The sequence below is a fragment of the Artemia sp. Qi Xiang Cuo genome, chromosome 10 (genome assembly GCF_049724085.1).
Source record: "Artemia sp. Qi Xiang Cuo chromosome 10, ASM4972408v1, whole genome shotgun sequence".
Classification (NCBI taxonomy): domain Eukaryota; kingdom Metazoa; phylum Arthropoda; class Branchiopoda; order Anostraca; family Artemiidae; genus Artemia; species Artemia sp. Qi Xiang Cuo.
Window position 1 is genome coordinate 4,370,681 of NC_142803.1, and position 144,179 is coordinate 4,514,859.

Sequence of the window (144,179 nt, forward strand, 5' to 3'; positions counted from 1 at the left end):
TATATATATATATATATATATATATATATATATATATATATATATATATATATATATATATATATATATATATATATATATATATATATATATATATATATATATATATATATATATCTGTATATAAAGATACAAAGTCATTGCTTGATGACAGTGACATCAGTGACTTGGCTTACACCGACGACGATGAATCTGATCCTGCCTGGAGTGTCCCGTTCACTACTACAGAGGCTGAGGAGCTAACAAATACTGAAGAAGAGCCAGTTCTTTAAACTTCGAGCATTAGGAACTTTGATCTTGTTTTTGATGACGAAGAGGGAGATCCTGGAGCTTTCAGCATGCAAGGCAAACCAGGTTTTCCGATTAATGGTGCAGAGGTGACTAGGTTTGGCAAAGTACGCCATCTAGGTTTGGCAAAGTACACTTAGAAAATGGAAAAAATCATCCTCACTTAACGACCTTTTTGAGTATCTGCCAACGACTACTGGTGATACTTCTCCAAGAATTAAATGGAAACCGTGCCAAAATTTCCTTGAGTACTTTCCGGATTGTTTATTTGAGAAAATGACATTTGCCATAAACTACTTGTTTCCAGTACGAAAATCTGGGAAAATTCCTTTCGGTAGGGGCTTCTGATTTAAAGGTTTCTTTGTTCTGTGAATTATATATCAGTAACCTGATGTTCTCGAGAATACGTATTTTGTGGAGCCAGAAGTTCAAAGTACCAGTTATGTGCCAAAACATATTTCGAGACAGATATTTTCAAGTAATTCAGAGTTTTAAGTTCCTCATTAAGACGATGCCAAACCGGAGACAAAGACGACAGATAGCTTTTTGTAAGTCAGGCCTCTACTAGAAGCAGTTTTCCAACACTGTTTGAAACTGGAGCGAGAAAATTTTGTAAATATTGATGAGCAGATGATCCCGTTTGTGGGAAGGTGCAATTTGAAACAGTATGTTAATAGTCTGAGGTGTGGTTTTCTTTTAAATGGTCGGGTATATTAATAAATGTGAAGTCTTTAGCAGGTAACTTTTTTGACATTGACCAACCATATTAATTATTAGCATCTAAATACGCTAAATAATTTGAAGGTTATGGTTTATTAAAGTTTCTCATATGTTTATTATTTACTTTAGTATATCTTTTCTTACATTGAAATACACCTCCTCTTATTCCTTTTTCAATAAATGTATACATATCTTCGTCAGAAAATAATGGAATTTCAGCTTTAGAGTGTTCAAGAAAAGCTTCCCACGTGAGTCCTCGTGCGTGAGAAGTGCAGTGGATCTTGTTTATAATAATTTAAACATCCATTTCTTAAATTTTCAACGACATTTGAAAATTTTATGTCGACTTTACTTCTAGTTAATTTACTAGCAGTAAAGACATCTTGACTTTACGACATCCTGACTTTAGGCTAGTTAACCATACCACGTAACCAGCCTGAAAGTATCGACTTAACGCTCTAAGCTATTCCTAACATACAGCACATACACCATTTTGACAACCTGCATGTACATAACGTGTTCGGATATAGCATCTATTAAGCATGTCTTGAAAGTCTCAACTAAATAGCCTAGGCCGTCCAGCGATATTTCTGATCTCTTTTGACCAAATATATGCACACAGTTTGGTTTTAATTAGTTCAACATTCCTCGAAATTTTCATCTTTAGTATCCTTAATGTTCGTAGAGACCCAGAGTCAATCATGCTCCTATTTCCAAAGAACAAATCCTAAGTGTAAAAAGAGTGGAATATTCATAACTTATCACCCTTTTTCCAAGGGCTATGTGGGCCGTGCCAATTTTAGAGGGATAGCTAAGGGCTCTTTCAACTATGATATACAAAGTCAACACCTCAAAATTTTAATGTAATGTCTTTGAGGGGAGACACCCAAAAGTGGGGTGGAACAGGGGCCTATTAGTCTCTAATGACTTTTGAATCTTGAAAAATGAACTAGAACCCCCAATTACTCTCTAAGGATTTTAAATAACTCCTTCCGTAAGAAATGGGTTAGTAAACAGAAAAAAAACAATAATACATAAACCCAACTATGCTTTTTACTTAAGCAGAGTAAGTGCACCACCTACAAAAATTACAATCAGTATCCATTGTAAAGCGATATTTTAAAAGGAATATAAAGAAGAATTGGGATCCGTTTTTCTTAGTTGAACTAAAATACTTAGTCAGCATGTCTAATTATATTCCTTTAAAAATTAAAACTACTCTTACTTTATTTTTCTTTGACTTTCTTGATTCTTACCTTTATTGTTTATAGATCGGTTTTAATCTCTTTATTCTAATTTTATTATTCTTCCTCTAAATACATTATTTTACTTCCAATTTTTATTCCATTTATTTGTATTCGTATTCCTTCAATGAAAGAGCAGTCACTTTACATAAAAAGAAAAATTTGGTCAAGAGCCACAATGGTGAATTATCTCAAAAAGATTTTTTTTTTATCTTAGTTTTCTTAGTTTATCTAAGATGCTTAATCAGTGTTTAATTATATTCCTTTTAGGAAAAACCCTACTCTTTCTTTATTTATTCTTTGACTTTCTTTTTTCTTACTCTTATGCTTAGTCTATTCCTTCCAATTTCTTTTTTTAATTCTATGCTCCAATTTCATTATTTTTATTACAATTTTTATTTGGTTTTATTTTCATCGTATTCTTTCAATTCTAGGGCAGTCACCTTGGACGAGGAAGAAAACGTTGGACAAGAGCCACAACGGCGAACATTCTTCAGAAGATTTAACATTTGGAAGAGTATCCTGTCTACTGCCACTGTCATTAAAGCGAATACTGTTTCAACAGTAAAAATAACTGTTTTTGCCACATGCACACCTCAGTATGGTCCAATCCATCAGTGCTAGAAACATATAAATTTATTTATTTCTGGTTGATTTCTTACTCTATAAATCTGTTGGGAAGATTTGAGTGAATACAAATTTAGTTCTAAAGTAGTTGATTTACTGCAAAAACTTGTTACCCTTACCAGGGACAGTTTTGTCATGATAATAAGGGAGCAGCAAAATAGAAAGAAAAACCCTGTCTAGTGTTCATTAAACGATACAAAAATTTTAATGCTAGTTTTCTTTATTGAGAATGTACACTAATTGAATATAATTAGGGACAAGTATCAAACAACACGTGGGAACAAACAGTGACCAGGGGGCAGTCCCCATTAATACTAATCATAACTATAAGAATAAACAGTTTCGCTAATAATAGGGGCATAAAAACCATTGGTCTTACATAATTATTTCTGTTCTGTAGTGCTCATTAACTTTAAAGCTGCCAATAAAAATTCGCAAGCCTGAGAAACTTTATCTAATTAAATGAGGAATAAAATACCCCCAAAGGAAAAGTTATTATTATAAAAATTAAACCGTTGAAACTAGCATATCAAGGAGACCTGCCCGAGTTCAAGTTCCTTTCAAGCCACAACAAAGTAATGTGGAAGGGTGTATGAAAGCACAGGATGGCTGGCCCCCAGCCCTGTCAGTACAATTTCTGGCTGAAGGGTCATGAAACTGAGATCAGCTCCGCCGTTCTGGACCTTAGGGGTCTAGTGCCTCATCCTTACTTTTTTTTACAATAAAGTGTTGTTTTCTGCTATTTTGTGTTGCTCCACAACAATTTTGACACCAAAAAGCCAAAATATTATAAGAAAATCAGTCCTCATAAAATTTTGATTGCTTTGTGTAACTGAAAATCCCCCATTACATAAAAATGTAATTACATCTCTCGATGAGGGAGGGAGGGCTTCTTGAAGTGGCAAAAATATACTTACATGCCAAAGATTTTAAAATATAGACAAGTCTTCATATAGGTATAGGAGGGGCGATGACAAGCAGAAGTTTAAGAGGTAGGAATAAAGCTGACATGTGGATTTTGTTCCCTTTTTACCCCTTCATTAAAAGATTTCCTTATTAAGCCTGTTCCCCTTTTCCCTCTTATTAGAGGAGTAATTTAAGTTCTTTTTTGTGCTAAGCTGCTTTGAAGGAGGAGCAGCAAGGAACAAGTTAAACAGAGACGCCTGTGAAGTTCCTTAAGAAAAATAAGCCTAAATCCCCCCCACCTCCCAAAAATGTGATTTTCATGAAAATTACAAATAAAACACACCAAGCATACTAAAATATTTGTGGACTTTATATCGTATAGTGCAGAAACACCCCCTAATTAAAGAGCGATTCGAGCAAAGTATATTAATTTTTTTCACCAAGGCATTTTTTATAGAAGAAATATTCGTAGTCTCTTTGGCAGGAATTTATCAGACTAAAAATCAGATAAAAATTTATCTGACTAAACGTCCGTCCTAAAAACAGTCACGCTATCTGGTGGCGACTTTGACAGCGACCACTCGCTTGTCATGTCTAGGTTCAAAACAAGACTTAAAACAGCATCAAAGTTATTTCAGAAAACCCCCAAGTTTCGAGTAGATCTACTGAAAGACGAAAACACACGTATGAGCTATATCACCATTCTATCCGAAAACATTTCGGAGCTCACGTCGAGATCTCCACCTATCCTATTTAAGGAAGATATTGACAACCTCGTGACTAGCAGCACAAATATCATATGTGATATCACTCATTCCACACTGGGTGCCCAAAAAAACATTCAGAAACCTTGGATAACAGACAAGATCATCTCCCTCTGCGACAAAAAGCGCCAACTCACGAACAAGCAAGAAAAAGAAAGTAGGGACCGATACAAGCAACTCAACCGAGCTGTTGAGAAATCCATTAGACGTGCTCATCGTGCTTTTATTAAAGTAACGTGTGATCAATGTGAATCGGTCTTCAAGAAAGGAGACCCCCACTACATGTCTAGAAGAATGCGGGAATTGGCCAAAAAGAAGGACATCAAAGCGTTCTCCCTTCTCGACGAAAATGGAAACCAAATACAATCCACAGACGGAATCCGCTCTCGGTGGAAAAACCATTTTAAAAATAAACTAAATCTGGACATCCACCCAGACCCAACAATTTTCGACACTTTCCCTATAACCTCTACAGATCCAAGTCCTCCCCCTCTTCACTCTGAAATAGAACCAGCTATCAGAGACTTGAGAACAAACAAAGCTGCTGGCCCCGATGGAATCCAGCCCGAACTACTGAAAGTAAACTGCAAACCACTCCTTGACCTTTACCACAAAATTGCCACAGCTGCTTGGGAAAAAGGTCACTTCCCCTCACCCTGGTGTGAAGCAACGATAATCCCCCTACATAAGAAAGGCTCTAAAGCTGTCTGCGACAAATGCCTCCCAATAAGTCTTACCAGCCACGCTGCAAAAATCCTCACAAGAGTCCTGCTCTGGCGTAGATGACCGATTTCTTCAATGGTCATTCCGGAATACCAAGCCGCCTTCCGACCTAATAGATCAACAATTGATCATATATTCACTGTTCGGCAGATCATGGAAAAGTATAGCAAACTTGGCCGCTTCATCTACCACCTTTTCAAAGACTTTAAACAAGCTTTTGATCGGACGTGGAGAGAAGGTCTATGGCACATCCTTCTTCACTTTGGCATCCCATCCAACCTGATCTCGCTGATCAAAGACATGTATATGAAGTTCAGCAGCCGCGTCATGACTGGAGAAGGGCTTACCGAGAGCTTCAAAACCTCTACCGGAGTACTTCAAGGTTTCCTAATATCACCGGAGCTGTTAAATCTCTTCCTAACTGCAGCCCTTTCACTCACAGATAACCCACCCGGCACCCTTGTCGGAGGAGTGGTGATAGACAAACTGGCATATTCTGATGTCATAGTCCTAATAGCCGAGTCCCTTCAAGATCTACAATCTCAGGCTAACAGCGATCACTCGTCCACCAACCTCTTCGGGATGGCAATCAACACCTCAAAATCGAAAGCCATGCGCTGTTCACGTAAGTTGGATTCACAGATAAATCTCAGCCTTCAGCTTGGTGAAGGTCCCATTGAGTGGGTGGAAGGCTTCGCCTACCTTGGGAGCTTACTTACTTATGATAACAACCAACTCAAAGACATCAAGAGACGCTTGACACTTGCGAACTCCAGTTTTAAAGCTCTGATCCCCATCTGGAGGAATAAGAACTTAACAACAACTCTCAAAACGAGACTCTTCTACACCCTCATTATTCCGATCATCATCAATGCCTGTGAATCCTGGACACTTAAAACAGACGATCAACGCTGCCTAGCTGCCTTTGAAACCAAATCCCTACGACGCATCACTGGTATTACCTTCCACGGCAGAATCTCCAACTCCAAGCTTCTCCATAATCTGAAAGTCAAATTTACAATACTGGACAAAATAAAACTACAACAACTCAAATGGCTTAGACATACCTAAAGCATGGCTAGCAGTCGTCTCCCGAAGATAACCTTCGATGGACGAGTACACGGTTCTCGACCCAGAGGTCGCCCTCCAAAGAGATGGAAAGAAAACTTCTCATCTTACAACCTGCCACAACTCTGCCGCCTGGCCGACAACAGAACCACCTACAGGAGGCACATCAATGAACTGGTTAAAGAAGAGGCCCCAAAATGACCTTCAAGGACGGATGGGACATAAGTCAAGTCTAAGAGTCAAGTGATTGGAGGGCAACTAGCCCCCCATACACTTTTTTCTATAAAAACATCCCATCCAACTTTTGAGATAGCGATTTTGTTCAAAATAGTTGAAAAGTCAAGTAACTGTGGTTCCGTGGCTTCCCCCCCCCCCTCATAGTCCCCCAGGCACGGGTTGTAAGCTCAACAAGTTTACCATTGTTGAAATACAAGTTTTGAAGGAAAGTGGCTGTATGAACTTTAGAGGAGACTCATTCGATTAAAAATCGAAAGTTCCATTACAATTTTTTGGAGTAAAAAGTAATCAAACAACTCCCTCAACCTGCTCATAAGGTTTCACCTTAATAGTTGGAGTCTTTCTGGAGATTGGCGCGCTAAGTTGGGAATCCTTTATCCGAAGGGCACAGGTTCGATTCCTGGTGCGGCTGGTTATTTGGTTTGAAACAAAGATGAGTGTTGTGACTCTTTAAGCTCAGTATGAGCCGACCCAGCTCTAAATGGGCACCTGGAGAAATCTTGGGAAGATAAGCAAGAAGTGTATGCAAAAGCAGAGGATGTCTGGCCACCAACCCTCCACTCCCCCCTACTTCTCTTCCTGCCTGAAGGGCCACAAAACGAAGATCAGCAACGTCGGGTTGGACGTCAGGTGTTTAGAGCCATGATACTTATTTACTTACTTTATGGAGATCCAGGATCAAACATGCCCCTTTTCCAATAATTAATTAAAAACTTTTTCCACAAAATAAGTTTCTCAAAAACAGTAAAGAGCTCCATTAAACCAAAAATGAACAAAAATAGAATCAAATAATCTACCAATAGTACAACTACCACAAATCAGTATAGATAAATAAATGAAACCCAAAACAAACAGAAATTAAAATAAATAACAGAGTCAAACTGAAACGAGCAAAAATGGATATGAGTAGGGTTCTAAACCCCATGCTTTCTAAAAACCAGAATATAAATTATACTTTACTGAAAAAATTAAAATGAATTTGCTTAAAAAATGTGCATTGTCAGTTTAATAGACATAAACTGATATTTATTCCTATAAAATCTTAATTAATTTTTGATTTCTTAAAGTTATAAAATAGAAAACATTTAAAAGAATTTTTTCAGTAAAGTAGAAATTATATTCTGGCTTTTAGAATGGGGTTTAGAACCCTACTCATATTAATTTCTGCTCGTTTTGAGTTTGACTCTGTTATTTATTTTAATTTCTGTTTGTTTTGGGTTTCATTTATTTATTGATACTGATTTGTGGTAGTTGTATTCTTGAAGATTTGTTATCTTTGATTCTATTTTTGTTCATTTTTGGTTTAATGGAGTTCTTTACTTTTTTTTGAAAAACTCATTTTGTAGAAAAAGTTTTTTAATTAATTTCTGTTCGTTTTATGCTGACATAGTCTTTTTCAGGGAGAAAGACTGAGCCTCTTCTAAAGTTAAAAACCATCCCTTCCATAAAAACCTTAAATACCCCCTGCATAACTTACAACCCTTATCCCTAATCTCTGGGGTTTGTTTCAACCCCAAAAGCCTTGTTGTATGATAATTAGACTATTTTGAATAAATTTCTATTAGATAAATTTCGGGAGAATACAGTATGTGTTTGGGAGGGCAGCTGCCCTTCGATCACTTTGACTCTTGAAAAGAGCACTAGAGCGTCGGATTACCAATCTAATGAGCCCCCTCCGAAGTTTAATTGACCACGCTCTTTATTAAAAACCTCATGTGTTCCCAGGGCATAACTTACAACCCTTGCCCCGAGGGCTGGGGGGATTTTTTCCTCAAAAATATAATTTCCAGACCTTTCTGATACGCTGAACAAAATGACTATCTCAAAATTTTTATTGTAAGTGTTTGTGGAAATGATGAGCATGGGGGGGATAAAAAGTGAACGAGAACTTTCAATTTCCAATCAAATGAGCCCTATCAGAAGTTTATACGAGCATCTCTTTCATAAGAACCATATACACCAACAGGACAACACTTACAACGCCTACCCCCGGATCCTGGGGGGTTGTGTTGACATCGGAGGTTTTGTTATCTAATTTTTGAACAATTTAAAAAAAAAACTGGCTATGTCAAAATTTGTAGCGGATGGGTTTGGGGAAAAGGGTGTGGGTGGGGCTAGTTGATCACAAATCACTTGACTCTTAAAAAGTAAACTAGAACTATCAATTTCCAATCAAATGAGCCCTCTCAGAAGTTTATACGAGCATCTCTTTCATAAGAACCATATACGCCAACAGGACAACACTTACAACGCCTACCCCCCGGGTCCTGGGGGGGTGGTTGACATCAGAGGTTTTGTTATCTAATTTTTGAAAAATTTATAAAAAACTGGCTATGTCAAAATTTGTAGCGGATGGATTTGGGGAAAAGGGTGTGGGTGGGACTAGTTGATCACAAATCACTTGACTCTTAAAATGTGAACTAGAACTATCAATTTCCAATCAAAAGAGCCCTCTATGAAGTTTATACAAGCATCCCTTTCATAAGAACCATACATGCCTTTAGGGCATAACTTAGAACGCCTTCTCCCGGGTCATGGGGGGTTGTATCGACAGCGGAGTTTTTCTTATCCGACCTTTGAACTATTTTTAACAAAATGTATATCTCAAAATTTTCATCAGATGGGTTTGGGAAAAGAAGGCGTGCGGGGGGGGGGGGCTAGTTACCCCCGAATCTCTTTAGACTATTAAAAAGTGAAATTGAACTTTCAATTTCCAATAAAATGAGCCCTTTCTGAGGTTTATACGAGTATCCCTTTCAAAAGAATCATATATACCCCAGGGCGTAACTTACAACATTTGGGAGGTAGTGTCGACACCTGAGTTTTTATTATCTGACTTTTGAACATTTTTTAACTTAATGGCTATCTCAAAATTTTATCGGATGCATTTAGGGAAAAGGGGCGTGGATGGGAGCTAGTTGCCCTCTAATCTCTTGGAAGCATTTGCACATTTTTATTGGATGCATTTGGGGAAAAAAGGCCGTGGGGAAGGGGGACTAGTTGACCTCCAATCTCTTTTGACTCTCAAAAACTGAACCTTTCAATTTCCAATCAAACGAGCACAGTCTGAAGTGTTTACGATTATCCCTTCCATAAGAACTATATATTCCCCCATGACATAACTTAAGACGCCTGCCTTCGGGCCCTGGGGGTGCTGTGTCGACCCAGGAGTTTTTGTTATATGATCTTTGAACTATTTATGGCTATCTCAGTTTTTATCAGATGGGTTTGAGGAAAAAAGACCGTCGAGGGGGGGGGGGGGTAGATACCTTCCAATCTCTTTTTACTCTTAAAAGGTGAATTTGAACTTTCAATTTCCAATCAAATGAGACCTCTTTAAAGTTTATACGAGCATCCCTTCAATAAGAACCATATATGCCCCCAGGGTATAACTTACAACACCTGGCCCCGGGCCCTGGGGGGTTGTGTAAACACTGGAGTTTTTGTTATATGATCTTTGAACTATTTTGAACAAAATAGCTATATCAAAGTTTTTATTGGATGCATTTGGGAAAAATCAGCGTGGGGGGGGATGGTTGCCCTCCGATATCTTTTGACTCTTTGAAAGTGAACTAAAACTCTCAATTTCCAATCAAATGAGCCCTCTCTTAAGTTTATACGAGCATTCCTTCCATAAAAACCATATATGCCCCCAGGACATAACTTTTAACCCCTGCCCTGAAGACTGTGGGCGGAGTGTCCTGCTCAAAGATATAATTACCAGAACTTTCAACTACGTTGAACAAAATGGATATCTCAAAATTTTGATTGGATGTGTTTGGGGAAATTGTGAGCGTGGATGGGGTGTTAGTTGCTTTCCAATGACTTTAGACTATTAAAAAGGGCACTAGCCATTTAAATTTCCAATCGAATGGCCCTTTTTAAAGTTTCTATGACAACACGTTCAGTAAATACCTCATATACCCCCAGAGCAAAACTTAAAACCCCTGCCCTAAGGGCTGTGTGGGTTATCATCCTGAAAGACCTAATTTACAGAATTTTTAATACGCTGAACAAAACGGCTATCTCAAAATTTTGACTGTCTGTGTTTGGGGAAAAGGTGGGAGTGAGAGGGGGGATTTTTTGTCATCCAAGCACTTTCGACTATTAAAAAGGGCACTAGCCCTTTCAATTAACAATCGAATGCTCCCTTTTTGAAGTTTCTAAGACAAAGCTTTCTATTAAAACCTTATATGCCCCCAGGGCATAACTTACAACCCTTGCTCTGAGGGAAGTGGGGGGAGTATCCTCCTCAAAAACATAATTTCTATGTGGAAATCAAGTACGTAAAACAAAATGGCTATCTCAAAATTTTGATTGGAAGTTTTTGGAGAAATGGTGGACATGGAAGGGGTGTTAGTTGCCTTCCAATACCTTTTGACCCTTAAAAAGGGCACTAAAAGTCTCGATTTCTAATCCAATGAGCCCCCTTTGAAGTTTATATGACGACCCCCACCATATGAAGTACCTCTGGAAAACAATAATAACTAATAAAATATTGGAGCCGTATGGCCTTTACTATAGGCAGCGCTATAGCGTTGCCTCTTACTCAGTCCTCATGTTCAAACAACATGTCAATTATCTCACTTCTAGTCGCTCTGGCAAAATGGCTATTCTTTACAAAGCTAATAGCTTTCTTTACTATGAGATTGTGTTAAAGATGTAAAATGCTTTTATTCTGGAGTATATTATTCTTGCAGCGTTTTGGGTAGCAAGAGCATATCTAATAAAAAATCATTAGAAATAACACACATTATAGCTACATTCAGGCTTCCACAAATATATCCTACCAACAATCTTTACACATTTGCTGGATAAACTGAACTGGCAAATCTGATTAATCTTGCTAACCAGACTTGCAAAAACACTTGCTCGCCAATCCCCAATTTTCAGCTTCTATCATGCTTTGAAATCCCCTTTCCAAAACCTTAAAAATCTTAAGAGCTTCTCTTTCCTTAAAAAAAAGACTAACAGCCTCCCTTAAGACCTCCTATATTTATTTTCAAATTTATTTGGATTTAATTGATTCAGTCCCAATGACTTATTATTGTGTTATTTCTTTTCGGTTTTAGATTAATGTCTTCGTTTTCATCTTTTCCTTTTATATTTAATTGTTCTGTCTGTTAGATCATTTGTTTTTTCAGTTTTTCTGCTTTGTTTTGTTATTCTGCTCACACCATCTACCCTTTTGAGCAGAAGCCAATTAACTGATTATGTTTTATTAAACTAACAAAAAATCATTGATTGTTCCATTGATCTGATCCCCCTTGGATGCCCTATAAAAATGACTTTGGTTTAAGAAATAGTATATATGAAGATTATCATAGGCAGCGCAATCGCGCTGCCTAAGTAAAGAACGGTGTTGGCACAATTTATTATTTTTTTTTCCATACCAGGGCACTTCATATCGAAGGACTTGTCGTAGAAACTTCGAAAAGGGCTCATTCGATTGGAAATTGGAGTGGCTAGTGCCCTTTTTAACAGTCGAAAGTGATTGAAAGGCAACTAACACCCCTTTTATGCCCACCATATCCCCAAACACATCCAATCAAAATTTTGAGATAGCCATTTTGTTAAGCGTAGTTTATTTCCAGATAGAAAATATGTTTTTGAAGAGGACACTCCCCCACAGCCCTCAGGGTAAGGGCTGAAGTCATACCCTGGGGTCATATAAGGTTTTTATAGAAAGCGTTGTCGTAGAAACTTCAAAAAAGGCTCATTCGATTTGAAATTCAAAGGGTTAGTGGCCTTTTTAATAGTTGAAAGTGATTGGAGGGCAACTAATACCCCTCTTACCCCCACCTTTTCCCCAAACACATCTTCCCTTAAAAAAAGGACTTACAGCATCCCTTAAGACCTCCTATGTTTATTTTCAAATTTATTTGGATTTAATTGATTCAGTCCCAATGAATTATTTATTGTGTTTTTTCTTTTCGGTTTTAGTTTAATGTCTTCGTTTTCACCTTTTCCTTTTATATTTAATGGTTCTGTCTGTTAGATCATTTGTTTTTTCAGTTTTTCTGCTTTGTTTTGTTATTCGGCTCACACCAGCTACGCTTTTGAGCTGAAGCCAATTAACTGGTTATGTTTTATTAAACTAAAAAAAAAGTCGTTGATTGTTCCATTGATCTGATCCCCCTTGGCTGCCCTATAAATATGACTTGGGTTTAAGAAATAGTATATATGAAGATTATCATGAGACAGCGCAATCGCGCTGCCTAAGTAAAGAACGATGTTGGCGTAATGTATTATTTTTTTCCATATCAGGGCACTTCGTATCGAAGGATTTATCGTAGAAACTTCGAAAAGGGCTCATTCGATTGGAAACTGGAGTGGCTAGCGCCCTTTTTAATAGTCGAAAGTGATTGGAAGGCAACTAGCACCCCTTTTATGCCCACCATATCCCCAAACACATCCAATCAAAATTGAGATAGCCATTTTGTTCAGCGTAGTGGATTTCCAGATAGAAAATATATTTTTGAGGAGGACACTCCCCCAAAACCCTCAGGGCAAGGGTTATAAGTTGTCCCCTGGGGGGATATGAGAACGATGTTGGCACAATGTATTATTTATTATTTTTACACTTTAGACCAGGGCACTTCGTATCGAAGAAGTTGTCGTAGAAACTTCGAAAAGGGCTCATTCAATTAGAAATTGGAATGGATTGTGCCCTTTTTAATAGTCGAAAGTGATTGGAAGGCAACTAACACCCTTCCACGCCCCCCATTTCCTGAAACACATCCAATCAAAATTTTGAGATAGCCGTTTTGTTCGGCGTAGTTGATTTCCATATAGAAATTGTGTTTTTGAGGAGGATACTCCTCCAAAGCCCTCACGGCAAGGGTTGTAAGTTATGCCCTCGGGGCATATAAGGTTTTTATAGAAAGCGTTGTCATAAAAAATTAAAAAAAAGGCTCATTCGATTGTAAATTCAAAGGGCTACTGGCCTTTTTAATAGTTGAAAATGATTGGAGGTCAACTAATACTCCTCTCACGCCCACCTTTTCCCCAAACACATCAAATCAAAACTTTAAGATAGTAATTTTGTTCAACGTAGCTGAAAGTTCTGGAAAATAGGTCTTTGAGGATGACAACCCCCCCCCCTCACAGCCCTCAGGGCAATGGTTGTAAGTTATGCCCTGGGAAGGTTTTTATAGACCGCATTGTCGTAGAAACTTAAAAAAGGCTCATTTGATTGTAGATTCAAAGGGCTAGTGGCCGTTTTAATAGTTGAAAGTGATTGGAGGGCAACTAATACCCCTTCCACACCCACCATTTCCCCAAACACATCCAATCAAAATTTTGAGATAGCCATTTTGTTCAGCGTAATTGATTTCCAGATAGAAATTATGTTTTTGAGGAGGACCCTCCCCCATAGCCCTTAGGGCAAGGGTTTTAAGTTATGCCCTTGGGGCATATAAGAACGATGTTGGCAAAATGTATTATTTTTTTATTTTACTTTAGACCAGGGCACTTTGTATCGAAGAATTTGTCGTAAAAACTTCAAAAAGAGCTCATTCCATTGGAAATCGGAGTGGCTTGTGCCCTTTTTAATAGTCGAAAGTGATCGGATGGTAACTTGAGCCCCTTCCACGCCCACCATTTCCCGAAACACATTCAATCAAAATTTTGAGATAGCCATTTTGTTCAGCGTAGTTGAATTCCAGATAGAAATTATGTTTTTGAGGAGGACACTCCCCGACAGCCCTCAGGGCAGGGATTGTAAGTTATGCCCTAGGGCATATAAGGTTTTTTTAGAAAGCGTTGTCGTAGAAACTTCAAAAAGTATATTTCGATTGGAAATTGAAAGGGCTAGTGCCCTTTTTAATAGTCGAAATTGATCGGAGGGCAACTAACCCCCCTCTCACGCCCACCTTTTCCCCAAACACATCCAATAAAAATTTTTATAGAGACAGTTTGTTCAACGTAGTTGAAATTTCTGGAAATTGGGTCTTTCAGGATGACAACCCCCTTCCCCCCAGCCCTCAAGGCAAGGGTTGTAAGTTATGCCCTGGGGGCATAAAAGGTTTTTATAGAAAGCGTTGTTGTAGACACTTCAAAAAGGGCTCATTCGATTGGAAATTGAAATGGTTAGTGCCCTTTTAATAGTCGAAAGTAATTGGAAGGCAAATAATACCCCTTCAACCATTTCTCAAGACACATCCAATCAAAATTTTGAGATGGCCATTTTGTTCAGAGTAGTTGAAAGTTCTGGAAATTATACCTTTGAGCAGGACAATCCCCCACAGTCTTCAGGGCAAGGGTTATAAGTTATGCCCTGGAGGCATATAAGGTTTTCATTGAAATTTTTGTCGTAGAAACCTGAAAAAGGGATCATTCGATTGGAAATTCCAAGGGATAGTGCCCTTTTTAATAGTCGAAAGTGATTTGAGGGCAACTAACCCCCCTCTCACGCCCACCATTTATCCGAACACATCCAATCATAGTTTTGAGATATCTATTTTGTTCAACGTAGTTAAAAGTTCTAGAAATTAGGTCTTTGAGGATGATAACCCCCTCAGAGCCCTCGGGGCAAGGGTTGTAAGTTGTGTCCTGGGGGCATATAAGGTTTTTATGGAAAGTGTTGTTGTAGAAACTTCAAAAAGGGCTATTGAAATGAATATTGGAAATTGAAATGGCTAGTGCCCTTTTAATAGTCGAAAGTAATTGGAAGGCAACTAACACCCCTTCCACGCCCACCATTTCCCAAAACACATCCAATCAAAATTTTGAGATAGTCATTTTGTTCAACGTAGTTGAATGTTCTGGAAATTATACCTTTGAGCAGGACAATCCCCCCACAGTCTTCAGGGCAAGGGTTATAAGTTAAGTCCTGGCGGCATGTAAGTTTTCATTGAAATTTTTGTCGTAGAAACTTGAAAAAGGGATCATTCGATTGGAAATTCAAAGGGCTAGTGCGCTTTTTAATAGTCGAACTGGACTTGAGGGCAATAAACCCCCCTCTCACGCCCACTATTTATCCAAACACATTCAATCAAAATTTTTAGATAGCCATTTTGTTCAACATAGTTAAAAAATTAGAAATTAGGTCTTTGAGGATGATAACCCCCTCAGAACCATCGGGGCAAGGGTTGTAAGTTCTGTCCTGGGGGCATATAAGGTTTTTATAGATAGTGATGTTATAGAAACATCAAAAAGGTCCCATTCGATTGGAAATTTGAAGGGCTTGTGCGCTTTTTAATAGTCGAAAGTGATTGGAGGATAATTCACATCCCTCTCACACACAGCATTACCCCAAACGCATCCAATCAAAATTTTGAGACAGCCATTTTGTTCGACGCAGCTAAAAAGTCCGGAAATTATGTATTTGAGGATGGCTCCCCCCCCCCCTCCACAGCCATCAGGGCAAGGGTTGTAAGTTATGTCCTGGATTCATATAAGGTTTTTTTTATAGAAAGCATTGTCGTAGAAAATTAAAAAAAGAATCATTAGATTGGAAATTGAAACGGCTAGTGCCCTTTTTAATATTCGAAAGTGATTGAAGGGCAAGTAACCCCCCACTCACGCCCACCATTTCCCATAACACATTCAATCAAAATTTTGAGATAACCATTTTGTTCAACGTAGTTGAAAGGTCCAGAAATTATGTCTTTGAGGATGACAACCCCCTCACAGCCCTCTTGGCAAGGGTTCTAAGTTATGTCCTGGGGCATATGAGGTTTTTATAGAAAGCGTTGTCGCAGAAACTTCAAAAAGGGCTCATTCGATTGGAAATAGAAAGGGCTAGTGCTCCTTTTTAATAGTCAGACGTGATTGGAGGGCAACTAACCCCCTCTCATGCCCACCATTTCCCCAAACACATCTAAGACAAATTTTTAGATAATAATTCTTTTCAGTGTAGTTAAAAGCTATGGAAATTAGGCCTTTGAGGACGACAACCCCCCCAGCCCTCAGGGAAAGGGTTTTAAGTTATGCCCTGGGGGCATGTAAGGTTATTATTGCAAGAGTTGTCGAAGAAATTTCAATAGGCTTCTTTTGATTGGAAAGTGAAAGGGATAGTGCCTTTTTTAATAGTTAAAAGTGATTGGAGAGCAACTAACGCCCCTCTCACGCCCACCATTTCCCCAAACCCATCCAATCAAAATTTTGACAACCCCCTCACAGCCCTCAGGGCAAGGGTTGTAATTTATGCCCTGGGGGCATATAAGGTTTTTATAGAAAGCGTTGACGTAGAAACTCAAAAAGGGCTCATTTGAATTGAAATTGAAAGGGCTAGTGCCATTTTTAATAGTCGAAAGTGATTGGAAGGCTTGACATTTTTACAGTAAAGATCGATGCGGGTACTATGTATTATTTTGTTTAGACCACGGCACTTTGTATCGAAGGAGTTGTCGTAGGAACTTCGAAAAGGGCTCATTTGATTGAAAATTTATGTTCAAACTTTCGGGGCTACATCTGCTCTTAAAATTTAACCAAATTAAAATAGCGTAAGTGTATCCAAGCTATCAAAGAAAGTAAACAGATTTTTTTTGCGAATGGTATCAAGTTTTCTATTTCAGGTCAACTAGAGGAGGTATAAAACTAAATTAAACAGTACTATTTGTGTCCAGATTTTTAAAAGGGCGTATGTTGTTAAAAGTTGCTGAAAATTTTTCTCCAGCATACAAAGAGCTGGCCAAACTGTAAAGTCTCAAAAAAACGAAAAGATTTACAGTATGATTTTCTTTTTCCCTGAAAAGACTTTGTTAATATAAAACAAACAGAAATTAATTAAAAAAAAATTTTTCCACAAAATAAGTTTTTCAAAGAAAAGTAAAGAACTCGATTAAACCAAAAATGAGCAAAAATAGAATCACATAATCTACCAAACGTGAAACAACCACAAATCAGGATTGATAAATAAATGAAACCTAAAACGAACAGAAATTACAATAAATAACCAAGTCACACTCAAAACGAGCAGAAATTAACATGAGTTAATTTATTTTTTACAGTACATTTACAGCACTACATGAGGCATGTTGTTTTAAGGAAAAAAAAAGAAACGTGGACGAAAAAACGCACCAATTTGCCCGTGGGTTACAGAAAGTTTACTCAGGTGTATCAATAAAAGGAATAACCTTTGGGCGAAGTATCGTAATCTACCAAGTGCAGATAGCCTGCGGACGTACGAAATTTATAAGAAATGCTTACGGTCAGTTCTCAGAAAAGCTAAAAAGGATTACTTTAATCAAAGGTTAGCCGAAAGTGGGAACGATAGAAGGAAGTTGTGGAAGACGGTTAATTCAGTGTTACGACGGAAAATCCAATGGCCTGAACTACCATCCGGAAATATGGTTGATGGGGAAACCTTTACTGAACCAGTACAAGTTGCAAAAGCTCTCTGTACCTTCTTCGCCAAAATTGGAGGAAAAACGGCTAACAGAGTGCTACCCCCCAGAAAGTCCTTCAAGGACTTTTTGGGCCCAGCGTGTCGATGGCACTCATTGCTGAAAATTCGACAGACCTTTCAATGATTGTCAAAGGTTTGAGGGGAGCATCTACCTCTGGTTTTGACCGCGTCCATACTAAAGTGTTGAAAGCAGTATTGCCGTCCGTACTACAACCTTTAACACATTTGGTAAACTTCTCCTTAGAGACGGGCGTATTTCCATCACTCCTCAAGAAGCCAAGAATGGTTCCCCTCCACAAAGGTGGCCATCAGGACGACCCGTCCAATGTTCGAACCCATGTCTACTCTTTTGGTGTTTTCCAAAGTGTTTTTAAAACCTATGAAGTACCAACTTTACTCTTTTCTGGAAGCTAAGGGATTTCTTAACCAACGGCAATTTGGATTCAGACCCGGACTTTCGACGAAAGATGCTCTGGCATCACTGAGCCTGTTCATTAATAAAGCATTTGACCTGGGACTTGTGCCAGCTGCTATTCTGCTTGACATAAAAAAGCGTTTGACAGTATGGATAATGGGATTCTACTAGGTAAACTAGAGTGCATTTGAGTTAGAGGAGAGGCTATACGATGGTTCTGGTCTTACCTTAGTAGCCGACGTGTTTATATAGGAGAAGATCCGTTGAATGACACCGTTGTCAACTTCGGTGTGCCCCAAGGCTCAATTTTAGGCCCACTGTTAGTCCTGGTTCATGGGAATGACCTAAGTCGCGTTCTGAACCCTAATTCCAGGGCTTCACGGTGCTGCAAATTATGTTGCAACCTAGAAATTTCGAGCAACGATAACGAATCGGATGAACTTGTAGCATTCGCGGATGAGACTACAATGGCCTCCTGTGACACAGACATGTTAGCGCTCCAGAGTAAACTTGAGGTCATCTTAGAAGAAATTTACGTTTGGATGGATGCCAATCGATTTGTAATAAATGTTGACAAAACTTGCGTTCTCTTCTTCTCAAGGATTGGAACTCTTTGCACAGAAGTATCGGGAATAAGAACTTCGCGAAGAATGATCAGACGACCAAAAACTGGGCTATGCCAGGTACCGAGGTGTACTCCTTGACGAAAACCTATCCTTCGTGCATCACATCCACGCTGTGGAGCTGAAGCTCCCCCGTAATCTTGGGATTATCAGGAAAGTGAAACACAAATTCCCTCAAAAAACCCTTCGTCTACTTTATAATGGACTTATCAAGCCTCATCTGCAGTATTGCACGTCAATTTGGCAGTCAACGTTTACATCCCACCTGAAAAGGCTTGATTCAATCCACAAACGAGTCCTGAAAATATTTGGAAATATAGACGATTTCCTTTTCCGTGAAACACTTTATCATTTATCATGCTTAGTTATCGTTTTCAAATTTTTTGTTGGAATTGCTTCCATCAACGTTCCAAAGTCTGTTCCAGTTGGTATCGGAACAATATCCTAAGAACATGAGGTCTGCCTCAAACCTTTTGATGAGAAGAACACCTACAGTACGGTCAGATTTTGCACCGGATGTGGCGTGCACGAAAGTGTGGAACGTGCTTCAACAAGAGCTGAGATGTAGGAGCTCCCTTGGGTCTTTTAAAAATAATTTGAAAAAATATCTTATTGAATTTCAAAAAATAGAGTTAATTAATAATTGAGACTTTTTCTGTTTTTGTTTTAAAAATTATTATCATTATTATATCGGTTTATTTTTTGTTTTTTATTCATTTATCCTTATTTTGTAAGGTTAAGATAGCTATGCGGGGAGGAAGGGGGAATCTCTTAGATAATGAATTGTATGGATGAGGGAAGTGGTTGTGTTGAAGAGTAAAGCGAGAGTCGTAAAGCGTGATTAGGAGGAATCGTTATTTTTTTAAGGGATTCAATGTGCGTTTTTTGCATAGAGAAGTTTATTTATGTTTATTTATTTCTATTTGTTTTAATAAGACCCGATTGAATTGAATTGAAAATGATTGAATTGAGTAGGGCTTAAAACCCCTATGCCTTCCCAAGGCCAGAACATAATTTGCACTTTACTGAAAAAATTAAAAGGAATCTTTATTGTCCGTCTAAAATGCAAATACCGGTGTTTTTTGCTCAATACCTTAATCTACATTGATTTGTTAGAGTTATGAAAGTAAGAACATTTATATTTTTTCTGTAAAGTACTAATCTTGTTATGGCCTTGGGATGGTATAGGGGGTTTTGAGCCCTATCATGTTAATTTCTGCTCGTTTTGAGTTTGACTTGATTATATATCGTAATTTCTGTTCGTTTTGGGTTTCATTTATTTATCGATGGTGATTTGTGGTAGTTTCACGTTTGGCAGATTATTTGATTTTATTTTTGCTCATTTTTGGTATAATTTTTTTTTTTTTTTTGTGTTCTTTACTTTTCTTTGAAAAACTTATTTTGTGGAAATAGTTTTTTTTTTATTAATCCTATCATAGATCGTAATTGTTCTCTCTTGGTGTAAACTAGAAACCAGTTTTACCTTCCTTATCGCACTTCGTCTATATCCTTGTCCCCTTGCCCACCTCGCAATTCCCAAGATAAGCCCACCCCGTAACCTCCTTTTCTAAGGTCCCATTTACTAAAATTAAAATCCTACTTAAAATTACTAAACTTATCAGCTGTCATGTTTCCCCAATCGAAAATGACAGAAGCAGATATTTCATCTGGGACTTCCGCCCAGCCATCTTAAAGTGCTCAAACAAGAAGGAAAACTAAACTTTTGAAGTAACTCCTAACAGAACAGAGGATAGACTGAATCGAACAAACCAAGCCAGAATAAATCAGTCAATTAGATTGGCTAAGAATTATCTGCTTAGTTATTTATTGAGCTTGTCTACAAATTTAATTTTTATTAAAAGTTTGGTCAGATAATCTTCAATTAAACTGAAGAAAAAATGTTATTTGAATCCTTTAATTTCAGGTTATTATAAATTGGGTTTATAGGAATATCTTCAGTATCTCTATTTAAAGCAAGGTCTCTATTTATGTATTTTTTTAATTTATATTACCTTCCTAAAAGAATATGGGAAGCCATTCACTTCAGATATGAAAGTTGCTATATCATAAAGAACTAAATCTGGATTTTCAATGATGTAGAGGGTCAAAGAAGAATCAATTTCCTCATTTTTATTTTATATTTCACATATTAGAGATGATCTTGTTTTACTGGCTTGGAGCCAGTGCTTACCCCCATGCCCAGAAAATACCCCTTGGAGAAATCCCCCTTGCCCCAAGGACCTCCCCCCCCCCTAAAAAAACGCACACACACATTTCCCCCCTGGATAATTCTAAATCTTCATTAGAAGGGAAATTGAAATTTCTACTCTCCTGTTTAAGTAAGAGGCAATCGTATAGCATTGCCCATATTATTTAAAGACCCATAAGGGTTGAAAGCATTAATATTTACTAAAAAAAATATTGTATTCTAAGTTGAAAAGCTTGTGTAGCAGGAGTCTAAGCCAACTTAACTTCAAACTACCTGAACCCCTCTGAAGTTACAGCAAATAATCATGATTCCTTGTTTCCAGGACCTTCCAATATTGTCTTATCAGTTACCACAGTTACCAACAGATGATCTTTCTCCTCCGTCTCTGTCTGAGATCAAGAGAAGAATTGGGAAACTAACCAATTAGTTTGTGATAACGCTAAATGTTAAAAGTTAAAAACCTGAGAAAATTTTTCCTGATTTATAAAAAAGGGGTGATACTTCCACCAAAAGCCCATAAATCTTATTGAGAACTCCACTTTCAGATTCACCTCACAACAGAGTCTTCCTAACAACAGAGAAAAATGAATTGTATTACAAATATTTTCTTTTGTACTTAATATCGAAAATAAACATTAAAATTACAGTAAAATTTTTACCTGATGAGCTTTCAGCAATTAAAATCATTATACATCAAATATTCAGTTTCATTTATTAGTTCTTTCTAAAGTTGTTCAAGATCACTAAAATTATCCCCTTCCTTAACTGCAAAAACCTAAAGACTACTGCGTCATTGGCGCTTCACTGAAAACGATTTATTTCCATTATGTTTTCCAGTTCTTACAGCATTGAAAATGAAAACAAAATTACAGTGAAATAAAATCTTGAACTGATGGATCTTTAAACAATTAGTAGCATTATATATCAAATCTTCAATTTGATTTTGTTTATACTTTCCAAGACTGTTCAAGATACATATAGTTTTCGGTAAAGCGACATGAGACGGTAGGTTTTAGACTTTTACAGTGAGAGAAGGAGGCGACATCCAAACTCTTGTTTGTAGTGATTTTTGTTCGTTTCAAACTTGATTTGCATATTCCATTTAAGCTCGTTTTAAGATTTATTTATTTATTTACATTAGTATCTGTTTGTTTGCACTGATTCTTTATTTAATTTCTGTTCGTTTTGAATTTCATTTATACTTCAATAGCAAAATATTTTTTTTTATTTTAAGCTTGATTTGCATGTTCAATTTTTGCATTACTAACTTCAAGATTTATTTATTCATTTGTATTATTACTTGTTGTATGTTTTTTTGTTATGATTGTTTATCTAATTTCTGTTCCTATCGGGTTTCCTTTGTTCTTTCATAGCAATTTCTGGTCGTTTTGAGTTTGAATTTTAACAGGTATTTGTATCAGCTGATCTTAAGTTTAAAATGGCCTTTACTTTTCTTTGAAAAAATTCTTTTTCGGAAAGTTGTTTTTTTATAATTAATTTTTGTTCGCTTTTGATTGCAAAAAGTTTCAAGTTTTTCAAAATACCATCAAACTTTTTCTTTCAAAATCAAATGTTCATCAAAGTATAAAAACTAGTATCAAAGTAACAATATGAAAGTAAAAAAATGGGTTTGTGTCAACCTCGAGTTTTTATTAACTGATGTTTGAACTATTTTTTACAAAATGGCTATCTCAAAATTTGTATCGGATGGGTTAGAGGAAAAACGAGCGCGGAGGGGGGCTAATATCCCTTTGATCTCTTTTGACTCTTTAATTGTGAGCTTGAACTTTCTATTTTCAATCAAATGAGCCATCTCTGAAGTTTATACGAGTATCCCTTTTATAAGAACCATATATGCACCTAGCGCATAACTTACAACGCCTATCCCCGGGCCCTGGGGGGTTTTGTCGACCCCAGAGATTTAATATCTGATGTTTGAAATTATTTTTAACAAAATGGCCGCCTCAAAATTTGCATCGAATTGGTTTGAGGAAGAAAAAGCCGTGGAGGGGGAGGGGCTAGTTGCCCTCCGATCTCTCTTGACTTTGTGAAAGTGAACTAGAATTTTTAACTTTAAATCAAATGAGCCCTCTCTGAAAATTATGCGACCATCCCTTTCATAAGAACCATATACGGCCCCAGACATAACTTACAACGCCTGCCCCCTGGGGAGTTGTGTCAACACCAGAGTTTTGTTATCTGACCTTTGAACTACTTTAAAAAAAAACGGCCATCACAAACTTTGTATCGGAAGGATTTACAGAAAAAAGGACATTTGGTGGGGCTAGCTACCCTCCAATCTCTTTTGACTCTTAAAAATTGAACTAGAACTGTCAATTTCCATTCAAATGAGCCTTCTCTGAAGTTTATACGAGTATTCCTTCCATGAGAACAAAATATGTCCCCAGGACCTAACTTGCAATGCCTACCCCCGGGCCCTGGGGGATTTTGTCGACACTGAAGTTTTTGTTATATGACCTTTGAACTATTTCTAACAAAATGGCTATATCAAAACTTTAATCGGATGCACTTGGGGGAAAAGAGGCGTGGGGGATAGTGGCCCTCTGATCTCTTTTGACTCTTAAAAACTGAAATAGAACTTTCAATTTCCGATCAAATAAACCCTCTCTGCAGTTTCTAAGGCATCCCTTCCATAACAGCTATATATGCCCGCCGGGCATAACTGACAACGCCGACGAGCCCTGAAGGATTGTGTCGACCCCGGAGTTTTCGTTATATGATCTTTGAACCATTTTTAAAAAATGCCTCTCTCAAAGTTCATATCGGATGGGTTTGGAGAAAATCGGGCGTGGAGAGGGGGGGGGGGCTAGTTACCCAATTTCCAATCAAATGAGCCGCCTCGAAGCTTATACGAGCATCCCTTCGATAAGAACAAAATATGCCCCCAGAGCACTTCTTACAATGCCTTCTCCACGGCCCTGGGGGGTTGCTCCGACACGGAAGCTTTTCTTATCTGACCTTTGAACTATTTTTAACGAAATAGCTATTTCAAAATTTTTATCGGACGGGTTTGGGGAAAAAGGGGGTGGGGGGGGGCTAGTTGCCCTCGGATATCTTTTGACTCTTAAAAATGGAGCTAGAAATTTCAATTTCCAATCAAATGAGCCCTCTCTAAAGTTTATACGAGCATCCCTTTCACGAGAACTATATACGCCCCCAGGACAATACTTACACACCTACTCCCCGGACTTTGGGGGTAGTGTCAACCCTGGAGTTTTTGTTATCTAATTTTTGAACAATTTTTAAAAAATGGATACCTCAAAATTGTAGCGGATAGGTTCGGGGAAAAAAGGGCGTAGGGGGGCTAGTTGCCCTTCAATCTCTTGACTCTTAAAAGTGAACTAGAACTTTCAATTTTCGATCAAATGAAGCCTCTATGAAGTTTATACGGGCCCTGGAGGGTTGTATTGACACCGAGTTTTAGTTATCTGACCTTTGAACTGTTGCTAACAAAATGTCTATCTCAAAATTTTCATCAGATGGGTTTGGAAAAAGAAGACGTGGGGTAGGGCTAGTTGCCCTTGGATCTCTTCTGACTTTTAAAAAGTGAACTTGAACTTTCATTTTCCAATCAGATGAGGATTCTCTAATGTGTATACGAGCACCTCTTTCATAAGAACCATATATGCCCCAGGGTGTAACTTCCAACGCCTGCCCTCGGTCCCTTGGAGGTTTTGTCGACACCTGAGTTTTGTTATCTGACTTTTGAACAATTTTTACAAAATGGCATTCTCAAAATTTTTATCGGATACATTTGAGAAACAGGGGCGTGGCGGAGGGGGGGGAGGCTAGTTGCCATACAATCCTTTTTGACTCTCGAAACCTGAACTAGAGTTATTTATATACTATGAAATTAGCCCTCTCTGAGGTTTCTACGTGTCTGCCTTCCAAAAGAACTATATTTTCCACCAGGGAATAACTTACAAAACCTGCCCTCAGGCCCTGTGTCGACCCCGGAGCTTTTGTTATATCGTCTTTGAACTATTTTTAACAAAATGGCTATCTCAAAATTTTATCAGGTGGGTTGGGGGAAAAAATGTAGTGGAGGAGAAAGGGGGCTAGGTGCCCTCCGATCTCTTTTGACACTTAAAAAGGAACTATAACTTTCAATTTAAAATACAATAAGCCCTATTTGAAGTTTATACGAGCATTCCTTCCATAAGAACCATATATGCCCCCAGCGCAAAGCTTATAACGCCTGCCCCCAGGCCCTGGGGAGTTGTTTCGACACCGAACTTTTTGTTATATGATCTTTGAACTATTTTTAACAAAATGGGTATCTCAAATTTTTTATGGGATGCATTTGGGGGAAAAGGGCGTAGGGGGGGGCAGGTTACCCTCCAATATCTTTTGACTCTTAAAAAAGGAACTAGAACTTTCAATTTCCAATGAAATGAGCCCTCTCTGAAGCTTATACGAGCATTCGTTCCATAAGTCATATATGCCCCCAGGGCATAATTTACAACGCCTGTCCCCGGGCTCTTGGGGGTTGTGTCGACACCGGAACTTTTGTTATGTGATCATTCAACTATTTTTAACAAAATGGTTATCCCAAAATTTTTAGCGGATGCATTTGGGAAAAAAGGGCGAGGGGGGGGGCTGATTACCCTCCGATATCATTTAACTCTCAAAAATTGAACTAGAACTTTCAATTTCCAATCAAATGAGCTCTCTCTGAAGTATATATGTGCATACTTTCCATCAGAACCATATATGGCCCCAGGGCATAACTTATAACGCCTGTCCCTGACCGCTGGAGAGGTTGTGTCAACATCTGAGTTTTGTTATTTGACATTCGAACAATTTTTAAATGGCTATCTCAACATTTTTATTGGATGCATTTGGGGTAAAAGGGCCGTGGGGAAGGGGGACTAGTTGACCTCCAATCTCTTTTGACTCTCAAAAACTGAACTAGAACTTTCAATTTACAATCAAATGAGCCCTTTCTGAAGTTTTTACGAGCATCTCTTCCATAAGAACCATATATTCCCCCAGGGCATAACATACAACGCCTGCCCTTGGGCCCTGCGGGGCTGTATCGACCCCAGAGTTTTCGTTACATGATCTTTGAACTATTTTTTAAAAAGTGGCTATCTCAAAGTTCTGATCAGATGGGTTGGAGGAAAAAAGGGAGTAGAGGGGAAGGAGGGGGGGGGGGTAGGTGCCCTCCGATCTCTTTTGTCACTTAAAAATGATGTAGAACTTTCAATTTCAAATAAAATGAGCCCTATTTGAAGTTTATACGAGCATTCCTTCCATAAGAACCATATGTACCCCCAGCGCAAAACTTACAGCGCCTGCTCCCGAGCCCTGGGGGATTGTGTTAACACCGAAGTTTTAGTTATATGATCATTGAATTATATTTAACAAAATGGCTATCTCAAAATTTTTATCAAATGCATTTGGGGAAAAAATGGTGTAGGAGAGGGGGGGGGGGCAGGTTACCCTCCGATATCTTGCATTGTATACCTACATGTGCTAGTGTTCATACTAGCTGAATTTTAAATTTCTTTTGGAGCAATTGAAGAAGTGTGTTGTAACAACTGCTAACTTCTTGATTTTGGTTTGAAATTTTGTATGCCAAAATAAACTCTATGCCACATTAACAAATTTTGAAAATGCCATTAATTAGCTTAGTGTTGCCTTATCAAACCTTTTTTCTCCCTTGTAAAAATTCAAATATTGAAGTTGAAATAACTAATTGAAAAGGAATCAATTAAAAAAACAATTACTTTATTATTTGTGAAGTGAAATTTTTTTTAAAGTATGTTTTTAAGTTATTTTTTTCCCCTGAACTCGGCCCTAAAAAGTCGTGACATATCTCTACTCCTGTTTTTATCAATAAGGAACAGAAAATACAAGGTTAGGTCATAGGGATCAAAACCGAGGTCCTGGCTAAATTTGGTTTTGTAATCGCTAAATCGCTAAAGATTCGCTAAATAGTCTTTTCTAAGTTCTTCTTCGTGTAATTTCAGCCAATAAAATTCTGAAATAGCCTGGATTTGTGTTTTTTTTTTATAGGGTTTAATCATAGAAGTTTAGATTCTTGCATTAACTGCCACTTTTTGTCAAGGAATTTCATTTTGTCCTTTATATTAATTTAAAATACTTTCGGAAAAAGAAGTTTTTTAAAGAAAAGTAAAGGCCATATTGAGCTTAAGATCAGAAGAAATAGGAACCTACAATATCTCAAACTCAAAACAACCTGAAATTACTATTAAAGAATAAATGAAACCTAAAACCAACAGAAATTAAATAAACAATCATATTGAAAAAAAACATACAAAATGTACTAATATTAGTGAATAAATAAATGTTAAAACGAGTAAAGCTTAAATTGAATATGAAAATCAAGCTTAGGGGGAACAAAAATATGTTGCTATTGAAGCATAAATTAACCCAAAACGAACAGAAATAGAATAAACAATCATGGTAAACAAATACGCTATAGATAGTAACATAAATGATTTAATAAATCTTAAAACAAGTGAAAATTATATTGCATATGCAAATCAACCTTGAAACTAACAAAATTCCTACAAACAAGAGTTTGGGTTTCGCCTTTTTCTCTCGCTCTAAAAGCCTAAAACTTATTATTTCATTGTTACTTTACTGTAAGCTATACGTGTCTTGGACAGTCTCGGAAATTCCAAATAACATCAAACGTAATATGCTACGTATAGTGCGATTTTTTGTTAAAAGATCCACAACTCAAAATTTGATTTTACTGTAACTTTTGTATTCATTTTCAATGCTATAACAACTGGAAAAAATCTATTTGTAATATAACTCGTTTTAAGTGCAGCACCAATGACGCAGTAGGCTTCAAACTTGTACAGTTAGGGAAGGAGGCAGTATTCAAACTCTTGTTTGTAGCGAAACTATATTTGTTTTCAACAGTCTTGGAAAGAACTAATAAAATTGAAATAAATATTTAATATATAATGACATTAATTGCTAAAAGCTCATCAGTTAAAAATGTAATATTGCTGTAATTCTTATGCATATTTTCAATGTTGTAATGAGTGCAAATGAAAATATTTGTATTATAATTCGTTTTCAGTAAAGCACCAATGACGCAGTAGGTTTTAGACTCTAAAACCTACTGCCAATAAAATTTCTGAATTTTATTGGCTGAAATTAAACGAAGAAGAACTTAGAAAAGACTATTTAGCGAATCTTTAGCGATTACAAAACCAAATTTAGCGTTTTTTGATTTTAAATTTAACAATTTTAGAGCGCTAAAATTACAAAAAAAATAATCCAATACTAAACTCGAATAATGCTCCGAAAACATGTTTGTCAAAACTGAGGGTCAGTTCACTTTCTGACTTCAGGTCACTGTTTACTTCCTTAATAATACATGGGTAACTAAGAGAAGGTTCATCAGAAAATTTAAATACGAGACGGCTTCTTCTCATTATCTTCAAATCTTTTTTTTTCACCTATTAGAATTAATATCTGAAACACCATGCAATTTCTAAGTGTCCATAAAAGAGAGTCTTTCTCACAAATTTCATACTCTTAGTGTTTTTATCCAAGTGTGATATTTGATAGAATTTCAACCTACGTGTCTAGGAGAATTTTTCTTACAAATTTTACACTCTTGGTGATTTTCCCAGAGTGTGATCTTTGATAGAATTTCAACCTGCGTATCCAGGAGAATTTTTCTCACAAATTTCATACTCTTGGTGCTTTTCCCCAAGCATGGTCTTCGATAGAATTTCAACCTGCGTATCTAGGAGAATTTTCCTCACAAATTTCATACTCTTAGTGCTTTTCCCAAGTGTGATCTTAGATAGAATTTCAATTTGCGTATCTAGGAGAATTTTCCTCACAAATTTTATACTCTTAGTGTTTTTCCCCAAGTGTGATCTTCGATAGAATTTCAATTTGCGTATCTAGGAGAATTTTTCTGACAAATTTCATACTCCTGGTGCTTTTCCCCAAGTGTGATCTTTGATAGAATTTCAACCTGCGTATCTAGGAGAATTTCTCTCACAAATTTCATACTCTTAGTGCTTTTCCCCAAATGTGATCTTTGATAGAATTTCAACCTGCGTATCTAGGAGAATTTTTCTCACCAATTTCATACTCTTAGTGCTTTTCCCCAAGTGTGATCTTAGATAGAATTTCAATTTGCGTATCTAGGAGAATTTTTCTCACAAATTTCATACTCTTGGTGCTTTTCCCCAAGTATGGTCTTCGATAGAATTTCAACCTGCGTATCTAGAAGAATTTTCCTCACAAATTTCATACTCTTAGTGTTTTTCCCCAAGTGTGATCTTAGATAGAATTTCAATTTGCGTATCTAGGAGAATTTTTCTCACAAATTTCATACTCCTAGTGCTTTTCCCCAAGTGTGATCTTTGATAGAATTTCAACCTGCGTATCTAGGAGAATTTTTCTCACCAATTTCATACTCTTAGTGCTTTTCCCCAAGTGTGATCTTAGATAGAATTTCAATTTGCGTATCTAGGAGAATTTTTCTCAGAAATTTCATACTCTCAGTGCTTTTCCCCAAGTGTGATCTTTAATAGAATTTCAACCTGCGTATCTAGGAGAATTTCTCTCACAAATTTCATACTCTTAGTGCTTTTCCCCAAATGTGATCTTTGATAGAATTTCAACCTGCGTATCTAGGAGAATTTTTCTTACAAATTTCATACTCTTAGTGCTTTTCCCCAAGTGTGATCTTTAATAGAGTTTCAACCTGCGTATCTAGGAGAATTTCTCTCACAAATTTCATACTCTTAGTGCTTTTCCCCAAATGTGATCTTTGATAGAATTTCAACCTGCGTATCTAGGAGAATTTTTCTGACAAATTTCATACTCTTAGTGCTTTTCCCCAAGTGTGATCTTTGATAGAATTTCAACCTGCGTATCTAGGAGAATTTCTCTCACAAATTTCATACTCTTAGTGCTTTTCCCCAAATAAGATCTTTGATAGAATTTCAACTTGCGTATCTAGGAGAATTTTTCTGACAAATTTCAGTACTCTTAGTGCTTTTCCCCGAGTGTGATCTTTGATAGAATTTCAATCTGCGTATCTAGGAGAATTTTTCTTACAAATTTTATGTTCAGGGTTTTTCACAAGAAGGAATTCTTTGATGCACTGTCAAATTACTGGAACGATAGAACCTTTTTTCACAGATTTTATACTCGTAGAGTTTTTTCTCCCGGAGAATTCTTTCATACGATTGTAAATGGCCTATCTGGGAGAATTTTTTCCCACAAATTTTACGCTCATTAGACTTTTCCCCCGAATGAATTCTTTGATGCAATTTCAAAGTTTCCATTATCGAGAATATTTCTTAAGAATTTTACACTAGGACGGTTTTTCCTTCAAGTGAATTCTTTGATGCAATTTCAAGTTGTACATTTGGGAGATCTTTTGCTCACAAATTTTACACTCACAGGGTTTTTCCCCCGAGAGAATTCTTTCATGAGATTTCTAATCAACCGTCCTCGAGAATTTTTTCAAACGAATTTTGCACTTATAGGGTTTTTCACCCGAGTTAATGTGTTGACAAAATTTCAAACTCTTCATATGGGAGAATTTTTTCTCGCAAATTTTACTCACAGGGTTTATCCCCCGAGTGAATGCGTTGATGTAATTTCAAGCTTTGCATACGGGAGAATTTTTGCTCACAAATTTTACACTCATAGGGCTTTTCCCCTAAGTGAATTCTTTCATGAGTTTTCAAATTACTCGTCTGCGAGAAATTTTTCTTACAAATTTTACACTCATACGGTTTTTCCCCCGAGTGAATTCTTTCATGAGTATTCAAATCACCCGTAGTAAAGAATTTTTTCTTACAAATTTTACACTCATAGGGTTTTTCCCCCGAGTGAATGCGTTGATGCAATTTCAAACTGTTTATATAGGAGTATTTTTTCTCGCAAATTTTACACTCATAGGGTTTATCCCCCGAGTGAATGCGTTGATGCAATTTCAAGCCGTGCATACGGGAGAATTTTTGCTCACAAATGTTACACTCATAGGGCTTTTCCCCCGAGTGAATTCTCTCATGAGTTTTCAAATTAGCCGTCTGCGAGAATTTTTTCTCACAAATTCCACACTCATAGGGCTTTTCCCTCGAAGCAGTTTTTTCATGTGATTTCAGTTTGTGCATTTGGGAAATACTTTTCTCACGAATAGAACACTCATAGTGTTTTCCCACATAAAGATTTTGTTGTTTATGCTTGTCTTCTAAATCACTGTTGTTTCCCATAGTGGGTTGATACACTGAACGCTTTTTTAATTGATCATCAATGCTGCATGATGTAAATTCTGGAAATCCATTCTTGTAGTCCAAAATTGAAATCTTGCAATCTAGAATAGAGAGAATTAAACTTCAAAAGTATATAAGCAAGGCAAATTGTTCCAAAAAAAGAAGCAAGGCAAAGTTCCAAAAAAAGAAAGAGGGGGGGGGGGTACCTAGAGTTTGGTGCATGTTTGTACACATGCAGCAAACTCTAAGTGACCCCCCCCCCAACCCTCCAAAAAAAACAACCCTGAAACTACCTATTCTGTAAAATTCATTATACTAACAATACTGAATTAAGTTACTATGAGTAACAATCTCCCACTTTTGTATCCTAAACATTACTCTTATTAGCTTTTACTAGCAGTAAAATTTTAGTAAATCGATTCAAATTTTTAGTAAATCGACTCAACCGATTTACCCCTTGAATCCAAACGTCCAAAAAACTTAACCAAAGCTTTGAACTTTAGCGATAATTTTGGGACTCCCTCCAATGGTTTCTCAAACCATTGGAGTCCCCGAAAACTCATCAGATTCCTGGAGCTGTAACAGACAATCTTCTGAGAACATAGATCTCTAGCAATAAACAATCATTATTTTTATTCAATTCGAACTGAGCATGCTCATGAGCAAGCAACAAAGACTAAAATCAGGTGAACGGAAGATCACTTAAACTCAAAGACTAACCAGCACTATGGAAACTGATTTACAACTAAGCATGATATTAGTAATTTAAATTGATGAATTTACAAACGCGTCAAATATTATAAATTTAAACCGTCTAGGAAACACGTGAAAAAACAGACCATCTAAAACAATTGATTCTTTCTGACCGATCGAAGAGTATGTGTTGATTCCAAATCAGAAGGTTGCCAAACTATCTTTTTCACACATTTTAGTTTTTTTAGGTTAAATTTTTAGTATGAATTTTTTGAAGTGCTGACTGAGTAAATACAAGCAAACGTGATCAAATACATCATCTCTATGCCTTTTTTGCTGATGAAAAAGAAACTAAATATTTGAACCCATGAGAATTGTTTGGGGCTCAAACCTCTGAAGTAGAGTGAAGTTGAGGGAGAGGTAGGGTCCGCAGGCATATGTTAAACTTGGTTCATGGAAAAATAGTTGGAGTCTCGAGTTTATGGTAACCGCCAAGATTGGGTCCAGGTAAAATCCAGTATGCCTGAAACCTTTAATTATGAGAGAGTAAGAATGAGGAAAAGGAGAGGAAGTTAAAAGATACATTTGACAACGCAAAACAAAACATTCTGTTTAAGAGCTTCTCTATGCTAAGAGGACACACTACATTTCCAAATAAGAGATCAACTACATAGGACAGACAAAAATCACAGCAACGCGTGGGCAACTGCTGAATGAAAAACTTGAAGCTCAGATAGCAAGAGAATACGTTTTTCGTCAAGAAACTGCTGAACGGGGTTCGGTACTTCTTTCAGCACCAAGAATTGTGTAATTCAGCACAAAGATAATGAGTAACTTTGGATTTGCAGGACCTCCCAACTTTGCAAAAATCCAGAGTTTGTTTAATTAATTCCCACCTGATCAACTAGAAAATATTGTAGGGGACTTCCGAAAAAGAATCAAACTTTTGATTTATACCGGTTAAGCATCCCCTAAGTACTACCTAAAGCTTTCAACTTAAGACCCTTAGCCATCTTTGAGGAAAAGTAGGGGAAGTTGAAAGATATATTTGGCAACATATAAAAAATATATTCTGTAACAGAGCTTCCCTGAACTGAGACAACACACTAGATTTCCAAATAAGAGATCAACTACATAGGACAGATGAAAATCACAGCAACGTACGGGCAAATACTGAATGAAAAACTTAAAGCTCAGATAGCAAGAGAATACATTTTTTTCGCCAAGAATCTGCTGGGCGGCGTTCGGTACTTCTTTCAGCTCCGAGAATTCCTGATTTAATGATATTTCTCAAAATTCTTCGCCCTAAAAGGAGACATACATATAGAAGAACTGTACATTTAGGAGGCACAACACATACCAAATACATTAGTTACATTCAAAAGAATTGCATTTGAAGCACATAAACATGTTTTGGTTTTTCTTCTTCATTTCATTAACAACACTTCCCTGGCCATGCTGTATAAGATACTCAGGGGTCCACCAGAGCGATACTCCCGAAAATAGTAACCTTACTTATCTCAGAACTCAAAAAAGTGCCAAAAAGTGACTACCGAGAGGCCTTAGAACAGAGATAGATGAAGTAAACAAGTCCCAGTTACTGCCTTATGATCATCATCTCCCTCTAAAAGGTTACGGAAAAGAAGGCTGGAAGTCTTGTTGTTTCATCGATTAATTCATTTGCTCATACAAAGAGAGAACTTTAATGAAAACACAACTTCGATTAAGGTACAAAGAACAAACAACCTTAGTAAAGCAGAAATTTTGAATGTTTACGAACAGGAATAAACCGTAAAATTGCCATCCATGAGCAAGTGTAACAAAAGCTGGAAGAGTTACACCTAAAATGATTAGCGTCATTACTTCTTAGAGTTTTTGAAAGGCGATCGATCGGTTCTGATTTCCTCGTCAAAACAAGTACTTCCACAAATTCAGCATCATTTGCCTTTTCTTCGGAACAAGCTTTTAGTGCTACTTCCGGTATGCTTTGAGCAACGACAATGTTTAAAAAATCCCTGTTGTCTACTGCTTTCTTCAGACTTTCTCCTGCTTCTTTCAGAAGAGTTTCACCAATTTCTTTCTTCAGTTTAGCCATCTCTTTTTTCCGTAAAATGTCTGAATCTAGCTCTGCTATTTTTTACTTTCTCAGGACCAGGTCCTCGACTACCAATTCAACATATTTTTTTCAGCTTCAAACTTTTCTTTTTCAAATTCATGCTGTTTTTGTCCAATAAAGTAGAGTTCATTGCTAGGTCTAGCTGATCTGACCAAACACAGCAGCTTCTTTGTGATCGGCACAAGCTCGGGTTTCTTCTTATAGTTGCACAAAGCATCAGCAACAAAACCCTTAGCGTTTAGGGTCCGCTCCTCTGTATGGGCTTGCATGTTAGCCATCAACTGAGCTAAACGAGAAAATCCTGGTTCCACGTCTGCGCTTCCATGGTAGAGCAAAAGAGCTGCTCTAACTACTCGACCCAAGGCCTAATATTTCATATCATCACCTGGCTTCTTCAGTTGTTGGATCTTTTGCCAATAGCTATCGATTCGTGTACTGTTCTTGGGTGGTGACCCAGGTTCCGACTGTAATAATAACCTTTCTCTATGGACCTTCTCTATGTTCGTCTCAAACAGAAGTTTTCTTGCGACGCAGAGAACACCACTGCAACACATCGACTGGGAATCTGGCTTGGGTAGGCTGAAGCAACTAAGGCCATTTTGCGAAAAAATACTGTACAGCAGCTTTGACGTGCTTCTTAACTCCTAGGAAAACAAGTTTCCTATCTTTCTGAGGCACTTTCGAAGGACCAAGAGTTCCCAAGATCCACTCATTACACATAGGTTGCTCTAGATATACTTCTACAGTCCTGTCTTAGCTTTCAAACCCAATTGTTGAAATCATTGGCACATACAATCTGTTTGAGAAGAACTGTGCATAAGCAACGCAACTCAAAATTCAGCACATGAACAACGGCTCTTGTCGTCAAAACCCTCCAGTGAATACAGTGAAGGTATTTGCAGAACTCACAACAAATGAAAGCCAACATAGTTCTTAGCCAACTAACTTCAGATTAACTTAAGATACTAACTAACTTGATATATTTCAGATTTGAAATAAAGTGCTTGAAGCTCTTTTTCTTTGGCACGAAGTTCAGAAAATATTCAATCAGAGTAAACCATTAGTGGATCAAGAAGTTTGCAGGTTCTCCACCTAGTGGGGACGTGCTTTACGAGCTTATGTCATGGAGCTTTAACTTTTAGCTGACACTGACTAAAATCGTCAAAACGAGCAGACCATCCACTGAATAAATGGTAAACAGCAATTATTACCAGAACATTCCTCCCTGAGTTTCTGTAGTCTTTTTGAAACGCATTATGAACTGCGTGGATGTTGCAGATACCAATATTTAAAAACCTTTTTGAATACAGCTCTTTTTCCAAATCAACTATTGACGAAACTTTCTTATTGACAAATGGACCTGCTCGTAGGACCAGCTTCTTATTGACAGCTGGACCAGAAAGCTAAACTTTCTTATTGACATCTCGCAAGCATCAACAGTCTCTAAAGTGGAAATCCTTCATCTTCTATACACTGGAGAAGCTTCTTGCTCAGATCCTCACTAGAAGCATGTCCCAGATGATATGTCCTAAGATGCCGAGTAATAAATAGTTTTGCCCATTCAACCAGTACCAGAACCTTCTTTGGAGTTCTTTCGCCTCAGCGTTGTTTGTGGTCTCATCATATTCCAGTAAAAGGTCAGAAATCTGGATGTCTTCAGCCAAAATTCCTCTTAAATAAGGATAAATTGCCTGTCAACAAGTATGTATTTTTTTGGCATTTAACGAGAAGCCTTCTGGGACATAGTTCAAAAGACGTCGGCAACACCGTCACACGAAGATGCAGCAAAAGAACTGGCTATGGTCTTCCAAACCCATATTGTGGCTTTGTAGCCACAACTCTCTTGCAGAACATCTCAAGCTTCTTTTCAAGAACAGCATTCCCTGCTGGAGACTTGTTTTCGGTTGAACTGGATCCAGCGAGTCTGAGTTGACGTGGGTTTAGCACAGTAGGCGCATTCATCTTGAGTTCCTTTTCGGCAGCATGTCCAAGAAGAGCTTGAAACCCTTTTTGACAGCTGAGTGTCTTTTGCAGATTTTGCAGTAAAATGAACTGTCGCCATCACTACACTTGGAACACCAGTCTTGCACTATGCGTCCAGTCCCGTCTTTCCTACCAAACCAGTTTTCCGAAAATTTCGTCTTACCCATCACTCAAAGCGACCTGAAAAAAGAACAGGTGTTAGAATGGATTTAGAATGCCTTCTCACCAACTCATATATTTATGCAAACAAGTATAAACTCATAAAGGTACTAAAAGACCCCTATTCCTTCTTACATTTGACGTCGCCTAAACTCATGGGTCTTAATTTGTACCCTCTACAAGCAACAGCCAAACAAAAAAAAGAGAAGTATATACTGGAAAAATAACTTAAGAATCTGGTCCAAAATGCCCATCTTCTAAGCAGCCAATTTGGGCGGATACTCGGTGAACGGAGGCCTATGAGCAGCTATGGTAGGATTACTTATCAAGAGTGAACTTACGTTTTCTGAAAAGTGACAAAAAGTGAAAAGTGATTGCGGCCGATCCATGGATACTAGATATGGACACGTAACTACAAATTTTCCGATTAATTTTCCACCGTATGCTGAAGTATATTTTGAAAGATATATAGGTTTCGCATCGAAAAGCAAAAGCAGAAAAATTATTCACCTTCAATTTTATTTTAGGAGACAGACAACTCAGCATGTAAAGCATCTACTGCCTTCTAGTAAATTGGAGCTTACAAAAAAAAAATTAAAACCTTTGAAACATGTGTGAAATGGACAGTTATTTTAAAAACCCTACCATTAGTATATATAAAAAAGTATTTATCATATAATTGGGTACTTCACGTTTTATAATACTATTCTTTTAAATAGCACTAACAACAGAGGGAAACTTTAATTATAATTAATTATAAGAATACAATGTGGAATTTGGGTACATAAATGTTTACAAGAAATCTTTTCTCTTTCCGACGATTTACCATAAAAAAAACTAAAATTGAACAAAAACAGAATTTTGAAAATAAAAGTGAAAAATAGACCATGAAACCGAAATAAACCAAGAAGCAAAAACCTCTATTAGGAGGGGAAGCCTTACTCCATTCCATAGCTCAATAACCATACGCAATATAATTTGATAATGTATAACACTCGACTTGGCTATAAATTGGAATTTATAGTTTTTAAGAATCAGAGGTGTTAAACATAATTGATAACACTGTCAAAAAACACTTTGTAATATCTTACCATAATAAGCGAACGTTCGCAAAATACACGAAGAGAGTGCCGACAAACAGTTCCTAATTTACTGAAGCATGAAAATAATCAAAGAAGTGCTCTGGATTCCCTCCTCCCCACACCAAAAATCTTTTATTTCTGCTTTGAATCTTTAAATCTTTTATTTGACAGTGCTGATGAATTTTCCGTAAGTAAACCTTTTCATTTGTTTTGCATCAAAAAGCAGTTAGATTTTAAAATAAACTCGGAACCTTCACGCGAGAGCCCCCTTTCCCAGTTTTTTTAAAATATTTCTAACTTTGTATATTAACTTCACTGTTTTTTTTTTCAATTAATGTTAATTTTAACATTGGTGTTCAGATTTGAAAAAAGGTGACGATAAGAAAAACTAATTAATATTTTTGTGAACAAATTTTATTTTTTTTTAATGGAAAATGAACTGAGGTAACAAATTGAGAAAAAAAATAAAGAATCACAAAAGATATAAAAAGGTGAATAGTGTTGCTCTCAAATAATACCTTCATTTCGGCCATCAGATTGACTAGTCTCAGGAAATTCAAGGTCAAGTTTCAATTCTGTAAAAATGTCGGGTGAAAAAAATTCCTCTTTAACTGGCAACTCCAAGTATTTTAAATTATTAAATTCATCATTCGCTGACGTTTCACCTTCTTCTAATTCTGAAACAAAAATCGTAGAAAATATAAAGGATATTGTTATACCATTAGCCGCTCCTGGCATACTACATATACAGCATTTTGATAACTTCTATTCACATAGTACCTTTTGATTTATAAGGGCTGAGCATCCCCTAGGTACTACCTGAAATTTTCCACTTAAGACCCTTAGGCCTATTTGACGTATTGTAGATGCACTATTTAATAACTTGGATGTACATAGTGTCTTGAGATCTAGGTCAACATCTCCCTCATTATTCTCATAGCGTTTAAAATGATTACCCTTAGCTAGACCCCGGCACCGCACCGGCGGATCGACCGAACGCCGCCACCGAGAGGCCCGGGTGAACGCCACCGAAGTGTCGTAACGCCGCAAGCGCGCCGCAGGCACGCCGTCGCCGGCGGCGTTCGGTCGAGATGGCGGCGTTCGGTCGACTTTATATTATTTTTGCGGCAATTCTTTATTGCGTCAACCGCAAAGTCGGAGCTTTTCTTTCTCGTGTGGTTTAGTATTTCGATTTTCCTGATTAGAAATCAAGCAGGGTTTGCACTATCCCCGAATTTTCGGGTATTTCCCCGAAAATCTATGCGTCACCCCGAAAAAAAATTTGGTTCCTCGAATCCCCGAAAATCACGCAATCACGGTGCGACCCCTAGCGATTTATCACCAGTGACTTTCCCTGCCAAATATTACTTTGCATTCCATAATTCTTCACTACTCTCTTTTTAGTTAATTTTCGTCTCTTTTGTCACTTTGCATAAAAACCAGACAGATGCAATATGCTATTGCAAATATAGCAATATACACAGTTCTTCATATGTTGACAAAAAGTATCGTCTTTATGAAATGAGTTTAAATCATTTCGAACGCAGTTTCCAAATCGCTATTTCTTACATCGTTCGTAGTCAAGAATTTTATTTTCAAGTTGAATAAAATTAAAGAATGCATTCACTACTATAAAGCTTCAGCCTTTTGCTGGATTTTGAAATTGACAGCCGACAGATTGTTTCTACAGCTGAATTGTAAGTTTGCAGATTTTTTCTTTTTTATTGCTGTTTTTAGATAAGATTTTCTTAATGTTTAATGCTCAATTATTGAACGCCTGATAGAAAATACAATCTTCTTTCTGGAACATTTTTCCAGAGGGGGGGGGGATGTTAGGGAGGTATTACATTTAAATGATAATAACTCGAAATTTTATTTATTGAAAGCAGGGATCCCAAAAAGTTGATTTTTTTAATTTAAAGCAGAGACGGCATCCTATCAAGGTGGTATCCAGAGGGGGAGGGGGTATTGAGCTATCATATTTAAATGATAATACCTCGATTTTTCTATTTAAAGCAGGGGTGCCAATAAGTTAATTTTTTTTATTTAAAGCAGAGACGGTATCCTATCAAGATGGTATCCAGAAGGGGGGGCGGCATAGGGAGTTATTATATTTAAGTGATAGTACATTGATTTTTTTTTTATTGAAAGCAGGAATGTCAAAAAGTTGAAAAGTTGACAAAATTAACACGATTTTCGTGAGTTATACTTGATACAGCACTTGCATGGTTTTATTGTCCAAAGGGAAAGGGACATATTAAAAAGGTTTTAGTAGTTTATTTGTTTGTTATAAAAGAAGGATTAGAATGGCGTGCCTAATGATATTGTAAGGGGACAGCTTTCTACTCCTCCTAGGTTTGTTTTCGGGTCGAGGGAAGGTTGGGAGGATGGAGCAGTTTATGTAGCTGATTGAGAGCAATGTTTTATGAAATTTAATTGTCTATTATTATGGTATTTTCTCGGCGAAGGGGATGCGCTATGGTAGAATGGCACCCCGCCAAACAGGGGGGGATACTTTTTTGCAGTTTTGAATTTTTTTTGTAGTATGCCCTGTCTTTGTCAATTATATTTGGCTACCCAATTCCAAATTTCAAAAAATAAAGTTTGTTTTTAAATTAGTGAGGGGGCCATTAGAGTTTAAAATTAAGTGAAAAAGATTATTATGTCACCGAGAGGAGAGGAGGTGGGATTTTTATTTAAAAAAATAAAAAATAAATAAAACATAAAATAAAAAAAAAAAGGGAAAAAGACATATGCGTCCAATTCATTTTTTTTCCTTCTTATTGATGAAACGGGCTTACTTTGAAAACATTCACTCATAAGTACCAGGCAGATTCACACTAAAACGAATTGGTGTGACGAAAGCGATATCGACATCCACACCTAACGTTGCGATTGAGTAACAATGGCGCCCTTGGTCCAGTGCCCAAGTTACATTAAAAGGCCAGGTCATAATAAAAGCTTTCAATTTGGGAGGTTCAAGGAGGAGTCTTTGATAGTTTTATGACCTCAGGCTACTAGATGTTGCAACGTTCTTACGTATCTACCGTGGTTTAGAAAATGCGATCACCCCACAAATTATTACCAAAAATATGCACAAATGTAACATTTGTAATATTATAACACTTTTTCAAAGCTTTGAAGAAAAGCAAAAAATTCTAAATCCCCCTAACTACGCTTGAAAGCTATTTTAAAAAGAAACTCTTTGGAGATTTCCATGGAGATAACCATAGCAGAAGCATTGAGCCTGGGTGGGGATCAAAGAGGAGTCTTTGAGTATTTTGACCACAGGTGACTTATTGTTGCGATTTTCTTAAATTTGTTAATTCTTAGGAGCATTTGGAAATCAAAACTTAAACTCAATAACTGATACTAAGTGTCCTAACATTTTGCTTGGATTAAAAGTGACGAACTAGGATGAGAATTTCAACATCTTCCTGGAGTTACTTCAGTCTGCATATTATTTCATTTAATTACACTTAAAACGGATGACCTTTTCATTTTTTACCTAAGAAAATAGCTGGCACTTCATTTTTCTTCATAGCGAATAGACTACTAAGTGTTTTTTGTTTCATTGTAATTGAAGTGTTCTCATTTGAAGTGTTCATCATGTATTTTTCAATTTGATAAATTTACTCCTTTTAGATGCAGTTTATAATTTGATTGATAATAGGTATTTATCATTTTATAATTTGGAATGAATGCCCAAAAGAAAAAACGAATAATATCCGAAAGAGCAGCCAAAAGCAACAAAAAAGCAGTAGTTCAGCCTTAGCCTACATGACATATTCTATAAAGAAGCCAAAAAAACTTTAAAATGCATTGTTTTTAAAATTGTTATTAAAAACAAGTTTTTAATACAAGAAGGCTTTTTACGAATCCAAAAGAGCAAAAAAACACAAAATCCCACCTTCGCACATTTCAATTGTTTCAAGTGTGAAAGAATAGATATTGGCAAAGATTATTATGAAAAAATTAAGCTTCTATGGTCAAGTTGCTTCCTAAGCTTTTAACATGATAACTGACAATTTATGTGATACGGTATTGGAAGTTGTGTATACAGTAATGCTTGATGAAAAATACTACTAATTTTGATAATTATTTATGTTAAGAATAAATAGCTAATAGATACTTCAACTACTCGTATTATGCAAGGGTTCTGAAACGCCACAGCCATTCGTTTCTACCAGATTTCTACTTCTCTTGATGAATAACGAAGAAGACCAGTTTCCAGCCAGCGACTTGTGAATTTTTGAACTCATGAAAAGGCTCGTATCTGTTGCAAATTTAAGCTGTGATTTGAGAAAGAATGATGAAAACATTAATGTTTGCGGTCAATATTGATCGCACCGGCGGCGCGCCGCCGACATCTTACCGGCGGCGCGGCACGCTGTTTTTGGCCCCGCCGCCGCCGGTCTTCCCTCATCGGCGCGGTGCCGGGGTCTACCCTTAGCTGCTCCTGAGAAGTAGCAGATACGCCAATTTGACAACCTGGATACATATGCTTTTTTTAGATCATCATTACTTACAGGGTTTCAACTTAAAACCCACAGCGGCTAAGGGTTTATTTTTTTTACTAGTTCAAAATCCACCTTAAATTCACTGAAAGTTTCAACTTGAAACCCTTAGCCATTCTTGAGGTATAGCTGATACATATTTTGACAGCAAGGATGCACTGAGCATCTTTTACAATTTACTTTATTAAAAGCACTTTTCCCACAAAATAAGTTTTTCAAAGAAATGTAAAGAACTTTTTTCAACCAAAAATGAGCAAAACGTGAATCAAGTAATCTGCTAAGCGTAAAACTACCACAAACCATCGTCAATAAATAAATGAAACCCCGAAGGAAAAGGAATCAAACAGTTCGTGGTAACAAACCGTAAGTAAGGAGCGACACGGCTCAATAGTAACAGTAGTATAGCTACAATGCTTAAGAGCGCACAGTCCCCCACATAGCTACAATGCTTAAGAGCGCACAGTCCCCCATATAGCTATAACACTTAAGAGCGCACAGTCCCACCATACAGCTATAATGATAAGTAGCGGACAGCATACAAGCAGACAGTACAATGACCGGATTCAACCACCATGAAAATTCATGCTGTTGTTTCTGTTAAAAGTCGTGCGTGTTTTAATGCTAGTGATTCGTTTCCTTTGTATGAAGTTGTGAAATTCTTTCTGGAATTTAATTTGTTAGGTGTGGTTGATTTTATGTTTAACCTTGAAAACGGGTATAAACACTTTGTTATTTTCTCAGTTCAAAATTGCCATTTGAAATATAATGATGCATTCAAACAAAAGGAATATTGATGAAAGAGGTCCCCTACCCCAACCCCAAGGACCCCCTTCCTCCCAACTTTTTTCCCCTCCACCTCCAACTTTTTGCCCGTCCCACTCCCAACTCCTGCCCCTAACTCACCCCCCTCCTCCCTCCCCCTCCCAACTTTTTTTAACTTTTTTTTACATCTCTTAGAATGTCATGAAACATTTAAAACACAAAAAATTCACATTTAATATTTTCCAACTTCAAAATGGGAATGATATAGATATGTGTGTCGCAACTTTTACTATTAGAAAAATAATGTTTGTAGTGACCACTTTTTTTCTGACAGTTTTTTTTTTTTCTTTTTTTTAACTTTTTCATCTCTAAATCATATCAAAAAATAGAATTACACTTTTAATTGAAATTTTTAAAACTTATTCTTGTGTATACTATTGATGAGGACTGATGGTTCTCTTTCAAGATTTTTTTCATGAGAAACAAACTATTTTTTTTCTAACAGTTTTTTTCACCTTTTTTCTGACAGCATTGCTAAGGATATCAGATGCATTTTGACAATATGTAACCATGTTTCTCAAAATTAAAAGCTAAGTTCCTCAAAATGTTTTAACATTGCTAAGTATATCAGATGCATTTTGACCCTATCCATCCTTTTCTCTCTCTCAACTAAATGATAAGCTCCTCAAGATGATCTAACCCTGATAAGGATATCAAATGCATTTTGTCCACATCCATCCCCATTTCTAGAAACTAAAAGCTAAGTTCCTCAAAATGATCTAACATTTCTTAGGATATCATATGCATTTTGACCCTATTTATCCTTATTTCTCTTGCCTAAATGATATGTTCCTCAAAATGATCTAACATTACTAAAGATATCAGATGTATTTTGACCATATACATTCTTGTTTCTCACAATTAAAAGCTAAGTTCCTAAAAATAATCTAACATTGCTAAGGATATCAGACGCATTTGACCCTATGCATCCTTTTTTCTCTCAACTAAATGATAAGTTCCTCAAAATAATCTAACATTGCTAAGGATATCAGAAGCATTTTTTCCACATCCATCCTTGTTTCTCTAAATTAAAAGCTAAGTTCCTAAAAATGATCTAACACTGCTAATGATATCAGATGCATTTTGACCCTATGCATCTTTGTTTCACTCAACTAAATGATAAGTTCCCAAAAATAATCTAACATTGACAGGAATATCAGAAGCAATTTCTCAACATCTATCCTTGTTTCTCAAAACTAAAAGCTAAGATCCTCCAAATGGTATAACATTGCTAAGGATATTATATACATTTTGAAAATATATATCCTTGTTTATCAAAACTAAAAGCTAAGTTCCTCAATATGATCTAATATTGCTAACGATATCATATTTATTTTGAACCTATGCATCCTTGCTTCTCCCAACTAAATTATAAATTCCTAAAAATAATCTAACATTGCTAAGGATATCAGATGCATTTGACCCTATGCATCCTTTTTTCTCTCAACTAAATGATAAGTTCCTCAAAATAATCTAACATTGCTAAGGATATCAGAAGCATTTTTTCCACATCCATCCTTGTTTCTCTAAACTAAAAGCTAAGTTCCTAAAAATGATCTAACACTGCTAATGATATCAGATGCATTTTGTCCCTATGCATCTTTGTTTCACTCAACTAAATGATAAGTTCCCAAAAATAATCTAAAATTGACAGGAATATCAGAAGCATTTTCTCAACATCTATCCTTGTTTCTCAAAACTAAAAGCTAAGTTCCTTAAAATAATATAACATTGCTAAGGATATCAGATACATTTTGAAAATATATATCCTTGTTTATCAAAACTAAAAGCTAAGTTCCTCAATATGATCTAATATTGCTAACGATATCATATTTATTTTGAACCTATGCATCCTTGCTTCTCCCAACTAAATTATAAATTCCTAAAAATAATCTAACATTGCTAAGGATATCAGATGCATTTGACCCTATGCATCCTTTTTTCTCTCAACTAAATGATATGTTCCTCAAAATAATCTAACATTGCAAAGGATATCAGAAGCATTTTTGCCACATCCATCCTTGTTTCTCTAAATTAAAAGCTAAGCTCCAAAAAATGATATAACACTGCTAATGATATTAGATGTATTTGGACCTTATGCATCTTTGTTTCACTCAACTAAATGACAAGTTCCCAAAAATAATTTAACATTGGTAGGAATATCAGAAGCAATTTCTCAACATCTATCCTTGTTTCTCAAAACTAAAAGCTAAGTTCCTCAAAATGATATAACATTGCTAAGGATATCAGATACATTTTGAAAATATATATCCTTGTTTATCAAAACTAAAAGCTAAGTTCCTCAATATGATCTAATATTGCTAACGATATCATATTTATTTTGACCCTATGCATCCTTGCTTCTCCCAACTAAATTATAAGTTCCTCAAAATGATCTAACATTGCAAAGGATATCAGAAGCATTTTTTCCACATCCATCCTTGTTTCTCTAAATTAAAAGCTAAGTTCCTAAAAATGATATAACACTGCTAATGATATCAGATGCATTTTGACCCTATGCATCTTTGTTTCACTCAACTAAATGACAAGTTCCCAAAAATAATCAAACATTGATAGGAATATCGAAAGAATTTTGTCAACATCCATCCTTATTTCTCAAAACTAAAAGCTAAGTTCCTCAAAATGATGTAACATTGCTAAGGATATCAGATTATTTTGAAAATATGTATCCTTGTTTTTCAAAACTAAAAGCTCAGTTCCTCATAATGATCTAACATTGCTACGAATATGAAATTCATTTTGACAATATGTATCCTTGTTTTTCAAAAATAAAAGCTAAGTTCCTCAAATGATCTAACATTGCTAAGGCTATCAGATGCATGTTGACCTTATGCATCTTTGTTTTTTTCAGCTAAATGATAATTTCCTCAAAATGATCTAACATTGCTAAGGGTATCCGAAGTATTTTGACCCTATGCATCCTTTTTTCTCTCAACTAAATGATAAAATCCTCAAAATAATCTAGCATTGCTAAGGATATGAGATGCATTTTGAAAATATGTATCCTTGTTTATCAAAACTAAAAGCTATGTTCCTCAATATGATCTAATATTGCTAAGGATATCATACTTATTTTGACCCTATGCATCCTTGTTTCTCCCAACTAAATTATAAGTTCCTCAAAATGATCTAACATTGATAAGGATATCAGAAGCATTTTGTCCACATCCATCCTTGTTTCTCTAAATGAAAAGCTAAGTTCCTAAAAAATGATCTAACACTACTAATGATATCAGAAGCATTTTGACCCTATGCATCTTTGTTTCTCTCAACTAAATGATAAGTTCCCAAAAATTATCTAACATTGATAGGAATATCAGAAGAATTTTGTCAACATCCATCCTTGTTTCTCAAAACTAAAAGCTAAGTTCCTCAAAATGATCTAACATTGCTAAGGATACCAGATGCATTTTGAAAATATACATCCTTGTTTCTCAAAACTAAAAGCTCAGTTCCTTATAATAATCTAACATTGCTACGAATATCAGATGCATTTTAACAATATTTGTCCTTTTTTCACAAAACTAAAAGCTAAGTTCCTCAAAGTAATCTAATATTACTATGTATATCAGATGCATTTTGACCCTATCCGTCCTTGTTTCTCTCAACTAAATGATAAGTTCTTCAAAATGATCTAACACTTCAAAGAATATCAGATGCATTTTGTCCACGTCAATCCTTGTTTCTCAAAACTAAAAGCTAGGTTCCTCAAAATGATCTAACATTGCTAAGGACACTAGAATATCAGATGCATTTTGACCATACGTATCCTTGTTTCTGTCAACAAAATGATAAGTTCCTAAAAATGATTCTAATATTTCTAAGGACATCAGATCCATTTTGACCACAAGGATCCATGTTTCTCAAAAATAAAAGCTAAGTTCCTCTAAAGGATCTAACATTGCTTAGGCTATCAGATGCATTTTGACCCTATGCATCCTTGTTTCTCTCAACTAAATGATAATTACCTCAAAATGATCTAACATTGCTAAGGACATCAGATGCATTTTGAACCTATGCAACCTTTTTTCTCTCAATTAAATGATAAGTTCCTCAAAATGATCTGCCATTGCTAAGGATATCTGAAGCATTTTGACAACATGTATCCTTGTTTCTCAAAACTAAAAGCTAAGATCCTCAAAATGATCTAACATTGCTAAGGATATCATATTTATTTTGACCCTATGCATCCTTGTTTCTCCCAACTAAATGATAAGTTCCTCAAAATGATTTAACATTGCTAAGGATATCAGAAGCATTTTGACCCTACTTATCCTTGTTTCTCTCAATTAAAAGCTCCTAAAAAAGATCTAAAATTGCTAAGGACATCAGATATATTATGACCACAAGCATCCTTGTTTCTCAAAAATAAAAGCTAAGTTCCTCAAAATGATCTAACATTGCCAAGGCTATCAGATGCATTTTGACCCTCTGCATCCTTGTTTCCCTGAACTAAATGATAATTACCTTAAAATGATCCAACATTGCTAAGGACATCAGATGCATTTTGACCCTATGCATCGTTGTTTCTCTCAACTAGATGATAAGTTCCTCAAAATCTTCTAACATTGCTAAAGATATCAGATGCATTTTCACCACATCCATCCTTGTTACTCAAAAATAAAAGCTCAGTTCATCAAAATGATCTAACATTGCTAAGACTAGCAGATGCATTTTGACCCTATGTATCCTTGTTTCTCTAAACTAAATGATAATTGCCTCAAAATGATCCAACTTTGCTAAAGATATCAGATGTTTTTTGACCACATGCTTCCTTGTTTCTCAAAAATAAAAGCTAAGTTCCTCAAAATGATCTAACATTACTAAGGCTATCAGATGCTTTTTGACCCTATGCATCCTTGTTTCTCTCAATGAAATGATAAGTTCCTCAAAATTATCTAACATTGCTAAAGATATCAGATACATTTTGACCACATGCATCCTTGTTTTTCTCAACTAAATGATAAGTTCCTCAAAATGATCTAATATTGCTAGAGTTATCAAATGCATTTTGACCACATGCATCCTTGTTGATCAAAAATAAAAGCTAAGTTGCTCAAAATGAACTAACATTGCTAAGTACATCAAAATATCAGATGCATTTTGATCCTACACATCACTGTTTCTCTCAACTAAATGATAAGTTCCTCAAAATTATCTAATATTGCTAGAGACATCAGATGCATTTTGACCACATATATCCTTGTTTCTCAAAACTAAAAGCTAAGTTCCTCAAAATAATATAACATTGCTAAGGATATCAGATGCATTTTGACTATATGCATCATTGTTTCTCTCAACTAAATGATAAGATCCTCAAAATGATCTAAAATTGCTAAGGATATAAGAAGCATTTTGACAATATGTATCCTTGTTTCTCAAAACGAAAAGCTAAGTTCCTCAAAATCATCTAACATTGATATGGATATTAGATTCATTTTGACAATAATTATCCTTGTTTCTCAAAATTAAAAGACAAGTTCCTCAAAATGATCTAAAATTTCTTAGAATATCAGTTTTATTTTGATCCTATGCACCCATATTTCTCTCTACCAAATGATAAATTCTTCAAAATGATCTAACATTGCTAAGGATATCAGATGCATTTGGATTACATGCATCCTTGTTTCTCAAAACTAAAAGCTCAGTTCCTCAAAATCATCCAACATTGCTGATAACCTACCATGGATTACCACTGAGAAAGCCGCTTCCAATGTAAGAGGAACCATTGAGTACTTTTGCTACAGCCGCAAGCATGCATAGTGAGAGAGAAATACAAAGTCGACCTGGGGGGATTTTCCGGCGAGTATGGTTAGGTTATGTTAGGCTAGATTAAGTTAGGTTAGATTAGGTTAAGTTAGCCTACGTACGCGCGCGTACGAAGGCTAACCTAACCTAACCTAATCTAACCTAACTTAATCTAGCCTAACCTAACCATACTCGCCGGAAAATCCCCCAAGTCGACTTTGTATTTCTCTCTCACTATACATGCTTGCGGCTGTAGCAAAGATTTTCAAAATGCATCTGATATCCTTAGCAATGCTAGATTATTTTGAGGATCTTATCATTTAGTTAAGAGAAAAAAGGATGCATAGGGTCAAAATGCATCGGATGCCCTTAGCAATGTTAGATCATTTTGAGGTAGTTATCATTTAGTTGAGAGAAACAAGGATGCTTTAGGGTCAAAATGCATCTGATAGCCTTAGCAATGTTAGATCATTTGAGGAACTTAGCTTTTATTTTTGAGAAACAAGGATCCTTGTGGTGAAAATGCATCTGATGTCCTTAGCAATTTTAGATCATTTTTTAGGAACTTATCATTTTGTTGACAGAAACAAGGATATGTATGGTCAAAATGCATCTGATATTCTGATGTCCTTAGCAATGTTGGATCATTTTGAGGATCTTAGCTTTTAGTTTTGAGAAACAAGGATGGATGTGGACAAAACGCATCCGATATTCTTTGCAGTGTTATATCATTTAGAGGAACTTATAATTTAGTTTAGAGAAAGAAGGATGGAAAGGGTCAAAATTCATCTGGTATACTTAGCAATATTAGATTATTTTGAGGAAAAAAGCTTTTAGTTTTGAGAAACAAGGATACGTAGGGTCAAAATGCATCCGATATTTTGATGTCCTTAGTAATGTTAGATCATTTTGAGTAACTTAGATTTTAGTTTTGAGAAACAAGGATGCATGTGGACAAAATGTTTCCGATATCCTTTGCAATGTTATATCATTTTGAGAAAATTATATTTCAGTTGAGAGAAACAAGGATGGATAGGGTCAAAATTCATCTGATATACTTAGCAATATTTGATTATTTTGAGGAACTTAGCTTTTAGTTTTGAGAAACAAGGATACATATTGTCAAAATGCATCTGATATACTTAGCAATGTTTGATCATTTTGAGGAACTTAGATTTTAGATTTGAGAAACAACGATCCATATTTTCAAAATACATCTGACATCCTTAGCAATTTTAGAACATTTTGAGGAACTTAGCTTTTATTTTTAAGAAACAGGGATGGATGTTGACAAAATCATTTTGATATTCCTATCAATTTTAGATAATTTTTGGAAATTTATCATTTACTTGAGACAAACAAAGATGCATAGGGTGAAATTGCATCTGATATCATTAGCAGTGTTAGATCATTTTTAGGAACTTAGCTTTTAATTTAGAGAAACAAGGATGGATGTGGAAAAAATGCTTCTGATATCCTTAGCAATGTTAGATCATTTTCAGGGACTTATAATTTAGTTGGGAGAAGCAAAGATGCATAGGGTCAGAATAAATATGATATCCTTAGCAATATTAGATCATATTGAGGAACTTAGCTTTTAGTTTTGATAAACAAGGATACATATTTTCAAAATGCTTCTGATATCCTTAGCAATGCTAGATTATATTGAGGATGTTATTATTTAGTTGAGAGAAAAAAGGATGCATAGGGTCAAAATGCATCTGATGTCCTTAGCAATGTTAGAGCATTTTCAGGTAATTATCATTTAGTTGAGAGAAACAAGGATGCATAGGGTAAAATGCATCTGATAGCCTTAGCAATGTTAGATCATTTGAGGAACTTAGCTTTTATTTTTGAAAAACAAGGATCCTTGAGGTCAAAATGCATCTGATGTCCTTAGATATTTTAGATCTTTTTTAGGAGCTTATCATTTTGTTGACAGAAACAAGGATATGTATGGTCAAAATGCATCTGGTGTCCTTAGCAATGTTAGATCATTTTGAGGAACTTAGCTTTTAGTTTTGAGAAACAAGGATGGATGTTGACAAAATTCTTCTGATATTCCTATCAATTTTAGATAATTTTTGGGAACTTATCATTTAGTTGAGAGAAACAAAGATGCATAGGGTGAAAATGCATCTGATATCATTAGCGATGTTAGATCATTTAGAGGAACTTATAATTTAGTTGGGAGAAGCAAGGATGCATAGGGTCAAAATAAATATGATATCGTTAGCAATATTAGATCACATTGAGGAACTTAGCTTTTAGTTTAGATAAACAAGGATATATATTTTCAAAATGCATCTGATATCCTTAGCAATGTTACATTATTTTGAGGAACTTAGCTTTTAGTTTTGAGAAACAAGGATGGATGTTGACAAAATTCTTCTGATATTCCTATCAATGTTAGATAATTTTTTGGAACTTATCATTTAGTTGAGAGAAACAAAGATGCATAGGGTCAAAATGCATCTGATATCATTAGCAGTGTTAGATAATTTTTAGGAACTTAGCTTTTAATTTAGAGAAACAAGGATGGATGTGGACAAAATGCTTCTGATATCCTTAGCAATGTTAGATCATTTTGAGGAACTTATAATTTAGTTGGGAGAAGCAAGGATGTGTAGGGTCAAAATAAATATGATATCGTTAGCAATATTAGATCATATTGAGGAGCTTAGCTTTCAGTTTTGATAAACAAGGATATATATTTTCAAAATGTATCTGATATCCTTAGCAATGTTATATCATTTTGAGGACCTTAGCTTTTAGTTTTGAGAAACAAGGATAGATGTTGAGAAATTGCTTCTGATATTCCTGTCAATGTTAGATTATTTTTGGGAACTTATCATTTAGTTGAGAGAAACAAAGATGCATAGGGTGAAAATGCATCTGATATCCTTAGCAATGTTAGATCATTTTGAGGAACTTATAATTTAGTTGGGAGAAGCAAGGATCCATAGGGTCAAAATAAATATGATATCGTTAGCAATATTAGATTATATTGAGGAACTTAGCTTTTAGTTTTGAGAAACAAGCATACATATTTTCAAAATGCATCTGATATCCTTAGCAATGTTATATTATTTTGAGGAACTTAGCTTTTAGTTTTGAGAAACAAGGATGGATGTTGACAAAATTCTTCTGATATTCCTATCAATGTTAGATAATTTTTGGGAACTTATCATTTAGTTGAGAAAAACAAAGATGCACAGGGTGAAAATGCATCTGATATCATTAGAAGTGTTAGATCATTTTTAGGAACTTAGCTTTTAATTTAGAGAAACAAGGATGGATGTGGACAAAAAGCTTCTGATATCCTGAGTAATATTAGATCATTTTGAGGAACTTATAATTTAGTTGGGAGAAACAAGGATGCATAGGGTCAGAATAAATATGATATCCTTAGCAATGTTACATTATTTTGAGGAACTTAGCTTTTAGTTTTGAGAAACAAGGATGGATGTTGACAAAATTCTTCTGATATTCCTACCAATGTTAGATCATTTTTGGGAACTTATCATTTAGTTGAGAGAAACAAAGATGCATAGGGTGAAAAAGCATCTGATATCATTAGCGATGTTAGATCATTTTGAGGAACTTATAATTTAGTTGGGAGAAGCAAGGATTCATAGGGTCAAAATAAATATGATATCTTTAGCAATATTAGATCATATTGAGGAACTTAGCTTTTAGTTTAGATAAACAAGGATATATATTTTCAAAATGCATCTGATATCCTTAGCAATGTTACATTATTTTGAGGAACTTAGCTTTTAGTTTTGAGAAACAAGGATGGACGTTGACAAAACTCTTCTGATATTCCTATCAATGTTAGATAATTTTTGGGAACTTATCATTTAGTTGAGAGGAACAAAGATGCATAGGGTGAAAATGCATCTGATATCATTAGCAGTGTTAGATCATTTTTAGGAACTTAGCCTTTAATTTAGAGAAACAAGGATGGATGTGGACAAAATGCTTCTGATATCCTTAACAATGTTAGATCATTTTGAGGAACTTATAATTTAGTTGGGAGAAGCAAGGATGCATAGGATCAAAATAAATATGATATCGTTAGCAATATTAGATCATATTGAGGAACTTAGCTTTTACTTTTGATAAACAAGGATATATATTTTCAAAATGTATCTGATATCCTTAGCAATGTTACATCATTTTGAGGACCTTAGCTTTTAGTTTTGAGAAACAAGGATAGATGTTGACAAATTGCTTCTGATATTCCTATCAATGTTAGATTATTTTTGGGAACTTATCATTTAGTTGAGAGAAACAAAGATACATAGGGTGAAAATGCATCTGAAATCCTTAGCAATGTTAGATCATTTTGAAGAACTTATAATTTAGTTGGGAGAAGCAAGGATCCATAGGGTCAAAATAAATAGGATATCGTTAGCAATATTAGATTATATTGAAGAACTTAGCTTTTAGTTTTGAGAAACAAGCATACATATTTTCAAAATGCATCTGATATCCTTAGCAATGTTATATTATTTTGAGGAACTTAGCTTTTAGTTTTGAGAAACAAGGATGGATGTTGACAAAATTCTTCTGATATTCCTATCAATATTAGATAATTTTTGGGAACTTATCATTTAGTTGAGAAAAACAAAGATGCATAGGGTGAAAATGCATCTGATAACATTAGCAGTGTTAGATCATTTTTAGGAACTTAGCTTTTAATTTAGAGAAACAAGGATGGATGTGGACAAAAAGCTTCTGATATCCTGAGCAATGTTAGATCATTTTGAGGAACTTATAATTTAGTTGGGAGAAACAAGGATGCATAGGGTCAGAATAAATATGATATCCTTAGCAATATTCGATCATATTGAGGAACTTAGCTTTTAGTTTTGATAAACAAGGATACATATTTTCAAAATGCATCTGTTATCCTTATTAATGCTAGACTATTTTGAGGATCTTATCATTTAGTTGAGAGAAAAAAGAATGCATAGCGTCAAAATGCATCTGATGTCCTTAGCAATGTTAGATCATTTTGAGGTAATTATCATTTAGTTGAGAGAAACAAGGATGCATATGGTCAAAATGCATCTGATAGCCTTTGCAGTGTTAGATCATTTGAGGAACTTAGCTTTTATTTTTGAGAAATAAGGATGGATGTGGACAAGATGCATCTGATATTCTTTGCAGTGTTAGATCATTTTGAGGAACTTATCATTTTGTTGAGAGAAACAAGGATATGTATGGTCAAAATGCATCTGATATATTTAGCAATATTAGATTACTTTGAGGAACTTAGCTTTTAATTTTGAGAAACAAGGATACATATTGTCAAAATGAATTTCATATTCGTAGCAATGTTAGATCATTATGAGGAACTGAGCTTTTAGTTTTGAAAAACAAGGATACATATTTTCAAAATACATCTGATATCCTTAGTAATGTTACATCATTTTGAGGAGCTTGGCTTTTAGTTTTAAGAAACAAGGATGAATGTTGACAAAATTCTTCTTATATTCCTATCAATGTTAGATAATTTTTGGGAACTTATCATTTAGTTGAGAGAAACAAAGATGCATAGGGTCAAAATGCATCTGATAACATTAGCAGTGTTAGATCATTTTTAGGAACTTAGCTTTTAATTTAGAGAAACAAGGATGGATGTTGACAAAATGCTTCTGATATCCTTAGCAATGTTAGATCATTTTGAGGAACTTATAATTTAGTTGGGAGAAGCAAGGATGCATAGGGTCAAAATAAATATGATATCCTTAGCAATATTAGATCATATTGAGGAACTTAGCTTTTAGTTTTGATAAACAAGGATATATATTTTCAAAATGTATCTGATATCCTTAGCAATGTTATATCATTTTGAGGAACTTAGCTTTTAGTTTTGAGAAACAAGGATAGATGTTGACAAATTGCTTCTGATATTCCTATCAATATTAGATTATTTTTGAGAACTTATCATTTAGTTGAGTGAAACAAAAATGCATAGGGTCAAAATGCATCTAATATCATTAGCAGTGTTAGATCATTTTTAGGAACTTAGCTTTTAATTTAGAGAAACAAGGATGGATGTGGAAAAAATGCTTCTGATATCCTTAGCAATGTTAGATTATTTTGAGGAACTTATCATTTAGTTGAGAGAAAAAAGGATGCATAGGGTCAAATGCATCTGATATCCTTAGCAATGTTAGATTATTTTTAGGAACTTAGCTTTTAATTGTGAGAAACAAGCATGTGTATGGTCAAAATACATCTGATATCTTTAGTAATGTTAGATCATTTTGAGGAACATATTATTTAGGCAAGAGAAATAAGAATACATAGGGTCAAAATGCATATGATATCCTAAGGAATGTTAGATCATTTTGAGGAACTTAGCTTTTAGTTTTGAGAAACAGGGATGTATATGGACAAAATGCATTTGATATCCTTATCAGGGTTAGATCATCTTGAGGAGCTTATCATTTAGTTGAGAGAGAGAAGGGTGGATAGGGTCAAAATGCATCTGATATACTTAGCAAAGTTAAAATATTTTTAGGAACTTAGCTTTTAATTTTGAGAAACATGATTACATATTGTCAAAATGCATCTGATATCATTAGCAATGCTATGTCAGAAAAAAAAAGGTTAAAACAAACTAATAAAAAAAAAAAGCTTGTTTCTCATGAAAAAAATCCTGAAAGAGAACCATCAGTCCTCATCAGCATTATGCATAAAAATAAGCTTTTAAAGTTTACATTAAAAGTATCATTCTATTTTTCTGATATGATTTAGAGATGTAAAAAAAGGTTGAAAAAAAAGTTTAAAAAAAAACTGCCAGAAAAAAAAGTTTAAAAAAACTGTCAGAAAAAAATTGGTCCTTACAAACTTTATTTTTTTAATATTAAAAGTCGCGAGACACACATGTCTATCCTTTGCACTTTTAAGTTGGAAAGTGTTAAATGTGAATTTTTTGTGTTTTAAGTATGTTTCAAGACATCCTAAGAGATGTAAATAAAAGTTAAAAAAAAGTTAAAAAAAAATGGGGGGGGGGAGGGAGGAGGTGGGGTTTTAGGGAGGGAGATGGGGGGGGGGGTGAGTTAGGGACAGGAGTTGGGGGTTGGAGGGGCAAAAAGTTGGGAGGAAGGGGGTCCTTGGGGTTGGGGTAGGGGACCTCTTTCATCAATATTCCTTTTGCTTGAATGCATCATTATATTTCAAATGCCAATTTTGAACTGATAAAATTACAAAGTTTTTATACCCGTGTTCAAGGTTAAACATAAATCAACCACACCTAACAAATTAAATTACAGAAAGAATTTCACAACTTCATACAAAGGAAATGAATCACTAGCATGAAAATACGCAAGATTTTTAACAGAAACCACAGCATGAATTTTCATGGTGGTTGAATCCGGTCATTGTACTGTCTGCTTGTATGCTGTCCGCTACTTATCATTATAGCTATATGGTGGGACTGTACGCTCTTAACTGTTATAGCTATATGGGGGACTGTGCGCTCTTAAGCATTGTAGCTATATGGGGGACTGTGCGCTCTTAAGCATTGTAGCTATACTACTAGTAACTGATACTCTAAAAAACTCTGAATTTTGATACCAATAGATACATCAAAAGAATCAGATTTTTATGCTAATTTCAAAACTATAAGTTTCATCCAGTTTAGTTATGCCCATCCAGTTATGAGCCTGATAAAATTTGCCTTATTTAAAAAAAAGGGCAAAACACCCGCTAAAACTCATAGAATCTTAATGAAAATCACACCAACAGATTCAGCATATCAGTGATCCCTACTGTAGAGACTCCTATAGCTTCAAGCTTCTATCAGCAAAAATGTGGAATTTTGTATTTTTTTTGCCAGAAGAAAGATCACGGATGCGTGTTATTTGTTGTAGTGTTTTGTTTTTTGTCCAGGGATGATTGTATCGACCCAGTGGTCCTAGAATACCAAGAGAGGGCTCATTCGAACGGAAATTAAAAGTTCTAGTGCCTTTTTTAAATTGCCAAAAAAATTGGAGGGCAACTAAGCCCCCTCCCACGCTAATTTTTCCCCCAAAGTCACTCGGTCAAAATTTTGAGATAGCCGTTTTATTCAGCATAGTCAAAAAATCAAATAAATGTCTTTGAAGATGACTTAATCCTCCACTGTCCCTGGGGGAAGGGCTGCAAGTTATGAACTTTGCACATTGTTCACATGTAGTATTGGCTATTGGGAAATATAGAGACGTTTTCATGGGGATTTTTTGTGGGGGGGGGGGGCACCAGGGAGAGGGGGTTATGTGGGAGGATGTTTCCATGGTGGAAGTTTTATGGGGAAGGATAATTTCTATGAAGGGGGCGCCGGATTTCCCAACATCGTTGAAAAAATATCAGAAATTAAATTTAAAAAAACAGTTTTTTCAACTGAAAGTAAGGAGCAACATTAAAACTTAAAACGAACAGAAATTATTACATATACAAGGGGATTCGCCCCCTCTTCAATACCTCGCTCTTAACGCAATTTTTTTTTTTAGTACTTCCAAAAGAGCTATTTATTCTAAATAAACGGCCTTTGTGATTCAGGGGCCATTCTTAAAGAATTGATGCAAAATCCGATCTTTAGCGTGAAGAGCGAGGTATTGACTAGGGAGCGAGCCCCCTCATATAGTAAAACTTTCTGTTCGTTTTAATTTTCAATGTTGCTCCTTACTTTCAATTGAAAAGACTTGTTTTTTATTTAATTACAATAAATAAAAGAGTCAAACTGAAAACGAACAGAAACTAACATGAGTAGGGCTCAAAGCCCCCTAAGACTTCTCAAGGCCAGAAAATAATTTGCAATTTACTGAAATTTTTTAATGTTTTCGCTTTTATAACTTCAATAAATCAAATTATTAAGACTTTAAGGAATAAATATAAGCATATGTATATTAAAATAACATTGCATATTAATTTGTATTTTCTCTAAACGTTCCCTAAAAGTTTCAACTTAATGCCCTTAGTGTCATAAGTTACAGTAACCATAGAAGTAGTATTAAAAGTATACACATAGTGTCTACTGGCTAGTTCAAAATCCACCACAACTTACCCTGAAAGGTCTAACTTAATAATGTAAGCCGTTATGTGATATTGCTTTGTCACCGTTTTGACATCCTACATGATCATTATTCGTTTTGATTTAGTTCAATATCTGCTTATATATTCCCTGAAATCTTCACCTTTATATCCTTAGTTTGTGTAGTAGCAATAGTGTTAGTAGTATGGACATAGCACCTTTGTTGTTTTTAACATCCCCGTCAACACAAGATCAAAAATTCCAACTTAATACTGTCAATTGTTCCTGAAGCATTATCGATACATCCTCTTGACAACCTATGTGAACATAGTGTTTCGATTTAGTTCAATACAGGTTCAATATTTCCTGAAATGTTTACTTTAATACCCTTAGCTTTAGTAGCACCAGTAGTTATAGTAGTAGCAGTAAGATTAATAGTATGAAATATCTTAAGCCGAACCGGCCAGCCATGACAAAAAATCAAAAAAGAGAAAAATATATAAAAAAAACAAACAAACAAACGAGACTGTGTCCCGTGTATATAAAATAAAAACAAAAGACAAAAAACACTGCTGATATTTCGCCTTTATAAAAACAAGGCGTCTTCAGACCGAAAGACACAAAAAAAAACAACATAAAACAAAAACCCACTAAAACCACCACCAAAAAAAAAAAAAAAAAATTTAAAAACGGCGCAAAAAAAACAACGTTGGGAAAAGATGCTAATATATAGTTAATTCAGTGAGGACACCAGATTAACTGAGGAAAAATAAAAAAACTGTAAATTAATTTAATTATTCAGTTGCGAAATAATCCTTTTGTTAGCTATTACTGAAGCAAATCGTTTTGGTCTAACAGGTAAAATAGTCCCCTGGTGATTATTTAAAATCTTTACTCCCTTATTGATAATTGATTCACTCTTTAGAAGGTTATCATAAATTGGGTCAATATTTAAATTACCCGTGTCCCTCTTTATGGAAAGGTTAGCAAACATGTGTTTTTTAATTTCTATGGCTTCCCTGGCCCAGTGGGTGTACCCCTTATCATTAGAAACAGCCAAGGCTTCATCAAATTTTACAAAATGATCTGGTTGAAGCCAAATATGCTCTGCTAAAGCTGAAACGAAAGTTTCTGGGGGCTTGCTTAATTGTAGGGTTTTTTTCTATTGAATTTCGGTGTTCAATAAACCTTTCAACAAATTGTTGGTGAGTCCTACCAATATAGAACTTCCCACAAGAACACGGAAATTTATACACCCCACTTACTAAATTTCCCCGAGTTAAATCCTTACCAGAACTAAAAAAACTACCCATTGGCCTCAGCGATTGGAAACATGTATCAATACCAAATTTACGTAAAACCCGTGAAAGTTTCTCCCCCAAACCAGGTACATATGGTAATGAAATGAAGCTTTTTGATACAACTAAATCTAAAGACTGAGAAACCTCAATAACCCTACTACTATGTTTGGCCCGTCTATTTTAAATTTTTTTATCAATGAACTTAATTGTATAACTATTACAAAATAAAATATCCCTCAAGTATAACAATTCCGAATCCAGAAATTCCTGGGAACAGATTTTAAAGGCTCTATCCACTAGTGAAATTACAACCCCCTTTTCACCGACATAGGGTGGCAAGAATGAAAATTTAAATACCTATCATTGTGCGTAGGTTTTCTGTAAATCGAGAAAAGTAAATGGAAATCCCTTTTAATTAATAAAATATCCAGAAAAGGTAATTTATTATTATCCTCAAATTCAACTGTAAATTTAATATTATTATCAAAACTATTTAAATGCTTACAAAAAAGGTCTAAGGAGTCCAATCCATGTTTCCGAACGCACACCACATCATCCAAGAACCTACCCCAGAAGCAAAGGGAGATTCTAAAACTGTTTACAGCGGATGTTTCAATGTCATCTATGAATAGATTTGCCAATAAAGGAGAAAGAGAAGCCCCCATAGGTAGCCCAAAAAATTTGTCTATAAAAATCCCCTCAAAAACCAAAATAAAAAGAAAATTCATTTACCAGAATAATTGGTCTCATAATGACATCAATATCCAAACTGGCTAACGTCACATCCTGTATTAAATCAAAGTGTTTTTCTAATTTACTTTTTAAAATATCCTCGCACAAAATATCCTCCACCAGCGTGAAATTGCGCAATTTATTAGTAAGATCAGTCGAATTTTTTAAATATGATTTTTTTGTTTGTATACAGGCGAAATATCCGCGTTGTTTTGTTTCTGTTGTTTTTCTTTTCTCTCCACTGGCCACAGTCTCGTTTGTTTTTTTTTTTTTTTTTAGAGATTTTTCTCTTTGTTGGTTTTTAGATTAATAGTAATAGTCTTAGCTTTTGTAGGAAAGAAATAGTAATATTAACAGTAGTAGCTGTTGTAGGAGTAGAATGTAGCATTATGATGCAAATATTATCTTTTAGTTAGTTCAACAACCCCCACAACAAGCTGTAAGTTTTAATTTCGCAAACAAAACTGTTCCTAAGTTATTGCTGATATTTCTTTTTGACAACCTACATACAAATGGCATTTTGTGAGTCAATTCATCTTCCCCCTAAAAATTCTCTGAAAATTTCACTTCATACCCTTAGGTATAGTTATAACAGTAGTCACAGCAGTAGTATTAGTACTCAGCTCAATAGAAATAGCCGTTATAATTACTTTGTCGATATGTCCTTTTGATAATCTGTGTATTCATGTAATTCTTGAAATTTTCATCTTAATGCTCTTAGCCTTACAAGTAATTGCGATACAATTAGTAGTTGGAGCAATAGTAATAGTAGTAGTAGGACTATTATATGTAGCAGCGGTAGCAGTATTAGTACTATTATGCAAATATTGCCTTTTGGTCAATTGATCTTCCTCTTTAAGCATTCTCTGAAAGTTTCAACTTAAAACAAAAATAAATTCTTAACGCTTTTTTGACAATCTAAGTGCACATAATGTCTTTCGTTAGTTCGATTTTGTTATCCATTTTCTGTCAAATTTTATCTTTATAGACTTAGCCTTAATAGTACTATTATCACAGCAGTTTCGGTGGTAGTAGAAGTGGTTGCAGTGTTAGCGTTATAATAGTAATAGAAGTAGTAACAGCAGTATTAATAGCGGTAGTAGCATGTATATCTTGCCTTTTGTTAAGTTGAACCAAAAGGCCCAGAAGTTTCACTTTGACATGGTAAGCCATTCCAAAGATATTGCTGATGTGCTCTTTTGATGACCTTTTCCTCTTAATACTCAAAGCCTTACAAGTTGTTGCAATTGAAGAGGTAGTTGGAGTAGTTTAGCAGCAGTAGTAGTATTAGTAAAAGCAGCAGTGGTGGTAGTGTTAGTAGTGGCATGCACATATTGGCTATTTGTATATTGATCTTCCCCTTTAAGTATTCTCAAAAAGTTCTGACTGAATCCCCAAATTTATTCTTAAGATACGCCCTTTTGACAATCTGCAACCACAAAGTGTGTTTTGATTTACTTCAAATTTCCCCTCAATATTCAAACAAATAAACTTTCAAATGGGGATAAATACATTTATTTAGACAGTGAAAAAAACAGGTACAAAAGTAAAGATATTTCGGTCACATATACAGCGACCATCTTCAGTAGAAATACTAAAATAATAAACTTGAAACTAGCATATTTATATGCAACAAAATAAATAACTTTTCGGGTCATTCACAAAATAATGAACTAACGGGTTATTCACTAGATTATTTTCAGAGAGAGTTCATTGACAAAGTTCATTCAAAGTTCTTGATGTAAAATTTCTTCTTTAATCTTGCCCAAATGTAAAACAAATTTCCAATGAAAGTGGCAAAGCATTCTGTGTCTTCTAGTTGCAAACCAATGTTGAGTTTATAGATGTTTACTGGGTTGGTCTCATTTCCCCATGTATACGACGTATTTTCGACATAAAACCTTTAAATTAGGTGTTGTTTTCCTAGACCACACTGCCGTTCTAAGATGAACAAATAAACTTTCAATATTCTCTTTCTCTCAATATTCCGTAAAATTTTCACCTTCAAATGCATAACCTTAATTGTACTAGTATCATAATAGTAGTTTTAGTAGTAGGAACAGTAGTAGCAGCAATAGTGTTTAATTATTAGTAGCAGTAACAGTAGCAGCAGTATTAATAGCAGTAGTAGCAGGTATATTTCACCTTTTGGTCAACCGAATATCCAAGCCGTTCCAAAAATACTGGTGATACGCCATTATCAACAATCTGTATGCATATAGTATGTTTTAATTTACTTCAATTTCCCCCTCTACTTTTCCTCCGATATTTATTTTAATAACCTCAGCTTTAATAGTACTTGTTACAGAAGTAGAAGTTTTAGTGATAGTAGTGGTAGTAGTAGTTGTGGTAGCAATAGAAGCAGTTGTAGTTGTAGTAACGTGCAAATATTGCCTTTTCGGTCAATTGATTATCTCCCTTATCATTTCTTGAAAGTTCAAAATAAAAATACTCAGTCATTCCTGAGTCCAACACCCCCCTCAACATTCCCTGAAAGACTCATCTTAATTCCCTTCGTATTGTGGGAAGATATAAGTCAGACATGCATATCTTTTCTCAATAGCATATACTAAATGTGAACAGTGAACAAATTCCCTTGCTTACATCCCTTGCCCTAAGGCCTCGGGAAAGGGGGCTGGGGTGCCATCTCTAAACGCATATTTACTGAACCTTTCAACAATGCAGAAAAAATAGATATGTCAAATTTTTTGTCGATGTTTGTTTTGGGAAATGATAGGCGTGGAAGGAGTGGTTTGTCTCAAATCACTTTTGACTAATAAAATGAGCACTATAACTTCCCATTTCACATGAAATAAGCCCCATCTGAATTTTATATGATCACCCATTTCATAAAAACTTTATATACCCCAAGGGCATACCTTACAGGCCTTGCCCCAGGGCTCTGGGGGGGGGGGGGTCGTGTGTCAACCCTGGAGGCATTGTTGTATGTTCTTTGGACTATTTTGAACATATAGCTATATCATAATTTCAATCAGATGTATTTAGTGAAAAGAGGGGTAGTTGGGGAGGTGGCTAGTTACCCTCCATGACTTTTGACACTTAAAAAGAAAAAAGAACTTAAAAACCTTAAAGAACCACAAAAACCTTAAATGCCCCCGGGGCAAGCTTACAACCCTTCCCCCAGGCTCTGGCGGTTTGTATCAACTCCAAAAGCCTTATTATCTGATCTTTGAAAAATTTTGAATAAAATACCTATCTTAAAATCCCTATTGGACGCATTTCAGGAAAACACGACGTTCAAGGTGGATAGCTGCCCTCTGATCACTATGTCTCTTAAAAAGGGCACTGAAACTTTTGATTATCCAATCTAATGAGCCCCCTTCAAAGTTTATAGGACCATTCTTTCTATTAAGGCCTTATATGCCCAAAGAGTAGAACTTACAACACTTGGCTTGATGGCTGTGGGGGTTGTCATCTTCAAGGACATAATTTTCGGACCATTCAACTACGCTAAACAAAATTGATATCTCAAAATTTGGACTGATTGTGTTTAGCTAAGGGATGGGCGAGGGGAGGGCTTTGTTTGCTCTCAAATCACTTTTGACTTTTAAAAAGGGCACTATAACTTAAAATTGCATATTAAATTAGCCCCATCTGAAGTTTAAACAACCACCCATTCCACGAAAACCTTATATACCCCCAGGACAAAACTTGCAACCTTTGCCACAGGGCTTTGGAGGGTTGTGTCAACCCTTGAGGCCTTGTTATATGGTCTTTGGACTATTTTGAATAAAATAGCTATCTCAAAATTTCAAGCAGATGTGTTTGGTGAAAAGAGAGATAGTCGGTGGGGGCGGGGGGGGGAAGGTAGAGGTCCTCCATCACTTGTGACTCTTAAAAAGGGAACTAGATCGTCTAATTTTCAACCAAATGTGCCTACTCTAAAGTTTATACAGTCTTCCTTTATTAAAAACACCCAAAAAGCCTTGTTAAATGGTCTTTGGACTATTTCAAATAAAACGGCTATTTCAAAATTTCTGTTGGATGCATTTCGGGTAAATACGACAGGTTGCAGTGGTTGTAATCTTTAACGACACAATTATTGGACCTTTTAACTACGCTGAAAAAAATAGCTATCTCAAAAACTGGATTGGATATCTTTGAGGAAATAATTGGCGTGGGGAGGGGGGGACTGGTTACCCTCCAATGACTTTCGACTATGGAAAAGAGCACCAGAACTTGCAATTTCCAATAGAATGAACTCTTTTTGAAGTTTGTAAGACAACTTCTACTATACGAATTATCCTGCTCTAAAAAAAAAAAAACAAAAAAAAAAAAAAAAAGAAATTGAAAAACAAAAAACACATGGCGCCAATTTTTTTCTTTACTTAGACAGCGCTATTGCGCTTAATGTGATTCTACATCCTCTCAACATTCCGAGAATATTTCTATCTTTAACCGTTCCTGACATAGTGCAGATACACTATTTTGATAAGCTGGAATATTTGGTTCAAGATCATCGTCAACATTTCCTGGAAGTTTAAGTTAATATCCTTAGCTGTTCCTGAGAAGCTGCAGATAAGCTATTTCAACAACCTGGCAGCATAGATTGCCGTTTGATTTATCTTGCTACTTAAATAAGCATAAAGTATACGACTCATAGGACCTAATAGAGCAAAAATATCATTACTGTCTGGATCTGTAGCATAAATTTCATCCCCTGCAGGCAATACGGAATTTCAATTACCCTTTCTCTACCCTCCTTCGTATAATAGTAGCTGAAAACGTCAATTCTGTCCCCCAAGTCCTACCCAATGAGCCAAATCTCATAATCAAAATTTAAAATTACCTCACCCCTCAAGTTTCCTCAAAGTTTTAACTTGATCCCCAGTCAAAGTTTCCACTCGATCCCTCAACCCATTCCAGATATATTGTGACTAATCTACAAAACTGAACACACATGGCGTTTATTGATTTACTCGAGAGAACAGAAGAAATTTTCAGGTTGACTCGAGAGTGTAGCACAAATTTTCTACCCTATCCCACGTGTATTTCCCAAAGTAAAAATTTTTAAGTTGGCTCTTCCCCCCCCCCTTCTAACAATCCTTCAAAGTTTCAATTTGATTCCTGAAGCCGTTCCAGAGATACTGTGTTTAATCTAAAAAATTGGTCATATATACCGTCTTTGATTTGCTCGGATTTACTCGAGTAAATCCCCAAGACTACACAATTGGGAAGCACTCACAATCTTAGCACAGCTAATAAACCGCAAAAGCTTCCACGTTACACCACAAATTAGGAACATATTTTTGGTTCATGTCCCCTACCCCCTCGTACCCTCACCCACATCTAACAAAATGTGATACTTTCTCGCAGAAAACAATCCTTAAGATTCTTGTTAGTGGGATATTCAGAATCAGATTCACATCCATTTCCCATTATAAATCCAATTCGTAAATAAAGACACATTGCAAATGTTACATTCCTTGTGCCCGAGGCTGTGGGGGTTCAATTTCTAGTGGGGAAACTACAATTTCCAATTCGAATTTTGGAAGACTGATGATAGGTGTAAAGGTTGGCTAAACGTGTTTGGAAACATTCACTGAAATAGTAAATCAATATGGTATATCCGTACCGTATTACCATCATTCCAACTCTAGGTATTAGAATTTGCATAATTACCAAAAAAATCACTTGTCAATAGTGAATGGCTAGGTTACAAGCGTGATACTTCGGCTGCAGCAGTCATCTTAAGCAGCTGAATCTCCTAGTATTCGATATTTAAACTATTCGTAAAATAAAATTCGTTTTAAGCTAGTAAATTCAGGTAAAATTGGTTAAAAACATGTGCTCCCTATGAAAACATAGGCAGCGCAATAGCGCTGACAAAGTAAAGAGCGAAGAGGGCTCTATATATTAAAGTATTTTTTTTCACATTAAAAAGCTTCCACGCTACACCACAAATTAGGAACATATTTTTGGTTCATGTCCCCAACCCCCTCATACCCTCACTCACATCCAACAAAATGTGATACTTTCTCGCAGAAAACAATCCTTAAGATTCTTGTTGATCGGATATTCATAATCAGATTCACATCCATTCCCCATTATAAATCCAATTCGTAAATAACGACACATTGCAAATCTTACATTCTTTGTCCCCGAGGCTGTGGGGGGTTCAATTTCTAGGGGGGGGGGGGGAACTATAATTTCCATTTTTATTTTTGGAAGACTGATGATAGGTGTAAAGGTTGGCTAAACGTGTTTGGAAACATTCAATGGAATAGTAAAGCAATATGGTATATCCGTACCGTATTACCATCATTCCAACTCTAGGTATTAGAATTTGCATAATTACCAAAAAAATCACTTGTCAATAGTGAATGGCTAGGTTACAAGCGTGATACTTCGGCTGCAGCAGTCATCTTAAGCAGCTGGATCTCCTAGCATTCGATATTTAAAATTTTCGTAAAATAAAACTCGTTTTAAGCTGGTAAATTCAGGTAAAATTGGTTAAAATCATGTGTTCCCTATGAAAATATAGGCAGCACAATAGCGCTGACAAAGTAAAGAGCGAAGAGGGCTCTATATATTAAAGTATTTTTTTTTAACCAAAAGAACTTATGTCCATGGTTCTAAGACCAACGATACTGTGGCTTCTACTGCTTGTCTATTACTTCAACCTCATCAAAACCGTGTGCATGCATCTTGCCAAAAGGGTTAATAAGCAATACCTCACGTTTAACTTAAATATTAAGTTTAAACTTTCAGGAAGTATTGAGGGGGATGTCAAACTAACCCAAAGGCACCATGTGCATGATGCTACTAAATGATACTGATACTTCTACTGCTAGTCTATTACTTCTATTAAGTGTAAGGTTATATAGATTAAGTTTTCGGGAAATATTTACGGGGATGTTGAATCAACATGCTATATGCATACAGGTCGTCGAAAGAATACACAAGCAATATCTCAAGAACAGCTTAGAGCTTCAGTTGACAGTTTGAAGGCATGTTAAGAGGAAACTTGAATTAACCACAAGGTTTAGAGAGTTAAGTTGAAACTATCAGGGCATTTTTAGGGAGATGTTGATCTAATAAAAGAGTTCCGCATTCTGACATTTGCATTCTTGAAGTGAATATGAAAACCACGAAAAAAATAAAGAAATAAATATCGAACTTAAATCCTATCCTGCAGTGCGAAATGCTCAATGTAAAACAAAACAATGTCATTTAAATTAAAATGTAGCCTAAGTCCTCTCCAAAACCCAATAACCATTCGTACTATATCTTGATAATATATAACACTCAACTTGCCTATGAATTCGAATTTATAATTTTTAAGAATCAGGGGTGTTAAACTTATTTGATGAAACATTCAAAAGAAATTCTGTCGTAATAAAAAAACTAGGAAACTCCACACTCATTCTTCATAGAATCAAATAAAACCAACCTCAGCCATTATGAAAAAAAAAGATTGAACTTCGTATAATATTCAATAAGAAGGGGCACAGAGGAGTTATAGAGCGAGAGTTCCTTTTAAACGTTTCCTAATAATATTTCTAACTTGGATACTAACTTAACTTTTTTTTTCAATTAATGTTAAGTCTATCCAAAGTTCTGAAAAAAAAAACTAAAGAAAAGAAAAACTCACTTTTATTTTTGCGATTTTTTTTCTTTTTTTCTTTTAAATGAACAATGAACAGAAGTAAACAAATCAAGAAAAACACAATCATAAAAAAAATATGAAAGGCTAATAGTAATGCTCTGAAATAATACCTTTATTTTGGCAAACAGATAGACTAGTCCCAGGAAATTCAAAGTTAAGCTTCAAATGTGTCAAAATGGCTGGTGAATTAAATTCCTGTTTAACTGGCAACTCAGAGAATTTTAATTGGTTAAGTTTTTCATCATTCGTTGGCGTTTCCCCTTCTTCCAGTTCTAAAGATAAAATGGTAGAAAAAAGAAAGGATATTCTTATACTATTAGCTTTTCTGGAATAGTGCAGATACAGCATTTCGATAACTTCTATTCACATAGTACCTTTTGATATATCATACTTCAGTACACCCCTCTATACTACCTGAAAGTTTCAACTTAATACCCTTAGAGGCCCTTGACATATTGCAGATACACCACTTGGACAAACTGAATGCATGTAGTATCTACTGATGTAGTTCAATATCTCCCTCATTATTCGGTTAATATTTCAAACTGATATCCTTAGCTGTTCCTGAGAGATTTCAGATACACCAATTTGACAACCTAGATACACATACTTTTTTTAATTTAGTTCACCATTCCTTACAAGTTTCAACTTGAATGGGTTTATTTTTTTGGCTTGATCAATATCCCTTTTAAAATTGACTGAAAGTTTCAACATGATGCCATAAGCTGTTCTTGAGGTATAGCAGTAGTACAGCCTTAATACGTCCAAGCGGGCCAAGAGGGCATTACTCTGAGTGGGCCCATGGCCTGTCATTCTGAGCGCAACCCTATTCTATTGGCAATTGGAGTTGCTAGTCCCTCTATGAGACCTAACATTTTCCAGAAATGATATATTCTTCCTGAAACAATGCCATTACTCTGAGCAGGCCCATAGCCTATCATTCATACGACAGTTATGAACTTATCGCAACTTCCAGTTCATAAGGAATATTCTTGGAATTGCCAGATATTCTTTTCTGTAACATTGCAACGAATACAAGCGGGCCCATAGTGTTATCTCTGTAAAATAGAGATCTTTTTGTAATCTAATGATATCGAGCCGATTATTGATATTATATTATGACAACATCCGGCCAGCTATGAATTTTTGTAATGTAATGGTCCTGAGCACATCGGTTTTCCATTGATTTTATAAAATTTATTTCTGATGTATGAATAAAACGTGAGACTCATGATTTCCTATAGTAAAAGAATGACACGTTACTCGACTAAGCCAACAAGTCATTGAAGATATTATGTCCTTAGAAGTACATTCTAGGCAATCAATGTATTATTTTTGAAACGCAAGCCAACTGATTTTAAGCGTAACAATATCGTAACATATTATTTGTGCAATAGATTTATCAATTGGATTTTTGGTAAGTGTTATCAGTGATCTATTTCCGTGCACCTTTTTTGGCATCATCCCGAGAATATGCATACCACGGTGATTTGAGATACTTACGGGACAGATATATATTCTGTTGATGGTTAATAAAACTTTTTTCGATCTCCTAAAATTGTAATACGTCCGACCACATCCATTGAATTTATATTGACACTATGTTATATGTGTTTGTATATCAAACATTATCTTTGGTTTAAAAACACCCCTCCCTACTAGCCATTCTTGAACTATTGAATTCAGTCCATGAAATATTTTTGAACTTTGATCTTCAAGGGATAGTAAAGAACAATATGAAAACTAAAAAGTGCATAAAACTGCCTTTAGGTAGTTTGCGAGCTTAATCCTTGAGGCAAACCTTAATTGTTTTTTATCCTGAAATTTTTTTGGGAATATAATTTTGAACTTCTAATTTTTTTTATGCGGCTGCCCCCATAGTACTCTGTGGACATCAACAGTAGATGGTTTATTATATGTTTTGATCAATATGATTTGTACACTGGGAGGATAGACACTTAAATTATATTAAAAAATCAAGATGAAATATTTGAAGAAAGTAGGTGCACATGATAAAGTTATCGTTGAGTTGAATGCTGACAAGCATAAATCTTTGAACTATGAGACAAGTATTAATGGATATTATATTGGAAACGTTTGCGTGTATTGTCATGACAGTGAGATATTAAATTCCTTTGGAGTATCAAAAAATTCAAGTGTTGATGGTGAATATGCGAGTGACATTTCCAGCAAAGCTAGTGCGCAAGGATAATGCAAGTATGAGACTAATAGTTGATGACAAGGGCCAACTTCTTGCCTATAGTTCTGGTAACACGTTACCCGTTGATAGATCCTATCGTCATCTTCCCGGTATTAACATTCAAATAAAAGCAAAGGAGAAAAGAAATGCATACTGCTCCACTAGTGTAATAATGAATATCATGTCCATGTGCCGAAACTGCAAACTATGCACAAATAATGTGGTAATAGCGAATGAAAACGAAAGCAAAATAAAAATTTCACTGGTAGACAGCATAACAACGGGGCTATAAAGATGAATTAATGAAAAACAAAGCACCTACATGTCAAGAGAAAACACAATGAAGTATTTTAGGGAATAAACTCAAAGTATTCATTTTTTTATGATGATATTCTACATACCATTATTTCAAAAAAAATATTTTATGTATTACTTTGTAACGTCTCCATTAATTTTAAGGTACGCAAGCAAATCGAAGATTTAGAATGTTTATTAAAAAGCCAGAGATGTAAGAAAAGGAACAGGGAGACAGGCAAACAACTGCTCATGTAAAAAGGCAAAGAGAAAGAGAGAGAGAAACACAATCATAGGCAGCGCAACAGCGCTGCCTAAGCAAATAACGATGTTGGCACAATGTATTATTTCTTTTTTTCTTAGTCTTAGACCAGAGCACTTCATATCGAAGGAGTTGTCGTATAAACTTCGAAAAGGACTCATTCGATTGGAAATTGCAGTGGCTTGTGCCCTTTTCAATAGTCGAAAGTGATTGGAAGGCAACTAACAACCCTTCGACGCCCACCATTTCCCCAGATACATCCAATCAAAATTTTTAGATAGACATTTTGTTCAGCGTAGTTTATTTCCACACAGAAATTATGGTTTTGAGGAGAACACTCCCCCACAGCCCCCAGGGCAATGGTTGTAAGTTATGCCCTGGGGCATATAAGGTTCTTTTTTATAGAAAGCGTTGTCGTAGAAACTTCAAAAAAAGGCTCATTCGATTCGAAATTCAAAGGGCTAGTGCCCTTTTTAATAGTCGAAAGTGATTGGAGGGCAACTAACCCCCCTCTCACGCCCAACTTTTCCCCAAACACATCCAATCAAAATTTTGAGATGACCATTTTGTTCAACGTAGTTGAAAGTTCTTTAAATTAGGTATTTGATGATGACAACCACCCACCAGCCCTTAGGGCAAGGGTTGTAATTTGTACCCTAGGGGCATATAAGGCTTTTTATAGAAAGCATTGTTGTAGAAACTTCAAATAGGGCTCATTCGACTGGATATGGAAATGGCTAGTGCTTTTTTTAATAGTTGAAAGTAACAGAAAGGCAACTAACACCCCTTCCACGCCCACCATTTCCCCAAACACATCCAATCAAAATTTTGAGATAGGCATTTTGTTCAACGCAGTTGAAAGTTCTGGAAATTATATCTTTGAGCAGGACACTCCCCCACGGTCTTCAAGGCAAAGGTTATAAGTTATGCCCTGGGGAAATATAAGGTTTTTATTAAAATCTTTTCCATAGAAACTTGAAAAGGGGCTTATTCGATTGGAAATTCAAAGGGCTAGTGCCCTTTTTAATAGTTGAAAGTGATTTGAGGGCCAGTAGCCCCCACCCCACGCCCACCTTTTCCCCAAAACATTTAATCAAAATTTTTAGATAGCCATTTTGTTCAACGTTGTTGAAAGTTTTGTAAATTAGGTCTTTAAAGATGACAACCCCCCCCTCCCCACAGCCCTCAGGGCAAGGGTTGTAAGTTATGCCCTGGGGGCAAATAAGGTTTTTACAGGAAGCGATGTTGTACAAACTTCAAAAAGGGCCCATTCAATTGGAAACTGAAATGGCTAGTGCCCTTTTTAATAGCCAAAAGTGATTGAGGGGCAACTAACCCCCCTCTCATGCCCACCTTTCCCCATACACGTCCAATCAAAATTTTGAGATATCCATTTTGTTCAACGTTGTTGAAAGTTCTAGAAATTAGGTCTTTGAGGATGATAACCCCCTCAGAGCCCTCCAGGCAAGAGTTGTAAGTTATGCCCTGGGGCATACAAGGTTCTTATAGAAAGTGTTTTCATAAAAACTTCAAAAAGGGCTCATTTAATTGGAAATTGAAAGGGCTATTGCCCTTTTTAATAGCAACTAGCTCCCCTCTCACGCCAACCATTTCCCCAAACACAATCAATCAAACTTTAGAGATAGCCGTTTTGTTCAACGTAGTTGAAAGTTCTGGAAATTATGTATTTGAGGATGACAAACCCACAGAGCCCCCAGGGCAAAGGTTGTAAGTTATACCCTGGGGGCATATAAGGTTTTCACAGATAGCGTTGTTGCAGAGACTTCAAAATGGGCTCATTCAATTGGAAATTGAGAGGGCTAGTGCCCTTTTTAATAGTCGAAAGTGATTGCAGGGTAACTAACCCCCCTTTCACGCCTACCATTTCTCCAAACACACCCAATCAAAATTTCCAGATAGCCATTTTGTTCAACATAGTTGAAAGTTCTGGAAATTAGAACTTGAATCGGAGGACGAATACCCCCCCCCCCTCACGCCCATCATTTCCCCGGACACTTCCGATCAACATTTTGATATAGCCATTTTGTTGAAGGTAGTTAAAGGGTCCGAAAATTATGTCTTCGAGTATAACGACCTCCCACAACTCTCAGTGCTAAGGTTGTAAGTCATGCCCTAGGAGCATAAAAGGTTTTTACAAGAAGTGTTGTCGTAAAAACTTCAAAAAGGGCTATTTTTTAATTGAGAGACCTATTGTCCATTTTAATAGTCGAAAGTCAATGGAGGGAGAATCCTCCCCACGCCCATCATATCCCCAAACATTTCCGATCAACATTTTGATATATTCATGTTGTTCAACGTAGTTGAAAGAGTGGAAAATTGAGAATGACACCCCCCCCCATAGTCCTTAGAACAAGGATCTTAAGTAATGCCCTTGGGGCATATAAGGTTTTTATAGAAAGTTTTTTCGTAGACGCTTCAAAAAGGGCTCATTCAATTGAGAGAACTAGCGCATTTTGTATTAGTCGAAGGTGATCAGAATGCCCCCCCCCACACACACCCATCGTTTCCCCAAACACTTCCAATAAAAATTTGAGATAGCTATTTTGTTCAACGTATGAAAAGACCCCATTCGTAAAATGAGCTGAAAAAATAAAAAATTAAATACCACTATTAGTGTCTTAATTTTAAAAAGAGTTTATTTTGTTAAAAATTTCAGAAAATGTTTCTCCAGTATATAAATAGCAGGTTAAACTATAAATTCTTAAAGGAAAACCGGAAAGATTCAAGCTATTATTTATTTTTCTCCAAAAAAGACTAAGTCAATACAAAAGGAACAGAAATTAATTAAAAAAACATTTTTCAACAAAAAGTAAAGAACTCCATCAAACCAAAAATGAACGAAAATAGAATAAAACAATCTACCAAGCATACAACTACCACAAATCAGTTTTAATAAATAAATGAAACCTAAAACAAACAGATATTAAACAAACAAACATAATTTGTGCTTCACTGAAAAAATTCTTTTAAATGTTTTCACTTTTATAACTTTAAGATATCCTTTTTTAAGGAACAAATGTCAACAAATGTATATTAAACTGACAATGCACATTTTTTCAGTAATTTCGTCTAAATTTATTTCAGTAAAGTACAAAAACATATTCTGGCTTTAAGAAATCATAGGGATTTTGAACCCTGCTCATATTGATTTCTGCTCGTTTTGAGTTTAACTCTGTTATATATTTTAATTTCTGTTCGTTTTGGGTTTCATTTGCATATCCCAATACTAAGCAATTCATTTAAAAAGACTTTATTGTATCATTTCCTTCATAGGGTTGTCGTATCATTGCTTAAAATATATATGACTTTATTAATTTTGACTTTTTGCGTATCCCCAATACTAAGCAATACTTTTCAATAGGCTTTGTTCTATCATTTCCCTCATAATTTTGTCGCATCATCGCTTAGAATAAATATTATTTTATTATGTTCGAATTCGGGCATACCTCAATACTACAAAATAATTTTCAGTAGGCTCCATTTTACCGTATCTATCATATCAGCTCTTTTATTATCGCTTAAAATATATATGGATTTACTGAATTTAAGATAATCAATATTCCTAACACCAAGCGATGCATTTCAAAAGCCATTGCTTTATCATTTCCCATACATGAGCTATTGTATCATAGCTTAAAATATATATGACTTTGTTTATTTCGACTTTATGCATACCCAATCAAAATGTATCTCAATATACTTATGTGTCTGATCGGGTGTTTAAATGTGTCCGTGTCTGTCTTTGTGTTTGTGTGTCTGGCTCTATATGTTTGTATGTGATAAATTAAAAAACTTTTTCCACAAAGTAAGTTTTTCAACAAAAAGTAAAGAACTCCATCAAACCAAAAATGAACGAAAATAGAATCAAACAATCTACTAAGCATACAACTACCACAAATCAGTATCAATAAATAAATGAAACCAAAAAAAAAACAGAAATTAAACAAACAAACATAATTTGTGCTTCACTGAAAAAATTCTTTTAAATGTTTTCACTTTTATAACTTTAAGAAATCCTTTTTTAAGGAATAAATATCAACATATATATATTAAACAGACAATGTAAGTTTTTTTCAGTAAATTCGTTTGAATTTATTTCAGTAAAGTACAAAATATATTCTGGCTTTTAGAAATCATAGGGTTCTTGAACCCTGCTCATAATGATATCTGCTCGTTTTGAGTTTAACTCTGTTATCTATTTTAATTTCTGTTCGTTTTGGGTTTCATTTGCATAACCCAATACTAAGCAATTCATTTAAAAAGGCTTTTCTGTACGATTTTCCTTTTAGGACTGATATAAGTCATTGCATAAAATGGATATGCATTTATTAATTTTGACTTTTTGCATGTACATAACATTAAGCTATGCCTTCCAAAAACCTCTATTTATTAATTTCCCTCATAATTTTGTCGGAACTAATAAAGTCATATACATTTTAAGCGATGATACGAATGTCTGCTATTGAAAATTATTGTTTATTATTAGGGTATGCATAAAGTCGACATTTAAGCAATGATACGACAGCCCTATGAGGGAATTTTTAGAATAAAGCCTATTCAAAAGTAATGTTTAATATTGGGGCATACATAAAGTCGAAATTAATAAAGTGAGATATATTTAAGCGATGATAGGACAGCCCTATGAGGGAAATGATACAATAAAGACTATTGAAAAGTATTGCTTAGTATTGGAATATGCAAAAAACGACATTAATTAAGTCATATACGAGGCAACGCAATAGCGTTGCCTATAGTAAAGACCATACGGCTCCAATGCTTTATTATTTATTTATTTTGTTTTCCCAGAGGCACTTGATACGGAAGAGGTCGTCGCTCCCCAATCCCTAGATCTGTCCTTCCTAAAATATCAACCTCCCGCGTTTCGACTATAAGCCACGCCGTCCCACTTAGTAACTGGTTTTCGCCATAAGAAGAAATTGATATGGCAGAATCGGTAGAACTCCAGGAAACTTACTGCCAAAGGACTAAGCTGAAAATCAAGGTAAAAGAATGCTTTTCTGACATTTTTGCTCTACCTAGTTTTTTTGTATAGTAATGCAGAAAGTTTAAATACATATAAGATTATTGAGCTGGAGAATTTAGCTCAAGTAATTGGAGCCTTAATAGTAGCACTAACATTTGCAAAATCCGGATCTCCTCAATTTATCCGGTTATAATAAAATGATAAAGTTACGCCTAGATGACCACTGGCTTGGAAAAAAGAGAGGTCTTGCAATTTATATTAATAAGAACATTCCCGCTTTTCAGATAGAGGTACCTGTGCTTGATGATAATGATAAGATTCTTTGGGTATTTGCAAAGCCAAAACGCCTGCCCTCCCATTACAATGGTAAAGCTGTTTGTGGTCTTTATTATTCGCCTGGACAAGATGTCAATTCTCAAAAAGCTTTCCTTGGCGAGTTTATCACGCCAAGCTGAGGAGGGCAAAATGATCGTCAATCGTTAAAAATCGCTAATATTAACTTTTTCTTTTCTGAGGGACAGTTCATCCCTTGCTTAACAGAATGTTTTAGGCATCATGGATATCAAACTCTTGGGAATATATCTCACACATGACCTGAAGTGGGAAAAACAGACGAGGAGTCCTTGCTGGTCTTGGTGTCCCAACCCCCCACCTATTGCGTATTTTTCTTACATTTATCAGACCGCTAGAAGAATATGCTTGTCCCGTTTGGCATTAGACTTCGGACCAGAAAGACCGCTTGGAAAAGATCCAGTACCGAGCTCTTTGAGTAGTGTTAAAATCTTCCAAAGTCCTTATTGCTCCCTTTTGAAACAATTTTTACATAAACTCTTTCGACAAGCCGAGATAAATTGTATTTTAAATTTGGTGTCGGTATTTTGGAAAATCCACGACTTCGTGAAATCCTCCCCCTATGAATCTCCCTTCGCGCCAAAGGCTCCCGCGAAATGTAGCTCAAGCGGTACCAAAAATTCAGCTGGTACCAGCACGGCATATGCGGTACGCAAGTAGTTTTATTCCCTCGTTCGTCAAGATTTTTAATTCTGCACCCACTCGTCAACAATTGTATATATTTATTTTCTTAAGTTCATTATTCTTTTTATTCGTTTGACTCTGTTTAGTTTGAATCTGTGATATTTCGAATCAATGTACATTTTTGCATGACGATGGCTATTGCTGTGATTTTCATATGTTTAGTGTCTTATTATGACAAAACTGCCGCTGATCGGCATGACCACTTAATGGCGTTTGAAAAAAAATCATTATTTATTTTTTTTAATTTTGCGTTCACGCCGTCGTTCCAACGGGAGCCGGGGTTTACCCCTCCCCCCCTTGGAAAATTTCCCAATCTTCAACGGAAATTCACCCTGGATAATTCTAAATATTCATTAGAAGGGAAATTGAAATTTCTTTCAGCTCTCCTGTTTAAGTAAGAGACAATTGTATAGCATTACCTTTTGTAAAGATGTATAAGGGTTTAAAGTATTCATATTTGATCATCTTTTCCCAGAGGCACTTCATGTGAAAGGGGTGGTCAAATAATCTTTGAGGGGGGGCTCAGACAATTGGGTATCGAAAGTTTTAGTCCCCTTTTCTAAGATTTAGGCAGCCTTTCAAGCAATTGCTACCAAATGAGTTGTTACTGACAACAGTGTCTTTAAGAAATCCTTATTCTAGCTTAACAGCCCTTGTGTTTCAGCAGTTGTTTTAAAAGAATCTTCAGATAAATACAGAATTAGTTCTAAGGGAAAGTGCTAAGGAGATTGGAGGTAAAAAATGATATATTATCCTCAAGGCTGTATACAGGACTTTTGTTCAGGGATGAGTCGGGAAATTTGGAACAGGCAGAGTAACCTGAATCCGAATCTGAGTCTGAAGGAGAAGAGCTAGATCCAGTCAAAGACAGTCTTAATGACTGAATGTTCTGCTATTATTATGAAGTGCTTATTCAATCATAGTCATCAAAGTGTTAAAAACCACATTTTTACTTCTATTTGTTGCTTTTATAAATAAATGAAAATAACAAGCATATGGTATGAGAACTGTAGTGAGTTTGATTTTTTTTTCACAAAATTGATGTCCAATATCCACTGTCCAAGTGCTGAGCCATTACCCTAGGCACAAGATTACCAAAGAAATAAAATAGACTATTAATTAAATTGATGAAACTCTATATGAAGGGACATTACCTTTTTCAAAGGCCAGGAAAATCGGAAATATTAAAAAATTGCACTAAAAGCTGATAGTAATGCTTAAAAAGAAATGCTCAACTTGTCTTGCAGATAAAGAACAACTCTAAAACATCAATTTAAACCTATTTTATCAATTTTACCTTATTTTATCAATTCTACTTGCAAATTTTTATTTTACAGTAATTCTTAAACACTATTTACAACACTACGCTAATTTCAACACAAAAAAAACATACCTTCATTTTTGCCATTGATTATTTTAGTTTCCTTATAATCAGGATCTACCTTCAACTGTGTAGAAATACGGGAGGGATATACCATAGAAACATCTTCAGATTTTGATGACAAAGCCGAAGTTAGGCCAAATGAACTAACATTTTCAGCTGCCATTTTCTTTCAAATTCTAAAATAAATAAAAATAAAAAACAAATAAGTCCTTTTGAGGAATTCTCTAAAATAGCCCAACGCATAATCAGACAACCAAAAATTGACACCATTCAAGCAGATACGGCCTGAAAATGTGCATGTTATGAAAAAAAATACTAAATAATACTAAAATTCTTTGTTATTTTAAGTCCTGCCCCCAAAGGTAATCCTGTCTTTTTGGAAAAATTCACTTCCACTTCCTTTTAATTTAATTTAACTTTTAATTCAACTTCCTTAAAAAACATTTGCGCAGACAAAATTACAGATCACTTTACTTCTCCATTTATGGATATAAAAATGAATTATAGGACTACAGGGACATCCAAAAGCACATAAGCATAATAAAAGAAAATCCTATTCAGATGCATCATAGTGTGGCTTAACCAACAAAACTTGGACTTGGGTCAAGTTAATTAGAAAAGTATAAGAGATGGAAAACAAGTCAAATGTGACAACAGTAATAATAGATTCAAATACAAAAAATTCAAATATTTTGACTTTTTTACTCTAGGGAGTGGCTTAATCACCACAATTACAGCACATCACAATTACAGTAATACTATAATTTTAATATTTATTTTCAATATTAAGTACAAAAAAAAATATTTGTCATAAGATTGGTTTTCAGTAAAGCCCCAATGACGCAGTAGGTTTAAGACTTTTACAGTGAGAGAAGGAAGTCATACCCAAACTCTTGTTTATAGTGTTTTTTTTTTTCGTTTCAAGTCTGATTTAGATATTCAATTTAAGTTTCACTCGTTTTAAGATTTATTCACTAATTTACATTAATATCTATTGTATGTTTGTTTGCATTGATTGTTTATTTCATTTCTGTTCGTTTTAAGTTCCATTTATGTTTCAATAGGAAAATATTTTTTTTTTGTTTTAAGCTTGATTTTCATATTCAATCTAAGCATTACTCACTTTAAGGTCTATTTATTCAATTATATTTTAACTTGTTTTTATGTTTTTGCTATGATTGTTTGTTTAATTTCTGTTCATTTTGGGTTTCATTTACTGTTTAATAGTAATTTCTGGTTGTTTTGAGTTAGAATTTTTAAAGGTATTTGTATCTGCTGAACTTAAGTTCAAAATGGCCTTTACTTTTCTTTGAAAAGCTTATTTTTCGGAAATTTTTTTTAATTAATTTTTGTTCGTTTTTGATTGCAAAAAACTAAGTTTTTAAAAATTCTTTATTTCAAAATCATTCTTTACTTCAAACTTTAAAAAAAAATCAAATATTCATCAAAGTATAAAAAATGGTATCAAAGTAACAACATCAAAATGAAAAAATAGGTTTGTGTCAACCTCGGAGTTTTTATTATCTGATGTTTGAACTATTTTAAACAAAATTGCTATCTTAAAATTTTTATCAGATGGGTTTGGGGAAAAAGGGCGTGGGGGACTAATTAGCTTCGGTCTCTTTTGGCTCTTTAAAAGTGAACTAGAACTTTCTATTTTCAATCAAATGAGCCCTCTCTGAAGTTCATATGAGTATCCCTTATATAAGAACCATATATATCCTCAGAGCATAACTTACAACGCCTGTCTCGGGGCCCTGGGGAGTTCTGTTAACCCTGGAATTTTAATATATGATGGTTAACCTATTTTTAACAAAATGGTCACCTCAGAGTTTTATCGGATGGGTTTATCCATCCAATAAACCCAAAGGCGCGGAAGGGGCTAGTTGCCCTCCGATCTTTTTTCACTCTGAGAAAATGAACTACAACTTTTAGTTTCAATTCAAATGAACCCTCTCTGAAGTTTATACGAGCATCCCTTTCATAAGAACCAAATACGGCCCCAGGAGACAATTTACAATGCCTGGTCCCCAGGCCCTGGGGGGATGTGTCAACACCGGAGTTTTTGTTATCTGACCTTTGAACTATTTTGAAAAAATGGCTCTCTCAAAGTTCTTATCTGATGGGTCTGAGGAACGTAGGGCATGGATAGAGGGGCTAGTTGCCCTCCGATCTCTTTTGACTCCTAAAAAGTGAACGAGAACTTTTCAATTTCCAATCATATGAACCATCCAAAGTTTATACAAGCATACCTTCCATAAGAACCATTTATGCCCCAGAGCAATACTTACTACGCCTGCCCTGGGCCCTGGAGGGGGAAGGGGTTGTGTCAACACATGAGTTTTTCTTATCTGACCTTTGAACTATTTTTAACAAAATGGCCATACATAAAGGAGTTTTTGTTACATGATCTTTGAACTATTTTTAACAAAATGGCTACATCAAATTTTTTATCAGATGTATTTGGATGAAAAGGCCTTGGGAGGGCCAGTTGCCCTCGGATCACTTTTGACTCTTAAAAAGGGGACTAGAACTCTCGATTTCCAATCGAATGAGCTCCCTTTGAGGTTTATGCGACGGCCCCTTCTATATGAAGTGCGTGCGGGGAAAAAATTAAATGGAGTGTGGGGGAGGCTAGCTGCCCTCCAATCACTTTTGACTCTTAAAAAGTAAATTACAACTTTCAATTTCCAATCAACTGAACCCTCTAGGAAGTTTATGTGAGCATCCCTTCCATAACAACCATGTGTGCCCCCAGGGCATAACTTACAACACCTACCTTCGGGCCCTGGGGGGCTGTATCGACACCAGAGTGTTTTGTTATCAGAACTTTGAACTATTTTTAACAAAATTTCTATCTCAAAATTTTTATCTGATGCATTTAGGGCGTGGAGGAGGGAAGGGGGGCTAGTTGCCCTCTGATCTCTTTTGACTCTTAAAAAGTGTACAGGAACTTTCAATTTCCAATCAAATGAGCCCTCTCTGAAGCTTATACAAGCATCCCTACCATAAAAAACTACATATGCCCCTAGAGCATTACTCATAACGCCTGCCGCCGGGCCCTGTCAGGTTCAGTCAACACAGGAATTTTTCTTATCTGACCTTTGAACTATTTTTAATGAAATGGCTATTATAAAAATTTTATCGGATGGGCTTGGGGAAAAAAGGGTGTGTGTGGGGGGGGGGGCTTGTTGCCCTCGGATATCTTTTGACTCTTAAAAAGTGAACTAGAACTTTCAATTTCCAATCAAATGACACCCCTCTGAAGTTTATACGAGCATCCCTGTCATAAGAACCATATACGCACCCAGGACAACCCTTACAACGCCTATCCCCCGGACCCTGGGGGGAGTTTTGTTATCTTATTTTTGACCAATTTCTAAAAAACTGGCTATCTCAAAATTTGTAACTTAAAAGGCCTTCACCTGGACCCTGGGGGGTTGTATTGACACCGGATTTTTCTTATCCGACCTTAGAACTATTTTTAACAAAATGTCTATCTGAAAATTTTCATCAGATGGGTTTGGAAAAAGAAGGCGTGGGGGGGGGGGGGGGTAGTTGCCCTCGGATATCTTTTGAATATTAAAAAGTTAGCTCGAAATTTAAATTTACAATCAAATGAGCCCTCACTGAAGTTTATATGAGCATCCCTTTCATACAAACCATATATGCCCCGGGGCATAACTTAAAACGCCTGGCCCCGGGGCTCTGGGAGGTTGTGACAACACCTGAGTTTTGTTGTCTGACTTTTGAGCAATTTTTAAATTAATGGCTATCTCAAAATTTTTATTGGTTGCATTTGGGGAAAAGGGGCATGGGGGGGCTAGTTGCCCTCCAATCTCTTTTGACTTTAAAAACTGATCTAGAACTTTCCATTTCCAATCAAATGAGCCATCTCTAAAGTTTTACGAGCACCCCTTCAATAAGAACCATCTTTTCCCCCAGGGCAAAACTTACAACACCTGCCCTCGGGCCCTGGGGGTCTGTGTTGACCCAGAGTTTTCATTATATGGTCTTTGAACTATTTAAAAAAAGCTATCTTAAATTTCTTATCGGATGGGTTTGAGGAAAAAGGGTGTGGAGGGGGTGGGGCTAGGTGCCCTTTAATCTCTTTTGACTCTTAGAAAGTGAACTAGAGCTTTCAATTTCCAGTCAAATGAGCCCTCTTTGAAGTTAATACAAGCATCCCTTCCATAAGGCCCATATAGGGTAAAGCCACCGATGATTCGAGAGTGCAATTCTGGAACCACTGTCGAAATTTTCCTTCAAAAGAGGATAGCTCAGGTTAACCGTGACTTAGAGCGCCATTTATTAGAGCCGTTGTTATTGTTAGATAGCGCAAAACATGGCCACAAAATCTGGTACAACCAGATATAAAAAGAAAATTAAAATTAGTCAGTTTCCTGTTTTCAACACGACAGGAGTGAATAACTAATTTTCAGGTATGTAATGTTCAAACTGTCATTACTTCGTTAGTTATTGCAAGAAAAAGTTGGGATAAGCGCCAATGTGTCGAGATACATCTGATCTTCTCTGAAATGTAGGCAAATTAGCTTTTTCTTGATAAAATTAAATGAAAATGGCGACGGGAATTGCAATGTTGAAACTAGGTTCCAAGAGTTGAAAATTCTTGTTTGATGTAGTGGAATACCAGGCGGACTAAAAATGTTCCTTCAGCCGCATTCAAGCGTAATATCGGCTTCTATCAAGGAATTTATTTCTTTGGCGAATATCTCGTAGTAACCTTGTCGAAATTTTAGACAGACAGCAACAGGTCCTGTCAAAATATAGGTGACTTTGTCGAAACTTCACTGAACATATAAAACAGATGAGAAATAATAGGTGTCAAAATTCCAGGATCCACTGACGAAACAATAGGCACCATAGCTGTCGAATTTACGGGTACTTTCTGCGCAACGAGAGATTTTGATGATTATTATTTCTAATAAAAGCCTATTTCAGATAAAAGAAGTTTTAAACAAAAGGTTTTTTTTAAACTTTGAAGTTTTACTTACAGATACTGGATTTTTCCATCATCTGAGGAACTGCCGCTTGGCCTCATACCATGCAGGGGCATAAATTGCTATGGGGCAGGGGGGCAGTTGCCCCCCAGACCTCGTTCCCCTCCCCCAAGACCTGATTCCCCCCCCCCAGATTTTGTAGATTATACCCTTATTTATCCTTCATCCAAATAAAAAATACAAATTTTATCAAATACAAAATCTTATACGAAATGACGCGTAGGCCTATGTTTTGGACGAAACTAAGAAACTGCATATGAAAATAAAATCCACTAAATCAAATAAACTTCTTAAATTTCTTGAAATCCACTCCTATTTTCCTGGACCCCATCCCTTCCGAAATGCTAGTGAATCAATTTTTTTATATCAAATTTGTTATACTGAATACACTTTGTATTTAATAAAGTGTATAAAAAATTTTTGTACCAATTTTGTACTAAATACTATATAATTGAAACAATTTTGTTAGTTTTATTACCTCTATTTTTTGCACAGTCTTTTATGCTTTTATACATTAAATGAAGTTGAAGAAAAACAAAGAAACAAGAATATACGTGTCAAATACACCAGGTTCCACCCACAAGTATTCCCCAAGTATTTAGACAGGTGTCGAATTGGGTTTCGACTTGCATTAAAAACAGCTAACTTCTTTGTTGTGTCAAATTTGTGGGTGAAAATGCTCTAATTTCGGAAAATTGGAGTTGTGTACCCTTTCCAGACAAAATTTCAAACTTCTCATCAAACAGTTAGATTCCTAGATGTTTTTCCTACATCCTGAAACCCCTTTTCAAACCGAAAGTCTTTAAATTAAGACTTCTAGAGTAGAAAAACTGTTTTTTTACAAAACCTGTTAAATCATTGGTTTGACTCCTAATACGGGTGTTGAATTGTGTTCCGATTGGAGTCGAAAACAGGTAACTTTTTTGTTGTGTCGAATTTGTAGGTGAAAATGCTCTAATTTCGGAAAATTGGAGTTTTGTACCCTTTCCAGACCATACTTCAAACTTCTATTCAGACAGTTAGATTCCTAGATGTTTTTCCTACATACTGAAACCCTTTTCAAACCGAAAGTCTTTAAATTAAGACTTCTAGAGTAGAAAAACTTGTTTTTTACAAACAAGGTACAAACAATGTTTTTATAGGGTACCTTTACCCTATGCCCGCAGGGCATAACTTACAACGCCTGCCCCTGGGCCCTGGAGGGTTGTCTCAACACCTGAATTTTCGTTATATGATCTTTGAACTATTTTTAAAAGAATAGCTAATTATATAAAATTTGTACTGTATGCATTTTCGAAAAAAGGGTTAGGGGGGAGCTGGATACCCTCCAATATTTTGATGCTTAAAAAGTGAACTAGAACTTTCAATTTCCAGTCAAAAGAGCCCTCTCTGAAGTTTATACGAGAATTCCTTCCATAAGAACCATATATGCCCCCAGGGCAGAATTTATAAACCTTGCCCCTGAAGACTGTGGGGGGAGTGTCCTGCTCAAACTTATAATTTCCAGAACTTTCAACTAATATCCTCTATGTATTTCTCGGATGTTTCTTATCTTGCTTATGCTAATGATTTGCTCCTAAATTAGTTGGACTAGGATTGGTGTCTCCAAAATGTATCTTCTGTTTCCAATGCTTTATCTGGGATTGGCCTTTTGTTGAACACTATCTTTTGCTTCTACTTCTTAATCTCCTCTTAATTGTGATACTTTCTCTATTCCTTCTGTTGATTCTTTGAGGTGGTTGGGCATAACCCTTACTAATAATCTTTCCAATTTTCATCACCACACTGTTTACAATATTTCCAAAAGAATACAATTTGGATATGGAAAAATTTTTCCCAATTGAGGGAAATATAATTCCCAAAACAGGAGCTGGAAAAACTCTACTCTGCATATTGTAATCAACCAGTCCATTAACCAGAAAGAATCTCTCCTATCCTGAGAAAAATTAATTTAAAAAGAATCCAGAGTACTTATTTCAGATATTGTTAGTTTGTCTTTTCATTCCTTTTTGGACACGTAAATGGGTTCTAATTAATAAAGATAATATACCTGATATAACAATAAAGTTGGAAAAGTTACAGAGGCAGTCACTCTAAGGAACTGCTTTTGATTGACTTTCTCCGCATAATTATACTGTTAAATTGTTCTATAGTTATCTTTTGTTTGTTGCATGTTTTGTGGGTTTTTTTTCTCTTATTCTTTTTCTTTCTTTTTTTTTGTCTCAATTTTATTTCTTGCGTGTATCTAATGTTAATTTTGTTTTCTACAGACCATTTTTTGTATGTGTTTTGTGCTTGTTTGTGTGTGTTTATTTAATATTAAATTTATTTCTATAGTCATTATTTTTTGTTTTTGTATGTTTTGTTTTTTTGCATAGGCCTATCTCTAATTGTTTTTACTCCACATTTTAATGCCTGTAGGCTATAGGGTTTTGTGGAAAATCAATAAATTATTGCTATTATAAAGGTAGAAAACTGCAAGGGAGATACAATTCTAAGATTCCAAACTTTAGCTGCTTGATAAAAAAATTAAATTTTCCACAGTTTTTTTTAGACACGTAACAGAGATAAAAACAAAACCAAACAAGTGAATTTTCACATTTTAGTTGAACTTAAACGGCTGATAAAGCCATGTCAGATCATTAATTTTCTTAGCCAGTGTTGTTAATTACAAAATAATCAACAAAACAGAAAAAAGGCATCTAAACGTAATGAAAAGATAGATATGCTTACAACTTATGGAGTGTATGAAGCAGTAGTAATTCACAAAAAGGTAGGGAGGGGGGGTCAAATATATTTCAAAATCTAGCAGGGGGGAATTTTTTATTTCTTTCCAATCAAAAAAAGTAAAAATGAGGTACTCTTTATTGGAAATAGAACAAGACTAATTTTTTAATTTTATGGGGCTCTATTGCTTCCTACCCCCACAGGCAACCTTAAGCCTAACCAAAAAAACTGACAAGTCCCCTTCATAAAGCCAGAATACCACCAATTTGTCTTCCAAAATAAAGAGCACTGATCTGCAAAACAGCTTCTTTTAGAAGATCATACCCACTTTTTACATATGAAGTGGGAATGATCCTGGTTGCATAATGTTACAGCATGATCAAGAACTATGGGTGGGAAATCTGTTTATCAAGTTGACTTTTCTGGATGAGTTTTTAATGGTTGCGTATGCAGTGGCAATTCTACATCTGATTGGAACTTGTGAGAATTCCCATGCTAATTTAGTTTTGATTGTTAAACTATAGATCTGATAATTGATTTTAACCTGCCTAAAATAATTTGGTTTCAGGTAGCAGTGGGATGGATTTCTCTATTCATAAATCTCCATAATTATTGTCTGTGATCAAAGATTTTTGTCAGAGGTCTGTTAGATTGGGATTGCCACCCAAATCTGAGCAGTCCTGACCAAACACAGAATTTTTGACTTGATTAACATGTCCCATACCAAAAAAATAGTCGAGAAATGAGTTTCTCGTATAGGGTAAAGGCATCAATGATTTGACAGTTCAATTTTGGAACCACTGTTGAAATTTTCCTCCAAAACAGGATAAATCTACTTAGTGGTGACTTGGAATAGCATCTCTTGAAACCTTCGTTATATTTTAACAATGCAAAACGAGGACACTTCACCCAATACAACCAGATATTAAAAGAATATTCAATTCAATCAGTTTCCTGTTTTGACACAAAATGAGCTCCCAACAATATTTTAGCTATGTAATGTTCAGACTATCATTACTTGGTTATTTGTTGGCAAAAAAAAGTTGGGACCAGCATCAAAGCATCTAGATACATATGATCTTCTGTAAATTTTAGCCACATTGGCTTTTTCTTGATAAAATTAAGTTAAAATGGCAGCTCATATTATATTGATGAAACTATGTTTGAATTATTGAAAATTCTCACCTGATGTAGTGGAATACCAGACCAACTAAAAATGTTCCTTTGGCCAAATTCAAATGTAGATATTGGCTTCTATTGTGATATTCATTTCTTTTGAGAATATCTTGTAATAATTTTGTCAAAATTTTTGACAGACAGCAACAAGCCCTGTTGAAATATAGGTGACTGTCAAAAGTTCACTGAACATGAAAACAGATGAGAAAAATTGGTGTCAAAATTCAAGGGTCCTCTGACAAAAACTTAGTTGTCAAATTTATGGGTATATTCTCAACAATGAGAGGTTTTAATGATTATAATTTGTAATAATATTTAACATTAAAAAAAGTTTTTATTTATTGTAGTTTTACTGATTTTTCCATCATCTAGGGAACTGCTGCTTGGCCTCACGCTATGTTCACATGACTTGGTTGATCTGGTTTGACTTGGTTGATCACAACACCCTAATTCATTTATCACTGAATAAATTTGAAGTACACCCTCTCTTAGTAAATTTTATACATCTTTCAAATAGATCCAAAGCTGTGAAATACAAAATATTCTCTCTGAACCCCCCTAATTAGCATGGAATTTCTATCCCACCCAGGATGCTAATGAAACATATTATACTCCTTGGTGTCACAAATTTCTATGAGTAGGACATGCATATTTTAAGAATTCTGGACTTTCCAGACAAAGGATAGTAAAAACTAAATTTTTATAAGTGGATTAAACTGGTAGATTAACTTTGAAATGGCCAAATGTTGACAACACTTTAACTGTCAACAACAAAGAAATGTTTGCTGGACCATTAAAGCTGAGACAAAGGGGATCATTCCAGATAGCATTTATAAAGTGACCTAACTCACACTATTATATCACACAATATCATATAGTTTGTGGTAACAAACTGTAAGTAAGGAGCAACCTGGCTCAATAGTAACCAAGACTCTAAAAAGTGGAACTTTGATACCAGTAGATACATCAAAAGAATTGGATTTTTATGCTGATTTCAAATATATAAGTTTGACCAAGTTTAGTCTTACCCATAAAAAGTTACAAACCTGAAAACATTTGCCTTATTTTAAAAAAAAAGGGGATACTAAAAGTGATAGAATCTTAATGAAAATCAAACCATTAGATTCAGTGTAACACAAAACCCTATTATAGATGTCTCAAGCTGCTGTCTGCAAAAATGTGGAATTTTGTATTTTTTGCCAGAAGAGAGATTATTAAGGCATGTTTATTTGTGGTTCTTTTTTTCAGGGGTGAGTGTATAAATCCAGTAGTCCTAGAATATGGGGAGAATGCTAATTTGAACAGAAATTAAAAGTTCTATTGCCCTTTTTAAGTGACAAAAAATTGGAGGGCAGCTTGGCCCCCTCCCATGCTCATTTTTTTCCAAAGGTCACCCAATCAAAATTTTGAGATAGCCATTTTGTTCAGCATAGTCAAGAATTTAATAAATATGTCTTTGTGGATGACTTAATCCTCCACAGTTCCCAGGGGAACGGCTACAAGTTATGAACTTTGTCCATTGTTTATATGTTGAAAAAGTTCTGGATATATTGTTGGAAAGTTTACATTGCTTATTATATAAATATAAAGTTTCTGTCATTTGCCTTAATCCCCTACACTCCCTGGAGAAAGGGCTGCAACTTATGAACTTTGCCCATTGTTTGCATACAGTATTGGTTATTGGGAAGTATAGACTTTTTCAGGAGGTTTTTTATCTGGTGGGGGGGGAGGAGTCAGAGGAGGAGGTTACGTGGGAGGATCTTTCTATGGAGGATGTTTTCCTTGAGGGAAGGGGCATTTCTGTTAAGGGGGTTCTGTATTTCCTGGCATTATTAAAAAACAATCAGAAATTAAATAAAAAACAGGTTTTTTCAACTGAAAGTATATGAGAGGGTATACCCCCTAATCAATACCTTGCTCTTTATGCTAAAGTTTTTTTAGTACTTTCAAAATAGCTATCTATTTTAATTAAATGGCCTTTGTGATTCAAACAAAATTTGAACTTTGGCACAAAGATTTTCAGTTATCAGTTTCTTTTTCTGTGGCATTAGTTCTAAAATGCAATTCCTGTTATTAGAGTAGAAGTTTAAGCCATATCAAAGTTATTTTTTCCAAAATTTAGGAAATGTATTTGCATATTTTAAAACATTATAAATTGGGATTGAGCAAAGTTGTGAAGCTGAAAACAATTTTGGGTAAAGTTCTATGAAATCATATTATTGAGTTAGGACTAAAGTGAATGCACCATTTGATGCCTTTTTTTATGCTGATTACAAATATAATAAGCATTTCTATCGGAAATGAATTTCAGCCCCCCCCTATATAGGCTATACCTAACCTAGCCTAACTCAACCTAACCTAGCCCTGAATTTGCATATATAGGGGGGGGGGGCTGAAATTCATTTCCAATAGAAATGCTTATTATATTTGTAATCAGCAAAAAAAAAGGCATCGAATGCTGTATTCACTTTAGTCCTAACTCAATAATATGATTTCGTAGAACTTTACCCAATTTTGTGGTATTTCATTTAAGCAGAAGATCTATTTTGCAAGGTTTCACTTTTATAACATTCAGATTTCTAAAGGTCAGGACCCTCTAGAGAGAGAAGGAGTGGAGGTAGGTACTTCAAAATACCTTCCCATGACATACTTTAGCCTGTAGACCCATCCCTGAAAGTTTCATTTTCCTAACCTAACCCCTAGGCTATCCAAGATAGCCAAAAGTAGCTAAAGTAGAATTTTACCCTGTTTTAAAATAGGAAAAACATTCGAGAATTCTGATCATGAATGACGCATTCAGAACACATGAAACTTATCAAGTTTCAAAATGCCTAGTGCTTAGAAAAGTGTTGCCAAAACAAGCTTTGATATTGTTGATCAACAAACCCATGTGTTATTGTGAAATTTAAATTGTGGATTATTGCCTCAGATTGTGAGTCAAAGAAATCTTTCCAAACCTAGTGTGTTATTTTCCTTATTATTAGACCCTAAAGTGTTTTGTTATACTTACTTAACTTGGGGTTTTATGTTATTTTAAATTTCAGCGTTTCTTGATTTCGAATTTTCTTTATCGTTGTGCCGGTGCGAAGTTGCCAGAATAATTTTCTTTTCGGTGAAACCGAAAATTAAGCCAAAAAGTCGTTGAATCTGCATCCTAGTGTCGATTCAATGACTAAGCAAACAGAAGAGGGATGGTCACCTGCCACAAGCGCCGATGTACCCGCCGGGAGTAAAATCCCTTAATCTGCGGGGGTCAAGTGGGCAGGGAGCAACTCTTTCCTTACTGAGTAAGCTTCGAAGATGCTACGATCACCTCCAAAATCAAACAAAAACACCAGCAAGCCCCAAAAGTGAACCAAGGAGAAGGACTCGTAAAAACAAACTCCAGGAAATGTTAAAATTCAAAAAACTAAATCACCAGCAAGAGAAAAAAATTTGAGAGCTTCCACCATCCCCAACTCTCCCAAATTATCATATTGTATCAATAAAAAAGAAAAACGGAACATTTTTTGTAACAGATGATCATGCATTAATCAGAAAAGCAATTTTTAAAGTAGCCAGAGTTAAGCTTGACCTTAGTGTCTAAAAATCAGCAACAGCAGAACTTTATTTCCAAGATGCTGTGAGAGCTGATAATGTAATTCAAAACTCTAGTTTAATTTAGCTTACTAAGTCGAGAATTGAAGCCGCAAAACTCATCAGAGGAAAGAAATTTCAATACGTATTTTATTGAATTCATCTTTCTTTGGAAAACACCAGAAATCAACTCTGAGTTATTAGACTCATCAAAAAGAGCTCTTACTATCACAAACACGACTAGGCTTAACAAAGGAAATGAAGAAAGTCTGACGCCAAGTAAGTCAATCATGGTTGCAATGAAAATTGAGCTCAAGTATGATGTATATCTATATGGGCTAAAACCCCTTCAAAGCCCTACAAGGCCAAGCCTTTAAACTGCATCAACTTTCATGTGAATTGCCGCACTAAAAACAATTGCCATCAAATAGATCCCTACTGCTCCAAATTTGGAAAAGACAACCATAATTTACCATCCTGTCTTGCTCCTGAGCGCTATTGCAAAAACTGTAAGACAACATGGCACAATGCATTTCAAAAATATCTATGTCTCATCCCCCACCAACAAACGGACATTTTGAGAATTTCAACTGAGCAAAATATTCCTTTCTCAATCGTTGCAGCAAACATACCTAAAACTCCAAAGCCAAGTGGTGTCCCAACGTAAACTAAAGAGGTACAGAAATCCCACGGAATCCAAGATTATTATTTTACAGGTACTTCTTATGCAAACTCCCTCGCGGGTATAAAAAATAGCGCAGATGTTCCAGGAAAAACCCAGTTAGTCAAAGGTAAGACCTGGCGAAATAAAAACACAGCTCCAACACTTGAAGCTACTGATCATATGAACAGTTCCGAATTCCAAAAGTTGGGCATATTTTTTACTGTACATCACCTTATCTCGACCTCTTGACAATCAGAGTAAGTCAAAACTGTTCTAACAAGGAAAGCAATTACCACACCTTTAGGCCAAGAAGTTTGGAGACAAGCTAATACCGAATTTGAGAAACTTAATAATGAAGTGGCGTTTCCTCCTGGTTTTCAAAAAGTATTAAAACAAGTCCAGGCAGGACAAAGAACCAAAGCCTTCTCAAGTCATTATTCTTCTGGTCTTAAGGAAGAGACATCCAAAAAAACAAACAAACTGCAGAAGGAAAATGCTCCCTCAGTGACAAGTGATGAAAATTCAGAATTTACAATTACAGAACGTACAATTGTACCAAATTTAGTACACTTTCCTTCGCCCTGTGCATCTTTACAACTGATTCTTTAAGCCGAAAATTCGGTACAAATGCAAAAAAAATCAGCTGTTTTAATCGATTGCCGGAATTGGACTTTCACTGTTCATTGTTATAAAAATGCTGATGTATCGTGACATGTCTCTCTTTTCTTTCTTGACTTTGAAGGGACCCTTTAGGTTCTGTGTGAACGTACGTTATCAATTGTTGGTTAAGAAAAACCTGACATCAAAATTATAACTAAAAAAACGAGGCCCATTTAGTTTCATCTCTGAAGTATTATGTAGTACATTGACGACATCTTTTTCTTTTTAGATGCTCTTCGATATTGAAAGAAATAGATTAATAGTAACAATGATAAAAAGATAAAAGGAGGAAAAAAAAGAAAGGAAAAGGAAGATATTGTTTATTTTGTAGAGAGTACTGTTCGAAGGAAAATGCGCGTTTTGCGCTTCATACGCGCTAAAATTTTTGGTGTCTGGTATATTTTTTCCTGAAAAAGTACATCTTTAGACCTTTTTTAGGTATGAATCAAAATTTTGACTTAGCAACACTGCTTAGAGGCGCTTACTGTCACGTCTAAGTCCAAGGCCTCATCTCCAATTTCATTGAAGATACTCATAAGGTCGCGTATTAAATTTCTGAAGCAGGTTTCAACAACCGTTAGGTCATCAACAAATTTTCATCGGTAAGGAAATTCCTTGGCGAGGCTGTTAATCATGACTGAAAAAAGAAGGGGACATAGGAGAGTACCTTAGGGAATTTCGTTGTGGAATGAGAAAGGATTTGAATAATGATTCTGGTATTGAACAACCTGCAATCTATTTGTTAAGAAGGAGGCAGCCAATTTCATCGGTAAGGGATCAATATCGAATTCGCTGATTAGTTCCTCAACTAAAATATTGTGGTTAACAAGGTCAAATTCTTTCTGAAAGTCAATGAAAATTTGCCTCAAATATATAAGTCAAATATTTCAAAATGTGTATATGCTATACCTTAAGATTGACTGAGGGTATCAAGTTGAAATTTTCATTTTGTTTTAAGGGGGACATTGAACTAGCCAAAAAAAGAAGGAACCCTTAGCCACTAAGGGTTTTAAGTTGAAACTTGTAAGGAATGGTGAACTAAATAAAAAAAAAACATGTGTATCCAGGTTTAAAATATTTGTATCTTCAAATTCTCAGGAACAGCTAAAGGTATTAATATGATATGTTAGGGAATGATGAGGGAGATTTTGAACTAGATAAAAAAAAATACTATGTGCATCCAGGTCTTTAAACTCGTGCATGTGTCAAGGATCGTTTAGGGTATTAATTCGAAACTTTCTTGTAGCGCTAAGGGGGTGCTGAACTATTATTTATAAATTGAAAGGTACTATGTGAGTAGAAGTTTTAAAAATGCTGTATCTGCAATATGCCAGGTTAATGGTATAATAATATTCTTTACGTTTTCTATGATTTGTTTTTCAGAATTGGAAGAAGGTGAAAAGCCAGCGAATGATGAAAAACTTAATCATAAAAAATACTCTGAGTTGTGAGTTAAACAGAAATTTAATTCACCAGCCAATTCGGCACAATTGGAGCTTGAACTTGAGAATCCTGGGACTAGGCTATTTTGTGGCCTAGGTGAAGGTATTATTTGAGAGCAATACTATCGCCTTTTTTATTTCTTTTGTGATTGTGATATCAATCAAAATTTTTTCTTTTGTGATATTATCAAAATTTCTTAAATATCTAATTTTGTTGTGGAGAAGAGTACCACTCCACCTCGTAATCGGGGTGTTTTCTTCTGGGTATATTTTGGTTTCTTGGTCTATTTCTTACTCTTATTTTCAAAATTCTTTTCTTATTCTACCGTAGTGTTTTGTATGTTAATTTCTAGGACAGTAGGGAGTCTTGCGGTTAGATTTCTAACACCATACCAGTGCTGCTGGTGGTGCTACTAGAGTATAGTAACGCAATCTTCCCGTTTTAAGCGTTCTACAATTTCTTCCTGCAATAAGATGTTACAACCAGTGTGGCTTTGAAAAGTGTACTTCCTTTGGAGGCCTTAAGGGCCAAACTATTTGGCGCAAGGTGCCAAAATCTGTGTTACCTCTAATATCTCTAGCTATCTTTTTGCGGAGGTACCAGACCCTCCTGTCTATATTGCAATGACGGTACTAACAAAAACTTTTACCCCGCCGGGGCTCAGGGAAAAATAATATTATGTATTTTTAGAAAATAACTCACTTTAATCTCCAATGTCTACTCCAAAAAAAAAGGTGAACTTCTATGAACGATGTTTATAAACAAACTCTGAAGTCTCAAGACAGTCTAAAAACAAATCAATTTTTCGCACAATGAAAGCTTGTATTGGGTTGGACCCCAGAGTGGCCAATCCTATGAATGAGGACTTCCAGAAAGAAATAACCCTCTATAAGAAACAACTTACCTAAATTTTAACCTTCCCCGCCATCTAAAGTTTAACCCCCCCCCTCCATTTTCTGTCCATATTCATGCTCATGTGTTTCATCCTGGTCTAGTACACACAAAAGAACAGTCTCGATAATTCACTGTGGATTCCAAAATTAGGCCATTTACAAAATTTATTCGATTTACTTTACATTTTCTGATCAACAGTTTCTGAGCACACAAGCGAAATGACGGGTATTTATGGAAGTGACAAACAAAAAACAATTAATCAAAGAAGCCAGTTTAGCTACATAAACACAAATACGGGAAAATCTGACTGAGAGAAGCTTAAAATATTTATTGAAGTTGATTATTTAAAACCCAAAATTCAATAGTGGGACTTTAAATTTTAATTGTTCACATGTTAATGTGAAAACTTTATTTATATTGATATGATATGGTCTTTTTCTAACGAATCTATGCTAGGCCCTTTGGATACAGGGGTGCAGCTAGAGTTTAAGTTTGGAGGAAGAGATTAAAGAATATGTCGACAAAATCGTTCAGTTTTACGACAAATGCTGACACACAAGGTAAATTTCCGAAAGACATTTTCGAAGGTGGTTGACACATGTTGGCGACACCGTGCTATACTCCTGACTGGATATTATGGTTTTTAACCGATTGAATTTTAGATTTTTCACCCTAACAAGTGAACATTCATTAAACAAAAATGTTTAATTTATTGTATTCTTTTTAGTTATTTTGGTAGAAGATGTACGTTCTTGAAGTCACCATACATTTAGAACATAGCTGCACCAGGTATGTGTTGACTAGCATTTACAACAACTATATTTCGACTTCATTTGACTCACCTCTGGTGTTCTCTCCACCATGGTCAGACATAGCTGGTGGCTCCACCCCCAAGGACTGGGCAAGCCAAAATTACCTGAGGAATTTAACTGAAGGAATTTTTGATACTGAAATAAGCACCAAACGTCGTTCAGCAGATTCATGGCGAAAAAGCGTATAATCAGGCTATCAGAGATAACGTAATCCTTGATTCGACCCTAATAACCTTACTAGTGGTACAAATGTGAATTATTGCTTAAACAATGGATTTTGGTAATGTTGATCTTTCCACCTGTTCGTCTTAGAAGGCTGCGTGGGAGTAGGGAAACTAGAAGAAGTTTTTTTTCATATGTTCGCAAGTTGGCTTGGGTTCGTCAAAGCATCATAGTCTCTCACCTCTATACTAGTGAAAGTCAATTCGTCTGACTCTGCTTGATTCTGCTGAATGAGTGTTGCTTTGATTTTTATCCCTCCTATGTAATTGATCTCTGAGTTACTTTATATTGGATTAATTTTATTTGTTATTTGGATACTAGTGTTTTGTCTCTGCTAAGGGAAGCTCTTTAACAGAATATTTTTTTTTTCATTTGGCTAAATGTGCCTTTCAGTTTCTCCTCCCCCTCTTCGTCATTATTATTCACTGTCTCAAAATTAAACGTTTCAGGCATACTGAACTTTACCTGGACCCAGTCTTGGCTGTTACCACAAGCTCGGAACTCCAATTGTTTTGCCATTGACCAAGCTAAATATATATTCTTATGGGCCACACTTCTCCCTCAACCTCACGTTACTTCAGAGATTTAAATCCCAAGCAATTCCCTTGTTCCCAAATATTTAGTTTCATGTTCAGTAGCAAAATAGGCGTAGAGATGACGTATGTGATCACGTTTAATAGAATTCACTGAATCTTCATTATTTGGCCAAAACTTCAAATTGAGCCTATAAATACTCAAATATCAATCAATCAATACCAATATTGCCCAAAAAAAACACACAAGGGTTCAATATGGAGTAGACAAAGAAAAAAAAAACAAAAAGCAAAACAACAAAAAACAAAAGAAAGAAGAACACACTCACAAAAAACTATACTACCAAAAATAGATTCAATATTTCTACTAACACATAGCAGGATGGAGGCTGTTTAGCCTATCAGGCCTAGAAAAATAGCGACCGCAACGCTGCTCAGCCACGGTTAGTGGCTAAGTTAAACCGTACGCTGACACTAGTATTTTGTTTCTAGCTCATAGGGGTATACACAAGAGAAATTTCGCGAAACAAAAATAAACAGATCTAATAGTCTTTTTATCAGTTGCAGTAAACATATTCCTAAATGGAGTCAATGCGAGGACATGAGGCATCGCAAAAGCGTTGTAGACACGGGCGAGAATACGCCTGCTGTAGCAAGCTTTACAGCAAACTAGCACACCAAACGCTTTTCTAAATTTCTCACTTAGATGAGAGATAAGGAGAGCCCTTGTCATTTTTACACTAAAAGTAAGAACATGGCTCTTCAAAGCATTAAAATTGAGACCAATTTGGGCATATTCCTTACTAAGCACAGACAAATTCTCCTCAACAGATGATACAGTTCTACTTAAATTTAGGATGTCGTCAGCGTAATTGAGGATGGAAAGATCAAAACCTTTAAAAACAATACTAATTTTAGCCTTTTTCTGGGGTGCAACCACACTATTATTATACAATGGTGGTAAAGTTACACCGCCCTGGCGTATTCCTTTCCAAACTCAAATTACGGCTTTACACATTACGTAACCATGACGAGTAGGTACTTTTGCATAAACACATAATCTTGCATACAGATTTTTAAATACCCACACAACTGAACAATTTAGATTTTGCTGCTGCGCACTATACAGCAAATGAGAATTCAAACTAGAATCGAAAGCACAAGAGACATCATGAGCCGCAAGGACAAGAAACTCACCACTATTCTTTATATCCATCAGAACGTTGGTCAGTATATAATGCATGTGTTCCTGACTATGGCCTTCATTAAATCCAAATTGGTTGTCCGGAGTTGAACAAGCCTTATTTATGTCCTTAATCACTAGTAACTCCAGCAATTTACACAGAAAAGAAGAAACTATAATAGGCCTATAGGAACAAAATTGCCGGCTTTCATTATCTTTTTTCGGAACAGGAGTCAATGCACCAACACAAATAAAATAGGGGACAATACCAGAATTAAAAATGATTTGGCAAAACAAATGTTGATGCTGCAGCACCTTATCACTTGTATGTAATAAATGAAATTTATTTCATTTAGAAATAACAACAAAACCAATATCTGATTCAGTATCAATTAGACTCTCCACTAGTCATGATTCATAGCGGGTTTATAATACTGGATCAGGTGGAGAAAATTTGCTAGTGAAATAGTTGATCCAGTCACTCTCACTTGGAAGTTCTGAAGCGACACCTTTTGACTTATTTCCCCCAATGAATCTCCGAATTTCATTTGGGTCAGTTGCAAGACGCTTGCTCCTGCAGTCAATAATCTCAGCTTTGTGATCGGAACAGACTTTTTGGATCCGGAATCAGCACATATCTTTGGTCCATTTGGAAATAATCATGTGTTTGAGATTTACTTCTTTTCACAGCTTTCCCATACTGTTTTAATTTATAACATCTGATGTATTCATAAATTCATCAATAAAATTACTAGTATTATTTTTAATGGTGATTCACTGTGTCAATAGTGCTGGTTAGTCTGTGCGTTTGACTGATCATCCGTTTGACATATATATATATATATATATATATATATATATATATATATATATATATATATATATATATATATATATATATATATATATATATATATATATATATATATATATATATATATATATATATTCAAGCTCCTATCTCCAAAAATGTGGAATTTTGTATTTTTCACACAAAGAAACATTACAGATGCATGTTTTTCTTCATTTTTTTCTTTTTTTTCCAGGGGTGATTGTATGAATCCAGTGGTCATAGAATATCATGAAAGGGCTCATTTGAACGGAAATTACAAGTTCTAGTGCCCTTTTTAAGTGAACATAAAATTTGGAGGGCAACTAGGCCCCCTCCCACAATCATTGTTTTTCTCAAGTCACCCAAATAAAAATTTTTAGATAACCATTTTGTTCAAAAAAGTCAAAATCTAATAACTATGTCTTTGAAGATGACTTAATCCCCCACAGCCCCTGGGTGGATTACATGGGAGGATTTTTCCATGGGGCATGTTTTCATGGGGGAAGGGACATTTCAATGAAGGGGGCGCCGGATTTCCAAGAATTATTTAAAAAACAATCAAAAATTAAATAAAAAAACAAGTTTTTTCAACTGAAAGTAAAGAGGAACATCAAAACTTAAAACAAACAGAAATTATTATGTAGCCTATATGAGGGGGTTTGTGCCCTAGTCAATACCTTGCTCTTTACACTAAAGTTTTTTTTAGTACTTTCAAAAGAGCTATCTATTCTAATTAAATGACCTTTGTGATTCAAGGGTCATTTCTAAAGAATTGGAACAAAATTTGAACTTTAGTGTAAAGAGCAAGGTATTGACTAGGGGGCAAACCTCCTAATATACATAATAATTTCTGTTTGTTTTAAGTTTTAATGTTGCTCTTCACTTTCCTTTGAAAAAACTTGTTTATTTTTTATTTAATCTCTGAAAGGGGTTAGGTTAGAAAAATCAAACTTTCAGGGATGGATCTACAGACTAAAGTATGTTCCAAGAAGGTATTTCAAATTATCTATCTTTACTGTTGCTCTCCCTAGAGGGCACATACCTTCACTGACATTTAAAAATTTCAGTGTTATATAAGTGAGACCTTGCAAAATAGATCTTCTGCTTAAAAGAATTACAAAAAAAAGTATTTTCAGCTTCATAAATAATGTTGTTTTTTCAAAAATCCAATAGGCATAGACCTGTAAAGTACCGTAGGCAAACTTCTAATACTAAGAAATTAGAACAAGATTTACATAGTAGATTCACAATACTTTTTTGGATTATGTTCTGGCCTCAGGTTTATTACTGAAAATTAGATTCTTCTAACTGTCAAAATTCTAGTCTAGCTACTTTTTGTTATCTTGGAAAGGGGTTAGATTAAGAAAATGGGTAAAATTTTAGTTTAGCCACTTTTGACAATCTTGGAAAGGAATTTGGAGAGGAAAATAAAACTTTCAAGGATTGATCTACAGACTAAAGTATATGTAAATTCTAGTTTAGGCTAGCTACTTTTTGCTATCTTGGAAAAGGGTATCATGGAAGGAATTTTGCTCTAGATCTGCCTATGTACCAGCTTGACAGGTCTATGCCCATTAAAATTTTGACAAAACAACATTTTACCTTACTTTTTGGTTCTGAAATTGATTTATGGATACCTTGTTCTAATTTCTGAGTCTTAAAAAATTGCCTACTTGACAGGTCTATAGCAATTGTAGTTTTGTTAAAACAACATTATACCTTATATTTTAGTTTCCTTTTCTATTGTTTTACATTTGAAAATTCATTTCCTGTTATTATAGTAGAATTTTAAGCCATATCAATGGTTTAATTTTCTAATTTTAGGATATGTATTTTCAGATCTTTAAAACCTCATAGATTGGGATTGACCAAAGTTGTGAAGCTGAAAACAGTTTTCTTGTGTTTCTTTTCAAGATAAGATAGGCTATTTATTTAAAAAAAAATCACAGTAAATTTCTAGGTGGCCGTGTAATTTAGCTAGGATGAAAGTGATAACATCATTTGATGCCTTTTTTTATGCTCTTTCATAATGCAATAATTGCTTTGGTTGTAAATTCTATCTTGAGCCCTTAAAGGGGCCCCAAATGTATTTTATATGAATTATGAATGAGCATAAAAAAGCATCAAATGATGTTTTGACTTTCATTCTAGCTAGATTATATGGCACACTCCAAATTTATGTGTACCTTGCCCCCCCCACCCCCTAATGTGAAAATATATACTCTGAATTGGAATATATCCTGAATTGTTTACAGCAAATTTTTGAATTGCAAAGTTCAGTGCTACTTTTGTCAACAGCATTTGAAAAACTTGAAACAGTAGGAAAAGGGTTTGAATTGAAAATCAAGTATTTTGTAGGTTAGGTTATGTTAGGTTATAACTTCTTTGTGTTGTTACAAAATGAAATACCTTTGGGGTCCCTTTAAGGGCTCAAGATGCAATTTGCAACAGAATCAATTATTGTATTATGAAAGAGCATAAAAAAAGGCATCAAATGATATTTTTACTTTCATCCTAGCTAAATTACAGGGCCACTTAGAAATTTGCAAAAATAACTAGGCCTATCAAAAGCCCAAAAATGGCCAAATTTGGACTAAAGACAGAAGATCTATTTTTAAGGTTTCACTTTTGTAACAAATGTTTTTAAAGGTCATAAAAGCAAAAGCTCTCCAGAAGGAAAAGGAGTGGAGGTAGGTACTTCAAAATACCTTCCTACTTTAGATTCTTTTGGCTATCTTGGAAAGGAGTAATGTTAGGAAAATGAAACTTCCAGGGATGGGTCTACAGGATAAAGCAGTTCCCAGGAAGGCATTTAGAAGCACCTACCTCCACCCTTCTCCCTCTAGAGGGTCCTGACCTTTAAAAATCTGTGTGTTATAAAAGTGAAACCTTGCAAAATAGGTCTTCTGCTTAAATGAAGTACAACAAAATTGTTTTCACTTTTACAAATTTAATCAATCCCAATTTATAAGGTTTTAAGATATGCAAATACATTTCCTAAATTTGAAAAAAAATGGCTTAAAATTCTACTCAAATACCAGGAATTGCATTTTCAGAACTAAAGCCATAGTAAAAGAAACTGATAACTGAAAATTAAGGTAAATGTTGTTTTGTCAAAATTTCAATAGGTAGTCTATAGACCTGTCATGTGGGCAAATTTCAGGAACCTCTAGAGAGAGAAGGAGTGGTGGTAGGTACTTCAAAATACCTTCCCAGGACATACTTTAGCCTGTAGACTCATCCCTGAAACTTTCATTTTCTTAACCTGACCCCTTTCCAAAATAGCCAAAAGTAGCTAAAGTAGAATTTTACCAAGAAGGGATTAGGTTGCTAAAATTAAACATCTAGTAGCCTAATATATTTAGGCCCAAATAAATACTATGCGAAGGTCTTGCCAAGCTTCTATGTAAGCCCTTTTCTGATTTCTAATTTTCAGAAATCAGCCTATGTGACAGTGGATGTAGGTACTTTAGTAAATTTGCAGGTGGCACAATAATTTAGCTAGGATGAAAGTGAATACATCACTTGATGCCATTTTTTATGCCCTTTCATAATTCAATGATTGCTTCTGTTGCAAATTTCATCTTGAGCCCTTGAAGGAGCCCCAAGGGTATTCATTTTTGTAACCACCCAAAGAAGTTATCAACAGTGGTTAAGTTATTGAAACGTTGTTTAAAACATATCTTTAATTTATAAATAAGTTTTTCAAGAGTAATATATTCAAAAAATACTAATTTATAACAATTCAACCTCATTTATTGGGCAACACAAATATAAACTGTATTCTTAACATTTCAAGTTTTACAAATGCCATTGATGAAAATAGCACTGAATTTTGCAATTCAAAACTTTGCCTTTAACAATTCAGGGTAGATATTTGCACATTAGGGGGGTGGGGTGGGTAAACTTCATGGTAACTTTGCAGACAACCATATAATTTAGCTAGGATAAAAGTGAAAACATCATTTGATGCTTTGTTTATGTTCTTTCATAATTTATACAAAACAGTTTTGGGGCCCTTTTAAGGGCTCAAGATGCAATTTGCAAAAGAAGCAATTATTGAATTATGAATGAGCATAAAAAAATAGGCATCAAATGATGTATTCACTTTCATCCTAGCTAAATTATTTTGCCACCTGCAAATTTACCAGTTCTTCAATATATATCTTCAAGGGACATAGGCCTACTTTAGTCTGTAAAACCATCCCTGCAAGTTTCATTTTCCTAACCTAACTCCTTTGCAAGGAGCAAAAAGTAGCTAAAAGAGAGTTTTACTCTATCTTTGATCTTTCATAGTTCCAAATAATTTAAAAAATAAACTGAAGGAGTCACGGAATTATTCAAGATAAATTCTTTGCTCAAAGATAGGCACATGAATAATTTTTGAAAATGGCAGTATTTAACTCAGTGTTGCCTTATCAAACGTTTTTCTCCCTGGTAAAAATTTAAATATTAAAATTGAAATAATTATTAATTGAAAAGGAATAAATTAAAAAAAACTATTACTTATTATTTGTTAAGGGAGAAAAATGAATTTTATGTAGTTTTTTAATTAATTCTTTCCCCTGAACTCGTTTTAGATGAGTCAAGCGACTCATCATTTAAGGAGACCATGAACTATGGAGACTCTACTTCTATGTTCTATGTTTTAGCAAAAAAGGACAGAAAATACAAAGTTAGTTTATGGGGATATTTAAAAGCTGTGGCCTTCGCCAAAGATCTGGCCTTTTTTAATTTTAAGGCCATGTTGTTAATGGCCATGGGAACTATTACTACAATATTTTGATTGCACTGATTCTTTTTCCATTATGTATTATCATTTATTCCTTTACTAATAATGGGAGACAGAAAATTGAAACAATGAATATGCATTTGTATCGTGATGACATAAAACTAATGGTGGGACAAAGGGTGTATAGCATAATGGAAACAAATGTCCCCTTAGCTAATATTTTCATAATCTAAAGGAATTAGGATTTCTAAAAGTTCTTGTATCCCTTATATCATATGCAGTGCAGGAGCAATGCATATGTAAATAGTGATGATTTACTTATGTAAAATCACAATGTATTTTTTTCACCAAGACCCTTCATAAAAAAATTTGTTTGCCCCCTTAAAAGAGTCAAAAGTGCTTAAAGGGTATCCGGCCCCACAAAATCTCTTTTCCCAAAATATGTTTGATAGAAATTTTGAGGTAGTTATAAATAGTTAGAAATAGTCAAAACATCAAAAGACTAACCTACGTGTTGAAAAATAAAACACAGCCTTACCGGGCAACAGATTTTTACCTTTTCCAGTGTTACATATCAGTGTTATAAATGTTTACATATCAGTTTCATGAAACAAGCAGTCGTATAAGCTTTTGAGGTTTATTCGATTGGAAATTCGAATTTAAGGTCTTTTATTTTTTTGTATTTTAGATTCAAAAGTGATGAAAATACACGTAGACCTCACCCCTTCCTTCTATTTTTCCCAAAATGTATCTGATCAAAATATTCAGATTAGTGTATATTTCAAAATAGTCAAAAAATCGAATGACTATGCCTCCGGTTCGATGTCAATCCTTTCATTGGGCAAGGGTTGTGAGCTATGCAAGTTTATTGTTGTTAACATATAGATATCAAAGAATCGGTCATGGGAATGTATAGAAGGTTTCGGCAATTCCAAGGAGGAGCGGGCCGGAGATCACTTATTTATTTTGAGGCTATATGGTTATTTATTTCTATATTCATAATAGGAAATAAAAAATGACAACATTTAATTTGTATTTCCATCATATCTATAGTGAACAGATCTTGAGATCTGGGGTGAATATAGTATGATGAATATATCATTCCCTTAAGTTAATTTTTAGTTCAAAATAATTCAAAGGAGGGAATAGGTTTCAAAAAATTTGTTCCTTCTATATAAAGTGAAGCACATAAGCGTTACCAAAGTAAAGAGTGATGTGGGCACAGTGCATTATTTTTTGACCAAGGGATTTGACCTGGAGATTGGCGCACTAGAATAGAACAATCTTTGGCAGGGATTTATATGACCGAAAATTAAAGTTCTAGTGCCCTTTTTATGAGTCAAGTAACTGGAAGGTAACAAGCTCCAATGCACTTTTTCTCCGAAAGCATCCCGTCCAACTTTTGAAATAGCCCTTTTTATTTAAAATAGTCCAAAAGTAAAATAACAGTGTTTTCAGGGTTTATACCCCCCCCCCCCACCCCTAGTTAACCTCTGATCCATCTACAAAATCCCTTTCAGCATACCTTTAAAATATTTCCTTAACATTCTCAGCCATTCCTTAGATATTTCTGATACGGTCTTATAACACCTAGCATATATATAGTGTGTTTTGATTTTGTTGACTATACCTTTCAATATTTACTGAAAGTTTCTTCTTGATACCCCATTTTCTAATTATCCATCTCTTAATTGTCTTCACACTAATGCCCAACATCTGGAAACATCCCTCTCAACTTTTCCTGAAAGTTTCACCTTGACATTCAAATCCTTTTTGGAGGGCCAGGAAAGAAAATTTTCCATTTTTCAAATACAAAAATCTGGGCAATTTTCATGACTTGCCCTGGGGCTATTGGAATCTGTCAATCCCAGAGGCATCGAGCTCTACAAGGAAAAATCCTTAGATTGCTCCTAGCTGCAATTTAAGGTATTTAAGACATAGTTATTTGATCTTTGGATTATTTTGAACTAAATCCCCATACTCAAGTTCTTATTGAATTTCTTTGTTTGCAAAATGGAAATAAGAGCAGGCTGGCTCACTTTTCATTACCCTCTGATCACTTTTAACTCTTAAAACAAGCACTGTATCTATTAATTATCCAATCAAATCACCACTCTCTTAATTTTATATGACCACCTCTTCTGGCTCAGGAAAAATCAGCAATACGAATACATTGAGCCCTTATGACTATTATATAAAATACAAGATGGCCATTTCTAATAAAAAACGCAAGAGCAGTGCCTCTAGTGAGGGATGTTTCCTCCAGGGGTGTTTCCTCTTTCAGAGTAAGCATGAAATTATCAATCCTCAAAGTTCCCATTTAAGGACAAAATTAGAAATTATCAATCGAGGAGAAATGTTGCTGACACAATGCGCAGACTCAGGCTGGTAACGGAAAATTCGGCAAAAATAGAAATGAAGTTGAGTTTACTTGTGTGTCTGAGGCTAAGCCGAGTTGATCACCTGAGTTGAACCCATACTATTAGGAAATATCCCCCGAGAGAAGGCTCGCATTATCGTTTCTGCATTTGGAATCAGGCAATGATTTCAAATTCAGAAAAAAAAACTGTGGACCACTTCAGTCAATAATAAAGTCTCAAACTTAAGTAAACTAGTAAAGGCAGATGACTGGATTAAATTCATTGATGAGTTTTTGGAGTTAAGCCATAATACTGCAGTATTTGTTCTAAGAACAAATGTAATGTTGAGACATATAGTGTTTTATACGAGAAATTTGGGATTACAAAGTTAGAAGTCATTAAAAGACTAGAGATTTGAAAAAAACGAATAAAATGATGAAGATAGGGTGAAACTACTATTAAGGTTGGAAAAATTAATGTTTTGCGGCTTAAAGTACGTATTAAAATTACAACTTCATCTAATTTGCCGGTTTCCTATTTATTTAATCTAACACATACTCCATGAAGCAGAGATTCTTGTCCAAGTAGACCAACGAATGATCTGAAAAGTTTTGCTTCTGTTTATAAAGGTACACATCAAGGTGCTGTCACTCTTAAGGCAAACAATTTAGAATGTACTGAACTGTATGGAACTAAATCGAAACACACTATGCCCACACAGGTTGTCAAGAGGACGCGCCAGAAATGCTTCAGCATTAGTTAAGGGTATTAAGTTGAAATATTCCCAAAGAAAAATTATTTCAAAAATGTGTGCTTACATCACCTTACCTAAAATAATACTAGGCGAAATTAGTCATATAGAGCAGTGAACTTTAACAATATATAATTAAATAAAAAAACAAGTTTTTTAAACTGAAAGTAAGGAGCGAAATTAAAACTTAAAACGAACAGAAATTATTCCGTATATGAAAGGGACTGTCCCCTCCTCAACGCCTCGCTCTTTACGCTAAAGTTTTTTATTGTTTTAAAAAATAAAGTTATGACACAGAGGCAAACTTTAGCGTAAAGAGCGAGGCGTTGAAGAGGAGACAGTCCCTTTCATATACGGAATAATTTCTGTTCGTTTTAAGTTTTAATGTCGCTCCTTACTTTCAGTTTAAAAAACTTGTTTTTTTTATTCAATTCTTGAACGTTTTTGAATAAATGCAGGTTTTGATCTTGGCTCACCGTACATGAATAATTAAAACAAAATTTTCATATTAATTTACTTTTATTTAGTTAAATGGCTTTCTCGAAACTTGTTTAATTTTATTTACGAACGTTTTTATTAGTAATAAATATACGTAACTTACGAATTAACTTACGTAACGAACTTCTATATTCATATATTTTTAAAACGTTTACTAGGGGATTCACCCCCTAGTCAATACCTTGCTCTTTAAGCGAAAGTTTGAATTTTGTTCCAATTCTTTAAAAATGACCGCCCAATCACAAAGGCCGTTAATTAGAATAAATAGCTCTTATGAAAGTACTAAAAAATCTTTGGCTTAAAGAGTGAGGTATTGACTAAGGGGTGAACCCAATCATATATGTAATATTTTCTGTTCGTTTAAAGTTTCGATGTTGCTACTATTGCAGTTGAAATACTTGTTTTTTTATATTAAATTTCTGATCTTTTTTAAATAATGCTGGGAAGTCCGGCGTCCCCTTCATAGCAATGTCCCTTCCCCCATGAAAACTTCCTTCATGGAAAGATCCTCCAACATAACAACCGACCCCCCCCCCCTACCAGGAAAAATATCCCCTGAAAACGTCTGTATACTTCCAAATAACCAATACTATATGTTAACATTGAGTAAAGCTCATAACTTTCAGCCCTCCCCCCGGGAATTTCGGGGGATTAAGTTATCCTAAAAGACATGCTTATTATATTTTCGAACATGCTGAACAAAATGGTTATCTCAAAATTTTGATCAGGTGACTTTGGGAAAAAATGAGCGTGGGAGGGGGTCTAGTTGCCCTCAATTTTTTTTATCTGTAAAAAGGGCACTAGAACTTTTAATTTCCATTCCAATGAGCCCCCCCATGATATTCTAGGACAACTGGGTCGACACGATCACCCCTGGAAAAAAAAAACAAAAAAACAAACAAATAAACACGCACCCGTGATCTTTCTTCTGGCAAAAAAATGCAAAATTCCACATTTTTGTAGATGGGAGCTTGAAACCTCTACAGTAGGGTTTTCTGATACACTGAATATGATGGTGTGATTTTCATTAAGGTTCTATAGCTTTTAGGGGGTCTTTCCTCCTTTTTTCGAAAATCAGCCAAATTTTCTCAGGCGCCTAACTTTTGATAGGCAGGATTAAACTTGATGAACCTTATTTATTTGAAATCAGCATTAAAATCTGATTCTTTCGATGTATCTATTTGTATCAAAATACCGTTTTCTAGAGTTTCGGTTACCATTGAGCCGGGTCGCTCCTTACTTACAGTTCGTTACCACGAACTGTTTCATAAGTACTGATTCTGTTGTACAATGTTAACTTTGCAGGTTAAAACACGTTCACAGATGTTTAAACGTAGGTAATTGAGCAGTAATAAATATAAAAAAGAGCTGCAAAAATACTCCCTCGGAGCGAATAGGGCATCAACTTTTTTTTGCGAATATACACGTCCGGAGCAGCTAAAGGGTTAAGAGACCCATTGTTTGATGTAAAGTCAGTTAAACAAGGTACAAAAGCCTATGCTTAAACAATAGCCATAAAGAACATTTGACGAATCTTCCTCGCCTTAACGAAGCGCTCACGTTTTAGAACCATACATTAATCAACTGAAGACAAATATGACTGTTGAGTTTATTTTTTATGAGACTGAAATTACGGAATTAGAATAAATAACGGAGTCAAACTCAAAACGAGCAAAAGTTAACTTGAGTTTGGCTGAAAACCCCCATGCCTGCTCAAGACTACAGAGTTTGCACTTTACTGAAAATAAGGTGCAGCTTAAATTTTTAACACTTTTTACTTTAGTTAATAAAAAAATATAAAAACTTTAAGGAATAAATATCATTAGATTTAGCCTGTATTAAACGATAATTTTATTTCAGCAAAGTAGAATTTATGATCTGCTCTTGAGAAGCCAAGGGGGCCTTCAGCCCTATTCGTGTTAATTTTTGCTCGTTTTTAGTTTGAATAAGTTATTTATTGTAATTTCTGTCTGTTTGGAGTTAATTTGTGGTATTTTTACACAGGAAAGATTATTTGACTTTATTTTTGGCAATATTTGGCCTAATAGAGCTCTTTAATTTCTTTGAAGAGCTTTATTGTGTGGAAAAAAGTTTTTAAATTAATTTCTTCGTTAATTTAATAAATTGATTTAAAGTTGAAAGTTATATTTTCTCTTTTTGATAAAAGTGATGGGAGGGCTACCAGCCCTCCCCAATACCTTTATTTCCAAATGCTTCTGATAAAATTGTAAGAACTTTTTTTGGTTTAAAATCTCAAATAATTATAGTTGATTATATGTTTAATAGCCTATCCTCAGCCTTTGTAGCAAGGGCTATAAGTTATTCTAATTGCCCATTGTTAACAAAAAACAGTATTCTTAAACAGATAATAAGGAGGAACATCAAAACTTAAATCGAATAGAAATTATTACCAATATGAGGGGGTTGCCGCCTCCTAATACCTCTGTCTTTACGCTAAAGATTGATTTTATGTCCCATTGCTTTAATAACGGCTCCTGAAATACAACAGCTGGTTAATTAGAATAATAAACGTTTTTCAAAAACTTTAGCGTAAAGAGAAAGTTAATGGGGAGGAGCCAACTTCTCTCAAATATCTAATAATTTATGCTAGTTTTCAGTTTTGATGTTGCTCCTTACTTTCAGTTGAATTTTTTTTATTTATTCTTACATAGCATTGATACTTATATTTTTTGTCGCCTAAATACACTCCCAAATGATCTGCGTAATAATAAAATTACAGACATAATGACAAAAAGATGTTCCGTATACTAAATAAGATCGAAACTAATATTTTGTTTAATTATAAGGAAAAATAAAGTAAAATATATATAAAGTAAAACACTTCTAACATATATCATATTTAAAAGATTTTCTCCATTACGAGTCCTTTTATTACGTGACAAGTTGGTTTTCTAATTACAACATATCTTACATATATACAATTCGAAAGGTTTTTCCCCAATATGAGTTTTTCTATGACAAGATAATCTGGATTTGTAAGTGAAATATTTGCGTTTATTACAAATAAATGTTTATTACATATGTCACATTTCAGAGGTTTTTCTCAAGCATGAGCGTTTTGGTTACCAGATTTTTTTCCATCATTTACAGCAAATACTTTAATGTGAATTGGCATCTCCTTGAATTGTGGACAATCCAAATTCATTTCTTTTTTTAGAAATATTCTTGCAAGTCCAGGCATTCTGGGTAATCTACATACCTGATTTTTGATATCATTATCAAGGAATGTGGCAGCAGGGATAACTAGAATAATATGAAAGACATAGAAAATAAATCACTATACCTCATATTTTTATCTCTTCTTTTATTTGGTACACAACTTTGGTTTTAGTTACTAACCTTACAGTTAATATAGATTTAACAACTATTTAATTTAAAAGCTGATTTATTAACAACATATTCTATTTTTCTTATGGAATTTTATTTCAAGATTTTCTTCTGTCAATCTGTTTCTGGATATAAAACTTCTTCTTAATTTATTTGTCTAAAAAACATTTCCTTTTAATAAAAAACGTACAAAATTTAGTGAAATCAAAACAAACAAAATTTTTCTAGAAGGAGTGGGTCCAGTCCACCTCCCCTATCCCCAAAACAATTTTTTATGGCAAAACATAGTATATACTTCATTAAGAATACACAGTAATTAGTATCGTAACTGGCTAGAGATTTTAAAATAAATGCGGGGGAGTTTTGGGAAGGGGTGACCTTTGATAGACACAGGTTTGATAAAGAAGAGAAGGAGAAGGATTGACCAAAAGATGCATACAAGTTAAGGTTCTAGACACCGTTTTAAACATTAATTCTTTTTCTTCGAATTTAACATAAACTACACTAGTAGCCAGAATAAAAAGAAAATCACAGCAGTATAGTAAATACAGTAACTGGATCACTCATCATATCAATTAAATTGACCCCCTTTTCAATCGAATTTACACCATTTTAAATTAAAATCTGCAACATTCGAACAATTTCCTGCATAGCTTTTAACATTAAAAACGGTCTTGTGAAATAAGAACTTGATATATATTTTATTTATTCTGAATATTCCATATTATATGCTACTATATTTTATTTACTGCTGGTATAACTTAATACTTAAACAGTTCGCTATACTATATTAATATCAATATCTAAATAATTGTTACAATCTTTCCCTTTTTTTCTATAGTCTTTAAAATCATATTTTTATCTAATTTTTTTAATTTCTTTTCAAAATCAGCTGCTGTAGAATCAAATCATTTTGGCGAAAAGATATCAACCATTTCACCTTTAAAATCAATAATGATAACGAGTTTATTTCCTTATTTAGTTTTTACACATTTTATTGCTTTAATTTCAGATTCAATTCCTAGATCCAAGTCTTGTTTTTTAATAGTTCGATTATAATAATATAATAATAATAATTATTTATTATAAGCCAAAAAACAGGTCATAAAGAACAGTATTCTTAATTACACTCTACAAGAAAAATAACATGAAAATCAAGTTTCACTCATTGATGTCAACGCTTCATTTACATAACTGCCTGATTGTCCTTTTTACAGTCGTGTTCATGATACCCGGGAAATCCAAGTTACCCCCCTCAAAATAATTTTCCCTTAATATATAAAATTTCTGGCACTCGGTGAGAATATGGGCCACATCCTCAATACCTAGGTTACATCTGGGGCAAGAGTAATCGGCATTTGCATCTGGGGCCACCCTATTTCTTTCAAATACTCTTTTTCTATTTTTTTGTGGCAGGCAATTCGCTCGGATCCTAAACCAAGTCCTCAATGTCTCCCCCGGTAATCCTAGTTTAAAATAATATTCAAATCCAAATATCTCTTTTACATGGGATTAAAACATCAATGTTTCAGATGTTTTAACTACCTGGGTCCACATTTGGACTTCCTGGTCTTTTATTATTCTACAATCATAGCCAAAAACGACACACCCTGATCTGAGGGTCCTAGCCCCTCATTCCAAATATATGATAATCCTAATCCATCTAAAACATTTTTTATTTGATACGGCCAGGATCTTTTACGTTTCGACCGTAGTCTCTCCACATAAGCTGCTTTTGCTGACCTATCTTTTGACAGACTTAGAACTCTTAGCCAGTACCGGATCATCTGTGCAAATCTACTCATTCTCAGCGAAAATATACCTAGGTCACCTTTTAGTGTTTGAGTGTGAGTCGTTACTTGAAAACCAATTAATCTTTTAAGGTGTTTTAGCTATATTGATTCCAGTTCTGGAGCCGGATCATGCCCCGATAGTTCAATTCCGTCATGGATAGTAGGCAAAACTTTAGAATTAAAAATATATTTATGCATTTTTAGATCTTTTATACTTGAAAGCCTTGAATTACGTAAAATGGCAGCTGAAACTGCTTTCCCTCTCTTAATCCTCTTTTTTTACATGCTCTTTCCATCCTCCTTTTGCTGAAAGTGTTACTCCCAAATATTTAAAATTTTCGCCCTCTTTTACTTTTTCACCTTTATAATAAAATTCTACTTTTTGATCATCATTATTCACACGAATTCCTTTAAAAACCACAATCTCAGTCTTTTTAATATTCAACACTAGCTTCTTTCTATCTAAATATTCTTCTAATATACTCAATAAGATTTGGAGCTCCTCTGGTGACTTGCCTATCAACACCGCATCATAATTATTTTCTATTTTCATTTCGCTTAAAAGTTTTCTCCAATTATTATTAAACAATTTTATGAAAAGAATTTCCCATAGAAAATTATTTATATATTAATATCCCATTAGTCTAAAACTCTAAACAAGTCTCTGTGGTGAAAGTGGTTGGAGCACTAGACTCGGAGCGCTTTTGTTAGCCTGCAACATTTTTAATGTTTCTATATGTCAAATGAAACATAAAAAGATTGCTTAAACTCTCCTTACGGGCCAGCATGGGCGAGTTGGTAAAGCGGGCAACTGATCATCGATTACGGTCCAACAGTTCAACGCGCACTGTTACCTCGTGTAGTAGTTTAGATGTCAATATGATCTGGCTCCAGATCAAGGATTAAGAAGCAGGCTTCCCTCCAAACAAAAAACCCTGCGGGGTTTCGTCAGAACCCAGGCTGATATGAGATCACAAACACCAAAAAAAAATAAATAAAAAAAATAAAATAAAAGTGGATAATAGCCTTGAGAGGATGCTTTGCAACAATTTTATAAATTGTATTTTTGTTGAATTTTTAATTTATGTATATTCTATAAATTTATCTATGTTAATTAAAGCGCTTGACCCGGAACCTTGTGGTATACTTATATTTTTAGTCGCCTAAATACACTCCCAAATGATCTGTGTAATAATAAAATCACAGACATAATGAAAAAAAGATGTTCCGTATACTAAATAAGATCGAAACTAATATTTTGTTTAATTATAAGGACAAATAAAGTAAAATATATATAAAGTAAAACACTTCTAACATATATCATATTTAAAAGATTTTCTCCAGTACGAGTCCTTTTATTACGTGACAAGTTGGTTTTGTAATTACAACATATCTTACATATATACAATTCGAAAGGTTTTTCCCCAATATGAGTTTTTCTATAACAAGATAATCTGGATTTGTAAGTGAAATATTTCCGTTTATTACAAATAAATGTTTATTACATATGTCACATTTGAGAGGTTTTTCTCAAGCATGAGTGTTTGGGTTACCAGATTTTTTTCCATCATATACAGCAAATTCTTTAATGTGAATTAGCATCTCTTTGAATTGTGAACAATCCAAATTCATTTCTTTTTTTAGAAATATTCTTGCAAGTCCAGACATTCTGGGTAATCTACATACCTGATTTTTGATATCATTATCAGAGAATGTGGCAGCAGGGATAACTAGAATAATATGAAAGACATAGAAAATAAATCACTATACGTCATATTTTTATCTCTTCTTTTATTTGGTACACAACTTTGGTTTTAGTTACTAACCTTACAGTTAGTATATATTTAACGAATATTTAATTTAAAAGCTGATTTATTAACAAAATATTCAATTTTCTTATGGAATTTTATTTCAAGATTTTCTTCTGTCAATCTGTTTCTGGATCTAAAACTTCTTCTTAATTTATTTGTCTAAAAAACATTTCCTTTTAATAAAAAACGTGCAAAATTTAGTGAACTAAAAAAAAACAAACTTTTTCTAGAAGGAGTGGGTCCAGCCCACCTCCCATATCCCCAAAATAATTTTTTATGGCAAAACATAGTATATGCTTCATTAAGAATACACAGTAATTAGTATCGTAACTGGCTTAGATTTTAAAATAAATGCGGGGGAGTTTGGGGAAGGGGTGACTTTTGATAGACACAGGTTTGATAAAGAAGAGAAGGAGAAGGATTGACCAAAAGATGCATACAATTTAAGGTTCTAGACACGGTTTTAAACATTAATTCTTTTTCTTCGAATTTAACATAAACTATACTAGTAGCCAGAATAAAAAGAAAATCACAGTAGTATAGTAAATACAGTAACTGGATCACTCATCATATCAATTAAATTTACCCCCTTTTCTATCGAATTTACACCATTTTAAATTAAAATCTGCAACATTCGAACAATTTCCCTCATAGCTTTTAACATCAAAAACGGTCTTGTGAAATAAGAACTTGATATATATTTTATTTATATTGAATATTCCATATTATATGCTACTATATTTTATTTACTGCTAGTATAACTTAATACTTAAACAGTTCGCTATACTATATTAATATCAATATCTAAATAATTGTTACAATCTTTCCCTTTTTTTCTATAGTCTTTAAAATCATATCTTTATCTAATTTTTTTAATTTCTTTTCAAAATCAGCTGCTGTAGAATCAAATCATTTTGGCAAAAAGATATCAACCATTTCACCTTTAAAATCAATAATGATAACGAGTTTATTTCCTTATTTAGTTTTTACACATTTCATTGCTTTAATTTCATATTCAATTCCTAGATCCAAGTCTTGTTTTTTAATAGTTCGATTATAATAATATAATAATAATAATAATTTATTATAAGCCAAAAAACAGGCCATACAGAGCAGTATTCTTAATTACACTTTACAAGAAAAATAACATAAATATTAAGTTTCACTCATTGATGTCAACGCTTCATTTACATATTTACATAACTGCCTGATTGTCATTTTTACAGTCGTGTTCAGGCTACCCCGGCACACCAATTTAACACCCTCAAAAAACTTTTACTTTAATATATAAAGTTTCTGGAACTCGGTGAGAATATGGGCCACATCCTCAATACCTAGGTTACATCTGGGACAAGAGTAATCCGCATTTGCATCTGGGGCCACCCTATTTCTTTCAAATACTCTTTTTCTATTTTTTAGTGGCAGGCAATTCACTCGGATCCGAAACCAAGTCCTCAATGTCTCCCCCGGTAATCCTAGTTTAAAATAATATTCAACTCCAAACATCTCTTTTACTTGGGAATAAAACTTCAATGTTTCAGATGTTTTAACTGCCTGGGTCCACATTTGGACTTCCTGGTCCAAATATTCTATAAATTTATATATGTTAATTAAAGCGCTTGACCCGGAGCCTTGTGGTTCCGGGTTCAATTAGCCGGCAAATTTTTTTGTGATACTATTTGTCTAATAAAACACAAAAAGATTGTAGCTTTCTTGCCAAAAATCTCACTCGATGAAAGAAATCTGGAAAAAAAAATCCAAACACGCGTCAGAAGCCTATACTGAATCGTATCTGACTTGATTAATAGAGTGGTAAATTCCAGAAGCTGGTTTCACAAATACTCATTTGAAATAATTCTCAACTGTTGAAATCAAACTGATAGGTAATGACGCGTTATTTGGTTAGATGGCATATGAGTGGCATGTTGCATGCATAGATTTAAAAAAGTGGGTTTGTATATTGAAAGTTTTGGAGAATATAGTGTGGAAAATAAGAAGGGGTTTATTTATGTGTTAAACTTTACAGACTTGACGCAATATTTATAACCATTTAATTTTACCTGTTTCACGAGGAAAATATTATAATAATTTCTGTAAATAATTTTCTCTTTTAATTATTTCTTCATTAATCAATTTGCCAGATGTATGCATAGCAAGTAATTCTAAATAGAATGAATAAGTAATTTTATACTCAGACTGTCTTTCCGCTATTATTAGATATTTTTCAAGTAGTTCAATCAGAACTATGCCAAGACTTGAAGAAGCAAGGAGTAACATAGCAAAAGCAGATGCACTAAATATAAATTTATATACTAAGAAAGCATTACTAACATTTCCGTAATATTTAAAACTTCTACGATAAACAAATAATCTCTCTTCTAGTTCTTTTTCCATTTATATTTGAAATTAAACTTTAAATAAAATTCTGTGGATCCATTCCCTTAAATCTTCTTTTTATATAATCAACATACAAACGGCCACAATTCAGATCGTTAAAATTTTGGACTTGCGTAGAATGATAGGCATTTTCTTTATTTAAAGTTTTTAAGCAGTTGACAATTTCATTTTCTGGTTGGATTCCGAAAGAATCATACAATTCTACAAATGAGTACTTGGGCTTATTGAAATAACAAGTCCAGTGCGTCCCAGGCAATCCCATGCAGTCCGTATCAATATTAATCCTAGTATCAATATTTGTCAACAGTTTCATGTGATTTTTTATTCTTACTGACGTTTCCTGTTTTTAGGAAGGGAGCATTCTTTGAATCGTGAAATCTCAGCTTCAACAACTTTTTTGGGTCTTCTACGTCGTTTAGGTAATTTAACCACTTCTACTTGTATTTTCTTGGGTTTACCACGTTTTTGGGGGACTTCAACAACCACTTCTGATCGAGATCCATCAATTTTGCGTGCACCGGGAAATTTGAAATCTCGAACTTTGGGTAAAATCCCTGGTAATGTTAAACCTTCACCTTTAGCGTTTGAAGAATCAGTAATTTTATCAACAATTTTCTTTCCAGCATATATACCTAATGCAGCTGCACCACTTGTCAGAGCAGCTTTATCTATTGCAGCTGCTAATGGTATTAAAATGGAAGTAAGTTACTATTTTGAATCAGTTGATTATATGATATAGTTATTTAGACATCTTTATTCTTTATTTCTCTTTGCTCAATTTATTTTCTTATAAGCAATGTTTTAACAGGTTCTTTACCAATAATAATCTTTTCTATTCGAATTCGTCAGTTTTCCTTTTTCTTCAAACATCTGTTTAGTTTTACTTTTTGAGGAGATAAAATAATTGTGTATTCAATAAAGTCAGCTTTTTTATTTATTTCATAATTATCGAGAAGAGATAAGAATGGTAATCTTGAATGATTTTGAAGTAGTTGTTTGTTGGATAAATCAATATCACATGCTTTATTTTCATTATTATGTTTTTCAATACAAGTCACTTGTCTTTTGTGAAGTAGTAGTTTAACAGGTTCTCGTTCATTCACTTTTGTATGTGTTACTCACAATTTACATTTCTGTTTTGCATCGAAAAACGTTTTTATTTTTTGTTTTTGAGATTCTGGTAAAATAAATTGTATACTCTTCCATTTATCAGAAAATAATTTTAATAGATAAAATTCCAAGGTAAAGATTTTCGTAATACTCTTCAAAAAACTTCATAGGCTTCATTTTTACTTCAATTTTCCTTTCATTCTCTTTTGAAAAGTTTCATCGGGATTATTTTCAAGTATATTTATTATAAAGTTTTCGATTATTAATTCTTTTATTTTCTGCATTAATATCTTCTTTTGTTACTTTTAAGGTATGTTTTTTTTTTACTATTAGTCCTTCCTCATCAACTCTAGTCAATATATTGTCAGGTTATTGAAACATTTGATTATACTTGTTAATATCTTTGCTTACTTTAAGGTTGCATAGGATTTACTATTTAATAATTTCTTGTTTGAAATCGTTTAACGTTGAAAGATTAACTGCATCTGCACCATTTTCTGGGTTTGGAAAATCTTCAATTCTTCTATTTTTCGAACTTACATCTTCTTTTGTTATTTTAAAAGTATTTTTTACAAATAATCCATCACCGTCGACTCTATACATATTATCTAGTGGTTGACAAATTTCGGTTAATCTATTAATATCCTCTCCTAAGTACTGAGTTGTAAGAATTTGTTGGTTAGCAACTTCACCCTTGAAATCATTTAAAATAGTTTTCACGTTTTGTAACTTCATAGCATCATTTTCTTGTATTGGATCACCTAGATTAGTTAATCATTCAACTAAAAATCATGATTACCATCCTCATCTAGTAGTCTGCTTTCGTTACTTTTATTCTTCTGATATTGACTTCCTAAGCTTCAAAACTTATTCATATAGTATAAACAAGTTTAATTAAGCGAATATCCAAGTTCTTTCTGTAATTGAGATATTCATCATTTGTTTTCAAATCAATTAGTAGAAATCCATGATTCTTTGTTGCTTGATTAAAGTAGTGGATAAACTCTTTTAAACAAGCGTATACTTTTGATCTTAAGCCTACAAACTATGACATTATTGTTCCAGATAATTCATCCTTTATCATACCTATTCCTTTTTATTGACTGCAGGGAAGTTATAATGGTTACATTTTTTTTATAGTATCGAATTTTTCTTGGAGGTCAGCTTTAATATCTTCATAAAATCTTCAGTTCGAATATCATATATAAAACTATTCACATCCATGCAGCATAAATCAATGTTCTTATTATATTTCGGTTTCATGTATTCATAATGAAATTCATACATCAGTGACTTGGATAACTCTAATGCAGCGAATCCGGTATAAATAGGTTTATCTAGATTAATTTTTGACTTTGCCATTCTGGCTACCAAGAAATTCTCGCTAAAGATTATTTCTAATCAAAATTTATATTTTTTGTCTTTGTTCATCACTAGTGATTATTTCAATACTAGCTCTTTTTCTAAAATTCTGCATTGTTTTCCCAAAACAAGCATTGTTCATTAATTTAAAGCATTCTTTCTCAAAATCATTCGTTCCCTTTTGTCGTAATTTAGTATTATGCTTGATATATTCTTTTAAATAGGGTGACTCAGTAAATGCTAGTTTTCTATGTACTTTTTTCAATAATAAGCCAAGGTTTAAATAAAATTCTAAATTCTTATAATGCAAAACAAAATTTATTTTATTATGTAAAGTTGTACTGAATTTATATTGAAAATATTCAGGAGCTAATGGAAAGTCTCTATGTAAATTGTGTAACTCACTTGGATATTCTAAATCAATTTCATAAATTATCCGTGCATTATCCTTATTCATTTTTGATTGAATGTAATCTTTTAATTGTTGGTAATAGTTCGAGGCATTGTTTTCTTTTAAATGGTCGGGTACATTAATAAATTTAAAATCTTTTTCGGGTAAATTTTGAGACATTGCCCAACCGTATAAGTTATTAAAATCTAAATACATTAAATAATTTGAAGGTTTTGTTTTATCAAAGGTTTTCATATATTCATTATTAGCTTTAGAGAATATTTTCATACATTGAGATACACCACCTCTTATTCCTTAGTCTTCCGACTTTTATTCTTCCGATATTGACTTCCTATGCTTCAAAACTTATTCATTTAGTATAAACAAATTTAATTAAACGAATATCCAAGTTCTTTCTGTAATTGAGATATTCATCGTTTGTTTTCAAATCAATTAGTAGAAATCCATGATTCTTTGTTGCTTGATTAAAGTAGTTGATAAACTCTCCTTTTTTTTAAGTCAGATGCATGGTTTTGTCTGATTCTATCAATTTCTTTTGGATTACACTACCTGAAAAATGCAAAGCAGTTACAGTTTAATCCTATAGTTTTAGGTGTATCAAAATAGCTGAGAAATAAAGATTTTTGAAGCATTTCGTTTTCTACCTCTTATGAATAAATCTTGAATTTTTTCCTGATCTTTTTGACAAAATCGTCAAAGATAACTAAATTTTGACACTCGGGATCTAGGTCATTCACATCAATGATATCACTTTTGTCGTTACTAGCAACCAAAACATTCATTTCAGTTTTACTTCCAAGACATTAATGTTAAGCATTAAATCTTTATATTTACCTTCTTCAACATCTTTAGTATACAGATAACTTTTTTGAAAGTATAAGTAATCATAAATCAAGTTTAAGATTAAATTGGTTTTACCACATCCCGAGTTTTCGTAAATCAACAGTCGAAACGGTTATTGAGGTGCTAGCAGATAATTATTTTTAAAACGATCTTTATTTTTTTTTCACATTCATATCCTTTAATAGGTGCTTTTCCATCCATTTACTTAGTAAACATTTTTGTTAAGTAAAATTCAACTATGAAGCTTATAGATTAACTTTAATTATGAAGCTTAACTTTAATACCTAACTAGCTTAACTGTAATACCTAAATTAGCTTAATAATACTCTTACTAGCTTTTATATTGAAGGGATTAAATCCCCAGGGTACCGTGTCTACTCTATTTTTCAAAACTTTTCTTTTGGTGTAATTAGGGTCTAGAGATTTTTTATTTTGTTTTTCTAAGAACATTCTATGTTTGTTTGCTCTTAAAGTATACTGAGTTTCTGATAAGCTTTTCACTTTTCCGAATAATACATCTTTATAATTCTATAATGTTATTTTATTATCGTCAGCCTCTTTTAAACAAGCGTATACTTTTGATCTTAAACCTACAAACTCTGACATTATTGTTCCAGATAATTCATCCTTTATCATACCTATCCCTTTTTACTGACTGCAGGGAAGTTATAATGGTTATATTTTTTTTATAGTATCGAATTGTTCTTGGAGGCTAGCTTTAATATCTTCATAAAATCTTCAGTTCGAATATCATATATAAAACTATTTACATCCATGTAGCATAAATCAATGTTCTCATTATATTTCGGTTTCATGTATTCATAATGAAATTCATACATCAGTAACTTGAATAACTCTAATGCAGCGAATCCGATATAAATAGGTTTATCTTGATATATTTTTGACTTAGCCATTCTGGCTACCGAGAAATTCTCGCTAAAGATTATTTCTAATCAAAATTTATATTTTTTGTCTTTGTTCATCACTAGTGATTATTTCAATACTAGCTCTTTTTCTAAAATTTTGCATTGTTTTCCCAAAACAAGCATTGTTCATTAATTTAAAGCATTCTTTCTCAAAATCATTCGTTCCCTTTTGTCGTAATTTAGTATTATGCTTGATATATTCTTTTAAATAGGGTGACTCAGTAAATGCTAGTTTTCTATGTACTTTTTTCAATAATAAGCCAAGGTTTAAATAAAATTCTAAATTCTTATAATGCAAAACAAAATTTATTTTATTATGTAAAGTTGTACTGAATTTATATTGAAAATATTCAGGAGCTAGTGGAAAGTCTCTAATGTAAATTGTGTAACTCACTTGGATATTCTAAATCAATTTCATAAATTATCCGTGCATTATCCTTATTCATCTTTGATTGAAAGTATTTTTTTAATTGTTGGTAATAGGTTGATAGGTTGATACATATCTTCGTCCCATAATAAGGGAATTTCAGATTTAGGGTGTTTGAGAAAAGCTTCCCATGTTAATCCTGGTTTTTAGAATAAGTGCAGCGGATATAGTTTATAATTTTTTAAACATACATTTCTAAAATTTTCGACGTCATCTGATAAAATTAACGCATCACTTTTTAGTGATGCTAAAAGTTTTTAGTTTTCTGATAGTTTCACAATCAGAGGGAATTATACAGATGATTAATTTATAATAAATACAGATGATCAATGTTTGCTGAAATGTCATGAATCAAGATGATAACACATATGATAATAAATATGTTTTAATTCAGTCATTGGCTGGTGCCAGATGAACTTTGAACTGGCTGATGAATATCAGCTTTGTAGAGCTCAGCAACCTGTAGTAACAAATGATGTAATCTGGCCTCTTTGTTGGGAAAAAGTTTTCCAATAAAAATCGGTGAGATAACCTACCATGTGATCATCATATCTCCCGTGCTTGGGGATCGCTTCATATATTGAACGCCATAGACGTTCAATATTTTGTGTGTGGGCCCCAGTCACAGGGTCCACGAAATTTAACAAATGGTTAACTGTTAGGTGCTGAAAACCTTGTTTGTTTAGTCTACTGCATGCACTCCAACAATCTGACATTATGGTTGTTCTTGGATGAATACAATCGCGTATAATGTCAAGCATTGTGTTTGCTGTCCGGTCGGGAACGGGAACAATAAAAAAAATCCAGAGTCCCTCTCAATTCCCCCAAACACCCACTGCCCTTCAATGAAACGTCCCCTATTATTATTTCTTTTTCCTATCTTCACTTCGTCAATTTCAACGAGTTTCCCTGGACCACCCAATTTATCAATATGCTTATCAACAAAGTCAAGATATACTTCACAGCAAAAACTTTGCCAATCAACGCCAGTATGTGTCGAAATGCCAATCTCGTCGATCATAAATTGCTGAATGTGAGATCCTCTACTCATGCTGCAAAAAAAACAGAATAATTTCGGTTATTTGTCGATAAGAGAGCCTTGACTTTTTGCACCAAGTCCCTGTATTATGATTTTGTAGAAAATGGCACTTTTTTTCAACTTTATGACCACGTCGCTCCGTTCTCGTTTTTATACAGCGGAATGCACGTTTTGCTTGATCAAAATAGTATTCTTGTTTACATTGAGGGAAAAGCATTGTATTTGGGAGAATATTATGGCTAATCAAAAATTGTTGTATGTCATCTTCAGTTTGATGAAATACTCTAAAAGACATTATTTTATTTTCACACAAGGCATATAAATTTTTCATTAACGACATGATTCAAAAATTTTCTTCAAGCACAATTTAGACCTAACTATAACTTCAATATGTCACTGCTTTTCTTTAAACAAGTGCTATGACATTAATATATATGGCAGATCATTAAAAAAAAAAATACAAAACTACTGAATTACGAACGGCCAGTATGAACGCCATCTATAAAAAAATTCTAGAATACGTGCCACGAGCCTCACGCGGTGAGATCCACACTTCATGACTCTGTTTTTAAAAACTCGTCTTGTGCTCAAATTTAAGGTTGTGCTTAGGACCGACTGACCCAGTTCAAACACCTGTTAACATGGAACCATTAACCACGACATGCCTCTAGGATCTCTCTCGCATATCATTCGGCACAAATTGAAAAATAGAAAAAATGTTTATCAAAAGCGTGGCTTTTTTAACAATTTTTTTTTCCGAAGTTGGAAAAAGAAGGAACGAATTAAAGAAGTTGGTAGAAGCACAAAACCTAATAAATTATAGAAGCATTTGGAAACAGAACACGTTGAATGACTTAACAAACATAAAGTATCGTTTGCTCGGAAGCAAAGCAGCTTTAAATCTACTCAACAGACAATTAAAAAAAAGAACAAAACTGTTGCTTAAAAAATCTTTTAGCATCTTTTAAGGTTGCTCATAGAATCGGAAAATATAAAACGTATCATAAAGTAAGCGATGCTATTATATTATCATTATCTGTTTATATTGTTTTAACTATATTTGAAGACAATTTGGCTCAACAAATAAATTCCCCTTTGCCCCAATTTCTGAAGATATAAATAAAGAATAGTTCTAAAAACAAAGAAATATCATATTTGGTCTTAGAGGGGATGAAGCAACTGATAAACATAGGCAATGTTACTTATAAGCTAAAGTTAGATTTATTGATGATAAGGATATAAGAAAAGCTTTACTTTTTTGCATTCCAACACTGAATGTTCTCAATAATAATAATCTCACCAACATAATAAAAACAAGACGTTTCTTAATTAAATGGGATTGAAACTTAAACATTGTAGTCGACTACAAAAGGCCAAGAATTACAACAAAAATGAAAAAAAACATCTGAGACCAAAATAAAGTTAAAAAACAAAATCGGAAAAGAAGATCTTGAGTATACTATCAAATTCAACTCCAAACATCTTGTGATCTAATTAACGAGTTCACAGGGGTGGTTTATATAAGTTGATACTTGAAATGAAACATTTCCTACATTAATCAGATTAGAAAGGATTTTCACTAGTATGAGTTCTTTGATCATGAGAAAGGTGGGTTTTAGGGAGGAAAGGCTTCCCACATGTAAGCTTCCTACATCATAAAGCTTTTTCTCTAGTATGACTTTTTTTATGATAAGATAATCCAGAACTTGAAAAAAAGGATTTCTTACATATATTACATTCGAAAGGTTTTTCTCTAGAATGAGTTCTCTGATGACTAGACAGAAGGGCTTTTAAACGAAATGTTTTCCCACATACATCACATTCGAAAGGTTTTTCTCCGGTATGAATGCTTTGATGACGGGATAAGTGTTCTTTTCGGTGGAATTTTTTCTCACATACATCACATTCGAAAAGCTTTTCTCCAGTATGAGTTATTTGATGAAGAGATAAAAAATCTTCTCGGTAGAATGTTTTCTTACAGAATTCACATTTGCAGGGATTTACTTCAGTGTGAGTTTTTTTGTGATAAGAGAGACTAGAGATAGAACTAAAGGATTTCTCACACGTATCACAAGCAAAAGGTTTTTCTTCAGTATGAGTTATTTGATGACGAGATAAATGGTGTTTTTGGTGGAATGTTTTCTCACATACATCACATTCGAAAAGTTTTTCCCCAGTATGAGCTATCTGATGACGAGATAAATAGTCTTTTCGGTTGAATGTATTCTCACAGATGTCACATTCGAAGGGTTTTTCCTCGCTGTGAGTTTTTTTATGATAAGATAAACTATAACTTGAACTAAAGAATTTCTCACATACATCACAAACAAAAGGTTTTTCTCGAGTATGAGTTATTTGATGACGAGATAAATGGTCTTTTCGGTGGAATGTTTTCTCGCATACATCACATTCGAAAAAATTTTCTCCAGTTTGAGTTATTTGATGACGAGATAAACAGTCTTTTCGGTGGAAGGTTTTCTCACATACATGAAATTCGAAAAGTTTTTCTCCAGTAGGAATTTTTTTATGATTAGACAGGTGGATTTTTTTCTTGAGTTTTCTCTCACTTGTGTGACATTCAGATGTTTCTTCTCTAGTATATAAAAACTCCTGTTTTACCCCATCATTCACAGCAAATAAGTCAATGTGACCTGGCATCTCTTTGGACTCTTGACAATCCAAATTCACTTCTTTTTTTAGACATATTCTTGCAAGAGTGGGCATGCTGGGTAATGCAAATAGTTGACTGCTGGTATCATTATCATAAAATGTGGCTGCAGGAACAACTAAAAGAATATAAAATTCACTCAAAATAGACCATTAAGTCTCAAATTATTTAATCTCTTCTTTTATTTGGGTCTAGTTTTAGTATTCCTAACCTTACACAGTTACCACTAATTTAAGGTTAAGAATATTACCCCAACGATTACTTTAAAAATGAGAGGCAAAGTGAGGCATTATTCTTATTACACTACGAGTTCTTAATTTCTTATTAATTAGGTAATTTAAATTCTTAAGCATGAGGTAGTACATAAATTGGCACTTGAAATGACAATACAAAAACGCAAGGGCAAACTATCGAGTTTGTCGGCGTCAACCTCCGTGCGTCTGTTTTTAATCAGAGTATATTGTGCGTGTTATTTTTTCGTTTTAAACGAAAACGTATTTTAAAAGTTCTGCAACCATATAAAAATAAACGACGGCTATATAATGCTGAGTGAAGGAAAACATTGAAAACTGCCAACCAAACATCTTTTTTTCAAAAATTAATTAAAAAAAACTTTCAGAAAAATAATTTTTACAAAGAAATGTAAAGACATTTTTAAACTTAAGCTCTGGATATACAATTACCTTTTAAAGTTAAAAATCAAAACGACCAGAAATTACTATTAAAGAATAAATGAAACCCAAAACGAACAGAAATTAAATAAACAATCATAGCAAAAAACATACAACAAGTAATAATATAAATGAATAAATAGATCTTAAAGCGAGTAATGCTTAGATTGAATATGAAAATCGGCTTAAAACGAAAACGAATATTTTGCTATTAAAGTATAAATGAAACTTAAAACGAACAGAAATTAAATGAACAATCGATGCGAACAAACATATAATATATATTAATGTAAATGAATAAATAAATCTTAAAACGAGTGAAACTTAAATTAAATATGCAAATCAAGTTTGAATCGAATAAAAATAACTACAAACAAGGGTTTGGGTATCATCTCACTGCAAAAGCCTAAAACCTACTGCGTAATTGGCGCTTTACTGAAAACAATTCTTTAAATATTTTCACTTTTGTAACTTTAAGAAATCAAAAATTAATTAAGATTTTAGGGAATAAATATCAGCATATGTATATTAAATTGACAATGCACATTTTTTTTCAGTAAACTCATTTGAATTTTTTTTCACTAAAGTACAAATTATATTCTGGCTTTTAGAAGGCATAGGGGTTTTGAACCCTAATCACATTAATTTATGCTCGTTTTGAGTTTGACTCTGATATTTATTTTAATTTTTGTTCGTTTTGGGTTTCATTTATTTATTGATACTGATTTGGGGTAGTTGTATGCTTGGTAGATTATATGATAGTCCGGACGCCATGTGTTGAAAATGTGAACCGTACCACGACGGAACGGGGCTGCTACGAGAATTAGCCAACCCTGCACCCCCTAAATTGACCATGCGGATTCAAATTGGTACTTGCTTGCGAGTGGTGGAACACTCCGAAACTTGACATTTTATTATATTTTGGTGTTTCATGCAAGAAAATGCATGTTCCACAAAGTTTGAGGTGCAGTTTTCCGCTCAAATAGAAATGCCTAGTAGCCATAGAATGTTTTCATAACAAACTAACACGATTAGTTACAAAAAATGGCAGAGTTAAAAAATGGCAAAACTGTATGAGTCTTGAACAATCTTGGAAAGTATAAACAAAATCAAATTGAATATTAAATATTTAATGATATTAATTGTTGAAAGATCAATCAGTTCAAGGTTTTTTTTTTACTTTAATTTTTATTTTCATTTTCAATGCTGTAAGAACTGGAAAATAATAAATTTGTAATATAAGAGAAATTCGTTTTCAGTGAAGCGCCAATGACGCAGAAGGCTTTAGGTTTTTACAATTAAAGAAGGGGGCAGTGTTCAAATTTTGCTTGTAGTGAAACTATATGTGTCTTTACCAATCTTGAAAAGAACTAATAAATTAAACTGAATATTTGATGTATAATTATATTAATTGCTGAAAGCTCATCAGTTCAAAATTTTACTTTAATTTTTATATTTATTTTCAATATTAAGTACAAAAGAAAACATTTGTAATATAATTCGTTTTCAGTAAAGCGCCAATGACGCAGTAGGTTTTAGGCTTCTGCAGTGAGATGATACCCAAACTCTTGTTTGTAGTGATTTTTATTCGATTCAAACTTGATTCGCATATTCAATTTAAGTTTCACTTGTTTTAAGATTTACTTATTCATTTACATTAATATATATTGTATGTTTGTTCGCATTGATTGTTTATTTAATTTCTGTTCGTTTTAAGTTTCATTTATACTTTAATAGCAAAATATTTGTTTTCGTTTTAAGCTTGATTTTCATATTCAATCTAAGCATTACTCGCTTTAAGATCTATTTATTCATTTATATTATTACTTGTTGTGTGTTTTTTGCTATGATTGTTTATTTAATTTCTGTTCGTTTTGGGTTTCATTTATTCTTTAATAGTAATTTCTGGTCGTTTTGAGTTTGAATTTTAAACGGTATGTGTATCTCCTGCGCTTAATTTTATAACGATTGTTACTTTTCTTACAGAATGCATTTGTTCGGAAAGTTTTTTTTTAATCAACTTTTTTTAGTGTATGATTGCAAGATGTTGAAAGTTTTTTTGGCATGGGGAGGGGATGCTTAATGTCTAATTATTATTTACTTTAAACAACAGATCTTGAACTTTCAATTTAAATCGAATGAGGCTTTTTTCAAAGTCTATACGATTACCTCTTTGATAAAAACCTTATATATGAACAATAGACAGCTTGCATAACTTGTGGACAGCGATTGAAAACAATAAATGGATTGAAAAAATAGCTCCAATAAGGGGATTTAGACCATTTCACTTGCTGACACAAAGGGATCACGACTGTTTTGAATTGACCTTAATAGGAATTTGTATGCCAAAGCAATTTTGCATCTATCACAGAGTATGTATTTTAACCTTATAATTGGATAATTATAATATATTTCCTATGTGTTCTTCCCATACAAAACCCCTTCCCATAAGTTATAAACCCCCCTTGATAAGTTATGCCCCAGGGCATAACTTTCAACGTTTACCCCTGGGCCCTGGTGGGCTGTGTCGACACCGGAGTTTTTGTTATCAGAACTTTGAACTATTTTAACAAAATGTCTATCTCAAAATTTGTATCTGATGCATTTAGGGCGTGGAAGACGGGGAGAGGGGCTAGCTGTCCTCCAATCTCTTTTGACTCTTAAAAAGTGAACAAGAACTTTCAATTTCCAATCAAATGAGCCCACTCTAAAGTTTATATGAGCATCCCTTCCATAAGAAATAATAAGAAGGATTCGGAGAATCCTTAAATTACAACCCTTGCCCTGAGGGCTTTAGGGGAGTTGTAATCCTCAAAAACCTAATTTCCAGAACTTAAAATTACGTTTAATAAAATGGCTGTCTTAAAATTTTGATTTGATTTGTTTGGGGGAAAAGGTGGGCGTGAGAGGGGGGTTAGTTGCCCTCAAATCACTTTCGACTATTACAAAGGGCACTAGCCCTTTGAATTTCCAATTGAATGTGCCTGTTTTGAAGTTTCTACGACACCGCCTTCTATAAAAACCTTATATGCCCCCAGGGCGTAACTTAAAACCCTTGCCCTGAGGGTTGTGGGGGATTATCCTCCTCAAAAACATATTTTCTATCTGGAAATCAACTACGCTGAACAAAATGGCTGTCTCAAAATTTTGATTGGTTGTGTTTGGGGTAATGATGGGCGTGGGGGGGAGGGGGCTAGTTGCCCTCCAATCACTTTCGACTATTAAAAAGGGCACTAGCCCTTTAATTTCCAATCGAATGAGCGTGTTTTGAAGTTTCTAGGGCATATATTAAAACCCATGCCCTGAAGGTTCTGGGGGAGTGTTCTCCTCAAAAATATATTTTCTATCTGGATATCAACTACGCTGAACAAAATGGCTATCTTAAAATTTTTATTGGATGTGTTTGGGGGAATGATGGGCGTGGGGGGGGGGGTAGTTGTCCTCCTATCATTTTCGACTATTAAAAAGGGCACTAGAACACGTGATTTTCAATCGAATGAGCCCCCTTTGAAGCTTCTACGACGACCCCTTCCATATGAAGTGCCTCTGGGAAAAATAAATAAATAATAAAACATTGGAGCCGTATGGCCTTTACGATAGGCAACGCTACAGCTTTGCCTCTGATTATATTCCTTTTTAATTAAGTAAAACGAACAATATATGTGTATTGTGTGTAGGTGTGTTTATATTTCCTCAAAATCGGCGACATTGTTGTTGTTTTTTCTTAAAAGTGGCAAATCAAAATTTCTTGCCACAAAACAATCAAATTTTCCCAGAGTGGTTGAATCAAACCTAACCTGGCACAATGAAATCAAGATGAAGTTGGCATCATATAGCAGTTAGAAGAAAAGGAACAATGAGAATAAATATAGGCAAACCTGGTGCTCTTCAAGCACGAGGGGCCTGGTCCAGATATTTATTTACAATAATTTTAATATTTTTATTTATCTTACGAGTAAATATCAAATTTTTGATAGAGCTCTTTATAGGTAAATCTTTAAAAAATACGTGTGAACTTACTTTTTTGTGAAACATCAAGTTGTTTGCAGTGATCAAAAAGCTAATAACATAAGCTAAGAATAAAAAGCAAATCAGGCCTTAAAGAACTTCATACACCTACAATATAACAAAAATAAAATATTCATTATGCAGTAGGCATATTAAATATTTTGCCTATTTGCCTAATAAGGGTTTATTAATACAAGCTTGAAATCAAGCAATTCTCATTTGTGTCTTTCAAATCCAACGACTGCATGTAAAAAAATGAAGATGTAAACAAAGAGAAAAAAAACAAAATAGTTTCAAGCCAAAAGTAGTGGAAAACAAAAATAAACTATCAAATATCCTAGTTACATAGTACCCAGGTTATGCCTTCAATTTTATAACTGGAAATGTGTCTAAAAAAACTCTTTTTATTTGATTGTACCGATGAGGATCATTAAAACTCAAATAAGTTATCCGCTTCTTCAAGCTTCAGCACTTTTTAAATAATTATTTGACAATTGAGTGGTATTTTAACATATATCCCACAATAATTATATTGCTTTAATTGCATAAATCCTTAAAGAAAAAAAAATATCAATTTTCTTTAATTGTAAGAGTTCTAGTGTGTTCCAAAAGCTAGAAAAGTGTCCCCAATGAAATTAGGTTTGTTGTTATATTTGGGGGTTTAATTGGGATATAAAAAGTTATTTTCTAATTATTAAAACTATCCGAGACCATTTTTACTAAATGTTGTTTCAAAATTCAGTTAGTACACTAAAGTAAAGCAAACACATACTTTACACATCCCGCCACATCTTCAGAGGAAGTGTAAGAAACACCTTTTCATTTTGAATGCGCAAAAAAAAGCAGAAGATAGGTTTTCTGAAGCATACCTTTTTCTCCGTTAATGTTTGACTCTACTTTAAGGTCAAATTCACAATTTTCAGATGTTCCAGGCGAAACAGCAAACAAATTGGCTTCATATTCCATAAAAGATATAGGATGTGTACTTCCAAAAATATCTTTATTATCATTTGAGGAGGTATCTTCAGCTTCTACAAAAATTACAGTAAGAATGATATAAAAATGCTCACAACAAAAACAAGTCTAGTAGTTATTAAACCCCAATATTTGTATATGGCACTTCATTGACAAGTCAGAAACTGAAGTCCTGGGTTTCTCAGCTTAGTAAAGTAGGAAATAAACGTAAAGCAGAAGTAATAGGAATTTATCCTCAAGTGAAAAGATTGTTTTCTCATCCCTTTTGCCCTGTGATGTTTATCCTCGAAGCTAGATAAGATAATCATGGTACTAGAGATAGGTGTGGAAGACCCCCTTCCTTCTTTGAAAGATGCAAACAATACATGGTAACCTAGCTATAAACTTCAGTTTAGCAATGCATAGGAAATAGAAACGCACTGTTCAAGGGAATATTTAATGAATTTTATACTTTGTTTAATCAGTTTGTCAAGTAAAAGTAGCAGAAATGAGTAGGGAATTGAAATGACTGTCCTAATTTCCATCCAAATATAGCAAAAATAGGTAGAAAATTGGCTCAATTAACCCTAAAACCAATTACCTTGCTTAACAGCAGTGATACCAAAGAGTTTGGAGGTTTTCATGTTTCACCAATTGAGTCAAATACACAATCAGCTTCTTTTGGCTTCTCCAGGCAATTGAAAATCTCTAGAATAAAAGTATATAACGAATTACAATGTTATATCTTTGTAAAGAGCACAAATACTTAAAAATAGTTGGAAAATACAAACAAACAAATGGTAGAGATTCAACCGTTCAAGACTAATTTATTGACTTTTATATTTTTATATTGACAAACTGAAAAAACCGGTCCTACTGTCAATGGAGTTGATTCTGTTGGTTTATCCCAGGGTAATAAATAGCAAAACTTATGATTCTAAGGTTTATTACAGGATTATATATTACAATTCTAATTTTCTAAAAAGTTCACATGAATGATGTCATATTTACGAGCAAAATGAAGAGGATAAATTACATCAATTCCCTTCCAGGAGTGATCGAAAAATAACGTTGCTAAGTATAAAATACCAAGTGTAATGAGTGTTTTTACAAAAGGCGTTTTAAGCAGTTTAGTAATACCTAGATGCCAAATGACTAATTTAGACCGTCAAATCGGGCAATAAGAGGTTATCACGCCAGCCAAGTCTGAGAGACATTACCTGTGGAGATTTTCTAGCTCAAGTGTGTTGGGCCTGTACACCACACTTAATTTTGTCTATTTGGAATAAACTGGAATTAAGTGAATGAAATAAACTATTCGGAATGAACAGATGCCACTTCCATAGGTAGCGTCTTAGGCATGCACCAAAACCACAAGACTTCAATAGCGTGTTTATCTGGTATTGTATAGTGTTGTTTTGTGTGTAGCTGTATTACCTGGTTTAAAAGCCCATCTGTCTGACTTTTGTCTCAAGTTATTAGAACAAAGAGGTGTATTATAGTACAAGTAATTATAATTTCAAAATGGTGAAGTATTACCTGAAATAAAATTATATTAGTTCTATGAGTTGTTAAAGAAAGAAAGCCTACAAGCAGCATTGACATATAACAAACAAAACAAGAGAACAAAATTAAATAACCAGGAAAAATATGGGTAATATCAGCCAGTGGACAGAAAAGAAGCAAAAATGACAGAAGCAGACATTTTGTCAAGCACTTCCGCTCAGCCATCTTACAGATCACAAAAAAAGGGAAAAGTACCTTTTGAAGTGACTCTTAAACGAGCAGAGAAATGACTGAATCAAACAAACCAGGCCAGAATAAATGCATCACTGGGCCTGTGCTTTTTTGGAAGGTGGCTAAATTCTAAAGACTGGTCCAAAATTTAAAAATCTTGATAAAAAAATTGCTACTATTCAAAAAAAGCAAAATGATAAATAGGCGTATCTAATTTCTTCCCAAGAAAAAAAAGAACATTCAAAAAGTGCACCAGCAATAAACCCTTCATTAATCCGCCCCTACGTAAGTTAATTAGAAACAAATTGAATCTTTTCAGAATTGGTAAACTGGATGAAGCTAATAGCCTAAACTGAAAAAAAAAATCAAAAGGGAAATATGAACAATTGCTCAATCCTACTACGGTACTAAAATATGTAGGCTATAAAGTAATGTTTACTGATAAACCAAAAAAATTGTATTTCAAGGTGAAAAACTTGTGTGGCAGGAGTCTAAACATATTTAACTTCAAGCTACCTTAACCCCCTGAAGTTACAGTGAATAATCTTAATATATTCCTTGTTGCCATAGTCCAGAGACTTCCAATCTTGTCTTATCAGTTACCAACAGATGATCTTTCCCTTTTGTCTCACTGTCTGAGATCAAGAGAAAAATTGGGAAACTAGTCAAACACTTTGTGATGACAAACTGTAAGTAAGGAGTAATTTGACCCAATAGTAACCGAAATTATAAAAATTGAATTTTGATAACACTTGATATATAGAGAGAATTGACTCTTTGTATTGACTCCAAACAAATATAATTCAACAAGTTTAATGTTACAAATTAAAAAGTTACAAACCTGAGATAATTTTCCCTGATCTAAAAAAAGGATGTATCCCTTAAAAGCCAATGAACATTATTGGACAATCCATAATCAGATTCACCATATTAAAACCTTACAGTATAGTTTTCAAGTTCCCATCTTTAAAAATGTAGAATTTTGTTTTTGGCCTTAAGAAATATCATGAATGCCTGTTTATTTGTTTGTTATTTTTTGTTTATTCTTCCCAGAGGACATTGTATTTTACCAGTAGTCCTAGAACATCAGGAGTGGGCTCATTGGAACAAAAATTAAAAGTTCTAGAGCCCTTTCTAAGGTACCAAAAAATTGGAGGGCAACTAGCCCCCCTCCCATGTCTTTTTTTATCCAAAGTCATCTGATCGAAATTTTTACATAGTCATTTTTCTCTGTATAGTTGAAAGTCATATTAAATAATACCTTTAGGGATAACATGACCCCCAAGAATTACCAGAGGAAGGGCCAAAACTTATGAAGTTTACTTATTGACATTTTTCAGGAGAGGGGGATTTTGTGAGGATGGGTTTCTGGGGGTGAATTTTCCAGGGAAAATTTTACACAGGGGGAATTTGATTGAATGGATTTGTCTAATTGTTTAATTTGTCTTACTTTTTCATTGGCAATTCCACTTTACATATGGAATTGGCTGAGAGAAATTTTCAGCTGAGTTGGAATTCTCTCGGGCATTTTCATGTGGGGAGGATTTCCAAGAGAATAAATAAGCCACTGGAGAATTATCACCAAGGAAAATATATTAAAGGGAAACTTTCTGCAGGAATAGCTTTCATTAAGGGAGAATTTCTGGAAAGTATTTCCACACAGTAGGGATCCCGCCATAAGCTGAAGAATGATCAAATACTAAATAAAAACTTTTTTTTCAAACTAAAGAATGCTTTGGAGTATTTGTCAGGCAAAATCCTCAGCAAGAATTTCTCCTTTTTGGGGGGGGGGGGGAGGGATTTGCAGAGGAAATGGAATTGTCTGGGCAAATTTCCAGGGAGAAGAATTTAACAAGGGAAGAACTTTCTACTAATAAATTTTTCATGGGTGAGGGGGATTTCCCACAGAGGACGGATTTCTTGGGATTACATGAAAAACAAACATCAATACATAAATGAAACCCAAAACAAAACAGAGATTACAATAGAAAGAAATTGCTATCATTTTCAATTGGTTTGGTTTGTTTTACCTTGGCTTGTCTTTTGTCATTATGAAATACATATCGCCAAACCTTTGTTCTTTAACAAAGGTATGGTAGTCATTAATGACCTTATCCATGTTGAAAGCCTGAACCCAATCATCAGTACTATCATTTCCAATTTTGACACGTTTCTATTCTTGCTATCCAGGTTGAATTTCATTGACTTGCTCACATGTTTGGTTTTGCATGTCTTCTAAGCACATGTGTCTTTGCTCTTCATTTGGGTTTTTGACTTGCTCAAATGCTAGGCGTCACATTTCTTCTAACCACATGTCTAATCATTTTCATTATTGACACGCCATTGCTTTTCTTCTCACTGTCTATGTCTCTGCTCTTCATTTTTCATTTTTGACTTGCTCACTTGCTTGGTGTTGTATGTCTTCTAACCATATGTGTCTTTGCTCTTCAGTTTCATTTTAACATGCTCTAATTTGCAATTTTTGTATATCTTCTAACTGTCTGTGTCTGCTCTTCATTCTAATTTTAAACAAGTTTTTTTATTTTGATTACTTCAGACAATTTAGCAATAGCCTTTGCTTTAGCTGTCCGTACTGGTGTTGTCACAATTGATGGTCCAGGTTAACGAATTTCACATCTTATTACGTTTGATAGTTCAGGTGTTGGTTCCAAAGAATCATCATTTATATTAGCTGTAACTGTAAATTTTAATGTTTTTGGTCTTCCAACAGACATTATCAAAGGTATGGTAGGCATTGATGACCTTATCCATGTCAAAATCCAAAACCCAATCATCATTGCTACCATTTTTGATTTGTTTGGTTTGTTTTACCTTGGCTTATCTTTTGTCATTATGAAATACATATTGCCAAACCTTTGTTTTTTAACAAAGGTATAGTAGCATTGATGACCATATCTATATCAAAATTGCAAACCCAATCATCATTGCTATCATTTTCAATTTTGACATGCTTTGATTCTTGCTGTCAAGTTTGATTTTCATTGACTTGCTTACATGTTTGGTGTTGCATGTCTTCTATCAATGTGTGTCTGCTTATCAATTTTGACTTGCTTACATGTCTTCAAACTGCATGTGTCTTTGCTCTTCATTTTCATTTTTAACATGCTCTAATTGTTGTTCTTGCATATCTTCTAACTGCCTGGGTCTTTACTCTTCAGTTTTGACATGTTTTTGGATTACTTTTGATTACTTCAGACAATTTAGAAATGGTCTTTGCTTTAGCTGTCTGTATTGGTGCTGTCACAAATGACAGTCCAGGTTGTCAAATTTTGCATCTTGTCACATTTGATGTCACACTGTAACTGCAAATTTTTGGGCCTTCCCACAGACACTATATTATATAAATAACTGTTGTGTTGGAAAATCAGCAATCTTATTTATGCTATGCTTAACATCATATAAGAAAATGCTTATATGGTGTCATAAGAAATGCTTATATGTTGTAATAACATACTACATGATGTCATTTGCAAAAAAAAATTAAGACTCTTAAAATTTTTCTCAGACTTCTGACCTATCTAGATTGTTTTTTTATACAAGAATATCCCAAGATACCAATATTCCCAATAAAATATGGAGCCATTTTCAAAAAACAGAATAAATATATACATAAACAATTACTACTCGCATATAAAAACAGTATATATATATATATATATATATATATATATATATATATATATATATATATATATATATATATATATATATATATATATATATATATATATATATATATATATATATATATATATATATATATATATATATATATATATATATATATATATATATATATATATATATATATATATATATATATATATATATATATATATATATATATATATATATAATACAATCCTAAAAGAGCTTATCCCAGATTTGCCTCTCAATCAGTTGGACTATGGGTCTTTGATTTTTCTACAATTAACCATGTCTTTATGCATACCATGTCAGATTTTAATTTTAAAATTAAATTAAGATCAAGTATTTTGCAGGCACAAGACATTGCTCATTTTATCTTACTTATTTGTCAAACATTTTACCTTACTTTTTGGTTCTAAAATTGATTTATGGGTACCTTGTCCTAATTTCCAAGTCTTAAAAATTTGCCTAATTGACAGGTCTATATTAATTGCAGTTTTGTTAAAACAACTTTATACCTTAATTTTTAGTTTCCTTTTCTATGGTTTTACATTTGAAAATGTAATTCCTGTTATTATAGTAGAATTTTAAGTGACATCAATGTTTTTTTTTCTAAATTTAGGATACATATTGGCAGATCTTTGAAACGTTGTAGATTGGGATTGAGCAAAAGAGTGAAGTAAAAACAGTTTTATTGTGCTTCAATTCAAGATAAGATAAGCAACTTATTTCAAAAAAATCACTAAGCCTATCACAAGCCCACAAAGAGCCAAATTTTGACTAATAGCAGAAGATCTATTTTATTAGGTATCACTTTTGTAACAAATATTTTTAAAGGTCATCAAAAGCAACTGCTCTCCAGATGGAGAAGGAGTGGATGTAGGTACTTCAAAATACCTTCCTAGGACATACTTTAGTTCATAGACCTATCCCTGGAAGTTTCAGTAAAATTCTAGTTGAGATACTTTTTGCTACCTTGAGAAGGGATTAGGTTGATAAAATGAAACTTATAGTAGCCTAATATATCCAGGGCCAAAAACATTCTATGGGAAAGTATTGCCAAACTTCTATGTTAAGCCTCTTCTGATTTCTAATTCCTAGAAATTTGACTACTTGACAGTGGAGGTAGGAACTTCAATATACTTTCCTGGGACATACTTTAGTCTATAAACCCATACCTGAAAAATTTATTTTCCTAACTTAACCAATTTCCAAGATAGTAAAAAGTAGCTAAAATAGAATTCTAGGTAAAATTCTAGTTTAGCTACTTTTTGGTATCTTGGAAAAGGATTAGGTTAGGAAAATATACTTTCAGGGATAGGTGTACAGACTAAAGTCCTGGGAAGGTATCTTTGAGTACTTACCTCCACTTCCTCTCCCTCTAGAGGGCAATAACCAATGATGACCTTTGAAAATCTTTGTGGGTAGGCTACTGGTTTTGAATCCAGGCAACACATGAGAAAGACCGCATCAAAATCTAAAAAGATGCTATATGAAAAACAGGATTTTGCTGTCTAGTGCAGCATTACTCACTCCATGACAAAGATTTAAACTTTAGTTTTTTGGGGTTAAAGGGGGAAAAAAGAAACCTAGGTTAGGTTACATATATAATATATGCTACACTTTACCCCTCCCCCCTAATGTGCAAATATATAGCCCAAATTTGTTTCTGAACTAGGCTATTATATTTTTATAAAACTTTGTTCATTTCATTAGCATTAACCAAACTTCACTTCTTGTGTTGCCTAGATTCTAAACAAGTACCTCTTAGTGTTATGAAAGTTAAACTTTGAAAAACAGATCTTCTGTTTAAATGAAGTACAAGAAAACTGTTTTCAGCTTCATAACCTTGCTCAATCCTAATTTATGATGTTTCAAAGATCTGCAAATACATTCCCTGAATTTCGAAAAATCATTGATATGGCTTAAAATTCAACTCAAATAACAGGAATTGGATTTTCAGAACTATAGGGCTAGGCACACATAGCTGATTTTGGGAACCAATTTCAGCAAGGGTGTATTCCACATTGAGTAATTATAATTAATGATGCTAAGAGGCAGGGCTTAGTGATGTTTTTCAGTGATTAATCATCATTAATTAGAATTAATTTACAATAATCATTAAATACAATTAATTACATGCCTAAAGCTCTAAGGCCCTAGTATATTCTTTGTCTAGAACATAATTAATGATGATTATCACTGAAAAACATCACCAAGCCCCACTTCTTACTATCCTTAATTATAATCACTTGACATGGAATACACCCTTGCTGAAATTGGTTCCCAAAATCAGCTACATGTGCCTAGGCTTAAAGGGCTAGGCACATGTAGCTGATTTCAGCAACCAATTTCAGCAAGGGTGTATTCCATGTCAAGTGATTATAATTAAGGATAGTAAGAGGTGGGGCTTGGTGACATTTTTTGGTGATTAATCATCATTAATTACAATTAATTTACAATAATCATTAAGTATGATTAATTACATGCCTAAAGCTCTAAAGCCCTAGTATATTCCTTGTCTAGAATGCAATTAATGATGATTAATCACCAATAAATGTCACTAAGCCTGCCTCTTACCATCATTAATTATAATCACTTGACATGGAATACATCCTTGCTGAAATTGGCTCCCAAAATCAGCTATGTGTGCCTAGCCCTAAAAACTAGAGAGAAAGGAACTGATAATTGGAAACTAAGGTAAAATATTGTCTTGTCAAAATTTCAATAGGTAAATTTTTAAGACTTAAAAATCAGAGGAAGGTTGACATGTAAGCTTGGCAATACCTTCCCAGAGTATGTATTTGACCCTGGATTCATTACTGAAAGTTTGGTCAATATATACGAAATCATATTATTGAGTTAGGACAAAAGTGAATCCACCATTTGATGCCTTTTTTATGCTGATTACAAATATAATAAGCATTTCTATCGTAAATTAATTTCAGCCCCCCCCCCTTCGATCTGCCAATGCAGGGTTAGGTATCGCCTATATAGGGGGGGGGGGCTGAAATTAATTTGTGATAGAAATGCTTATTATATTCGTAATCAGCATAAAAAAAGGCATCAAATGGTGCATTCACTTTAGTCCCAACTCAATAATATGATTTCGTATATATTAGTGGTGTTTTTTTGCGTGGTTGGTTCCGTGGTTTAATCGTGTTTTGCTATTTTTGCGTTTTCGACAAAACACGTAACAGCATGTTTTAACAAAACTTCGTTTTTTTGCGAAACACGAAACATCATGTTGCCTGTTCGACTGTCTGTTTCCTCAAACTTGGAACTTGCTCTTTGTGCGTGTTTGATTGATTCCTATCCAGATAGAAAAAATTTATCTGTAGATGACAAAAGAAAGGATAAGATGGAAGGGAAGAAAATGGACATAGATCCTGCTGAATATGCGTTTTTGAATAGAGGCCAAGGTGAAAAATATGTGTACAAGAAAACAGGCAAGTAAAAAGCTCAGAATTTTTCCACATGTTTCCACAGTTTTGAATATTTTGCCACTTTTCCTAAAATGCGTTTTTAGACGTTCAACCAGGAACATGGAAAGAGAACACGAAAGCGACAAAAACTGCGTTTTTGGGCTAGAACATGAAACTTGGAACATGAACCATGAAACACGGAACTTCGAAAAAAAACGCAGCTATTGACCGAAAGTTTTATTTTCCTAATGCAGCCAGCCCCTCTCTAAGATAGCAAAAAGCAACTAAACTAGAATTTTAACAAATTTTACCCCATCTTGGATCTTTCGTAGTATCAAATAATTAAAAAAAATAACCTGAAGAAATAACAGAATTATTCAAGATAAATTCTTTGCTTTGAGTTAGACACATGAACAATTTGTGAGTCCCATTACTTAACTCAGTGTTGCCTTATCAAACGTTTTTTCCCTGATGAAAATTTAAATATTTAAGTTGAAACACTTGTTAATTGAAAAGGAATAAATTAAAAAGAAATACTTATTATTTGTTAAGTGAATAAAATGAAATATATGTTTTTTTTAAATTAATATTTTTCTCAGAATTTAGCCTTGGATGATTCCAGCGACTGATCATTTAGGGAGACTCTATTTTCTATGTTTCAGCAATAAGGGACAGAGTATACAAAGTTAGCTGATGGGGATATTTAAAAGATGTGACCGTGACCATAGATAAGGCCTTCTTTATTTTAAGGCTATGTTGTTAATGGCCAAGGGAACTATTATTACTACGTTTTGATTTCTCTTATTCTTTTTCCATTATTTATTATCATGTATTCCTTTACTAATAATGGGAGACAGAAAATTGAAACAATGAATATGCATTTGTGTCATGACAACATAAATGTAATGATAGGACTGGTATAGTATAATGGAAACGACTTTCATTTCAGCTAATTTTCAATATTCCAAAGGGATTAGGATTTTCTAAAGTTCTGATATGCCTTATATCATAGGCAATGCAGGAGCAATGCCTAAGCAGAGTGATGATGTGAGCAAAATGTACTTTTTTCACCAGAATTCTTCATATAAGAGTTGTTTTGCCCTTGAAAAGAATCAAAAGTTATAGAAGGGAATCCGACCCCCCAAAACCTCTCTTCCCCAAACAAATTTGATCAAAATCTTGAGGTAGCCTTATAATCAGAAATAGTCAAAGCATCAAAAGACTACCCTACGTGTTAAAAAAAAAAAACACAGGCTTATCAGGCAACAGCTTTAACCTTTTCAAGTTTCCCATTGTTTACATATCATTTTCATGGAACCCGTAGTCGTATAAACTTTTGAGGTTTATTGGATTGAAAATTCAAATTTCAGGTTTTTCATTTTAGAATCAAAAGTGATCAAAATACACGTAGACCTTACCTCCTCCTTCTCTTATTTTCCCTAAATGTATCTTATTGTTATTTTCTTATAGTTAATACATAAAGTTTAAAAAATTCAGTCATGGGAATGTAAGAAAGCCTTGGGCAAGGCCAAGGAGCAGCGGGCCAGAGATCACTTTTTTATTTTAAAGCTGTATGGTTATTTGTCTCTTACATAAACTTTTTAATTCGAAACAATTTGAAAGAGGGAATAGGTTTCAAAAAAGAGTACCCTTTATATAAAGTGAAGCACAGAAGCGCTACCAAAGTAAACAGTAATGGGGGCAGAGGGCATTATTTTTCGACCAAGGTATTTCCTATAGAAGATATAGTTCTACAATGTTTGGCAGGGATTTATCTGACGGAAAATTAAAAGTTGTAGTGCTCTTTTTAAGAGTCAAGTGATCGGAGGGCAACGAGCCCCCATGCACTTTTTCCCAAGAACATCCCATCCAACTTTTGAGATGGCTGTTTTGTTTAAAATAGTTCTAAATTCAAATAACTGTGGTTCCGAGCTTTGTCCCTCTTCCCCTTCCATGTTTTGATGTTTGAAGGGATATGTAAGTTTTGAAGGGAAAGGTGGCTACAAAAAATTTCGAGGAGGACTGCTCGATTGAATAACGAAATTTACAGTTGCTGTTTGGGGGTAAAAGTAATGGGAAATTCACCACCACCTGCCCATGAGGTTTCACTTTAATAGTATAGGCATTTCTGGAGATTGGCACGTAAGAATGGAACACTTTTCTTCGAGGGGCACAGGTTTAATTCCTGGTATTGCCGGTTATTTGCATTGGGTTTACCATAGCATTCAATATTTTCTTCATTGCTACAACTCTCTGTGACTTTTTTATTTAACCAGGGCAATTTTCTTATCGCCCTGGTCTTAAAATTCCAGCCGTAAGGTCAAAGAATTAGAAAAATGTTTCTATTTTTCTCAAAACGTAGAGTGCTATTATGACAGATGATAAGTTTCAAATGAGCTGTCACTCGCCATAAATTGGAGCATAATCACAATTGGCTCACAACAGAGGAGATTTTAAAGGGTCAGACACTACTTATTGGGACTAAACTGTATCTGCTTGACTAGTAGCTCATTTTAAAGCCATTTTCTCTCTGATTCATAATATATACGTCTTACCGCGTTTAAAAGTCTTGAATTCAATTTAGTTCCCAAATAAAGTTTTTCTAAGAAATTCAAAATTCATGTCTTACAAAAAAGCGCAGCGATGGCCTTGCTTTGGCTTATTATGTCCTATACAGTGTTTTTATGAAGTGAAAAACAATAGCCCTTAGATTTATCATGGAATTCAGTATTTTCTTCATTGCATCAACTATTTGTGACTTTCTTATTTAACCAGGGTGAAGTCTTATCGCCCTATTTTTAAAATTCCATCTATAAGGTCAAAGAATGAGGAAGAAGTTTCTATTCTTGTCAAAATGTGGAGTGCTATGATCAGACAGATGAGAAATTTCAAATGAGCTGTCTTTCGCCACAAATCAGAGCACAATCACAATTGACTCACAGCAGAGGAGATTCTAAGCGGTCAGACACTATTTTTTGGGACTAATCCGTATCTGCTTGACTAGTAACTCATTTTAAAGCCCTTTTTTCTCTTATTCATAATATATATGTCTTACTGCGTTTAAAAGTCTTTAATTCAATTTAATACCCAAAAAAAGTTTTTTTAAGAAATTCAAAATCCTTTTCTTACTAAAAAGCGGGCGATGGCCTTGCTTTGGCTTATTATGTCCTATACATTGTTTTTATGAAGTGAAAAACAATAGGCCTTAGATTTACCATAACATTCAATATTTTCTTCATTGTTACAACTGTTTTTGACTTTTTTTTATTTAACCAGGGCCATTTTCTTATCGCCCTAGTCTTAAAATTCCAGCCATAAGGTCAAAGAATTAAAAAAAGGTTTCTATTCTCCTCAAGACGTGGAGTGCTATCATCAGACAGATGAGAAGTTTCAAATGAGCTGTAAATCGCCACAATTCGGAGCATAATCACAATTTGCTCACAGCAGAGGAGATTCTAAGGGGTTAGTCACTACTTTTAGGACTAAACCGTATCTGCTTGACTAGTAGCTCATCTTAAAGCCCTTTTTCCTCTGATTTTAAAATATATACGTCTTACTGCGTTTAAAAGTCTTGAATTCAATTTTGTTCACAAATAAAGTTTTTCTAAGAAATTCAAAGTCCATGTCTTACATAAAAGCGGGTGATGGCCATGCTTTGGCGTATTATGTCCTAAACAGCGTTTTTATGAAGTGAAAAACAATAGCCCTAGGTTTATCATAAAATTCAATATTTTCTTCAGTGCTACAACTCTTTGTGACTTTTTTATTTACCCAAGGCAATTTTCTTATCTCCCTAGTCTTAAAATTCCAGCCATAAGGTTAAAGAACTAGAAAAAGGTTCCTATTCTTCTCAACACGTCGAGTGCTATCATCAGACAGATGAGAAGTTTCAAATGAGCTGTCACTCGCCATAAATTGGAGCTTAATCACAATTGGCTCACAACAGAGGAGATTCTAAGGGGTCAGACACTACTTTTTGGGACTAAACTGTATCTGCTTGACTAGTAGCTCATTTTAACCCTTAACTGGTAGGGTGTTTTTTATAACACTCATGGTAGGGTGGGGTCAAAATGACCCCAATATTCTGAAGGGTACCAGTCAATAAAATATTTAGATGGAAACATGAGCTTCTATTTTCAAATATATTGACATAACTACCATTGAAACCAATAAAAAGTTTGTTTATAGATGCAGCTTGAGCAAACAGTCACTGTATGTTCCTTACAGACACTATTTTTACAGATGGCACAGCATAGGGTAGTCTTGCGGTCCTTTTCCCTGGTACAGATACCACATCGAGCTCGGTTGGCTGCAGAATGTTGTTCCCCAGTGTTCTGGCTTTCTGCAAAAGGAATACCAGCAACCTGGCATGTAAGTCGACGAAGTTCTCGTGGTAGAACTTTGTTTGAAGATCTGATGGTGCAAAATGGTCGGACCAAAGCCATACCTAACCTTATGAGGACTTGACGGCGAGAAATTCTCTTCTCTTGATTGCTAGTTTGATTTACAAGGACAGAAACGTTCACACCAGCAACGTTTAATAGAGCAAAAAACACTGTCATTGGCCAACGGCGTGTTCTACGGCTTGTGGTATAGTTCGCGCATTTCTGGTCCAAACTGTAAAGTCTACTCCTTGTTCGGTTATAAAATTCAATAATTTCCGGTTTTCCCATATATTCGTCGACATTAAGAGTGTGATGCATTGATGATATAAACACGACGGCCTTGCTTTTCTTTGGTACAAATGAAAGCACTGTTTTATCACTTTTAAAGCCAAAGAGTGAACTCCCTTCCTGGCGAGTTTTGTTCGGCAGTAAACTGTCAGGTATTTCACGTTTGTTTTTCTTTACAGTCCCTACATAGGTCAGCTTCTGTTTTAGAAGCTCATACATGAGCTGAACGGAATTGTACCAATTGTCGGCCGTGATATTTCTGCCTGAGCCAGAGATGGTCCTCGTCAAAGTAAGGGCTGTCCTAGTTGGTACCGAAAGATGCTCGGATCCAAGCAACTTTGTCTCCTTTCTACAGTAAATGAACGCATCGCAGAGATAGAAAGTACGGGCGTCTGCTAGGCGCTGCATTTTGATGCCGTATTTGTTGGGTTTTGTAGGAATGTACATACGAAAATGACATCTGCCTCTAAACCCAATAAGCATCTCGTTGATAGTGACGATGTCTGAAGGAGAGTAAAGTTTGCTGCAGTTTCCAACAAACTGCTCGTAAATATCGAATATCAGTGCAAGCGGCATTCTTCTTTCTAGACGGGTACATGGATCGTCAAAGCGAAGGCAGGCCTCAATGTAAAGGAACCCTTTTAGGCTCATGGTCGCTCGAAAAATATCTCTCCCAGTCCTATCGCTGGCAAACAGGCCAGTTGCATCTTCGTTTCCTGACTTGAAAACTCCGGCAAGGTATATGAGACCAAAAAATGCCCGAAGTTCTACCTTATCAATTGGCTTCATAAATGTCTGCTTATCCAGTAGATCGGCTTCATAATTCGCACGACAGAGATCAATTTTTCTGTTGGTATGCTCCGCCACTGCATCAATAATATTTTCAGGGAAATGAAAACCCCAAGCAGTTTCTGGTTGCAAAGGTTGACCTGTTCTTGCTGGTCCCTTGGGGCCAGCCCCTTCATTCACGATGTTTATAGCTCTGGTTCGGCTCAGGGGTGGTGTACTTTTTGACCCCTTTTTGTTCTGTCACGTCCTAGTAGCACATCCTTACGGGTCCATCTTTTGGTTCTCTGAGAAAGAGGCACATCATCGAGGTCTGGCTGACCTGGAGCTGGCGAGGGCTGTTCTCCGAATTGACTTGAAGGAGCGGTAGCTTCATTGGATTCTTCTGTGCTTTCTTCTGATGATGAAATTTCATCTGGAACAAGGTTTTTCTGCTCGTGATTCGATGGTCAGTAGTCATCGTCGCTGTGGGTGTCGGATCCACTTGATAAATCGTCATCTTCTTCAAGTATCTGAATGATATCTTCCTCTGTAAGGCGCTTCTCAGCTCGGGTATCCATTCTTTCTCTAAGGGCAAAAGAAAATGTT

At 34.5% G+C, this 144,179-nt stretch overlaps 3 protein-coding genes across 12 annotated transcripts in view; 1 reads left to right on the forward strand and 2 right to left on the reverse strand.

Annotated features, from left to right (window-relative positions):
* The window catches only part of LOC148947378 (uncharacterized), a 120,460-nt gene extending 117,494 nt beyond the window's left edge, over nucleotides 1–2,966 (forward strand). Inside the window, exon 3 of the mRNA XM_089095815.1 lies at nucleotides 2,687–2,966. Within this exon, the coding sequence (XP_088951941.1) occupies nucleotides 2,687–2,876 (190 nt within the window). The 3' untranslated portion in view covers nucleotides 2,877–2,966. The remainder of the gene's footprint in view (nucleotides 1–2,686) is intronic.
* A 25,052-nt stretch (nucleotides 2,967–28,018) lies between these two features.
* On the reverse strand, nucleotides 28,019–95,247 carry LOC148947379 (uncharacterized). 3 transcript variants are annotated; one of them, XM_089095817.1, is made up of 5 exons: nucleotides 95,109–95,247; nucleotides 77,458–77,624; nucleotides 67,379–67,540; nucleotides 37,985–38,143; nucleotides 28,019–31,534 (listed from the first exon to the last, which is right to left on the reverse strand). In XM_089095817.1, the coding sequence occupies exons 2-5, from the start codon at nucleotides 77,609–77,611 to the stop codon at nucleotides 30,774–30,776; spliced, it is 1,236 nt and encodes a 411-aa protein (XP_088951943.1). In that variant the 5' UTR covers nucleotides 77,612–77,624; nucleotides 95,109–95,247; the 3' UTR covers nucleotides 28,019–30,773. The 3 variants fall into 3 exon arrangements, with proteins under 3 accessions (XP_088951943.1, XP_088951942.1, XP_088951944.1); XM_089095816.1 differs by lacking the exon at nucleotides 95,109–95,247 and adding an exon at nucleotides 89,383–89,438; XM_089095818.1 differs by lacking the exons at nucleotides 67,379–67,540; nucleotides 95,109–95,247 and adding an exon at nucleotides 89,383–89,438.
* A 26,414-nt stretch (nucleotides 95,248–121,661) lies between these two features.
* Nucleotides 121,662–138,552, reverse strand: LOC148947380 (uncharacterized). Of its 8 annotated transcripts, none has more exons than XM_089095821.1 (4): nucleotides 138,489–138,552; nucleotides 129,903–130,009; nucleotides 129,217–129,378; nucleotides 121,662–123,786 (listed from the first exon to the last, which is right to left on the reverse strand). In XM_089095821.1, exons 2-4 carry the CDS (start codon nucleotides 129,943–129,945, stop codon nucleotides 122,654–122,656), a joined length of 1,338 nt encoding a protein of 445 aa, XP_088951947.1. In that variant the 5' UTR covers nucleotides 129,946–130,009; nucleotides 138,489–138,552; the 3' UTR covers nucleotides 121,662–122,653. The 8 variants fall into 8 exon arrangements, with proteins under 8 accessions (XP_088951947.1, XP_088951945.1, XP_088951949.1 ...); XM_089095819.1 differs by lacking the exon at nucleotides 138,489–138,552 and adding an exon at nucleotides 137,495–137,608; XM_089095823.1 differs by lacking the exon at nucleotides 138,489–138,552 and adding an exon at nucleotides 135,620–135,856.
* Between the last annotated feature and the right edge of the window lie 5,627 nt (nucleotides 138,553–144,179).

Coding starts and splice junctions, on each gene's coding strand:
- LOC148947379 (XM_089095817.1), bottom strand. CDS start 77,611: ATGGCAGCTGAAAATGTTAGTTCATTTGGCCTAACTTCGGCTTTGTCA. Junction 67,541..77,457: donor AATCAATGGCAAAAATGAAG/GTATGTTTTTTT, acceptor TTTTATCTTTAG/AACTGGAAGAAGGGGAAACG. Junction 38,144..67,378: donor ATCTGTTTGCCAAAATAAAG/GTATTATTTCAG, acceptor TTTTTGTTTCAG/AATTAGAAGAAGGTGAAACG.
- LOC148947380 (XM_089095821.1), bottom strand. CDS start 129,945: ATGAAAACCTCCAAACTCTTTGGTATCACTGCTGTTAAGCAAG. Junction 129,379..129,902: donor TATCACTGCTGTTAAGCAAG/GTAATTGGTTTT, acceptor TAATTTTTGTAG/AAGCTGAAGATACCTCCTCA. Junction 123,787..129,216: donor AAACATTAACGGAGAAAAAG/GTATGCTTCAGA, acceptor ATATTCTTTTAG/TTGTTCCTGCAGCCACATTT.